Source organism: Gavia stellata, chromosome 29, assembly GCF_030936135.1.
Source record: "Gavia stellata isolate bGavSte3 chromosome 29, bGavSte3.hap2, whole genome shotgun sequence".
Taxonomy (NCBI): Eukaryota; Metazoa; Chordata; class Aves; order Gaviiformes; family Gaviidae; genus Gavia; species Gavia stellata.
In genome coordinates this window covers 5,335,397-5,464,908 of record NC_082622.1, presented here as the reverse complement: position 1 = coordinate 5,464,908, position 129,512 = coordinate 5,335,397, and the positions used below count along the sequence as shown (strand labels likewise).

Here is a 129,512-nt window from a genome sequence, read left to right as displayed (position 1 = left end):
TGCAATAGCAAGAAGAAAGCTATGAGCAAAATGCCTACTGTGTCCAATGATAGTGCCTGAAAGAGAGACTGAGTTATCACCAGCATGTTTAATATATTCTGTATGTATAAAAATTGAGAAAAGAGAGTAGGAAAATAGGGAAAAGATGCACTTCAGAGCAACTCACCTGTATCCTTCAATGCTGTGACTCAAGAGCTGACCTTTTCAGGACTGATTTTTAAATTCCAATTTCTCCTACTGATCCTAGTTGTTCTAATACCCTCGGCTATTGGGGTGCTTACACCACAGCAGAAGGGTACCGTGGGCAAAGGGTTTAGTGATGACTTGCATCATTTCTGGTAACAAGCAGAATGTTCTCATTCATGCCGCCAGACAGCGGGAAGCAAGCCCTGTGTAGATAGGCTTTGGGTAGGCAAAGATCTCTCTTAAAGATGTCTCCCACAGGAGACAAAGATAAATATTCTAGCTGTAGTTCTCCCGTCTGTGCTTTTGTGCAACTGCTGTCTGGACCAGGAACATCTTACGGCAAAATAGCACAATCAGGAGCACTTGATGGGCTCATTCTTGTCCTCTCCACTGTCAGCCAAATGCTAGGAATAAGAGTTGGAAACCCAGCAGTGGCCAGCATATGCGGACAGATGCAAGCAGATTTCCTAGAAACAATTTGCTTTTATTTTTGAACAATCGAAAGTCATGAACACTTAGTGCTTTAACCTTTCAGCCTCCAGGTGGACTTTGGCCTGTTCCACCAAAGAGTTGGTGTGCTGTAGCAGCAGGGCACCAGCTCCTCTGCCTCTCTAGTGGCAAGGCAGGCAGAGCCCACAGGGAAGTTTGACTGGAGGGGAATCAGGGTTTGAACAGACAGCAAAATGAGGTAAGAGTTACTTCTCAAAAGAGAGAGCTAATCTGTGTCAGGGAGGAAGAAAAGCTTGTGGCAGCGTTCCGGTGCACGCAGTCCGTGCTTTCCTGGCGGTAGGGGAGTACGAGTATTTGCCGCTCTGCTCAAAGTCAGAGCATAGTTTTATGAACATGCACCTAGAACTGCAATGTCCTGGATGGGGGATTTCCACACTGTTATTTCCAGAGCTGTCCTCTTACGATAGAAACCCTGGGGGAAGCAGTGAGCCTTGCTGGGCCTCTGCTCAGTGTTTCTGTTCGTGCCTGGCAGCATGCTAGCTCCTGACTTTTGCTCTGGCCACTCTCCCTGGTAGGTATTTGGTTGTTCTGGAGTTTAGCTAGAACTATGTTAGCTAGGGAAGCCTTTTCACCCCTTCATTCAGAGCTACCATGCTGAATCCTGTGTGCGTGAACCCTTCCGAGCGCTGTAAGTGTGTGTACGTGGTTTGCCAAAGGCAGGCGTGCCATCAGCCTCAGCCCAGGGTTGCATGAATTTCTGAGGGCATTGCATGATGAGATGTCATCCCTCTGTAGGCACCTCAAACTCTCTCCTGTACTTGGCATCTTTGTCACCAGTGGTGTTGCCTTAGTTCCAGCTCTGCAGCTTCTCCAAGAGCCATCAGGAACTGAGAATGAACACGCTGTACGGGACCATGTGGTGACACAAGGAGCACACTTGGCCTTCCTTCCCTAATCACTCCATGTCCTTGTCCAACCTTCCAGCTGCTGAGAAGATCCTTGTGACTTGCCTAAAGTAGTAAGGTCCTTAAAATTGTAAATAGAGCAGAATCCATATCGTTGAAGCCATTCAGTCCTGGATTAATATACAGAGCAATTTGTCTCCATACTTTCTATTTTTGTACAAGATGTTAGGGAGTTTAAGCCTTCCACAGAGAAGACATAGGGGTGGTGGGATATTTAATAGCTGAAACATTAAATATCAGCCAGGTAACTGAAGGAGAGTAATTTAATGCAGTGTTAAGGACTAGACAAGATATGAATTTAATGTATTAAAATACATTTTTGGTATGGTAACCAGGGTATTCACCAAAGAGTCACATTCCTTTATCCCGCCCTGCGCATCCCATGTCTGTGTAAAGACTTGAATTGTAAGTGGCATGTCCTGGACTCCGACACAACTCGCCTTCTAGGCAAAGCAAAATTGTTTCCTGACAACTGGAGCAGAGGATCCATAGCTGGACTGTTTTGTTCCTGGCTCTCCACCGACTTGCTAAATAACCCTGAGCTCTTCTTTGCTCCAGTTTCCCCCTCTGTGACACCCGGCCAGGTGGGGTGAGTGCAATTTCGCCTTTCTCTTGTTTCCAGCAATCAGGTCCTGCCAGATTTTCTGTTTTACCTCCTTCCTTTGGGAAAACTGAGTTGGGGGACAGCAGATTGCCTCCAGCAATGAAATAAAATGTAATATTATTTCATCTCTTTTACTATATATAGATAGAGGATGAAGAGAATCAGGGAAAAAAGCAATGAGATTCTAGTCACTGAAATTATTCAAACAGAAGAGAAATCTTTAATCCTCGGGGCTTCCAAGCCAGCTGGATCAAAGACGAAAATGTGTACTTGGAGTTTGTTCAGTGACAGTAAGAGTAGTGCTTTCAGCAAGGAGGAAGGAGGAACCCTTTTAGGGATAGAAGAAGGAGGAATGTGCTTCTTGTGCCTTTTTTTGTAATCCGATAATTGTCTTCGCAGAGCAAAGAAGTATGTGTACACGTCTATTACTGACTCCTTTTCCAAATATAGCTATATTCTAATAAAATCAAGCAACATTACAGTAACGCAAGGGCAAAAAGATTTCCAGTGTCTTCACTGGACACGTTTAAAATTCCCTAATATTTACATGACTGAAAAAAACCTAAACCAGCTCATCTTTTAGCCCCATAACTTAGGAATTCATTGGTTGCGGCTGCCGTTTCGCTTGCGTCAGGGAGCCCTGCTTTCACGTGCGGCTCAGTGACTTGTTGCTGCTGCCAGACTCTGCCTGTCCAAACTCAGCTCTGCCTTTGCCCCGTCCTGATCGAGGCCTGTGTCAAGGCGAGGGGTCTGCAGATGCCTTTGATTGTCGAATGCCTTGTTGTCTAATTTGAAACATGCACTTTGAAGCAGAAAGCCAAAAGTTGTAGGTCTGTGGTGAACAAAGCTGAAACTGGTTAATGCCGCCTGGTTTTAGGAGGCTGTTGTCTGCTGAGTGTCAGCAGAAACGAGCTGTTGGCCCAACTGAACCCAGAAGTCACTTAGAAATATATTACTTAGAAGCAACCGGAGCTGTGACAACGTCCCGTCGGCTGGCAGTGCAACTGGGAAGTTTCAGTTCTCAATTAAAATGGATCTTATTCCTGGATATGTTTTTGTTCCTGTATCCCTGGTTTTTGAAATCCAAAAGAATCAAATTTTTCTCCTTTTCTCTTTTTCTCCTCAATAGAGGGTCCTGTTAAAATTTTTCTGTGCCATCACCAATGATCGTCCTTGTAATCCAGTAGCAGCAAATTTCTGCTCTGGGTAATGAATCGCATTAAAGTTGGACAGAAGCGTTTGGCAACACTGATAGCAAAACTCTACAACCAAAGGAAAAAAAAAAAAAACCAACATTCAGCCCAGGGGATAAGCTAGTTCAGCTGCAGAAGATTTCCTGCCTGCTACTTTCATGCCCTGCTTAGGGATTTATACCACAGAAAGCTTTAAAGTTTTTGACATCCTCTCCATCATGTGATGAGCTAGCTTATTTTTGAAATTCCGATTACTTGAACTGGAAACACGTGCAGGGGAAGGGAGCGTGCGCCCGTTCTCTCGGTTCAGCCTCTGAAATGTTTGCCTCTTTTAAACCAAACAAATACTTGAGCTTTTTGACACTAGCCATGGCGTTGCGCTCCACTGATGCTTTCTTCTGGAAATGTGAATAAAATTAATATAAGTTCACACCTGACTCGTTCTTTCCGTGTTTGGGTCCGACCCCGGCACGTGCTCGCAGGGAAGCTGGGCCGGCTCGCTGCCCTGAAGGGCCATCACCGGGGTGCGTTGGTCATGGCAGAGGTTTGTCCCCTTCTTTTCCTGCCCTTAACCGTGGCAATCAAAATGCAGACACCATTTTCATCTTTCATCTCTTTCGTCAGGCGGAGCAAAGTATTTGAGCTCTCCTTGATTTGTACACAGGACAGCATCAGCCTTGGCCGGCATCGTCCGCTGAGGCTGTGCCTGATCCCCCCCAGTGCCTTGCTGTCTTCTGCTGCCGGCAGAATATTTTAATCCCTCATGGTTTCCTCGTGCAGACCATCCCAGGACTCTGCCATCTTCCTAAAGCAGCTTCCAAATTTGAGTGTTTAACTAAAACTAGCGAGAAATTGTTGCCAGTATGAATCAATGTTAAAACTCTGTGGTTTGGGGTCTTTGTGTCTGTTTTATCTTCCTTAATGCCCTATTGGGCTTCTTCACCGTATCCCCTGTAACAATTTTAATTAACTCACCTGGGCATTTGTTTCTGCTCCAGTTGTAATTAGCTGATAAATTGCAAAGCACTGTGCACTATGCTGTCAGTTGCTTTTCCCCAAAAATCAGGTGGCGGAAGCTTTCCTCCTGATTTTCACGGAGGTGTTCCTGGTGGAGCTGAGAGGCTGAAGCCGCACCTGCGACGCGGTGCCGAGCCAAGGGCAAGAGGGGACCAGGGCACAGATTCACTTCGGCGGCTGAGATTAGCAGACCTTGCGAAACTAAAAATATTGGAGAGATGGCGCCCAGCCATAATTTCTAAACTATCCCATCATCAGGGTAAACATTTGCTCTCATTGGTTTTTCCCTTCCAAGGTTTTTTTGCTTCTATTTAAACCCCGGCTTGTTTGCTTTTGTTACCGTGATCGGATTCCCAGTCTGGTTAGCTTGGATGCTTGTTGCACGCTCGGTAACATCAAATTTTGCTTTTACTTGCTCTGTTAGTTCCCTCAGGGTTCTGCTGGGATGTGTGCTTGTCTGTGTCGTTGCACTTGTGGTAGCTGAATTTCTGTGCAGAAGGGATTTTTTTTTAACCAAGATTTTGACGGAGAAGTCTTAACAGAGCAGCGTGCATTAATCACCCAAATGGCTGATTATATTTGCAGATTATTCTGCTCAGGCAGACACGGAATTTTTTGTCCCGAGTCATATTTCTCCTTGGACAGGAAAAACCTGTAGTTTATTTTTTGCCTGCTTGAATGCTCAAGTTGTTCCCTGGTCAGCCCTGACCACGCTCCTTGGGACTGATTTTTGCCGAGGCGCTCGCACGATTCCCTGCCGGGGTTTGCACACCCGCTCGAGGGGCTGGAGGGGTCTCTGATTTAAGGTGAAGACGAAGTATGGTGGAAAGGATGTGCCACCCGCATCAATTCTTTGCACCTCTCCCCTCGCGAGCCTGGTCGCAGCCCTTCAGACCGGCTCAAGCCACCGGAGCAAAACTCCTCCAGCTCTGCCTGTCCCAAACGCTCGTCAAACCCCTGTAATTACCCTGAGCATTGGCAGCTGTGACACAAGAGTTGCATTTGCACACACTCCATGGGAGCAGGTGAGCGACCCCCTTAGCCTGCACCTCCAGGAAAGGCCTCCTCAACCTCCTCTTCCTCCTCCTCCTCCTCCTCCTCTCCAGCAGCTCTGCCCCGTGGAGGACGGCGATACCCGGCTCTGCAGTGAGGTACGTGCATGACCCTTCACTTGTTGCCTTTCTTTGCTGGAAGCATGATGCTTTCCCGTAGGGGACGGTGTGACCTGCAGCGCTCACGGGGAAGTGTGTGATTTTACCACTTGCACAGAGCTTTGAGCAGCTCCTTCGTTCTTGTTAACGCTGGTGTGAAAATTTGCCGGAGGGGCAAATGTGGCTCATGGGGGTAGAGCCAGCAACTGGGAAAAGGAGGATCCTACCCACCTCCACCCCATGCAGCACATCTCCTGCACGATAAAACAAGTGACCCGCCGTCCTCTCCTCCTTTGCCTCCTCCCTGGGAGGATTTGGCAGTGCTGCATCTCTGCCCCCATGCCGGCATCCTCTGCCTTTACAGCCGGGGATGCTGCAGCCTTCCGGAGAGCTGGGGGTGACGGGAGGCTGTTGGTCTTGGCTACATCGTCCTGGAGTTTAAGAACTTGTACTTGCCGGGCTGAGCTCTGCTCCAGTCATCGTCAAGTGAGATGGTGCGGCACAGAGGGGCTGTGTTCGGAGCGACGGTGGCAGCGGATTGGGGTTTTATGGTTGGGGCGGTGTGAGCTGGTTGTTTCCAAAGCTGAGTAACATTAATTTTGAGAGAAAAGCTTGTGCTGGAGTTGGGGTGTTCCTTTGAGCGGTTGACTGTAGCCTCTATTCCCTGCATGTCTAACATACCCAGGGAGAGTTCGGGGGCTGTGGTGGGGTTGCTCTGGTGAAGGAGGCATCCACGTCCCCCCGCAAGGTTCACCCATGGGAGGGAGCAGCCCGGGGGCTGCCGCAAAGGTCGCTCTGCTGAGCATCTCGTTAAATGAAAAGGTAGCAAAGCCCATTCACCTTTTAAGTGCTTTTAAACACTGATTTTCATTGTGCTTTTGCAGCAGGGTTAAGGTGTTAATCAGCATTTTATCAGGGCTCAGTTAACCTGCTATTACTAGTGGGCGTAAAAAGAGCTGTGTACCGGGCACCCACGCCAGCTCTTACCTCCTCACGCATGCCCACGGGGCTGGCCGGATCCTGCACATCCAGGGACCCCCGGCAGGGTCTCTGCCTTGGTTTCCTACACACGCGTCTCATCTGGCCACTTAAAACTCTCAAGCCCGGCAGCTTTCCCAGCAGCAGGAATTGTAAAGACAAACACCGCTGCGGTACCGTGAGCCCAGCCCCAGCGGGGAGGAAGGATGCAGGGATGGAGGGGGAACCTGCCCTCTCCTTCCTGCGCGTCTGAAGCCGCCGGGCAAATTCCAGCTTCAGGGAGCTGGAATGGTGGCGCAAAAGAAAAACGTGGTGGTTGGAGGGGTTCAAGGATGAGGCTGTGCTCTGCCCGGGGAGCACTGTAACTGTGTTTGCTGTGCCCCAGCCATCAGCAGAACTGCTGGTCCTTTCCCCAAATAATGCGCTTGCTCCGCTATTTATTGACTTTGCATGTCGCTTCCCCTAATATTTTCTTACATCCTTGCCACCAAGTACAGCCTCAGCTTATTAATTGCCCCATGACGCTTTCTCCTCCCTACATTTTTCACCATCCAGACACCATTAATGTAAGCAAGATAATTTTTTTTTTTCCCTTTTGGAGACGGATACATTTGCTGCTGGAATGTTTCCAGCCATTTCTCCGAGAAACGCGCTGAAGACTTGTGCAAGCAGGGTATCTGTGCCACGGCCCCGAGAGGTGCCGGCACGGGGGGTCTGGCATCCCCCCAGCAAACCCCTTCCCCGCCAGGCTGACCAGCTCCCATCTCGGAGCACGGCACCGGTGCCTTCGATCACGTGGGTGTTGCGTTTGCAGTACGGTTTGTCCTCAAAAACAGGGTTATGGTTTCACCAGGGTCAACCTCATGTCCCCACGTGTCAGCGGTGGTGGGTCCTTTTGGGCCAGCAAGTGGCTTTTTGCAGCAATGCTGATATAAGAAGCTTTTCCACCTGCAGAGCGTTGTCCGGGCTCCCTTTCAGCTCTGTGCTTGAGTTGACTCAAATTACCCAAGTGTTAAAAAAAAAAACAAAAAAAGGTTGTTTCAAACTCAGATGCTTTCCAGAGTCAGGGTCGTGGCTGTGCTGGGAGCCGGCAGCTCTGTGGGTCGGGGTTGCCAGAACTCCTCCACTTCATGCATCGTCCTAAAACCTAAAACGAATGAAGCTTTTCGGTCCTGGGCTCGGGTGCCCGGGGCACGCGGCTCTGGGTTTTGTTATCCCTGGCAGAAATGAAGTGCAGGAAAGCTGTGGTATGTCTCTGCATTACAAAGTGGGACCACACAACTATTCAATGAGTCTCTCTAGATGGTTTTCGCACCGTCTTGAACTTGTCTCTCTTATGGATGGAATTGAAAAAGGCCAGAGAAGAGGCTCGAATATAAATTGCCCTTTTCCCAAGCACATCTCTGCTGCTGGTCAATGGCTGGAGAAGGTCTTGCTCTTTGGTTTCAGTGAAAAACTTTTCAAGCATCTTCATTTCAGAAGAAACACAACAGTTGAAATGTTGATTTTATTTTTTTTTTCCCCCCATGAAACAGATTTTTTTCCTCCTTCTGTGCTGTGCCAGAGCCCCATGCGCTGAAAGAATTAACCTAATTAGTCTTCAGAGCTCAGTGGCACCTTCTCTGTTTTTCTCCCCGGGTTGTTTTTCCTCTCTCTGGTCTCCCTCCCCTGCCTGTGGCATTTCCCTGCCTGCTCAGTTCCGCTGCCCTGTGAAGCTCCTTCCCTATCAATCAATTCTTCATGCTATCGGTTAATTCTGCCACCCTCCCACAATCAGTTCTCTTCCCATCCATGAACGCCGCACACGAACCCACAGGTGCGTGAACCCACAGGCTTCCCCTTCTCTTTAACCCCATCCCTCCCTTCCCCACCTTCCCAGCGCCATCCATCTGCTTTCCCAAAGGTCCACCCTGACCCTGCGTCCCTCCCGGAGGGGGTGGGTTGGGCAGCAAAGGAGAGGGGTCCCCAGGGCATCGCAGGGTGAAGGCAGACCCATGACATTCCCACCGGCTCCTCCAAATCCCATAACAAAACAGCACGAAGATGCTCTCAGGCAGCAGCAATGCAGCCTCCCTGCTCCCACCAAGACGGGCTACAGACCCTTCCCGCGGCCAGAAAGTCCGGAATAAATAGGAGCAAGCAGCAGCGAGTTCATCCAGCCTGAGCGAGACCAGGCTCCAGGCAGGAGCACCGTCTCTCTACCCACCGCCGCAGCAGGAGCCAGGACGGGGTGACCCGAAACGAGTGGAAATCCCGTGGCACTCAAAGGAGAAAGCCTCCTCTGTCAGCGCAGGATGCTGTCGGGATCTCGGTGCTCCCGTGGTGCTCGCCAGTTAGAGATCGCAGGCTGGGCTGGAAGGATAAAGGAGCGTCGGAGATGTAGTTGGTGCGAGTGGGAGAGCGATGCCGGGCGGTTGCAGCACGGGCTGCGTTGCTCATCTTGTTGCAGCATCCTCGCAGCAGGTCGCCAGCGAAGGCGGCTCTGGGAATGCTTTCCCAAGGAACAGGGAGGCCCCTTTCCCACCCTCCTCTCCATAAATCAGCCAAGAGGGTTTCCGTGTCTTCCCTGCCGCTCTCTCTGTTCCCCAGCATTTTGCAAAACTCTGTGCTGAGCGACTCATTTGGAAGGAAACTGCCCTAAACTCCTTGTGAACCGGGCAGGAGATGAAGAAATCATTTACGTTTCAAATAAATAAAGCATTTTTGGCTTCCGATCAAAACATAGTTGTGTTCAATGTTATCAGTTTCAGTGAGTCATTTTTTTTTTTTATACCCAGGCAGTTTCTCTTATGAAATGTGCATGAAGACTTGATGTAAGCAGGCCAGGAAGCAGACTCTTTTTTTTCTTTTTTTAACATTGCACAGAGTTATCCCCACAACAGCCGCCAAAGCTTTTCTCTTGCCCTAAAGCCAGTGGTTGTTTACGTCTATCTACAATCAAATTGCATTAAACACCCGGAGTGATGCAGCGGATAGCGCTATTGCATGTTGCCACCATATTTCCAGCTGGATGCTGGAAATAACTCTACACTTACTACAAGTAGAAAACCTTTATAAACTTGGATCTGGAGCTTCTGATCACGGAGCTAAGGAGTCTTCTTCCAGGTGGGATAAAAATACAGGATTTTGTCCTTATAACTGCAAGGAAAAGGGCTGAACGTGAGCACAGAAGGTAACAAAATTAACCCTGTCCACTTGTAGCCAGGAAGAGCTTGTGGTGGTAACCAGGAGGAGCATAACATGCTAATACCTCCAAAAAACCAATATCCACCCCAGCTGGAGGCTCTCGGCGTGGCAGAACACGTCAACTGTGAGCTTTGGCTCTCACCAGCACTGTAAAGATGTTGTGCTTAACTAACACCCAAACCGTCGGGGTATCGCAGCCTTTATGGTGCGGTGATTGAGCTTCTGGTAGGTGCTACTGCCCACCTCCTCCTTAGGAGCTTTCCATCACCCAGGCGAGGTGGATGTGATGTTTCTGCATGAGCTTCATCAATGGGAAGAGCTGGGAATATGTGTTTAAGTCCTGGACAGTGGAAATCGGGTAACGACGTCTTTGCAGAGGAATACAATGTAGTAAAGTGAATTCTCAAGGCACCGTTTGATCTTCCAAGGTCTTCAGCCAGAGCAGTAGCAACTGCATCCCTTTAAGAAGACACGTCTGGTTAAGATCATCTACTGCTTCCTCTGAAACAAGATTTAAAATAGAAGACCTCCCCTTCAAAGAGGCGGCTTTGTTTAGCAGTAAAATTGATTAATTACTGGAAGAGATAAAGCAAACAAAGTCTTCTGTTGATCCCGCGGGGTAAGGCCTGCTATGGCAGAGATACTCTGCAAGTAACGGACGGTTTTACCTTCCGTTTCCCTCTTCACACTCTTCTGCTCTCGGGCAGAAGCCAAAACAGCTTTGGACCACAAGGGACCATCGTGTGTTGCTCTCACGTGGTTTTAAGGGAGAGCATCATCCAGATGGGTGTAGACCCGTCTGCCGGTAGCTACAACACGGAGCATCAACTGCTCGGCTCGAGGGCAAGTGAGGACAAGAGTTGCAGCCTGAGCCCTTCTCTACCGCACGCGAGTGCTGTCTGCTTTCATCCCTTCCCCCTGGGCACGCGAAGGAGAGAGGGAAATAAGGCAGGACAGGATTTATGTGATCTGGTGTGGTCCAGAGATATGCAGGGCAGTGTCAGAAGTATGATTCGTTTCAACTGGCATCAGCTGAACGTCTCGTCTGAGGCATCTCGGCTCCTGCGCTGGTCAAGGGAGAAGAAAACAGCATCTATGGGAATTAATTAATCCCCCTTCCCTTACACAGCTGTTTTGGGATCAGACATGTGGAAATGCTGACTTTCCCCCTTAACTCCTGGGAGAGCCCAGAGGACAGCTGATTTTCAGATGACTGAGGTCAGATGTGGTGAATCCCTGCAGGCGAGATGTACGGGATGCTTTCAGTAGTATTTATTGCATGTGTTATTGTAATAACACGGCAGGATTTTTCTCCTCTTTCCTTATGCCTGCCTGCGCAGGCTCTGAGTGTGATTAACCTAGAAAAGCTCCTTGCAATGTTCAGCAAGTGCTGGTTAACTTTTGGAAGCCATCGGCCAGGAAATATCAGCAGCTGAAGGGGTCGGTAATGCAGGTGCCTGGCTCGGGTGGTCCCGAAGGCGAGGTGCGTTGGAGCTCTTTCCTTGCAGGGCAGGAGGGTCAACTAATTCGCTGCTGCTCAAGCAGCTCAGCGTAAATTCATAGATGGAAAAATTCAATAGTTGCATGTGAGATCATGAAATACCCCCAAAAGAATGAAAAAACCCCTGCCCTGATACCACTATGGGAGCTTGGCTTCAGCAGGACTCATAAAATCACCACGTGAGCCCTTGGCAGAGCGTTAATTATTTTCCTGCCTATTAGAGCCACGTGTGTAATTGCTCCAGCGCCCGTTAGCAGGGTTAGTGAATTACTCTCCCAAATGGCTCCTTTTTTTCCCTGGCTTTCATCTAGACCCAGTCGCTTGGAGACTGGATCCAAGTCTTCTACTTAACGTGGTGTCAAAAATCACAGAATCACAGAATCATTAAGGTTGGAAAAGACCTGTGAGATCATCAAATCCAACCATCACCCCAACCCCACCATGCCCACTAAACCATGTCCCGCAGTGCCACATCCACACGTTCCTTGAACACCTCCAGTGATGGTGACTCCACCACCTCCCTGGGCAGCTTATTCCAGTGCTTCACCACTCTCTCAGGAAAGACATTTTTCCTAATATCCAGCCTGAACCTCCCCTGGCGCAACTTGAGGCCATTTCCTCTTGTTCAAATCTTTGCTCATCAGATGATCCCTTTCCCCTGGATCACTGAGAGAGAACCCATTTTGTAGCATTGAGATGCCAAAGGAGCTTGCGCTGTTGCCTCGGGAGAACTCCAGGGTTTGTGAGCCAGTTTGTTTACTACTTCTCCAGAAAACCATCCCAAATTTCCTATCATTTCTAGGAAAATTAAGCAGGCAAGAGCCAAGGCCAGGCTGTTCTTCGGTTGCTGTTTAATTGGTTCCTAAATTCTTCTGGTGCAAGTGTAGATCTACATAAATTAACAATAAAAATCTCTATAAGCACCTTCGTAAGGAACGGAGCTTTGTAAGGTCCCTGCCTCACGGCACAGATTCCCCACCTTCCCTCTGGACCTGCACATCTCCTCCCTTCCCTGTTTCTTGCCTTTTTTTACCCTGTCTTTAGCTCCTGGTTCTTGCTTCTTCCTATCCATGTCTGGGGTGGGATCTCCAGCCAAATACCCCATGGCAAGGGGGAGGGGAATAAATGGCTCGTTGGGTGGCTCGGACCTCTTGTTGGGTGGCTCAGACCTCTCGTTGGGTGGCTTGGACCTCTCGTTGGGTGGCTTGGACCTCTCGTTGGGTGGCTCGGACCTCTCGTTGGGTGGCTCTGCCACCACCCAGCTCCGCTGAGCCTCCAGCACGTGCCCCCATGAAAAGGAAAATGCTGCTTTTGTTTTTCAACTGCAGCCCCCAGAGATGCTCCAACAGCTGAGCTTGACTCCTTGTCAGGTTTCAGCTAATAATCACACCCAAATGTGCCTGCAAATATAATCAGTGGTAAATGCCCCGATACAGTCATGCCGGGGAAGAGAAGAGGTGCCATTTAGCAGCTCTAGAAAAGCCTGCAAAGAATCAGCTTTCTTCAGACTATCGGTCCTTGGGGAACGATAGCACATGCAATATTCAGTGGGACATGGAAAGCAACACGGAAAGAGCCATAAATATCTCCAGGAAAAATATCACTGATGGAGATTATGAAGCTGAAGAGGATCAGAGGTCTGGAGAGCCTCCTCCGCGAGCCACCACGCCTTGAGACCTTCATTGACTCCCCTCCACCCCATGCTCGCAGTGGGAGAAACCCCCGGTGTTTACCCACAACATGATGGTGTTTTGGGCACCAGAAGGTTTCTGAGCCCCAAAATCTTTGCAGGGAGCAGGAGAGGCCGGAGGGGAGCGGGCGCGTGGGGCAACCCGAGCGCATTGCCACGCTGCTCGCTGGCGCAGCCCTAATCTCATTATGGTATTTTCCATAACATTACAACACTGACATAATTATTACAGGATTTTCCGTTAGCCAGGCCGTAATTGAAAACTTGCTGGGGGAAACAGTGTCAGGTTGCTTAAATGGAAGTTGTCCCTTTTGCTCCCAAAAAAATCCCCAGTTTCTGGTTGTTCCCTCTGATTCCATCCTGTCTCCCTTTGCTGCTGTCTCCTCCCTTGCTCAGTCCTTAGGTGGCCATAAAACATCTTCATTTCTGAAATCAGCACGGCTTAATCCTCTCCAGAGGGATTACAGCCAGCATTTTTCACGGTTGTCGTTGCCTTTGCGCTGATGGCCGTTGGCTGTGACCGTCTTGGGACTCGCGCCGGGGTGCCAGGCTGCAACGACCCGATGGGGTTATGGAGATATAGATATATAGATATATAGATATATATAGGCACATATGGACTGGGATGGATTGTATGAAGCTTGGTGTTTTCTAGGTAAAGCTTCTCAGCAAAGCACGGTAACTGGTGTTATTTCACCTCCTGAATTTCTGTCCATGCATCCAGCCTCCTCACCTCCGCTCCGTGCCGTCGGCCCAAGCAGCCGAGTCCTTTCCAGCAAGGCTCTTGGAGAGGAGGGGGAAAACTTGCCCAGTGCCAAGAAACTCCAGCCGAGGGCTTTGAAGCTTGCTGAGGTCCAGCGGCAAGAAGCAAGGCCTTGCAATGGAAAGGGCTTGGCTGTTTTAATTGCAAACAGCGTTGCTGGCTTTGCTTGTAAAACAACTGCACGCGCTGCCTGGCTGCACCGCCGCCGCCTCCAAGCCTGTCCCAAGCAAGCAGGAGCTCCCAGCGGCTGCTCCCCGGGTCTGGAGAAGCGGCTTTTGGATGTTTCTCCCCAAGAACCAAAGCACACGACGGAGCAGGGAAAGGCTGAGCCGTCCTTTCACCGGGAGCGCTCATGTCGGGCTCCTTTCGGCAAGGCGGGTTGTGCGGTAAACCCTGCCCCGGCAAACGCGCTCTGCGGGGGGAGGCAGGTTGGCTTTACAGTCCTGCTCGTTAGCATGTGGGCTTGATTATGCACAAGGACGGGCAGGAGGCTGGCAGGGGAGAGAGCGTCTGCGTGTGTGTGTGTGTGTCTGCGTGTGCATGGTGCAAACTATTCCGGTTGCCGCAAGCGGTAATGGTTGCCATATGGAGCAACGCGCTGAGGATGCTTGGCTGGCTGGGAGCGGGCAGAGCCTATTTCTCACGACCAGTTTAAGCTGCAAAATGTTATTTGTGGGCACCTTTTCCCTGGCGCACGCCAGCCAGGGACGCCGGCAGCGCAGCCGTTTCGGGGACGTTCATGTGTTGCGTGTGTAGCCGATGTTGTGACATGAAACCCTCCTGACACCTCTTGTTCTCGCCCCATCCCCCAGTGCGCAGCGTGGGGCAGGGGACAGCGGGACGTCTTCTTGCGCTGTGTTTAGGTTGCACGTCTGCACCCAACCCTTGGGCTTGCAGGAGGGTGGGGGTCCTGCCCAATTCCGGATTTCCACTGTTTCTCCAGATACGAGAGTGTGAGATAAATGGACGTCTGCTGGCACATCTTGGCTGCCAGGAGCTTGGAGCCTCTTCTAGCTTCTCCTTGCAACCCTCTCCTGCGCCGCAGCAGGGAATGCGCTCAGTCCTAACCTTGTATCCCCGTGGGATTGAAGCCGTATCCCCGTGGGATTGAAGCCCTCTCCCCGCTGGGGACCAGGGGAGCCCAGAGAAGGGGACGGGAGTTTTGTCCAGCTGAGGATGGCAATCACGCCCGAGAAGGTCGCACGTCTCGGCTGTTATCCGGGGCAGGGGGGTGCCCTGCACCCCACAGCCAAACTGCAGAGCTGGGGGTTCGGCTGAGGCTGGAAAGGACGATGCTACGGCCCCCACGAGATGTGGGGTTTTATTTAACCCCCAGCCAGATGCTGTTGTTCCGTTCGTTTCTGAGTGATCTGTGTCAGGGCTGAGCCTTCGGGTGGAAGTTTATAAGCTGCCCTGCAAGAGGTGTCTAGAGAGGCACCAGCTCCTGATGCTCAGGGACATCGAGGGGGCTGAGGTTGGCACCGGAGGAGAGGTAGAGTGGAGGGAGCTCGCTATAAAGAAGATGAAAGAGAGCAGGGTTCATCCGCCACACTCTTTTTTTCTTTCTTTCTTTCTTATTTTTAAGGTGAAAATGGCATTTGCTGCAAAAATTCTGACTTTAATCTTAATCGCAGTCTTTAGCAGGGAAATAGTCTGGGGTAGCGGGCTCACTGCTGGAGGGTGATTTGCCACTTCGGTGGCCTAAAACTGCCTAATTTTGGATCTTTTATCACCCATGTATCACCAGCAGCGCTCTCCTGAACAGAGAGGGCTCAAGCAGCGAGGACACGGTGGTACAGCCTGCTCCCGCAAGTGCAGTCGGCTCCGGGATGCTGCAGAGCATCAGTGCAATGAGAGAGGTCCCACCTCCCCATCTTCCCCGTTTCCAAAGCCGTAATAACCTCTGCACACCCTCACAGGGAAAGACCTCGCAGTATCGGCTCCGAAAGTGTCCTGCTTTATCCCCAAGCTCGTCGTCTGTCCCCGGAGCCCTCTGGCTCTGGCAGTTTTACCTGGGTAAGCTCCAGCTGTCGGTTCCATTTATCTGAGCCGCGTTAAGTGGCTGGCAGGTTGCATTATTCTTTAAGTGCACGTAATTCTTCCAAAATTCATCTTCTTCCTAGTGACGTGCCGCGGTGAAATTTTACAGCGTCGCAGGCAGTGGTTCCCAGTGACCTTCCCCAGCAGCCGGTGGTCAGTGCTGCAGGATGCTGAAACTCCCACGCTGTGCTTTTTCCTGGTAAATAGGGAAAAGCGGGATTGCAGCTTCACCATTTGGGCTTTTTCTTGTATCCCATCAGCTGTGGATCTGCTTATTTTCATCTGGGAAACAGCATATTGAAGGTTTATACCTGTTGCTAATAGATATTTCAGCTGAGGTCAAAGTTACATCTGGGGGGTGGGGGGACACAATTAAAAGCTCTCTATTCTGCTAATAATAATTAAACAAGTGCATTTATTAGCCAGGATAGCTCTATTTCTGATTAGCATCAGTAGGATCCGGGGGTGAATAGGGAGATGGCGTTAGCGGTGAAGTATCCTGCACTGGGACTTCTGATCCGGAGTAAAAAGGGGGATGTCCGGAGGATGTGTAGCAGGCTGGGGGGAGGGAATGGAAACCGGGATTTTTATATCCCAGGACCCGCAGGGCATCAGCAAAGCGGAGCTGGGACCTGCGCTGGGTACCGCCCGCGACCCGCAGCTAAAACGGCACCGCTGCCAGCTTCCAGCGCTGGGAAAGGGGGATCCCCGGCCCCCAGCTCATTGCTCCGCATCCCCTCTGGCTCTGTCCCCAGTTCACCCCACTGCCGCTTCCAGTGCTCAGCATCCGTCCCCGCTCGCAGCCCGACCAGGACCCTCCCCAGCACCAGCCCGGGGCGGGGGGAGATGCCTCCAGCTTTCCTGCAAGGCAGAAGACATCAAAGGCACCAAACCCCTGACTCGGCCGGGTCCCGCCTCGGCCCCTCTCTCCCCCGCAGATTGCATCATGGAAAATAATGTCCGCGGGCCTCCGGCCCAGGCCGCTGGCTCGGCTCCACGGAGCCGCTCGGCTCCCTCGCGCCCGGGGCCGGCTGAGACACGAACACAAGGCTCTCCTCTGTCCGGGGCATTTTTCCCCCTCCCTCCCCTGATGCTGCATCTCTTCCCCTCTCCCGGCATAATTATAGCTGCTCGGGAAACACCAGGGAAAGCCAGCAAGAAAAACCGCTGCCTTTTCCTCCTTCCTTCCTTCTTATCCACCAGCCAGAACCAATTACACTCGAAGAAGCTCAGCTCTTCCCTGCTTCCCTTTTAATTTCAGACCCCCTGGTAAGAGGAGACATGATAAAATGTAAGATTAAATGCCTAATACGTAGGATTTGGGATTACCGAGGCCAGGCTGGATGGTCGGAGGTAGAAGGATGCGTCTGGTTAAAGGGAGGTTTGAACTGGTGGTGCCTCCCCGCGTCTTTTCTCCCGCCCGCGGCATCGGAAGGGCAGGGCGAGCGTGAAACCCCTGCACAGATCCAGCCCGGAGGCGTTCGGAAATGAAAGGCTTCGCTCGGAGTGGCCTTGGGAGGGGGTTTCTGTGCGGGATGAGGTCCAAAATCCCACCCCACGGCAGCGGGGTGGGGGCCCACGGGGCCAAGGCTCCTGCGTTTGTAGGTAACGGCACCAAATAGCCCCTATCATAAACCAAACATACGTCAGCTTGACATCCCCTCCGCTTCTCGCTCCATACTGGAGGGTTTCAGGCTTTGATGGCTGGAAAGATGCTGCTGATTTATTCATGGCCACTTCCCACCCATTAGCATTAATAGCTCTCCTTGCTCTCCACCGTCTACGTTGCCCACTCCTGTCCCGGCATGGCCTTTGCTGGGAAGGTCAAGCACAGCGGGATGCTGGAGCCCAAATAATTTCCTGGAAATAGCCATGGTGGCAGGTTTCCACCCTCAGCATCCGACCTTTCCAACAGGGAAGAAGAAGGATGCCATAAATGTTCCTTCTCTGCTTCTTCTTCCTCTTGATCTTCTCACCCAGGAGAAGACGGCAAAGATGAAATTGTGAAGAGCCGGTCTGCCTTCCTCCCAGTGGCTCACCGGCAGTGCCAGATGGCAAACAAGCTCTGCTCCGGCTTGTTTTGGGTGGAAACGTGCCCTTTTTGGGTGAATCCCAGCCCCATGCAGACCCCATGGCTGTTGATCTTAATACAGGCACCACGTCTTGTCTTGCTGAGCAGCCAGGGGAGCCCAGGGCTTTCCCAGGTGAGGGAAAATCGGGTGTCGGAGATAAACCTCCATGTCTGAGCTGGTCAGAGCTCACCAAAAGATGCTGTTAAATGCCTGGGTGCTCCTGCCCTTCGGCTCCCTCTTAGCTTCAAACTCATCACCCTGCTCTGGCCCCCCGCCTCCCCCCTACGTCTATTTAATTTTACCACCATCACCTTTAAACGTGACCAGGGTGCAGCTCCAGCCCCGCTGCCGGACTGGTGTCCCTGGGGACTGGGATAGGAAGGATTCGGGGGGCCATGCTGGGGTTCTGGTGCTATAGGGCCGAAATCCCCTGCTGAGACCCTCGGGGGGGCTGCCCTGCCGGGAGCATCGCAGCGAGATGCGTGGGAGCCTTTCGCATCCTCCCAAGCCCTCAAAAGTGAGAGATGCTCTTTGTGCGCGGCGGCTCTGTGCCTGCGATGTGGGTGGGGGGGATCCGAATCTGTCGAGGAAAGGAACTGCGGGGGATGAGCATTAATCCAGGGATGAAGCTGGATATCCCAAACCAAGAAAGCTTTGGGTCTGAGCTTCAGGTTGGGCTTGTCTCCTTTTCCAAGGGATCTTGCCTGAGTCTTCCCCCCTCCCGAGGCCTCCGCTCCCTGCCTGCGCCCTGGGATGTTATTTGAAGCAGGGACGTGGATAAACGCAGGAACGTTTGAGAGATGCTGAGACGCAGCTGATGGGTCGAGGAGCAGATAAACATGTTAGTGCTGAGACACTGCTGAGGCTCCTCCTGCTCCTACCTGCCGGTGGTAACTCACTTTAATGTACAAGGAAAGGCTGTGGCCATGGTACTGGGTGATTTTTTTTAATTCTTTGTTTTAAATTACTAATCCTTTAGAGGCTTGGCAGCAGAACCGGCGCCTTCTCCAGGGCTGCCTGGGGAGCTGGTGCTCAGACACAGCAAGAGACACCATTTAAGCGAGCAAATATCGGTGAGGGCACATCTCTGCTTTGGGCATATTCGCTGTATTTGGGAAACGCAGGGCTCAGTTATCTTAATTCCCAATAAATCCTATTTAATGTGCTGGCCTAGGGTGGGTCCTCAGCTTGTGGACCGAGGGGACGGTTTCCTCTCGCGGCTGCCCGAACGCCTGAGCCCTGCGGTTTTCCCCGTGTGACGGAGTGGAGATGCTCGGCTTCTGCGTCAGCAAAACAAATATCGAAGTGTTTTGGGAAGGGGGGATTTGGCACAGGACGGCTCCGTGTCCCGCCGGGGGGAGCAAGGAGCGGGGGACATTGCCAGACCCCGTTGGTGTCACCTCCGCCGAGAGGATCCCTCCGTTGGGCTGCGAGCGGGGAGCAGCCCTCTCCCCCTGCCACGCCGGCACAGCAAGCTGCTAATGACGGCCTGGTACTAATGAGGGTGTGATTTAATAAGGGAGGGGACAGACGAGGGATGGGAGGCGCGGAGGGGCCGGGGACACAGCCCGGGTCAGCCCCGCGGAGGGGCAGGTCTCCCATCAGGGACCGGGGTGAGAGCCGGGCGTGCGGAGGATGGTGCTTTCCCGGCGTGCTCCATCCCTTCGGAGTGCCGATGCCTTAAGGCCTTCTGTGGCCGCAGATGTCATCCCATCGGTCACATTCGTTAGCTGCCGACCGAGCACTTCGTCAATTTGAGTTCTCCCCTTTTGAGCTCGTTCGCGAGCTCCTACAGCGATGAGTTCGGCAATTCAATTAAACAGGGTCTGAAAACGCATTTCCCTCTGGGTGCGTTAAAATTTGGCCCTGACGGTTTCATTGGATTCCCCCGGGATTTCTCCTGTAGGATGAGACATCACGAAGGTCCCTCGCCTCTCCCCCGAACCGCCGGGGTTTTACCGAGCTGCCGTACCTGCCCGCCGTCAGCGAGAGCCCACCCTGCCCCTGCCCGCTCCGGCGAAGCAAGAGAGGGTTGAAAATACAAATTACTTTCCCCCAAGAGCCACGTGGAGCTGGAAATGTTATGGCTTATTTTGAAATGAAAAGGCAATCTCAGAATATTGCATTTTTGTGAAATATCCCATCCCAGCTTCACTTCACTCCAGCTTTTATTTTTGTTACTTCAACATTAGCAAGCACTAACGCTTAGTAATTTAGAATATAACCGAAATGACAAACCAAAACATTTTGATGCGGGAACCTCTCCGAAATCTGGAAAAGAGCTAGAAGGACAAGCCTTTTGGTGCGTTTTGGGATAATCCTTCCTAGACGGTCCCCTCCTCCCATCAGGGGTTGGATCTCGATCCCTCGCGTGACCAAGCAAACGCAGCGATGGCCGGGTGCAGCTACTCCAGAGCAAAAAACCCGCTCCTGAACACTCCTGGCTGCTTAAAATTAGGGCACTGACCCCCAGCCCGAGCCATCCACCGAGCTGGTGGGTACGTACGCGATGGGAGCGACCACCTTCGCTCTCACTTTCAATTCAGTTCCTGATGTGCAGTATGGACGTTCTGACGTATGGACGTATGCAGTAATTGCTTTAGAGACACTGGGTGAAATTAAAACCGGCTTCAATGCAGATTTCCTCCCCCAGCTTGTGCTAACGCTGCGTCGTCGGAGCTGGAAATGCAGTGGCCAAGTGGCTTTTGGCTATGCTGGTCCTGGGTCTGCAGCATCTCGCTCCTCCTCCTCCTCCTCCTCCTCCTCCTCCTCCTCCTCCTCCCCCCGAACAGCTGCTGGAGCATCAGGAATGTAAATGCAGCAGGCAATGTTATCTTCCCGAATATTTTCTGTCGAGCACGGATATGTTTCTGTGGACTTTCAGTTGCATAAAACTTCACAGAGCTGCGTTCTGGCCTGAAGTCATCAGCTTGATGTTCCCTTCAACTGGAAAACGTTTCTTTTTGGTTATTTGTACGGAAGAAATAATTCTTTACGCGGAGCTCTGCGACCCGTGAGCCTGGTCAGGCGAGGAGGAATTGCTTTACATGGCAGTGGAGGAGAGATCCCATAAATCAGATCCCACCTTGTCTCCTGTACAAGTACTACTGGGTAGAGAATAAAACACAGCGTCACACGGTACAGTATGATATGTGCAATACAGGAAGAGTTTGCAAAACAGGATTATAAATCGCTGGAAAGAGAAGAGGAATTTAACTTAAAGCTTTGGAAATATATTCCAACTCACTCATTTTGTAAATTTGGTTAACTTGTATTAATCTGTGAAAATATGCAGGTTTTCTTCTACGTGGAGACGGATGACATTTCCAGAACTCAAAGCTTTAGGCTTTTCCAAGTTCTTATTGAAAAGCCAGAGATAATTACTTTTCCAGGGACATAAAGATAATGACTCCACATTTAGAGAACATGATTAATAACAAGACTGTTTTTATTTACAGTCACTTCACTTACCGCTGAAAGGGGGCCACCGCCGAAGCAGCCTATGGAGCTTTCTATCCCACAGCGCTGGGAATCTGGCGCTGGGGTTATTTCCAGGCGTGATACCAAAAAAATCTCTCTGAAAGGGACTTGGGGCAGATGCTGGCTTATCCCCCTGCTCCTAACGCCTTGCCCAGACCTCCTTCCCCGCCTGCTCTGGCTTTGGTGGCTGGGGGAATGGTTTTTTTCCCCCCTTCTCTCTGCAGCAACCTTGTGAATAGTGGGGAAGCTGCTACAGCATCTCCCACTGGATGGAAGTTGGATGGAAGCCGGATGAAAGCCCTCGTGCCCTACAAGCGCCGGCTGCCAGCGGCCCGGGAGGGGATGGTGGTCTGACTCCTCAGCCAGAGATTGCTTCCAGCCGCAAACCGTTCTGCCCCTTCCTATCGTGGGGAGTGCGTGACCACGGGCCAAGGATGCAGCGGTGAGAAACAGCCGTCCCGAGGCTTGTCTTCAACCTCCGCAGCCGACTCGGTGGTGGGAATACATCTCATCCCCGCTCTGTGCCTCAGTTTCCCCGTTACTAGGGAAGGGAGAGGGGTGTCTGCTTCGTACCTTGTCCTTCTTCACAGCTGCAGCCCCGGGGCTGAGCAGAGCTGACCCGTCCAGCCCCATCCCAGCCCCACTGCTCCGACTCCCCCCTTCCCCAGGGCAGCATCACCAGCCAAAAGCCGACAAGCCCCTGCGCTGAGGGTACGCACCCCTCAGCCAGAAGGGACCCTGCTAGCAAGAAACCTCACTGCTACGCCCTGCCTGCTGCCCAAAATACCTCTCCGGGTGGTGACCCCGCTTTGGCAGGCAGCGGTCCCCTCCCCATCACCTCCAGCACAGGTTGGCAGCTGCCTCTGCCGGATCGGAGACATGGCGGAGGCTCCGCTCGCCCCTCTCTGCTAACGGGGAAGGCTCCGCAGCCTCGGGGAGCCGGTGCCAAATCCCGCTCCAACAGCTGTATGTTCTCCAGCATGAGTCATCCCCACCCCGAGCTTTCAGCCTCTCCATAACAACATTCCTTCGCTCTGATCTCAGATCCTGGCTGTGATCACTCGCTGTCTAGTTCTCCTTCCTCCATCCACACAGTTCCTCCTGCCCGGGCTCAGTCCTGAGCCGAGGCAGCGGAGAGCAGAGGAGGCTTTGCCAGGATGGCCAGAGCTTGAAATGGGGTGGATTCACATCCCTTCCCTCTCCCAAAATCAAGAGGAGGTGCCCAATTACCATGAGATTCATTTTTTTCTCTCTCTGGAGAGAGACGGTGATGTTGATTCTCTTTCGTATTCTTTTTTGTTGTTCCTCCCCATCCAAGACGGGTCTGTACGAGCGACCGCTGCCCGCCCTCTCCCAGAGCATCGGGGAAAGTGCGCTGAGCCTTTGGTCCTGCACATCTCCCGGCGTGCCACCAGCTCGGCTCCAGAGCCTCCTCCCTGAGCCCCTTCCTCTCTCCCTGCTGTCACTTCTGTCCCCAGTGGGTTCTTTTCTCCTCTTCACCTCTCCGCTCCCTTGGAGCAGATCCCGCTGCCTGCAAGGACACGGGCAACAGCAGCATCCACCGCCCGCTCCACGGGTACCGCAGGAGGGGTGGAAGAGCCAGGCTGAGCTCTTCCCCCTCTGCAGGACCGTGTCCCCTGCACGTCCAGCTCTAACCCCTGCAGAACTGCAGGCAGCTGCCCTCTCCCCGGCGCTGCCTCCAACATCTTTTATCACATTAATGGTGGACCCACGGGGAGACGAACCCACTCGGGGCATCACTGGGCGACCTGCAATTGGAAACCTGCTGTTGAGCAGGCTCCTGCGTAGGGATGGGCCATGCCGATGCGCCACGGTCCTCTGCCAGCTCCGTGCTGCCGGGTCCCCTCCCTGCCCGCGCCGCCGAAAGCGCTGACCCTCGCTCCTAAAGCTGCCGGCGCTGAGCTCTCGCCGCTTCCCCCTGCGGCTCTTTGGCCGGCTCCGCCTGGCACAGGTACAGCGTCTGAATAGAAATCAAATTTTGCTCAAAAGCATTAATTTCTTCTGGATCGTGGAGCGCCCAGCTGGTCTCCAGTGGTAGCGAAGGGAGACGTGGTGCTCGAACAGCGTGAAAAGCCAAAGTCAAATATCGTTCCTCCCTGGGCGGTTGTGTTTGTTAGATTGCCTGGATGGCCAGGATGAGCGAGGCATCGCTCCGGTCCAGCGGTCCAGCTGGCACCTTGAACCCGCAGCTATAATTCCTCGCCCTTCCCCAGCACTCACGGCTCAAGAAGCTCCAAAGTTTCCCAAACGCTGCTTTAACTGGGCCTGGAGGGGGGCGGTGGAAGATGACCCCATGCAGCAGCTCCGCAGCGTAACCCAGAAGTGGGGATTCTCCTTCATCATCGACTCACTGGGTGATGCTGCCCTGCCAGAGATGGGTGAGGAACCCGGCACCCTGCGCCCCGTTTCTGAGCGTTACCCCTAAAAACCTCTCCTGGGCAATGCTCCCTGCCATAGAGCCGGCCGACTGGATTCTGCGTTTGCTTACGGACCGTGGGGTGCCAGGGGCAAAGTCGCACGGGGAATCGCAGGGTTGTGTTCTGTGGCTCCCTGGGGAGAGCGGGGGTCTGGTTTGATGCTCTTAGATTTACCACAACTACGGGGAAGAGGGGGAATGCAAGCTCGGAACATTTTTAATTAAAGGCTGATAAACAGCCTCTCTGCCTGCAAAACATCAGTGGCTCAGGGGTGTAATTAGACCAAATCTCCTCAGCAGTTACCGGTACGTTGTGTTGTGGTGTTGGCACGTGGATATGTCGGTGAAAGCTGGGATCGGTTGTTCCAGTGCATCACGATGGATGGGCCACCGGCATTTACAGCCGTGGGACGCTGCTCGCTGCCCCACGGGGATGGAGATGCGGGAATGGGGATGAGGGGACGGGGATAAGAGGACAGGGATGAGAGGACGGGGACGAGGGGATGGGGATGAGGAGATGGGGATGAGGGGATGGGAATGTGAAGACAGGGATGCAGGGATGGGGATGCGGGGATGGGGATGTGGGGATGGGGATGCAGGGATGGGGATGAGGGGACGGGGATGAGGGGATGGGGATGAGGGGATGGGGATGAGGGGACGGGGATGCGAAGACAGGGATGCAGGGATGGGGATGTGGGGACGGGGATGCGAAGACAGGGATGCAGGGATGGGGATGAGGGGACGGGGATGAGGGGATGGGGATGAGGGGATGGGGATGAGGGGACGGGGATGCGAAGACAGGGATGCAGGGATGGGGATGTGGGGACGGGGATGCGAAGACAGGGATGCAGGGATGGGGATGCAGGGATGGGGATACAGGGACGGGGATGCAGGGATGGGGATGTGGGGTTGCAGTGTCAACGATCCTTGGGGCTGATGGAGGGAGCTGTGTGTGTCTTGTTGGCCAGTTCCGAGGAAGCAAAGCAAAGTGCCGTGCTCAAAGCCGGCTTCTCGCAGAAGCTCTCCTCTTTTTGCCTGCCCGGAGGAGAAGGTGCCTCTGGAACCTGCTTTAAACACCGTCTGCGGGGGGGCTGCACCGAACGCCTCGGCTGCCCAGGTTGACTCAGGGCAATGCTTTATCCCAACTGCTCCGCTCTCCCGGGTGTGCACAGCTACGAGACCAGTCCCAGGGCAGGCTGGCCTGGCTGGGAGAAACGGGGTCTGCTGGCGCATGGCAGGCCATGGGGAGGAGAGGCCAAGAGGAGAGCTTCTGCGAGAAGCCGGCTTTGAGCGCAGTGCTTTGCTTTGCTTCCTCTGAACTGGCCAACGAGTCACACACAGCCCCCTCCGTCAGCCCCAAGGATTGTGACACTGCACCCCCGCATCCCCGTCCCTGCATCCCCATTCCCGCATCCCCATCCCTGCATCCCTGTCCCTGTATCCCTGTCCCTGCATCCCCGTCCCCACATCCCCGTCCCCGCATCCCTGTCCCCTCATCCCCATTGCCTCATCCCCATCCCCCCTTCCCCATCCCCACGTCCCCGTCCCCTCATCCCCATCCCTGCATCCCCGTCCCCACATCCCTATATCCCCATCCCCCCATCCCCTTATCCCCACATCCCCATCCTGTCATCCCTATCCCCCCGTCCCAGTCCCCACGTCCCCGTCCCCTCATTCCTATCCTCGCATCCCCGTCCCTGCATCCCCGTATCCCCATCCTGTCATCCCCATCCACACATCCCCATCCCTGCATCCCCGTATCCCCATCTCTTCATCCCCATCCCCCTGTCCCGGTCCCCATGTCCCCATCCCCACATCCCCATCCCCACATCCCCATCCCCTCATCCCCATCTCTTCATCCCCATCCCCCCGTCCCGGTCCCCATGTCCCCATCCCCTCATCCCCATCCCCTTCCCCTTATCCCCGTCCCCGCATCCCCCGTCCTGTGTGGGAGAAGGGTCCGTGGACCCTCAGCATCCCCCCAGGCAGCGGCGGGTCCCATCCTGCGCCGGGGGATGCCGGGGCCGGGGTCGCGGCCGGGGGGGGGGGGGAGGGCCCCCGGGGGAGCGGCGGGGGAAGGCAGCGGGGCCCGGCGGCTGCCCCCCCCCCCCCCTCCCGCCGCCCCCCCGGGCTCGGGCCCCGCTCGGAGGCAGGAAAACCCCCTCCAGCCCCGCAAAGCCATCGCCACTTTCCCACGGCCGGGAAGCGGCGGCCGGCCCCGCCGGAGCCCGCACCCCCGGGGGGGGGGACCGGGCCGGGGCCGGGGGGGGTTGGGGGTCCCGTCCCGCCCCGCCATCCCCGCGCTCCGCCCCCCCGCGGGGCCGCGGCCGGGGCCGGGCGGGGCGGGGACCCGGGGCCGGGCGGAACCCGCCGTCCCCGTTCCCCAGACGGTCCCGGCGGCGGCGGCGAGGGCGAGCTGGGAGCCGGCAGCCGGGAGCCGGCCGCCCCGCTGCCTCCCGCCGCTCCATGGCCCCGGCCGCGGCGGCGGAACCCAGCGCCCGCCGCCCCCGGGGGACCGGCCCCGGCCCCGGCCCCGGCGGGAGGCGCACGGCTCAGCGGCCGCCGGTGAGTGCGGGGCGGGCGGGGGGGGGGGGGGCACCGTCGGGTGGGTACCCACGCGTGATCCCCGGGCACGGCACCGTGCGCACTCCCGTTAAGCCCCGGCACAGCGCCCCCGCCGCGGGATGCGCAGCGGACGGCCACGGGGGCACCCGCGGGCACGGGGGTACCCACGGACACAACCCGCGCAGGGCAGTGGGCACACGCAGGGACACGCACGGGGGACGCGGCCACTCAGCCGCGGGGACACGCGTGCAGTCCGTACAGCCGCCTGCGGGCGCTGCCCACGGACACTCGTGGCCGAGCCCACGCGTGGGCACACGCACCCTTCCACCGCCAGAAAGGGGGGACCTGGGAAGGAGCCGCCTCCGCTCCCCGAACCCCAACACTTCGTGGGGTGCCCCGAGGCCCCTCGCAGGGCGGCGAGGCGAGGAGCGGTCACGCAGCCGAACCCCACGCGGGGTTTGATGTAGACACTCGAGAGAGGAGAAGTGGGTGGAAATTATCCCGGTCGCTCCCAGACTTTGGGATCGGGAGGGCCTTTCGGCACACGGGGCTCAGCTTTGTGGCTTGGAAGGGGGGGAACGACCGCAGTCAGACCCACGGCTCCCACCGCGCTTCCAGGTGGGTTTTGGCTCCTGGTCACGAAATTGGGGAGATGGGGCTTTTGCAGGGTGAAGAGTAGGGGAGACGGGCGGTTTAAGATGCTGGAGGCAGGAGTAATCCCGCTGGGAATACAGCTGGGAACTTCACTGCTTGCAGGCAGAGTGGGGTGGGGGTCCCTGGGGTGGGAGGCGGTGGGTTACGTGGGGCTGTACCCACCGGGGAACTTGGGCCGTGCCTGGGAGCCGGGAGAGCTCGGCAGCCCCCCGGAGCCCCCTCCCTCCCTCCGCGCTGGCAGGGATTTTTCAGAGGAGCAGCGGGGAAGGTGCCAAATTCAGAAAGAGTTTGGTCCTAATTCCCTGGAAATCCCAGCCTACGGATTTTAATTTTTTTCCCCTCCTTCCTTTTCTCTTGGTTGTAAGGATTTGCAAGGTGCTGGGCTACAGCCCACATCCCTGGGTGCCCTGCCACCCTGCACCGCTGCCCGGAGGCAGGAATTCTCCCAGGAAATCCCCCTGAGCACTCCTCCTCCAAGCAAGCAAAAAGCTGCCATTAGAAATCCACTCTCTGTTTAAATTTAGACGCCTGCATTATCTTGAATTTGGATTTATTAATTATTTGCATCTGGTTCATATCAAAAAAGTTGAGCAATGCAGATGTCCTGATTTCGGCATCAGCTTGGAGGAGAAACACAAAATTCGCCGGCGTTTCTATTGTCTCGTTAAACAATGGCCCGTCAGAAGCGGCCGGGAATGACGATCCCCTTCGCAGGGGTCTGACATGAGTTAAGCGTCCGTCCAGCTTGCGTGATCTCTTCGCTGTGGGTGACTGTGGCTCATTTCCCAGCCGTAGAGCTTAGTCTAATTAGCGGAGCAAATCTGGGTAAGGCAAGCTCTTGTAATTAGTAATCAGTTGGATGTTTCCACGCACTTTCTTTGCCTGAGGGGTAGAGAGGAGTTGTGCGGATGGCCCCGTTTTGGGAGCAGGGAGGACTTCGGAGAAGTGAAGGTGAACGGGGCTGGTGGCACTGGTGGCTCTGCTCACTCCCGCCCGTTGCTGCATCCCATTTGCCCATCGGGACCTTCTCGCCTGGGGGACCCCATCAAGGACAGGGTGGAAAGCAAAGGGACAGACCCCTCTGCGTCCCCAAACCACCCCGGCACCGTCTTTCCCCGTAGCCTGCCGTCCTGGATCGTGTTCCAAGTGACAGTGGTGGCCCCGGTGGCTCCTGGCTGCTGTCTGGGCGGTGTGACCTGAAGATGGGAAGCCGGCAAGATGCTTCTCCACAGCTCGGCCGGGCGTGGAGGTGGTGTCTCCATCAGCGAGTGCTTAGTGGAGGTGGTTGCGTGTTAACGTCTCGTCCATCCCATCCTTCGCCTGGGGAAACTGAGGTCTCCGCTGCTGCGGAGGGAGAAACGAGGGGTGTTTCAGACTGATGAGCCATCACCTTTGTGTGATGGGCAGAGGGTAAATAGTCACAGCCGGGGTCTCCTGTGCTGCAGCAAAGGTGAAAATATATCACGAGTCCCGTTAAAATCAGGCGTGAGACCCCCAGCCCCGGACCAGACGGTGGTTCCCGCTGGGAAGGGGGATAATCCTTCCCGCACCGTGATAATTAGCGTTACTGGGTTTATGTGAAAGCTTCTATGAGGGAACTTAATTAATTGTGATTGATTAACGGGTGTCCCCAGCCAAAGCTGAAGCTGGAGAGACGGATTTTGTCACCGCGTTGGGAACAGGCGTGTGCTGGGGTCACGGCAGGGAGCTTTACCCCTCGGGACCGAGCCCGGAGGAGGCTTTGCAGCTTTGGGCTGGGAGCTGCCGGTGGGTGCTGGGATGGTGACAGGGTTTTCTCCTTCTGGAGAGATCCAGAAAGATGCCCGGCAGCTTTTTATCTTGTTTCTTCTCTCTGGACACCTTTAATGTGTAGCCAAGAGGGGAAATTTGAAGTGGACTGAGAAAAATAGGAAAGGAGGAGGACCATACGGCTGAGGACGTGGGGCCTCAAAGCACCCCGAGCATCCAAGATGATGGAGGCACCACGCACCGGGACGGATGCCTGCTCCCCCGCCGGCTTCGTCTCTCCTCCAGCCGGGATGGGAGGTGAGATGGGGAGAGGGGAGCCGGCGCCTGGGTGCTGCTCCGTGCGATCCCCTCCCTGCCCCGTGCCGGGGGCGGCGTTGGAGGTTAGGCTGAAAGGGAGTTATTTTTAAGCGTCTCATCTCGGCACAGACTGTCATTACCATTCTCCGTACCTTCCCCGGTGGGTGGGGAAGCCGGGGAGGGCTCTCGCAGCTCCGCGCGTCCTCACACCCATGAGGTCTCGGCTGCCTGGGTCCCCCTTCCCTGCGGAGGGGGGGTTTGGGGGAGCTCAGCCACCGCGGGCTTTGGCATCACGGGCTCCCTCGGGGGCTTGGACGAGGCGGAGGGGGCTGCGCTGTGCCTCGGCGCTTTGCCGGTCTCGCCCATCACCGCGGCCTTTGAAGACGCTGCGGGCTTCGCTGGCTGATTTGGCAATGAATTTCAAGATCGGTTTATTCCCAAAATCAGGAGAGCAGCTTTAAAGTCGCAATATTTTAGGAGAAGAAAAGGAAAAAGGAGGTGTTTTCTGTTTATCAGGCATTTCTTGAGTGCTCGTTACGGCCTGGGCTGCTCCTGGTGCCACCTCCCCAGGGTGACACTCTGCAGGTGTGACCTGCAGAAGACCCACAGGATGGGATCCGGGGTGCAGGATGGGATCCGGGGTGCAGAATGGGATCCTGGGCGCAGGATGGGACCGTGCCCCGGGGATGGACAACACAGCCTGAAGCAGGGCAGGACAGCAGCAATGGAAACGCTCTCCCTGGGGAGATGCTGGGTTTTAAATCCCTGCTCCGTGGTGGAGGTGTCCCGTACCAAAGCCTTTTCCAGGTGTGAGCCAAGCGCACTCCTGGAAAGCTGTTTTATCTCTGGCAAGGGGGATAAACCCGTGAGGATTGCCCCTTTTTCCCTAAGCTGTTTTTGCAGCTCTCCAGCACGTCTCCGAGCTGGCTGGCCGCTGGCTGGCATCTCCGGCGACATGGCACCGGAGTGGCACTGCCAGGCACTGGCACAGCCCCTCATCCCTCAGCCGGAGGGAGGTTTTGTGGCCAAATCTGCTTTTTGATAGCCTGTGGCATGCTGCAAACTCAAGCTGACAGCACAGTCACGGCAGGGACAGAGCATCCCCAGGGCACCCAAGGGATGTGGGAACCCGCCTGCGAGAGGGACCCGTCCCAAATTCTGCTTTGCCCCTAGGCCAGCTCCGCTGGTGTGGGATGTGTTGGGATTTAGTGTCAAATTTTAGGAGCGTCTGTCTGCAAAGGCGGTGGGAGAGGATTGGGGTGGGAGGGTGGGGCCAGCAATATGCCTTCGTGATGGGGGGGATTAGAGAAATATTTGCGTTTATTTTAATGCCAGGCTTATTGCGGGGATTGGAAGCTTAGCTCCGAACCTGGCAGCAGAGCAGCCCTCATCTCGCTCCATAACGCGAACGGCATTTCCATTTCTATACTGTCATTCCTCCCCACTGGGAATCGAAACCTCAAAACTGGAGGCGTCGGGTCCCGGTGAACCGCGGTTCCCTCCAGGCTGGAGGGAGCGAGGGGCAGCCCCGGGCCACCGCCAAGGGACCGGGCTGTCCCCCTGCCCCGGCAGCACCCCCGGGACCCCCGGCCCTGCCCTCCAGCTGAGCTGTGTCTAGCGCCGCTGCTCCAACATTGAATTAATTCGCGTGAGTGTCGGCGTCTGCGAGTTGCAGAATTGGATGGCAACGCTGGGTTTTATATTTTTTTTTTTATTTTTTTTTTAAATTTTTTTTAAAGAGCTTATATAACCTTGGGGATTCTATTAATAAAAATAATGGTTTTGAACTCTGGGAACAACCAGCCCCGGCGATGAGCAATTAAATGCTCCAACTTCAGAAAGCAGGCAGCTATGGGCTGGTGGGGAGAGAAGGGGAGAGGCGCTCGGGGCAGGAATGGTGGCAGGGGGCTGGTGAGGGGGCGAAGGGGGGTCCCTGCCTGGAGGCGATTGCCGGCATCTGCCTGTCCCTCCCGCCCTGTCTCTCCATCCCTGTTCCCGGGGAAAGGGAGGGCAGCGGGGAATGGGGGTCTGGGTCCGGACCCCGTGGATGCGGGGTGGATGGGCACCCTCTGGTCCTCCTGCACCCGTTTTTAAGCATCCCAGCTCCCACGCTTCAACCCGGGGCTGGATCCAGTACAAAATCATGGGAAGAGCAGCCCGGCACACCCCAGGTGAACGTCACCTGGACCCAACGCAAGGCCCTGGGTGGGACCGCGGGGGGATGCTCGTGGTCCCCGCGGGCGCTGGTTTGGGCTCCGCGGGGGCTCGGGGGGGTTAGAGGAGATAACGGCGGAATTGGGTTGAAAGAGGCTCGGCCGAGGCTTGGGGCCAAAAATAGGAGGTGGCTGTGGGTGTGGGTGTGCGCAGGTTCAGGGTGATTTCGGGGGCCGTGAGCCGTGGGGGGGTTCACATTCCCCGCCCCGGGCCGGTATCAAAGAGCCTTTGCTCTGCTCTTGCGGTTTAGGGGGGTTTACTTTTTTTAATCGCTAAGTAGCCAGGAAGGCATTTAAAGGGTTTAATATAAATTTAAGAGAGGTTGAGTCTAAGGTGGTAATTAGAGAAAGCTGGGACATAACCTAAATCAGGGCAATTGGAGGCAAAAAACCCGCAGTCTTTGGGACGCGTTCAAGTGCCCGGTTGTTTCCCTTTAATACCAAAAGATTTTAAAACTCATTTTTCCATTCAGGATGACCATGGCATCGGGTTTACTCCGTTTCCCCCTTTGCATTGCAGGATTATCGGCTTGTTTCACAGAAAGCTTTAACACCCCACTCCACAGCGGGCTGTGGGTTTGGGTTTTGTTTGGGACTTTATGGTTGGTTTGTTTTTTTTTTCCTTTAAATCTCCTTTATTCAAATTGTCACAGCTTGACAGCCTTGTGCCAGGAACACGCTGTCATCCTGAAACTCATATCTTTAATTCCTTCCCTCTGATGCTAATAACACCTTAAGATGATTAAGACTGGGGGAAAAAAACTTAGTGTCTTATTTTTCTGCCGTCGGTGATGCTGGTTGCTGGCTCTCGGCGCTTCATTCATCTCGGGGAGTAAAATTAGAGCGGTCACCCTCCTCCTACCGGGGTGTTTCTCCTTGGGTTTAGTTTCTGGCTTTTAATTGCTGAGTATCGACGCCGCCGTGCTATCCGAACGCTTTTCTTTTCCAATTGAAGACGCAGCGGCGTGGAGAGCCCCCTCCCGCAGCATCCCTTGGCTGGGGGCCACCCCGCAGCGCTCCCCGCTCACGCCGGCGGCACGTCCCCGGCCCCCGTTTGGGAACAGCCCGGGCAGCGTTCCCACGCCGGCCCCGGCAGCGCCAGGAGACGCAGGCGAGGGCACAGACACGCCGTCCTGCACAGCCCCAGCCCACATCGCCAACCGATGCTGGGCACACAGCGGCCGGGCTGCAAGGACATGGATTCCTGTCAACATGAGGTTATTTATTTTTTTTAAAGATGTTTTTGGTCTGGGACGTGTTCAGAGCGTGTTTTAGCTTCCCCATATCGCAGGGCACCACTTACCCCGTGCACGACGGTGCCAGCCCAGCTGATGCGTCCCTGCCGGGCCGGTCACCAGCTGGTTTTGGCAGCAACTTTGACACCTTCTTGCTCATCTAGGAAACAAGGTACTGGATAAAATGAAATACGGAGCACTCCAGAACACCCCATAAATCCCTGGATGTGGAGATTTATCTCGGTGTGTGCGTAGGCAGGATCCTGTGGATGTACTGAGCGGGTCGGCTTTCCCCTGAAGCAGAGGACAGCCGCAGATTGGGAAAAAAGCCTCTTTCAGCTAAAATCCGGCGCGGGTGCTATGTTGGTGGGTCCTGCGGTCTGACGAGCGGCTCCAGGCCGACGGGATGTTGGTTTAGGTTTTTAGGTCATGTTTGGATAGGGAGCAGAGCGAACTGGGGAGCTGCATCGCTTGCAGGGCCCCGTACGGTGCAGCTTTGTCAGACCTTTGGTTTGGATTTTCACATGCAGCCGTGCCTCAGTTTCCCCAGCGGGCAAATAAACGACCCCTTCCCTCGCTGCTCTTGAGCAGAGTGGCTGGTGCCGCCCTTTTGCAGGTGTCGTAGGACTCGGTGACCCAGGACAGGTCATTTGGGACCCCGATGCCAGCGATGCCTCTGTGCCGGTGCAGCGGGGTCCCGGCCATCCCGGCACAACCCAGGGGGTTTAGGGATATGAGCGTTGAGGCTTTGGCAGCGTGGTCGGAGGGAGCCCCTTCCACTGCTCTTGGGCGGGGGGAGAGACGGAACTCAAGGAAGGTAGGCAGGCGAAGGAGGAGAGCAAAGCTGCTGGTCCCTGATGTGGTGCAGCCTGAGGGCTCGGTGTCCCCCGTGCTCCCGGCATCCCCACGCTCCTGGTTTCCTCGTGCCCCCCATGTTTCTGGCATCCCCGTGATCCCGGTGTTCCCATGCCCCCTATGCTCCCAGCATCCCCATGTTCCCGGCATCCCGGGCACGCAGACCCCCAGACCCATCAAGTGATGCCTCTTCTCCCCTTTTTTCTCCTCCCCACCCCGCAGGAAGAGCGGCCAAGCCGGAGACGATGACTGCCGAGAGTGCCAAAACCAACGGACCCATGCGGGAGCCGGAGGCAGGGGGGACCAAGCCGCCAGTGTCCCCCGCCCCACCGCGGCGCCGGGGACGCAGGCTGCGGCGCAAGTCACCACCGGAGATCCCGGTGAAAGGGCAGCTCCGCATGCGCTCGCCGTCAGGAGCCTTCGTCATGGTGGGCATCTCGGTGGTCCTGGTGGGCATGACCATCGCTGTGGTGGGCTACTGGCCCCACCGGGGACCCGGGGGCACCGGGGCTGGCACGGGGAACACCAGCACCACGGGGGACGTGAGGAGGGAGGTGGCCACCGGGCGCCACGGGCCCCACAGTGAGAAGCTCAAGCTGATCGGCCCCGTCATCATGGGCATCGGGCTCTTCATCTTCATCTGCGCCAACACCATGCTGTACGAGAACAGGGACATGGAGACCCGCAGGCTGATGCAGAAGGGTCTCTACTCCATGGTGGCAGGTCTCCCCGAGGGGACCGGCCCCGAGGACGAGCGCTGCCAGCACGGGGACCGCCAGCCCGTCCCCAAGGCCAACGCCGAGTGCGTGGAGGGCTGCTACCAGGTGGATCTCTCCTGCCAGCCCTGCCCCGGCCCCGGCAGCAAGTGGTCCAACTGCTACGGCCCCAACAGGCTCCAGACCACAGCCGAGCTCCTCCAGCACCCAGCAGCATCCCCCGCCGCCTCCCTCCTCAGCCTCCGCTCCGGCGCCTCCGCCGAGGCCAACCTCAGCCTCTCCTGCCGCGCCGGAGCCGAGTCCCTCCTCTCCTCGGCCGTTGGCGCCTTGGCGTTGCCCGTCATCAAGCTCAACAACCGCTTGCTGGACGCGGCGGCACGGGGGGCTGGCGAGGGGTTGGAGGGGGGCCCCGCCAAGCCTCCTCCCGAAGCACCGCGGCTCTCCCGGGCTCCGCTCTCCGGTGGCGGCAACATTGTGCCCCATGGCCAGGACCGTGGTGGTGGTGGTGGTCACGTCGTCATCAACATGGATGGTGGCTGCCCTGGCGCGGAGCTGGCAGTGGCGGAGCTCAGCCCGGACGCGCAGCTCCACACCCCGGGACACTCCAAGTCCCTGGACCTCGGCCGGCCGGGGGTGCTGCTGGTGGCCCCCATCAAGGACCGTAAGAACCGGAGCTGGCCCCGGCTGGACCACGTCAGCGTGGTGGGTTACGCCAAACTGGAAAGCACTGGCGAGTCCTCGGACCGGCTGCTGGAGCCCAGCGAGCCCCCGAGCCGGGGCGAGCCCCGACCCAGCTCCTGGGCGGTGGGGATGGAGCAGGGCACGCGGGTCTGACGTCTCCACAGCCCTTGGGGGGACCGTGACGTTGCAGTCCCTCATCCTGGCCCCCAGCACCCACCAGCGACCCCAAAACCCCACGCACAGGAGGGGTTTGGGGACGGCGTTTTTAAGCGGATGCCAAGAGGGAGGTCCCGACCCGCTGCTCCTGGGGGAGGACTCGCCTGGGGTGGGATGTCCTCTCCTGGCTGCCTCTTGACAGCTTCCCGGTGGACGCCCTTGGCCTTACAAGCTCTTCTCCTGGTGGCTTTTCCAGAGGAGCCCTCGCTTTGGGACCCAAACTGCGGGATGGGGACGCAGGGCGGGCGAAGCCCCACTGGCCCCCGCAGCACTTTATTTCAGCGGGGTTGGGGTGGGGGCATATTTTGGGGGTGGTGTCCCCTTGCCCAGCCTCAACCCACCGGAAAATTTGCTTGACCAGAGCACGTAAGCCTGACGGGGCTATTAAATATTATCTCGATGCCACGCGGTCCCACCTCGCCTCATCGTCTCGCCTCATCCCCTCGCCTGCGGGATGCTTGGGGTGGGCAGCGTGCCTGCGGCAGCCGGTCCCGGAGGGTCTCCGAGGCCGTGCTGCCCCTACCCACCTCAGCTGGAGAGAGTAAGGATGCTCTATAACCAGCTGCTGAATATTTGCAGGATAAGGTGATAAGCTCAAGGTTTGGGGTTGTTTTTTGCAGAATAGGGGTGTAAAGGTGCCTGGGGAGCTGCAGGCACAAGCGAGGTGCTGCTGCCCACCCACCGACTGTGAAATTAAAACAGTCGCTGGGGTGCGGCGGTTCCCAAAGCCCAAAGTCTGCGGGTCGGGGTTTATTTGTGCTGTTTTCTGGTGGGGTGAAGGATGTGGGTAGCGGGAGGATGCAGACAGTGGGAGGGATGCGATGGAGCAGAGAGGTAGGGGTGAGTGTTGGTGCTGGTTTTGCCAGGCGCCGTTGGGTGCCGTCGCGTTATTTGGTGCCCTTTGGATGCAGAACAGGAGCTGCACGGGATGAGGCGGTGCGATCCCCGGAGAGAAGGTAGCACAGAAACAGAACCCTCCAAAAACCCATCACAACAGGAAAATGCAGTAGGAAAATGTGGATAAAATGAAAAATGAAGTAGAGAAACAGGATTTGCTGTGTTGGGTGAGGTTGCACTGCGGGATGCAGCTCGCATCCCCTCTCAGGAGGCAGCTCCGGGCTCAGCAGCCTGGAGAAGGGAAGCGTCAGCTCCCCGTTTTCTTGCAAATGAGCAATTTTTGCTCCAGCATTTCTTTCCCGATCCTTTCCCAAGGCCTTTGCCGTGTTTGCCCCTGGGGAAGGGGTGGGCTGGTTGCTGCTTTGGTGCTCAGCCCCGATTCCCATTGATTCCCCCGGCACGTGGTTGCGGTGTCCCTCCGATGTCCCCGTGGGTGAAGCCCACCCAGGAGGGCTCACGGGGACGGGGGTGAGGAGCTGTCAGGTCCCACCGGCCGTGGCACGGCCACGAGGCAGCGATGGTGGGGCCTGGTTAAAATAAATAGGAACGGGAGGAATATCCTTCACCTTTGTATTTTTGAGGCAAGGGCTGGAGGGTCCCAGCTGTGCCACTGGCTCGTGCGAACACCGGGACAAACCTCCGCCAGGGTGTCCTCCCTTGACCCTGGGAGGCATGACGCTGGGGTTTGAGCAGGTCCTTCTCCCCCCAAAAAATCCCTTTTTTTTAACACCGAGCCCATCTCTGGCTCTGACAGAGACCCGGCAGCCGGGGGGTGGTTGGGCACCCATCGCCGGCGGGTGCTGAGGGCACCGAGGTGGGAGCATCCCCACTGCCCCTCCGTGGCAGGGTACCACTTGGGCAGGCGGCTGCATCTTTCCAAAGCATCTTTTTGCTCTTTGCCTGTTTCTTTTCCCCCATCTCCGGGGAGGTTGCACCTACCAAAAAGCAGAGAAGGATTGGTTTTTTTGCAGCAGCAGCTTTTCCTTGTTGAAGCATCCAGCACCGGCACCTTGCCAGGCACTTGGGGACCACCCCTGACCCTGTCCTCCCCATCGATCCAGAAGTAAATGGTGCCCCTCGCACTCTGATTGCTGCCCTGAGCCTGTTCTCCGGCCAGAAACGCCCCGTCAATCCACAGCAGCCGTGTCTGCCGGTGCTGGGGGCTCATCCCAGCCCGTCCCGCTCCCCGCAGCTCTCGGGCAGGAGGAGCCCCGGGATGCCGGCGGGTGTTGAAGGATGGATGAGAGTGCAGGGGCAAGGACGGCTCTGCTCTCCGGCGACTCGAGAGGCTTCAAAATGTGGCGTTGCTGCTTAGATGGGATCTCTGCCTTTTGCCTTCCCAAGACCAGAGCCTGCCGTGGTGCACCTAAGTGGCTGAAATACGTTTTCTCTGCATGAAATGGGGTTTTTGGTTTTGATTCCTTTCTCCGCTTCTCCCCCTCTCCGGTCTGAAGCGATCACAGAGCTCGGACCTTGCAAACCTCGGGGACAATATCCTTCTCCGGACCGAAACATCCCTGCAGAATTGCTTGGAAACTGCCTTTTCTGGCAAAACTATATTCCCAGCACAAGCATTCCCAGCAGCTTAGAGACCAGCGTCCCTGTGGCCTGGGGCTGGGGCTGAGCAGAGGGGAACTGTCCCCGGCCGGAGGCTTTTGTCACCCCTTTTTGTCACCCCGAGGGGTTGGGGATGGGGGACAGGGCTGCGGGAGCCGGGGAGGGTTGTGCTGGTGATGCTGTTGTCTCTCGCCCGGCTTTCGTCGACTTCCACATCGCCCCACATTACCAACGGCGCTTGGCACCGGAGCTGGGAAACGGCGGATTAAAGCCTGCAAGAAACCAAACCGCTCTGCGCTCGGTGTAGAAAAGTCAGGGTTTTCCACAACTGGTTTTTTTTTTTCCTCCCTTTGAAAACGCGGCATGTTCCGTTTCAATTTTTATTATTATTTTTTCATTTTAATGTCTATTTTGCCTTTCAAACAGGAGCGATATCTGCTTCACACCCTATTGCCCAGAGCAGATCCAGCCCCATCTCCACCTTCCCCCGTGCCCCTCCGCCCGCTCCCAGCCTACCCCATGCGAACCCCCCCCCCGGCTGCGGGGCTGCTGAACCCCAAAAAACAACCCCTAAGCTTCCCCCCCCCAACCCCTGCAGTGGGTTTTTTTCCTGCTTGACAAGAAAAGGCTGTCGCTCTCTCTGTCTCCCTTACAAACTCCCCCAAAAAGGTGGGGTACCAGCGTCCCCCCTTGCAGGGAAGCAGAGACGGAGCTGACGGCTGCCGTTCGGGAGTCAATGACATCCCTGAGGTTTCGCTGGGAGCGATACCAGCCCCACGGCTCAGCTATTTATTTGGCTGCTTAATCTCAAAATTATTTAGGCACTGGTTCAATGTAATAAACAGCAACAACAGAAAGTCACCGGCGGGGTCTGCCCCGGAGCAGCATCCCAGGGGATGTGCCAGGAGGTTGGTTTTATCTGAAAATAACTTTTCATTTGGGTTTAAGCAGCTGCAGCCAGAGCTAACGCCAGGCCCTGGGCCACGCTTTGGAAACCAGCAGCAAGAAATTGGGAGCCCGAAACGCCGCGAGGAGCCACGCCAGGAGCTGGTTCAGGGCTGGGGGCTTTTGTTTTAATTTTTCCCCTTCATTTTCCGGCTGGGGCTCAGCCCAACCTCGGGAAGCGGCTCCAACCCAACGTGGCAAATGATGGGGGACGAGAGGGGAACCCAGCTGTAATGTGTCCTGCCTGGACCATGCACCCGCTCCGGCATCCTCCTCCCGCCCAACTCAGCAGCATCCTCCGGGGAGGCATTTCTGAGCCACATAAGGATCGTTTCAAAATGCAAAGCTGCTTTATTAATTAATCCGGTGAGGTGAGAAGATCTGTGCTGTCTCTGGGGAGAGCATCGTCCCTCACCTGCAGCTCTGCCTGCGGACACGGTTTCAAGAGTGTTTGCGGGATTTTAACAACGCTGCTTTCAGCGGGTGGATGCTCTCACCCCCACGCTGTCCCCGCAGCGTGCCGGGAATAACGCTAGGTAGGGCTGGATCTGGGTTAAAAACAAAAATAAAAAACCTAAAGCAGAAAAATCCCCCCTGAATCTCTCCGTTGACCCCGCTCAGCTGCAGAGCTGTGAAGTTAAACCGTCCCGAAAGCACTGGAGAGCTCAGGCTTGTGCAGGGCGATGCTGGCCGGCGTCTTCTCATCCTGCCCAGGAACCGGCTCGGTAAACTATAGATTAAATATCCAGACGTTATCAGCCACCGGCACGTCCCCACCCCCGGAGGTGCCTGCTGCAGGAGGAGATTCCTGCCAAGAAAAGGGAGATTTCACCAAAAACACCAGCACCAGAAAATAGTGGGGTTGTCCCCAACGCTGACCATGGGGTGCCCCTTAGGCCACCACGGCAGAGGCTGGAGGCAGGGGAGGCGAGGGACCCCCCTAACCGCAATGACCCCCCCGACACACACCAGGGGACCTCTGCGCTGGCACACGGCTGTGGGACAGCCGTAGCTTGGGCCAAAAATGGCCAAAATGTGGAAAACGGGTTGGGGGTAACCACTGCCATAGGCTGAGTGTGGGAGAGATGCCCTGGGGAGGGTGCAGACCCCACCAACGGCTGCAAGAGGGTCTCCCACGCCCAGGGCCACCCCAGCCAGCGCTGGTGGGGTGCCAGGCTGGGACACCTCCGTCCCCAGGGGCGGTGGTGGAGGGGGAGTTAGTGACAGCCCCTCCACCACCTCTTTAACCAGGCTTCTGCACGGAGCTGGGGCCAAGGACTGCGCAGCTGGAATGGGGCAGGGTCGGAGCTGGGTCTCGCAGGGACCCCGCCGTGAAACGTCCCCCAAAGGGGCAAAAAAAAAAACCAGAGGGGGGGAAGGAGGGAGAAGGGATGGAGCAGCCACGCCAAAAAAGCAGCAAATCCCAATTGCAAAGGATCCGGAACCAAACCCCGAGCAGGGCTACAGCAACGCTCAGCCAGATCGGCCGCAGCTGGGGGACGATCGCTCCCACCCCACACCTGATGCTGCTCAGCCCACCGGGTCCCACCAAGCTGCGGCTGATTTGCAGCCCTTCTTCCTCCTCCTCCTTCCTCCTCCTCTCCCCACAGCGAGGGAGGACACAGCCACGAGCCTGCCTGGCCGGTAAGTCCATTCTTAAGATTTAAAGTCTGTGCGAAGGAAAGTGCTCTGCTCACGGCCGTGCACTTGTAGTACAGCCAGGGAATGCAAATGTTGGTGCATTATTTAGGGCGAGTGCTCTCTGCTATAAATCTCCTTCCTGAGGTGCTGGCAAGATGAAGAGTCGGGGCCTTCTGTGCCGGGGCTGAGCCTGGGACCGCTGTGACGTGTACCGAGCGATAGTGCGGTGCTTTGCACCTTATGGTTAAAGATGAGGACCCCCTGAGCGGGGGCATGGGGTGTGGATGTGTTCCCTGGTGCTATAAAGCCTCGTGACCTGTTGGTGAGGTATATAGGGTGCTGCTTTTGCATGCTTTATTTAAAAAAAAAAAAAAAAAAGGAAATAAGTGTGATGCAAAGTGCCTCTCTGTATTAATGAGCCAGCACTGAGCCAAGGGCACCCATCTCGGTGCTTCCCGGCAGCCAGGGGAGCAGGGATGGGGCTGGAGCTGGGGTGGGTTTGGGGCTAGTTGCTTGATTATTATTATTTTAAATTTTTTTGTGCTTTATTTCTTTTGGCTCTTGTGGGTTTGGGGGCGTCCTGCACAGACTTGCTGGCACCCCAGGCTCTGCACACTTCTCCTTCTGCAGAAAGGGGCTGTGCAACATGGGGCTGATCCCCTCGGGGCTGCTTCTGCATGGGATGGGGAGAGCTGAGCTCCAAAGCCGGAGTCCCTATCAGCGTCCCTGTGATGTGTACTGCCGGAGCTGGAGCCCAAATCTCTGGGGCTTTGGCTTGGAGCCCATCGGGGAGCACTGGCCGTGCTGGGGGCAAATGGGGGGAAGGAAAGGATGCGTGGCTAGCAGGGTATGTCTGGCATGCAAGGGGTTAACTGGGGCATTTAAAGGTGGGAATTTGGGCTTTGGGAATCCATTCCTAGCCCAGGAAAACTGTCTCATATGGAGAAGCTTGGTAGGACGTGTGGGGGGGCAGCGGGGGAAGGCTTGTGTCTGACCACCTTGGAGCTTTACTGCGGAGGCAGAGCAGCGCGTGGTTTGGGAAGGGCCAAAAGCCGCCGTGTGCGGCTCCCCGGGGACTTGGCATCATGGCTACGCCGGAACGTGGACCAAAGCGTGGCCGGCTCCGGAGCCTGGACCAGCCTCGGTGTCCCGCAGTGGGCAGGATGGGCTGCTGCTTTCGGGAGATGAGATGTACCCACATCGGGGTGCCAGAGCTGGGGCCAATGGAGCCGTCCCCACCGTGGCACTAAATGCCGCGGCCACCCGAGGTGTACCCTGGGTGCTGGAGCTGCACCCACCCACCGCTTTATCCTGGGCGAGTGTCTGGGCGCGGGTTTGCACCGGCACAACTGGCCCACGCCGTCGGCAGCTCTGCAAGTTTCCCTGGAGCTCGCCGAGAGCAGTGGGACGCGTCCAGCCGGCGTGTCCTGCTCCGTGGGTGACGGAGGGGCCGGACACTGGCCAGGGAGCTGCCGCTTCCCCGCTCTGGGGGTTTGAAGGGACGGCGGGGCGATGGAGCAGGCTGGAGCGATGCCGCTTCAGGTCTGCGGTGTTTGGGAAGCCCAGTGCGGAGCAACTGGTCTGTACTGGTGTGCACTGGGGTGTAATCCCACCCGTTGATTCAGTTTTTTCAGCCTTCCAGGGGCTGGTGTGGCCCTGGGGTGTTCTGCAGAGCGATGGGGATGCTCTGCTCCCCCAAACTGACTTGGGGGGGCTGCTCCTGGGGCACCATCGAGCCCTTAGAGCTGGGCTGGGAGCGAAGAGCTGCAGGGGCTGATGCCTGCAGACCTGCAGGTGTCCTGCAGCGGTGCCCATCCCAGAGGGACGGGGATGAAGCGGGGATGAACCCGGCTGCTGCAGGACAGGAGGTCACTCTCTGCTTCCAGCTTTGACTTTTCCCCCGTGCCTCAGTTTCCCCAGTTACGGAGCTCGGGGCTGAGCCCGGTGTGTCCTACCTGGCCCGTTGCAAACACAATTCCTCCCTTTCACCCCTCTTTATCCCTAAACCACACTGGGCTCTCCCGTCTAGAAGTGATGGATTCAACCCCGCTGCTTGTCTTGCTCCGGCAGCAATTCCCCTCGGGGCCCTGAGAGCGGCCCTGACCCCGGGGCACCACGCTGACCCGCTGGGAACACAACTGGCTGTCCGAGCCCCCGAAATGAGAGGAACAACCTAAAAATAGCCTGGGCTGGAATGAGCTGGTGTTTGAATGGGAACTTTCTCCTCCCAGTGTCATGGCTGCTCTGCTGGGTCCCGGGTTGGGATCCAGGATGGAGACCCGAGGAAGGACCAGGAATGGGGATGGGTGATGAAGGGAAAAGGCTTTTGTGGCTCCTTCCCAAAGGATGGGGCTTCTGAGACGGAGCTGTTGCCTTTGGTGTGGGATCCGGGGGCTGGAGCTGGCGCGGGGCCACCCGGGAGCCTGTGGGCTGCTGCTGCCGTCTGCTGGTGTTGGGACAAGAGGTTTGGGGTTTTTTTATTTATTTGCATCTCTCTAGATTGCCATGGTGTTTGTTTACCTAATATTTTCCCTTGCTTGTAGCCAGGCAAAATGCCCCAGGGCTCTGGGCTTGGCAGACTTTGCAGTTGTGGTGGGGGAAACTGAGGCACGGGGCTAAAGGGAAGCAATAGGGCTCAGAACCCGCTCTGGCTGTGAGGGGGTACAGGCACCCCGTGCTTGGGACACCGGACCCAGGGGGGCTTTAAGGTGGGGGAGCTTTAAGGAAAAGCCTTTCCAGTCGTGGAAAGGATCATGGAAAGGATTTGCAGAGGGATCTGGACAGGCTGGATGGATGGGCTGAGGCCAACCGGATGAGGTTCAAGAAGGCCAAGTGCCGAGTCCTGCACTTGGGTCACAACAACCCCATGTAACGCTACAGGCTTGGGGACGAGTGGCTGGAAAGCTGCCCGGCGGAAAAGGACCTGGGGGTGCTGATTGACAGCCGGCTGAATATGAGCCAGCAGTGTGCCCAGGTGGCCAAGAAGGCCAATGTCATCCTGGCCTGTATCAGAAATGGTGTGGCAGCAGGAGTAGGGAGGGGATCGTGCCCCTGTACTCGGTGCTGGTGAGGCCGCACCTCGAATACTGTGTTCAGTTTTGGGCCCCTCACTCCAAGAAGGACATGGAGGTGCTGGAGCGTGTCCAGAGAAGGGCGACGGAGCTGGTGAGGGGTCTGGAGCACAAGTCTGATGAGGAGCGGCTGAGGGAGCTGGGGTTGTTCAGTCTGGAGAAGAGGAGGCTGAGGGGAGACCTCATCGCTCTCTACAACTGCCTGAAAGGGGTTTGTGGTGAGGTGGGTGTTGGTCTCTTCTCCCAAGTGACAAGTGATAGGACAAGAGGAAATGGCCTCAACTTGTGCCAGGGGAGGTTCAGGCTGGATATTAGGAAAAATGTCTTTACTGAGAGAGTGGTGGAGCACTGGAATAAACTGCCCAGGGAGGTGGTGGAGTCACCATCACTGGAGGTGTTCAAGGAAGGTGTGGACGTGGCACTGCGGGACATGGTTTAGTGGGCATGGTGGGGTTGGGGTGATGGTTGGACTTGATGAACTTACAGGTCTTTTCCAACCGTAGTGATTCTGTGGTGGTCTCCCGGTTGACGGCCCCAGGGCTCGGTGGCGGAGGGAAGGGTGGTGGCTGAGCCTCAGTGGTTGGTGTTTGCTGTCCCTGCGCTTGTTCCCTGGGGAAATGAGCTGGGGACAAATGTCCCCTGGGCACTTCAGGTGGGGCTCAAATGTCCCCTGTGCTGTGGGTCTCCTTGCTTGTGGGTCCTACCCGGCAAAGCATCGTGGCTCAGGCGGGTGGGACATGTGGGACTGGGTCCCAGGTGCCACCGATGTCCCTGCCATGCGTCTGGGCCAGGGACAGGCTGGGAGCGCCTTGGGGAGGGCAGGGGCAGTGGGGACAGTCAGCTCAGTGTCCCCTCGCCGTGGGGCTGCTCTGATGCAGGACTCCCAAGGCTGATGGTTTTTCTGCTGGGACATGCTGCTGGGGACCGGCACACCCCAGTCGGTGATGGTCCCCCCGTATCGCCTGATGCTGAGCTGGGCACTGCGGGGACGGGCTGGGACCCACCTCCGCTGTGGGGCAGCTCACTGGAGGCAGCCGGAGCTTAACGCTGCTCCCTGGGTGACATGAAATAATTCAGAGAAGGGGCAGGTGATGCCTTGGTGGGGCACTGACACCTCAAAGTGCAGCTGGGCAGAGTCATTAAGCTATTTCTTGGCTGTTTGACCCCCAACATGACGTCTTTGGGGCAGCGGTTCGTGCTGGGCTGTGGCTGATCATGCCAGCGTGCTATCTGAAGGAGCTGGGACCTCCGCAAGCCCCAGCTCCCCGGGACAGGGTTATTTAAAGCGCGTTTTGGTGTGACCCTAATCGGGTTGGACAAGGCGAGGAGCCTGGGGCTGCCCCGGCCGTGTGTGACAGCCCGCGCTGGCTTGGGGAAATAATGAGATGTTCAACTCTGCCTCCTCGTTGTAAGTAAATCAAGTTGCTGTGACATGGTACGGAAAAGCAGCTCCAGCGGTGGCCATTTCCCAACTATCCGGGGCCGATGTCTGTGGTGCCTTTGCAATTTTTGCTTTACGGTATGTTGAGATTTAATACTTGGAGCAGCTTGAAAGCAAACTGGCCAAAGGCAGGGTGTCGGTAAGATGCCTTGACTTGTCTCCGGAGTAATTTGAATTAATGTTGGCTTTGGTATGCAAATATAGACACGTGCGTGAACAGCAACGGCGTTGTGCAACCCTTCCCTGTCTGTTGGGGAAACTGAGGCACGGGTGGGTGGCACTGCCGGCAGCCCCGGGGCTGCCCCTGACCACAGGGATGCTCTTCCCATCCCACCCCCGGTCTCTGGGTGCCCTAACTGGGCCAACTGGCTTTTGTTCTCTGTCAGGCTGGCGGCCAAGATGCCCCGTCAGCTTTCTGCTCGGTATTTCTGTCCCTTCTAAAGATGCTGTGGCCAGAAAAAATGAGATGGGACCAAAAAAAAAAAAAAAAAAAGACAAAAAGCTGGGTTAGAGCATCTCCCCTGCTCCAGTTCAGTCACATTCGCTTGGGGTTAGGAGGTAGCTGCTGAGCAAAAACCCTCACCCAGCTCACCTCGAATTCAGTAGCTCAAAGGGAGGTTTTGCATCAAGCGATGATGCTTTAGGGAAAACTTGGACTCTGGGGCTCCCTTTTTGCCATTTCTGGGGGCTTTGGTCCTGCACGGGGCCCCGCTGGGAGCTGTTTGGAGCATCTGAAGCTGCCGAGAGCGCAGGAAAATGCAGCTGGCAGAGCTCTAGCGCTCGCGGCACACAGCAGCACCGGCTCTGCCGGGGACACGCTTGGGAGGCAACGGGTCTGGCTTAGGTCAGAAAAAGCAAATTGCCACGAAGCCAGGCTGGGGGGAGAGACCTGGAGGAGGGCGAGGAGAAGAAAAAAAAAGGCTTCAGGGCCAGGGAGACAGTTTTGTTTGAAAATTTATTGAAAAATGCAATACAAGAAGCAATACTGAACACTTACGTCTGTCTATATGCTACGGCAACTTTCCCTTTGATTTACTATGAAAGTTCAAAATAACAGCTCCCATCACTAGCTGATCTATAAAGATTTGCCAATTTTAAAAGTTCCTATTTTTATAAAGAAGAGTGTAAACAGCTAGCCTAGACAATTCACAATTGCCTTAAAAAATTTTACAAAGCTCCTTCATATTCTCAACTAAATTATTTTACTTTTTTTTATTTTACAAGTTTTATCTCTAAGGCTGGGACACTACCACCTCTTAAGGTAATTGTACAATTAGGAAAATCAGCAAACCACAGTTTATTAAAACCAGAAATCAGTCAGTCCTTCGCTAACACATCTGTGTTGGTCAGAGATTGCTATCTGGCAACCGGAGCTGCCGTTCCAGCTTAATGGAGGAGAACATGAGCTCCTTGCCTTCCTTTCTATAAAAACATTCATTCATATATAAATAGCTTCCATATAATGTATATTATACAATCAAGACAGTCTCTGGGTGAATTTGTGGAGTGGGAAGAGCTGGGAACATTCATATAAATAGACCTTACTTAGCTGGTTTGTCCCTAGAAATAACACAGCATGCTGAGCGCCGGGGATTTTAAAAACCTGTTGGAGGTGGAAGGGGTGCGGGCAGCCCCGGCTGAGGATGGAAGAAGCTTCTTCTGCTCTTAACTTTTATCTTCTTCCCAGGCTGCCGCTGCTCCTGGCCAGCTCCTGGGCTCGGGCGCTGCACGTAGGCGGCCGTGTCGGCTGGAGAGGGTCAGCAGGGCTGGAAATCCCCCGTGGGGTCAGACCAGGCGATAACTTGTTTAAAATACTCGAGGAGAAGCAAGAACTTAGAAAGGGGAAGTGTGAGAAGAACAACCTGGAAACAGCCACCCAAAATCCGGGGAAAAAAATAAATAGGGTTATTCTCAGCTATGGGCCCTTAAAAACTGATGTATGCAGGCACAGTGAGCACATCCTTTTGGAAAGGAACCACCTCCCGTGCCGGCAGGTTTCTCACCCTAGAAATCTCCTCCTCAGGGTGTGTTGTCCCTGTTCATTGTGCTCAGGGCACAGGAGACCCCAACTAAACACCCAGGGCCAAGCTTCAGCCTCGCACCATGTTCCCCTAAGTTCTCGTGATGGCCAAGTGCCTTTAAGTGCTATGGACAAACTTAATTTATCACGCTGGCTTTGTCTGGTAAAACTCAGAAATCCTCTTAATGACTACTCAGCGTGCCTGTTTACTCCTCAGGTAGCTGCTCCAAGGTGAGAAGGAAGGACCGAGTGGCAAAAAGCTAAATTCCTAGAAAAGGGACATGGCCAGAGGGATGCTCAGCATGACGGGCGTTTAAGGCAAGCGTTACCCAACTAAGTTGAGAAGAGCAGGGACGCAGACCTGTTAAAGGACCTGCGTGGCAGAGTAAGGAAGGAAAGGGCTGTTTAGACATAAATCAGAAGACTTGATCGCTACACTACAGCTGAGGACTCCTGAAATCCCCAGAGCAGGATACCCGGTACCCAGTGGAAGGTAGAGCATCACCGGAGGGGACCACGCACCCAGAGCAGCCCGACAAGCAGCTACCGGCACGGGAAGGCTGGAGGCTGAGAAGGACCCATGGCCAGCAAGGCTGAAAGCAAGCAAAAATCCAGCAGCTCCAGCATTTTCAGCACAGTCTCCAATCAATACTGACAGCTTAATTAAAATTGCACCTGAATGTGAGGAGCTACACTAAGCCCCAGTGTAGTTCGAAGGCTGTTTGCAGCTAAACAGCAAGTTGTGGCGGCCTGAGCTAAATCCAGTGACTTCTGCAACACATTATTCAAATTTAAAATAGCAGAGAGCTTTTTTTTATTGCCATTTTCTTCCCATCCTCGACTGAGGAGCAGCAACAGAGCACTCCATGCCCTCAGCTACCAATGTGCCACACTATATATATATATATTGTTAAAAAAAAAAAATAATCACAACCTCAAAGTGTACTGAAGTGTTCACAAGTGTCTGGGCAGACTCTTCACAAAGCTTGGAGGTTTTTTTTTCTTTTTAAATTTAAATGCTGGAAGGAGAAACCAGGGCCTGATTAGAACATTTCCACGAAGGTCAGAAAGCAGCAGCGGGAGCTCAGCCCCCCCCGGTGCCGTGGAGAGAAGTGCATCCAGCCCCAGAAAAGATGTTTTCTGGTCATCCCCACCATGCTGGAGATGGCCCCAGTGGTCTGTAAGCTCAGCCTAAAGATGCAGTCACTAACACTGGTATTTCATTCCAGCAAGGTGGTCACGAAGCCAAACGAAGTAGAAAGCCTTAAGCCAGCGTGGAAGAGGGGGTGGCAGCACTTTCCACGCGGTTTGGCTCTATCACAACCAGCAACACCCGACACCTCCTAAGATTTCTTGTTCAGCCTCTTCAAATACAGCTTACAGGCCTAGGAAGGATTGTCAAAAGGGTTTTAAATTAAATGATAGTAGGCTATATGTCCTGGTATATGGGTAATGTGTTTAGCTTTAAACAGCACTGTGAGTGGAGGAAAAAAACCAACCCATGACTGACTTACTTACAAAATAAACCCCTAATTTAAAAATCAGGAACACAAACAAGTGAAAAACTATGACACTGAAAAAAAAAATCAGTTACTGTGAATGCTGCATAAGCCTACCTTAATAGCATTCAGAGTCCAAACACCTTAAACGCACACTTCTAAGGGCTTTTTAATTTAATGGCATCTAGAAAACACAAACAGGTCGGTAGCACTCGGCAGAGACACACAGGAGGAAGGCGAGGTGCTATCACAGTCCTCTTAAAGCTCTAAAATTCACAGTATAAGATACTTGAAGCAACTTCCAGTATTCCTTAAACCTAGTCAACTATTAAGATGTGTGCATAGGCTACACCACAAAACCCTACTGTGTTCACACAGCGGGGGCCTGAAACCCAACGGGGAGGAAACTTGGAGCGAAGGCAGCAGCTCTGCCCTGCACGCCCAGGTATCGCGGCTGGAGTCTCAAGCTCCCTAGAGCTAAAAAAAAAATAAAATCAAGAGGCAATCGGAAATGCTGCACAAAACTGAAGTCTGACTTTTTTCAACTGACTCTCCTGGCAGAAGGACCCACGGCTTTTTGAAGGCGTGTACGGATCCCGCGCTCGGAATATGCACGGATGTGGCTTGTCTCCGTTATCCCTGACGAGGCGGAGGGAATACGACTTAAAAAAGCGAGCCTTTGAGCCCTGCGAGGTGTGTCGGGGTCTGTATCTGAAGAGGCTATGCGTGAGAGGGAATGCAAAATTGAAAACCTGTAAAAAATATTCAGTACAGTTAGAAATATGGCATACTTTTGTCACAATATATATTAAAAAAAAAAATCTATATCCAATAGGATCCAGTGGAGTCTGGAAAATCCCAAGTAAAATGTCAAAGCGCAACTCCTAATAAATGATATGAAAGTCTCTGAGTGTCAAGTCTTGTAAATCCGAGGTCTTTGTGCTCCAGGTAGATTCGTGGTAGTTTTGCTGGGTTTCTTTTTCCTGGTGTTGTGTCTGGCAGGAACGCTTCCTAGAAAGAGAGAAACATGGGAAGTTATAGCTACGGACAGCTGGCTTTCCGGGCAGGAGAGGAACCTGCTTGCTTCCCTAAAGCCGCTGGAGAACTGACATCAGAAGGTGAGTTACCATCAATGGCTCAGAGCCACCTCCAGGCCTGGCACAAACAACATCCTGCTCCCATCCCTGAAGGACCTTATTTTCAACTCCAGGAACCCTTAGGAGACCTCTGCCATTTTTATGTAGGTTTGGACAGTTAAAAAGCTGAACCGCAATGTCTGTTAAACCATGCTGTCTCTCCTCTCGCCTAACTTCTTGTTCCACCTCCCAAATCTCTGCCAAGTACCAGCTCTGTTGGGATGAGGCAGGACACGCACAGGGCAGCGCGTAGCACCGACTTGGGCAACACCAACGTCACCGGCGCGGGGCAGGACGGGCTTTGCAGCATTGATGCACAGGCAGAGCTCCTGGATTCCTTGAGCAGCTCTTTCCCCAAACCACCAAGACTGCAGAAAAGGGATCTTTCCAGGCAAGTCAGTAGCTTGGGGTCCAGCTCAGGGGTTACCTGGCACTGATACAGGCAGGGGTCTACATGAAACCTGTAGCTCAGAGTGCCGCTGGTGCATCGAAGGTGTTTGGTAAGGCAGAACAGCCTCATCACAGGAGCCACGTAGCTTCTTTTAGGCTTTTTTGGCTCATTTCCACTGCAGGATTAGTCTGTATTTGTGACTGTTCATCAGCCTTCAGTGATTTAATAGGAATAGCCTGAGTGGAAGTCATCAGCTAACAATAATTTTACTTAAACTTTGACCATATTTAGCCAAACCTTGCTTGCACGGAGGTCAAGCCCCCTGCCCTGGGCAGGGAAAGCAGCACCCCCCCCATCACCCACTTGTACGTGGTCTCCCTACTTACACAGCCTGGCTACTCCTCTGCGATCTCGGTCTCCTGGTGCACAACCACTTTGGTCACCGACATGTCCGGGTGCTGTTCCTTTGCTGCCTTTATCGCCTGCGCTAGAACCTGAAAGAGACCACGTTTCAGAGCACGCCACCGAGGGTCCTCAGGGGGACAAGAGACTATTTCTAACTCCGGGGAGAGAAAAAGAAAAGCGATTCCACTTCAGCTGCACAGTTTGGTGACTTTTGGTGGTATTTATTAGATTATTTCCAAAAGGAAAAGCTGTTTTCTAAGAATACACTACATCTCTCCACTGCCCCATGGTAGAAGATGGAAGAGAGCAATTAAGCAAACCCTGTTTATTCTTCCAGCAAGTGTGATGAGCAAATTTCAAACATTTTCTTTTGGCATTAATAAACTAGTTCTTGTCATATGAATATTCTCCAGCCCCATGATACTTGCAACTAAAATTAAATTCACAGTATAATCCTCTAATGACAAAATCATCACCTCCAACACACGCTAGAGGCCAATGAGGCTGACTCATCAGAAAGGTTTCATATAAAGCCGATGAGATTTAACGCAGGTGCTGAGTGCTATGAAATGACTTCTGGCACTATGCAGCAGCAGTAACGCTTCAAAGTTATACTAGAAAATTAATGCAGATCATCCAGATGTCAAGGAAAACTTTTATTTCACATTTCTGTGGGCTTTTTTTAAAAACTGCATTTGTCCAAAACAATTCCGGAATCCAAACTTTGCTGCCAACACCAGTTTCAGAGCAGAATTGAGCTTTGCTGGCCCAGCTATACCGCTGTGTACTGTCAAAGAGGAATTTATTATTGAAATCAGTTTTGAAGTTTTACCTCTACCCCAGTAAAATTTCCCTAGGTTGTTTTCTGGTTAAATTGTCCTCAGAAAGGCAGCCTGTCTAGTTCGTGCCAGCTCCGAGAAGCTCTTTTGGACCGCATCCAAGCTCCTACCTGGTCGTGGTCTACATCTGCGTCTCCTGTGATGACAATCCTCTTTTCAATCCGTGTCTCCGAAATGCCACCTTTTACAGTCTAGTACAAAAGGAAAAAACGACCGTTAGTCTAGAAGCAAAAAGGAATTTGAGTGGACTGGGGCTGCCTGTCTAAAGACAGTATCCAAAAATAGCATTACCAAATACTGCTGCCATACCACGGTATCAGAATCAGGGGGGAAAACTACCACAGCTCAAAGAAAAAAATGTCAAATAATCATTTTCTTATAACTGAGTCAGGGAAAGAGCTTTGACTCACAGTACAGTTCTTTCCCGTTGTCCCACAGGACAGTCAGAGCCCGTGCCCACAGACTGCACTGCAAATAGTGCGTAATCTACAGTCTTAATTCAACGCAGGCAAACCTGGGAACCTCATGCTTTGTTTCAGGTATTAATCACTTTTTAAAAGAACTGGGGTTTAAACTTTTTTTCCTATTATTCAACTCTGCCCATCTCTCTATCGTGTTGTCGTTTTAGTTGTTGTTGTTGTTTTAGTGTGTTCCCATGCTGTTACCTTTGTGATCTGTGTGGTGGTGGTGCTGCTGGTGGTTTCCGAAGTGATGGTCTGAGCAGTCAGCAGGATGCCAGGGTCTAAATCTCCATTGCCACCATCTGTCTGTGGGACAGAAGAACAGGTCATCAGTCTCTGCGGGCAGTGGGGACAGAAGCAGGGTCTCCACATCAACAGAGCAGGACGCAATCCGAGGCCAGAAATTCCTCTCCATCGTGGCCCAGGGGACAGAGTGAGCTGATCTGCAGCCTGCTGAGCTGCGCCCAGCTGCACAAGGACTTTGCAGGTCTCTGAAGGCTCAGCACAAAGCCCATGGACTTTAAGGCTGGAAATGCAGGGATCCACAAAATCACCCAGGCAGGACCTATGACACCCCTCGGACCAGGTGGGCTGGGATATACCTAAATCTGGGTACGCTGCAATGCCTGTCATGCTCTTCCATGCCAAGCTGCATGCTTTGGACCACGAAGGGAGACCAAAGCAGACACCTACCCTGAATTTCACCTGCCTGGATCCACGGAGGTTCACAAAGCCAGAAAGCACAATCTGTTTCAGAAGGTTCTTGTTACCCTTCCTCCCTCCTGACACCACCTCGCACATCACTCGCTTTAAACTCTGCAGAAGCAAAGCCCAGATACTTGCTGAACTAGGAACAACTTCTTTTATAGCTGGGTACTTGGTTCCCAACCTGCGTGACTCAACCTTCCAAGGTCCAACGAAAAACCTAAACTAAGTCATCCTGCCAACTCATCCTGGCCGTGCTGTCCGTGTCTCCCTTACGGTGCACCGCTAACGAACGCTGGGCAGCATCCCCAGCACGGCGGTGGGACGATATCTGGAGTTACCACAAGGTGGGACCATTTTCCACAGGCTGGAAAAAATCTCACGGCACATCACAAGCCGGTGCACGCACGGCTGACTTCTCCCAGACCTGGAGACGCACTTTTCCTTTTCGCTTCCCAGTTAGAAACGGTAACAGCAGGAACCGGAGCAAAACTATTCATCTAGTCACTCGCTGAGAAACAGGGCGATGCTCACCACCGCCCAGCGCAGGCATGTCTGAATGCCCCCTCTACTCCTGCAATCAGGGAGGATGCTGAGCAGCCACGGGATTCCTTGGGAATCCCGTTATACAAGCACGGTCCATGGGATACCCACACCAGAACCTACAGCCCACGGTCACTACACTCCAACAGCAGAGCATGGGCTGCTTCTAACAACCAGAGTTACGACAAACCCAAGCTAACACAGGCTCCAAATTCTCAAAAACATAAATAAAACCTATTTTAGATTGAGGATTAATTTTAACCTCAGCAATGAAACCATACCTGCATGTGTCGGTATCGCTCCACTAACATTTCTTGTTTCCAATCACCAGATACCCACTCTGGTTGCATTTTATACAAAACTTTTGGGTTTCAACACCTGTTTCAAGGTTGGAACCTAACAGACAATCAAATTATTTATAAACCAAGTTCTGAAGAGGCATAAACAGCAAGGAGAGCTGGGGAAAACAAGACAAGGCATCTCTTGCAGAAAAAAGGCCAACTCAGGTTGACAATCTACATCCCAAAGCCACCAGTGGCTGAATATAAATTCTGTTTGCCTGCACATCTTGAAAAAATAATTACTCTTCAGGGAGACTAAAAACACTGCGCCTCTAAAAATACCAGATGCACCTGGAAATAGTGTCCACAGCATCGGATAACGTCTGTGCTGCGACTCAGATGCTTGGAGAAAGGCAGGTGCTGCTGTCTCATCCGGAGGATTCGGGAACAAAATGCTTACTTGAGTTTAATTAAGCCCCTGGAAAATTAATCACAACACACCTTACCTGTGCAGCTTCATAGGTGATGGTCTTCGTCTCCGTGTGGACAATGGGGACTTCTTTCGTGGGAATTTCGCTTTTGACAGCGCTGGACACATCGGAGATGGTGACCGTCTGTGTCTTCACTAGCGGTGGCTATGAGACAAGGTTAAAAACATCTCCGTAAAGACCCAGTTAGCATTTCCACATCGTGAGCGTGTTGCTGGCAAATGTTCTGACACTGATCTGATAAAAGCACTGTGGGAACCAAGGTCAGCCTGGAAATCTTTGTTTTTAAGCCTATGGTATGACACGCTGCTCAGAGGGCAGAGAGCACGCGTGAGGATTAAACAGCCAGAAAAATCCTCCAGACCTTCCCCAACACCGTTCTCTCAGGTCAGCCCAAGCGAGGCATTAAGGGTGTCACAATACCACAAAGAAACTGTCTCCACCGATTATTAACTTTCTAATTACTAGAAGCTCATTGCCAGCTGCCAGTAAAAGATGATACTCATCTACTGATGACAATGCCAAGATTAACACAAACCCTGGGCAAATAAAGACTTGATCACAGCCGAGAAGCTTCATCCTGACTGCAAGTGAAACACTATATTATTAAAAATCCTTATCAGATCCTAGGTCTTTAACTTTTATTAAATCAATGTCAGACAAAACAGAAACACGGGATCTCAAAAGAGAAATGGGGGGGGGAGAGAAATCAGTTGTTCCACCACCTGATAATTATCCAGAAGACGACAGAGTTAGTTCAGACCCACAGTGTTTTCCCAGAGGGCTCGATTTCTCCTCACCATCCCCAAACCTGGCAGGTGCCACCGTGATTGTTAGCAGGGGAGGTGGGCATCTATTTAACCGTATGCAATTAATATCAACACTGAAGCAGGCAAAAATATCTCCCACAGTGGGGAGCAGAAAGGGACGTTGAAGCCCACGTTCACGATGTAAAAGCACGTTTGACAGCGCTTCAAATTGCTCTGCCTTGCTAAGGCTCAGCCTCCGGTACAGCAGGAGATGGCAAAAACCTTAAGGAACTAAAATTACATGCCTTTAGAGCCTAAATATTTCCCTTTTGGGGGATGCAACAGGACGCTTTGACCAAAGAAAGGCAAAGGGCGTTCGTTGCACTGCGGCAACTGTATTTAATGCAAAGATAAATTGAGAGGGGCTCATATTTAATGCAAAGATAAATTGAGAGGGGCTTGTGTGCACTGACTGCGGGAGATTAACCAGCTAATTAGCTCCAAGCACGAATCCAAGCCAAGGAAACGCAACTCCTCTCTGGGTCCGTGGCATCTGCTTGCTGCAGTGTTTGGGTTCCCACTCCAAAGCCATCCGGGGGGGTTTGGGGGAGCAGGCGCTGGGGCTCACTACCTGGAAGCAGCGAATGACTGCCGGCAGCCCGGTATTAACATCTGAGTCGTGACACTCGCCATTTAGCTTTCTAAAGGCAAATCTGTCTTCGCCATCCTCTGCCACCTCCTCCTCTCCTCCCCAGGGCTGCCGGGGAGGTGCGGCAGGGCTGGCGGGGGGCTCCAGCTCAGAGAGCTCCGAGTCCTTCTCCGCATCCGCACAAAGGCCCTTTCCACATCTCAGGTCCTCCTCACTCGCGGGGAGGCTGGGAGCCGCTGCCTCCTCCTCCTCCTCGCTGCTTAGGGAGGAAGCAGCAAAGTCACGGCTGGGAGAAGGCTCTGAGGCGGGTGGCACTGGGGTCTCACTAAAAGCTACCGACTGCTCTGAGCCCCCCCACGCAAAGCCAGTGTTAACACTGCTCCTCTCTGGCACTGCAGCCACATCCTCTCTGGAGGGAAAGTCACTCATTTTCTAAAAAGAAATGAATACACAAAAAAGGCCAGAGAGAGAGAGAGAAAAAGAGAGCGTTAGGGAGAACACGAGGTCATGAAGCATAAAGGCAAAACATCGGTTTCTTATAATACGTCACATCCCCCGTAACACATGCAACAGCAGTGGGTTCGGACACTTGGAAGCTTGAAAACCTTTGTGCTATGCGATGTATCAGTGCGTTTACTGACACGGCCTTCCTGGTGCATTAATAATCCCCTCTCCTAAAGTTTAAGGAATTAATATTAAAACAACTCTCTGCACCTAAAGGAAGAGCCACCACTAAGCACTTTTTGCCCAGTTTGGAAACAGGAATAATTTCAGTGTAGCAAGCGGGGATTTGTGCACATCGAAAACTGGCACGTGCAACAAAACCCACCGACTACACCAAAACCACACCCCAATTCTGCTTTTAACTCCTTGAAATATTTTACGCTGTGTTTTAATTTGCCCGTGGACGTTAAAAGAATAAGCCCAGAATTAGCGTGTACAATCATCCGCAGAGCCTGTGCTTTGCTCCTTTCCTCACCCCTGGGAACGCTCACACCTCCGACCATCCTCGTTTGCTGTTGTAGTCTCCAGGACAACTAACACAGATTTGGCATTATGGCATTAGTAAAATTATTGTAAGAATATCTACAAGTTAGTATTGAAATCAACCGTTTCAATTACCAAGAGGCTCCAGAACTGGCGATGCAGTCTGGTCATCTGAAAGAATTTGTACTATTTCTTCGAGACAAACCAGTTCAATTAACTTAGCACAAAACTTTTCAGCTGAGGAATAAAGAAAGGCGGCTTTAAGCTGGCTGGAAAGCCAGATGTTCACGCTGATGTGCGCTGACCCCATCGCCACCGAGCATGCGGTTCAGTTTATTGCTCAACGAGCTGCGTTTGACCATTTATTCGGGACTACCGAAATATTTGTAACATACTTTATCCCAAAAGCAGTTGGCGCACGGAAACCTTTGTGGTAGCTAAACCTCCTGAAGGTACAACATAATTGGCATTTGTGATGGTGCATGGGAGGGAAGACACGTAATGAAGCGACTCAGCCCTCCGAGAAGCAAGCAAGCATGTCTAGAGCACCTGAGATATTTGGGAAGAGCGTGCCAAGCCAGAGGGTTAACTAAGGCTGGTGTTATTCTGCTCGTTCAGCTCGTTAGCAAGGTCTCAACTAGGTCTTCTCACATCTCTGGGAGCCCTCTAGCCAGGAGGGAAGCAACAGTGACAGAAGAGAAGAGAAGAGTTAAAACATGAACAAGACAGAAAGTTTTAGCAAAAATCAGCTGTTTGCCCAAAAGCCCGAGCGATGAATACTTCATATGCAGAGAGAAGCAGCATTTCAGTCACCAGCAGTGAATGATGGCTACAGTCCTGCCTGTGCTAGAAACTGAGTTTCTCATTATTGGCATGGAAAGTTGCCTTCAAGGAAGGGCAGAATAAGCAGTTACGGGCACCTACAATTTTACACACATCGAACTTATCACATCATACAACATCAGGGAACAAGGAGGGAAAAAACCCAGCGGGATGCTGCTTAATCAATACCACTACTATTTATTCTCAGTAACCTCACGGTTGATTTCTGCTAACTTTGTATAAAAACAGCCACGTATCTGTACGTCCAAAAAACAGCGAGTAAATTTTCATAAACATATGGCAAGCGCATTGCTGTCAACTGTTACTCTAATTTTGGTGGTGGTAGGAAGATGAACAGAAACTGTTGCAACACTTTCTATTAGGAAGATTCTCTGGGCAACCGAAAAACGGTAATTTGTGCTTGAAATGTGAGGTCTGAAGCCTGTGGGTTATCCGGTACAATGTGTTTTCTGTAGACCAGAGGCTTTCACCCTGATTGACCTCATCTAATGGCACAGTTCAGTAGTATGTTAAGAATAGGAGCTGCTTTATGTAGGAACAAATAGATGCTTATTTTAGTATCAATTCAAGAAGTGACTCTTCCATCATTCCTCCCGGGTATTTTTCAGTTCCCAGCTTCTTTATTTTGCAGATAGATTACCTGTACCATTTCTATCCATTAGGATTTCCAGCCTCCTGGGCTTCTCTTAAGTTCTTGGGATATCGCTTAGGAAAACACATTTAACAGGAGTAAAGGGACAGTGATCAGCACTGTGAGGATCAGGTCAGACTGCACACACAGGGAAGCGTTCTTTCCGATCGAAAACCACTTCCAAATGTGCTCGTCCAAAGGTATATCCAGCTCCCACCCTCATTTTGCCCTAAGGCAAGATATTATACTGCAATATTTCACCAAACAGAGTAGGAACGGAGGTTATCAGCTTTGAACGCCCATGTCTTAATCTTGCTTTAAAACCTGAATTTATATACTGCCAATATACTGTTCTTTCTTTAATTATAAATGCTAAATCTTGCAAATTAATCATGGGATCTTGAGAAGACGCAGTACATCTTCTGGGGTTTAATAGCAAATGCCTTAGGAGCAAGATTTCCTTCATAGCAGCTGGGGCACTACTTGACCAAGAGGAAGAATCACAGATAAAGCAGATTAAGCAGCTACACAAACGCAGATCTATTTAAGAGACAAACATTTGTATCCAGTCAAAACAACTTCCCAGCTCCCTTTCGTAGACAGAAAAAATAATTTGCATTTTGGAAGTATTTTGTATAGTAAAAGCATAAAGGAAGGGAAAAGCTTAAACGAAGCCTATGGTGTACATATACCGCTCGTCGGTAGAGCGAAGCGCGGCAACCAACATGCAAGCTCTAAAGACAGAATGAAATCCTGATAAGATCAACTGATCAGAAGCACTTTTTTTCTTGCCTTCCTATTCCACCCGTAAGAAGTTACACTAATTGAAAGGTAATTGTTTCGATATTAAATTATCTATTTACACTCACTTTTTTTTAAAAAAATACAACTATTTGTTCCTGTATTTGAAAATGCAGTTTGCATGTAGGCTGAAAAAGATTATCTTTTTATTAAAAAAAAAAACCCACCCTAGGAATTTGAACATCTGTTACAGATTCTGATCTTATCAAGATTTACTTTAATTTGCAAATGCAAAAGCATTCCTATTTTTAGGGCTCAGATTTGCAGAGTTCCAAGCTCTCCTTGACACCCATGAGACCTGGGAGTGCCTGGGTTGCAAACTACTCATTTCCAGAGACACAGAACCAAACCAGCGACGCCTAAATCGAGCACGAAGCAGACTATTCGCATAAGCCATACACAGCGTAAAGAAAATACAGGGCAGGATGCAGTGCCCCAGAAGAAACAAACTGAACCAGACATGAAGGCAACTAGAGCATTACCCTGCTGAATACAATTCTTTGTGCACCTGATGTTAACACATACTCAGGCTATAGCTTAAGCGTTACAGTGTAATAAGTGACACACAATAATTCAGACTGGGGATAAATTAATAACAGGCCTAACTGCATGGCTGATACCAGCGACCAAAAGGATTTATTTTTCTTTAAGAATGTTTTTGTATAAATTTGTTTGTCTGCATTTTTTTCAAGAAGCTACTATTTTGGATCAGGATATATTCGTGTGAACCAGCTGCCCTGCGCTGCCAGAGCGGACGCCTGTTTCTGCAGCCCGCACAGGCATGCTGCTGCCTCTCTCCCCAGAAATATTCAATTATCCTCATCCCGAACCAGGCTCCTATCCTGCAGGAAACCTAAGGAGCGCTAAAATGATGTCAACCTGCCAGTTACCAAAGACATTTGATAAAAATTGATAAAAACGTGAAATTACAGCGCACGCTAACTCCCTACAACCACCATATGAAATGCTAGAAATTCCAGCTAGTCAGTACTTCCCAGGCCCCTTCTTTTTCAGTATGGCATTGCAGTCATTAACGCTGGCGCATGTTATTAGGTTATCCCCGGACAAGTATCCACAGGAGCTAACAGGCTCGGTGTGACCGTCTACAGATGCACAAGCAGATGACGTTGGTTTTGCAGCGAACCACACTCACCAGTGAGAACTCCCAGATCAAATGATGCTCAATCTCACAGCTGTCAAAGCACTTGGGTAAACAGTATTATAAAGCAGAAAACAAGAGATCCTTATTTTACAATACCTGCCATGCCTTATAGAACTGCTTCGCCTTAAAGACAGAAGTTAAAAAGTTTAGAAGCTGTTCAACAAACCCTGGCATTTGAAAATGATGGCCGTTACCTATGGATTTACATTTTGGGATGGATTTTTTAATTGCCATTGATCTGATCACAACATCCTGACGAGCCTAGTCAGACGACAGAAGGATAAAAAAGAATTTGACCAAAGTTAAAAGTCAGGCTAGAAAATACACAGCATGCTACAAGCTTAAAAAGATTAAATTGCTGTTATGAACAAGAATCCCAGGATATTACATGATACACAGCAGCCTCTTCCAATCCACTGCATCAACTACTTGGCAATGTGAAACAACCTCAAGATCAATACTGAAGTTATTAAAATAAGGTTGCTGAGCAGTATGATTCCAGAAGCATTTCCTCTCCCCATCCGCCCTGATCCCATTCCCATCCCTCCTGTGGGGCAGGTACCCTTGGATGGGGGGTACAAAGCTGCGCACTTCTTGTTCCAAATTCCCTCTGCAGAGAAAAAGCTGCTAGTGGCATTGCAAACATTGCCTCCGATGTAGTGTAGCAGCAGCAGGTGAAAAGAGCGGGGATACCGTCAGGGTTTATAACTGACATCTCTTTTGTGCTGCTGCATTTCATTTGCTTCATTTCATAAACCAAGTGACAGCTCTGCTCTGGTGCCAGGCTCATCCAGGAGAGCAGCAGCACAAGCCTCGTGCTGCTCCATCGCAGCCAGGTTTGCCTTCCTGCCGTCGCTCATGACTGCACAGAATGCACCAAACAGTTTACCCAGAAGTAAATAATCTCACAGACGAAAAGTTGGGAGTTAAAATTAAGAACGGCTCTTGATACAGCCTCTAGACACAACCTCAGGCAGCTTCAACCAGCTAAAACCCAAGCAGGGGCTTGCATTGTATTACCAAGCAGGAAGGCGACGGTTAATTAGGAATGTGGTTTCTTCGCTTACAAAAACAGGAAGGAGCATTTTTGTCCTCAAATTAATACAACGTGCGGGGCAGAGGCTCTCGCAGTTGCATTGCGCAGGACTTGCGACGCTTCTGCTCTTGGGACAACTTTCTGCAAGCGATTTTTCCTACCATTCACTCTCAGAAGCGAAGAGGGAGAACGTGTTAGCGTTACATTAAGTACATGGTAGAGGGCTGAACCTTTTGACCCCTCTGCAAACAAAGCCTTTCTTAAACCAAGCCGGATTTAATCCTCAATCAAATTATTCCGGCCAGTTTGAGAGCGCGCATCGCTTACAGCCGCAGCCTTGCGTGTTGCCTCTCCCCAGGAGCACGAAACCCACACCAGGGAGGGTCCAACAGACCCAACACCCTGAATGCAACCGGTGATGACCTGGGGTCTGACGGCTCCTGGTTTGAGAAAGCAATACTGAGGGTTAGCCCAAGGAAGTCGTTAACACAGGTCATATATAGATTTTTGTTAATAAGCAGTGGAAAGAAGACTCTGATTTGCAATAACATTTATTAATGATAAATGTACATATTTACAAAGAAAAATCTGAGAAAAAATACAAAACCGAAAAAGTGTTCCAAAAGAGAGCATTTCAGGTAAAAAAGAAAGTGGTTTTAGTCCCCACAAACTGATCCAACACGACCGTGTACCACTGCTAGAAGATCCCAAAGTGGCACGAACCAAGGCTAGTCCTTCCCTCCAGCTTCACAAACCAAGACAGATGCAAACAGGGACACAAGAGAAACCACCACTGTCGGGTTCTCCCACGTCACCCACTAGTAAGTGCAGACTAAAGCGTTTCTAAATGAATCTGTAACCCTTCTTTTGGGCTAAATTTTTCTGGAAAGCATCCCACCTCAGTCTGTATATCAGAACAGGCGCCATCAACTCATGACCAAGAAAACAGAAAACCCAATAAACCGGTGGAAGAATTCTCAGAGTGAGAAATCGCTGAGCCTCAGGTGAAGTGAAAGACACTCTGCTCACAACCTTCCCGAGGAGCCCCGTGATACGGAGACAGCAAGGCCAGCCCGACCTCGTTCCTCAAACACGAACTACCCCTTTGGTGCCACGCTGAGGAAATCCACCTCTCCTCATGATTTCAGGATAGGAGGCAAATATTGCATACCTACTTTTTAGGGTCATCAGTAGTTACTGCACAAATCTGAAGGGAGGAGAGCTGGTCTTAGCTTAACTCCGTGCTCTAACCTGACCTGCCCATAGAGTTCATCTTCTGCTGACCTGCAGGGCAAAGCAGCACACGGCAGGAGTTGCAGGCAATACCCTCATTCATCTGTTCACTTTTAATAATGGAAAAGAAAAAAGGGATGTTGTTTTACAGTAATGCACACCTCGAACATCACCGATGAGCATCACATAGAGCCCGATACCTAACATAGACTCAGAGCTGAATCCGATTTTCAAGCAATCAGCTCTGGCATACTCGCTGCTTCAAAACACTAATGCCCGCCTGTTCTTAAAGCATGAAAGCACAACTATTCTGCATTTTATCTGGCGTTCAGGAGAGATGATATCAGGGTAAGAAGATTCAGCAAGTGAGTGCAGAGCCAACCACCAGCTTCGTGATGGAAGCACTGAGCCTCGACAGCCACTAACTGGATCCCACGTGTGAGCACCAAAGAGCCTCGCTGCAGCCGAGAGACCACACCACAAAACACTGAGAAAGTCTAATTAACATCAGAACTGCTGGCAGTCTTATCGTAGCTACGCCACCGGCACGCCAGAGTCACTGAAATGTCATTTTCTGCCCCAGGACAATTGAAAAACATCAGGATTTCTCACGCCAACCCAGATGAGGTTATGTGCTCCAGACATCTCCAGTTTCCCTTTGGAAAGGATAATTCAGTTCTCCATCACTCACAGACTGGCACTGCAAGTTTGTTCCTGAGGAAAAAAGGGAGCAAAGTACAGACGTTGGTTCCTTTACGAAAACCCTGAGACCTCTGCCCTTAAACGGAGCTAGAGCAAATCCGTACCGTGCCGTGCACGGGTACGACAGCAGGCATCCCGAAAGCTCTTCTTTCAGCGCCACGTCCTGCGCGGACATCAAGGGAAAAGGGTGAAACCAGGAATCAACCAGCACCACACCAACGTGTACGAGATACATGATGTGCAGGAATGGGATATGTAATGTGCAGGAACAAGACCTTACATGGATTGGCATGGGGCACGTCTGTAACTCCCTTTGGCTTACAAGCAAATGAGGAAAAAAACCCCAGAGGAGCGACCGGCAAAGGGGCTGGAGCACAGCGGGCACATCGCTGTAGCGTTGAGCGGATGAGGTTTCTGTTCCTGATAAGCTACAGGCTTTCTCTGTCAGAAGAGATCATATCCACCCAGATGAATATAGATAACTGGCTTCTTAAGTGCCATAGAAATACAAAGCATTTGTTCAGTTTCTTTATACTCTGCAGTGATAATTGTTATATAAATTCCAAAAATGTTCCTGAGCATTCTCAGAATATAAAGTTTCAAAGTTTTTTTGCTGATGATAACCAGCCTTATCTCAAGATTAAAAAAAGAAAAAGAGAGAGAGACCATTTTAATTAAGAAGTCAAAGAATTGAGTTTAAGTGCCAGAGTGCATCTCTCATCACTCTGAGATAAGATACCCTGAGCACTACGTTCAAACATTGCTCTGGGCAAAGATTTTGTTTAGACTTCAGGTCCTTTGGAAATGGTAGACAGAGCGACAGAAACCATGGCTTTGCAAAAGCCACTGGTATGGCTTCAAAGTACTTGTCATCAGTTCAGAAAGACAGCATGCAGTAACCTCAACAGTGCTCAAAGCAGCACCACGGCAGCTAACCCGAGCAATGGCTTTTGAAAGGAAGCAGGTGTGTGTTTAAACTGCTCTTCTCCAGGAAATGTGGATAGAATATGGGCAGAGAGAGATCCGAACACCTCCTGTCCCTTCCCTCTCCACGGCAGGTTGGGGAGAACGAACAGTCCCTCTTTTTTATGATGTCTGTTCCAATTTTGGGAAGGAGATTCAGACAGGGAATCGCAGCCAGAAGCATCCCCCTGGCTTCTTCCATCCTGCATCTTCTGCACAGCACGTCGCACCTCGGCATCCTTCCCCACCTCTACCATCTCTCCTCTCCAGGGCCCACCTTCTCAAGATAGTCTTCCTAAACTTCACGCCGAGCTCAGCAGAGTTCACGTGCTTCCAAAGGCGTGCTCCGAGGATGCAGGCACGCAGCCCTCCAAGCAGCACCGTCCCTCCGCTGCCTGCGCCGAGCTCTCCCTCGCACCACGGTACGCCCGTACAACAACCCAGTGACTTCTACACCTCCACCCGCTGAAAGAGGAAGACCGTGTATTAAAGGCAGTGTATTAAAAAGGGAAGAATACTTTCCAATGAAAAATCAGCATCCTCACAAAACAAAGTCCTAAAGGCACAAACCGGTGAACTAATCGGAGCAGGTTACAAGAGTAATCGGAAAGATTCCTGCGAGATTAAAACAAAGGGTTTCACTAGCAACCTAAGTTTCTGAGACAGCATTTAGAGAGCCTCAACCTGTACACTGAGAGCAAGAGAGAGGCGGCTCACGTGGTCCGTGATACCACGGCCCTTCAGATCAGACAGCACATGCCATATTTGCCTTATGTCTTTTTCCTGCAAGCTTATCTGCTAGCTTCCTAAATAACACTGTTCACACAGATACAGATCTATAAAGGGTTATAAATACATGTATTTATATATATTCACACATTTTAGTCCCTGTAATGAAGGTCTACTCCTTTCTCTTCTGTGCTGCTGGAGCAGCTGCCAACACTGATGGCACTGGTGGCTGTTCTCAGAAGTAATTGCGTCTACACCAATCCTCCAGAGAAAGCAACAGAAAGCACATTACTACCGAAAGGAGAAGCGGTTGGCTGAGCTCAGCCCCATAATTACTATATACAGAGAAGAAACCCCGCAGACACAAAGTCCCACCTTCCCTCCAGCTCGCAAACCAGTTCTGCTCAGCCCAGCCGGGCAACTCAACTTGGAGCCTACGCAGCTCAACCAGGGTAACTCGGATAAACGTGAGCATCGTCCAGACATTTACATTTGTAGGCAATAAACAACAAGCGGCATGCAAGGGTTTTGTTAGAGAAGTCAAAACAATCGATGGCTTTAACATTAGAAGTGTGTCCTGATGTGGTAAAGTCAACATGCTAACAGAGGAGACGTACCTAAGAGCAGGTTACTCCATTCCTGTGACCTAAGCAAACATGCGTCAGTTAGTTCAACACAAATTAAATAAAACACATCTGAAGTGCACCAAGACCACCAGATTCAGAAGAATGATTAATCTATGCTTACAATAAATATTTCCTTGCAATGGGTTTTCTCCTATAACATGATGTGTGTTCTTGGAAACGAGAATAGGGGTGTGAGAAGGAAGCTGCAATGCTTGGAAAAGGCTTCCCCCACCGGGAAAACGAAAAGTTGCCTGTCCCTGTCTCTAAGTTAACACTAACAGCAGCATTGATAATCAACACTTTTTATTTAAATGCCAATCTTCGTTTCCTAGAAAAGGAGTGGTTATGGATTAGATTCAGCAGATTGTGGCAAAGCCTCTTTTGGCTCAGTATCAAATGTTCTTCAGCTTGTGAACATCTTACATTTAAAACAAGCAGCTTAAAAGCAAGTCTTCGGCAATTCCTACGTGGCGTCTACAGAGGCTGAAGAAGCAAATGTCTCCTCCCACGTATTTACACTCCCTGTCTGCCCTCTTACAGCGATCGGGAACACGGTTCAAAGACTTTGCTTTTGCACAGTAGGAAACTTCAGAATGGACCTGGCAATCCATGACCACTCCTGCCAGGTCCCGGATCACAGCTACACAACGACATACAGCGGGATTAACACGACGGTCGCGGGGTGTCCCTCCCCGGGACAGCAAACTACGGAGATCAAAGACCAGGACAAGGAAGATGCAGCAGAGGCTACGGCCAAGAAATTCTGGAGCTTTGGTCTTGAGGTTTCAACATGACCCTGTTGCCACTCAGAGAAAGAGCAGCCACCAAACAGTTAGTGCTATGACCAGGAGAAAGGACATCATAAAGGGAATACGTGGAGAAGGAAAAATGCTAGAGTACAGCTGACACTTTTTGAGTGACTTCTGCTCTTCAGGAATTGGAATAGAAACCTTTGGAAGAGCTTCTTCACTTGCTTGCCGGGGAAAGGCTGTCTCAGTAGGTATCTCCTGCTTTTTTAGTTTGTCTTCATCCTGTACTAACAGAGGACGTTCCTGTGTCTGCTTTCGTGGTAGAAGATCAAGAAAGACAGAGAGAGATGAACAAAAATGACAGATGGAAAGTGCCCAAAATGATACTTGGAGGTGTGCAAAGCGTTAGGACAGCCTTCCTCTCAGTGCAAAACCAAACTGCCCTGGAGAGCAGAGCCGCTGGTGACCTGGGTCGCACCAGCCTTAGAGCTGCAAAATCTAGTCCTCTCTGCAGAGCTCGTGAACATCCGGATCAGGATCACGCGTGTTTTGTCACAAACCTCTGGGTCATGATCACACGTGTTTTGCGCCTGCCCTCCCAGAAAAGCGTATGCTCAAAACCTACCAAAGCGTTTTGGAATTGGAATGCTTGAGAAGAAAGTTGGAGGCATTAGAAATAGAAATGGCGTAGTACAAAATGTGGTCTCTGACAGCTTCCTATTCTACAGTGCCCTTAAAAAATAGCGTTTGTTAAATATCATTGAACATCCAACTGCAGTGCAGATACAAAATGCTTTTTCAAAGTTCTCACGACAGTATCAAAATTTCAGTTGTTTTGAAAATTCTACTGGAACAAGTGAAAAATTGTTACATCTTAGAAACGCCGAGAGTGGAAGAGGCAGGATGGCAGTAGGAGCACTGCAAACTCCTTAAATTTTGCTCTGCATTTTAGCGCTTTTGTTTCTGGACTCTAAAGAATGTAAAAAACCAGAATGAGTAAATCATCACGTAGGATCATGCAAGGGCTCTAGCGCTTTTGTTGAAGAAAGAAAAGATTGTGGAAAACGTTGCTGTTCAGTAACTCTCCATCCCTTTGGTTTGCCAGACCTGGTCAAACCCAAGTGCACCTAGGAGAGGAAAAACTTGGCTCTAAGCTCTCTCAGTTGAGCTAACCTCCTTTGATCAGTGCGGTATTTTGGGACTGGTTCTTTGCACACCCCTAAGTGATGAGTATTGGGGAGAAAGTAGCTGGGAGACTGGGCAGCAAAAGAAAATATAAAATGCAAGAGTAACGTGATCATTAAAACAAAAAACAGAAAGAAAGACAACATAAAAAGAACAGGGTACAGTTAAACTTTCATAATTGCTTTTCTCTCCGAATACACGGTTATATCTTTCATGCAGCTTTTTCGAACCAGCCATGCACCAAAATAAGCAAAATCGAAAGCTGCAAAAGCTGCAGCAGTGCAAAAGTCCTCTCGGTGTGAGTTATGAAACTACTTCATGTAGCCAACAGAAAAAATGTTATCCAGCAGCTGCTGTTGAGTTTTTGCTTGGTGCCATTGCAATAGCAAAAGTCTGGTTCAGAAGCACATTTCAGAACAGCAGCTTTACCTCAAGCCCACCAACCTGACTCTCAGAAGATAGGACAGTGACTTTCTTGACCTGGACACACAAAGCGTGTTAAGGTTCAGTTGTCTTGAAATAAAACATATAGGAACAGCAGAAAAGCAGCCCCTGGCAGAATACCCTTTGGCCACTACAGCAGGGTGAAGATACCACCCCGAACAGGAGAAAGAGGATTCCTTTGCATCGTGATTTACCATCCTTAAACACGTGCAGGTGAAGGAAAACACCCTCCCAGGTAGGTGCCTCTCAAAGATGCATTTCTGGAAGTTCACAGCACAACATGTCCACCTCCACCTCAGAGCAAGACCACTTTAGAGAGGGTCAGATTAAGAGGGAACTTCCAGAAATGCAAAGCCAGGGCTGACACCAACCCTCTGTCGCTGTGGACCACTGCAGCCTTAGATGGGGAAAGCCCACAGCATCCAGTTATCGTGAACAGCAGCCCCCCAAGACCTCACAATGCGGTCACCATGCAAGAAATTCTTCGTAATAACCAAGAATATCATTCTTGAACTGCAGTTGTGGAGCTTGAGAGCCCCTGCTCTATCCCACCCGCACATCCATAAACCAAGTGGCACCGTGGGCAGAGCTCTGCATCACTCTGCTGCCCAAATTCCTGCAGAATTTACACTGAGACTCGGCAAACAAAGAGGAAAGTCCATCCATGTGTTAAACAGGGTAATTCCAAGGATAACGATCAACCCCAGTTAGTTGATTTGGAGGGTTTTTTTTTTTTTCTAATGGGAAAAAAAGCCCTGTAATTGTCATGGCTTTTCTCTGTGCTTTGAGGACCCTGCAGTAAACCTGGCTGTACCTGTTCTGATAACCCTCCCTCCACTGCAAGATCATTTCTGTTTAAAAAGTATCTCCCTTGCAATGGTTTGAAGATGAAATGCAAGCTTATCTGCAGCGCTGTGGGCCGGAAGGGGAGAAGCTAGGCTTAAACCAGGAGAGACTCTACGACTGCCGCCACTGCAGCCAGGATGCAATTTTTCAGTTCTAATGAAAAATCACAATTATTTAAGAGACTTATTACCACGGGCTCTAACTAAAGTTTTACTCACAAGCTTCAAATCTGAGCTAGGTAACACCAGCATTAAACAGAGAAGCTGTCCGTTATCCAAGAAGAAACCAGTTGGCAGGCAGATCTCTGCTGTTCCAACTCAGTTTCTTTGAAAAATTACCTTTTTAAGGAAATTAGCAGGGAAACTGTGAATGTATGTGGCTACTAACATACAGGCACTGTTCCTGTAAGGAGAAAGATTTCCATCACGTATGAACAGCCCTGCCGTAGCCACCTGAGGAGTCGTCTTGAAGCCTCCACAGCAGATCAGCACCTGCAGATCCTAATGCAAGACTAAACCCAATGACACACTCGATTAACTGGAGAATAAAGTGACTTTTGAAAACTAATACCATCCTAGTGCTTCTCCACTGGGTTATCTGCAATATTATCTCTGAAGTAATAAATCCCTTTAATTTAGATGTTTGGGTTTTGGGGTTTTTTTCCCACATTTTGGGGACCAGGAATAAGCCACTCCCCAAAACAGCCATGTGAAATAAAGTCTAGGATCACGGATGACAGCAACGCTAGGAAAAGCAGCATCAAAACCAGGTGAAGAATTCCTACATTCTTTTCTACCAAAAAAAAAAAAAAAACCCCAAAAAACAAAAACCACATTTTTATGGTACTACAACTAAACCATCAATTCTCTCAGAGACCATTATACATGTTAAAAGTCAGTATTAACTATTAAAATTCAATATAACTAAAAACTAAGGGGAGCTGAGGCTGAATCCTAGGTTGCAAAGCTGTCCCTTGGAACAATGCAGTGCACTAACACCCACGTGCCGCCAAGGTACTCACTCCATCCGCTCCCGTGGGAATCTGCCCGTTGACGTTGAGGGTTCGGAAAGGGGAGTGAGTGGACAAGCGTTTGTCCCATTCACTCGGCCGAGGCTCCGGGACGGACTCCATGAAATTCTTCTTCAACTCACTGATGTTGGCGTGATGCTTCTTTATTTCTTCTTGGGTCTTATCTAGATCCTATCAGCAAAAGGACAGGATAAATGAAGAGACACGGAGATGACACCTGCGATTGCCTACGCTGCTGCATAGCAAAGCTGCGCTCAGCAGAGTTGTTGCCGACTTCCATCAATTGTGCTCACACTGCAAACACACAAAGGGAACGTCCTCTCTCCTCTTTCCTCTTGTATTAATTGGGATAAACTGCAATTGGCACGGAGCGGGGTCTCCTCCAGGAGCGGGACGTGCCATCGGTTCATCTCAAGCTACACCAAAAGAGATGACAGCCGAGGTGTAATCTCACGGGTTTTCCCCATATGGGATATTTTTAAGTTGCAAAACTAAGTTTGTTTGGGTTATTTAATTTAATGCCTTTAAATTGGGTGGATTTGCTTTCTTTTCACTCTGCTAGCATGAATATTCACGGTTATAAATGCAATTAACGTTTAAGAAAATGTTTTCCCAATTTTATTTATTCTCTTCATACTTATTCTCTTTCATCCTACCAGGAATTATCTTTGGTCCCAGAATACCCCCATTATTTTTTTCCCCGTCTCATCTCATCCCTCCAGGAGCTACCACAGGAGGTTTTAGATGTCTGAAATGAAGATGAGATGACAGCCCTTTAAAAATCAAACTGAGAATTCACTTTATGCCGGATCAATCAAGAAACTCCTGCTAAAACGCTTCACCTGGAAAAGGCTAGATTTCTAGTCTGTGATGCCAGTTTACAGCATAAATGCACAGACTTCAAGGCAAGTCAGCTCTCTTCAACTTGTTTAAAAATAGCTTTTTCCTTGCAAGCAAACCAGAGTTTGTTGAAAACAAAGCTTTTGCATAAAATAGGCATAAGCCAAACACCAACTTCTCTGGACAGTGCCAAAAAGCAGCAAGCCTCACCCGTTAGAAAGGGGGAAATTAAGGTCAGTAAAAGCATCACTGGGAAATTTCACTGGTTTTGTGCTTTTAGTTGGTATTCAGCCCATCGATTTTAGAAGACGGGAGAGCAAATGCATCCCAAAAGGAGGGTCCCCCCCCAATATCTGCATCCCTGCAGCTTACCCAGGACACACCACCCTCCCTCCGCAGGGCTATAGCCCCAAATCCCTCATTAACAGCATTTGCTCTTTTTGGCACGGTTCTGGGAGAAAAGAGTTTTGGCATCTGTCCTGGATGAAAGCACAAGGCAAGTGCCTGCTAGTTAGAAAAAAAAAAAAGGCACAAATAAGTCTGCTGAGGACTCCAGGGTAAAGCCCTGCCCGGGTCCAGGAGCCCTACAGCTGCCCCTGGTTTAGAGAAGAGAGAAGGACCACCTTGGCTATCCACCACTGCGCAAGAGCTGGTCCCGGGAGGGCTCGCAGGAAGCTAAAGCCACGAGGAGCTACGTGGAGCCACAACGGGTCTTGAAAGCATCTGGAGGAACAAGCTCGCTAAGCGTTAACACTTTTCCTCCTGTTTTGCCCTTTTGGTAAGAACACGGAGCGCAGGTTATCGAGCACGGAGTGATAAAAGGCGTTCAATAAAATCAAGCGGCAGCTTCGGGTGTATGAGGTCTGCTGGAAAAACATCTGATCCGCCAAATGCATGGATTAAAAAAAAAAAGGAATAAATAAAGGGGGTGAGTTGCTGGGGTCAGCCCTTTTCTAGGGGAGGGCTGGATCACCTGCAACAGAACTGGTGGGGAGGGCAGCGGAGAGGGAACGGGCTGCAGAAGGGGCTGGGTGCCAGAGCCAAGTATTGCACTAACAGGGAAAAGGGGTTTAGGAGCAATGAAAACGCTCTGTTTGGGGTTGGGGAGATGGAGATGCTCGAGTTGGGTGAACGAAAGCAACAGACACAGTCTTCGCAGTGCTCCGGCAGCAGCCGAACCCTGCCCATTGTGCCGCAGACCCTTTGCTCGTGGCTGAAAGCTTAAGTTGTAGCAGTCGAAAAAAATTAAAAAAAACAAAAAACACCCACCCAAAAGCTGCAAAACGTTTAAAATTGAGATTAGGAGAAGGCAGTTAGTAGACTTCACTTGCAAGAGATACCAACAGGGAAACCCTACCAGCTGCTGGTGCTGCAATTTTCCGTAGAAACACATAACACAGAGTATCAGAAGCCACAAAACGTCTTCCGTAACACAGTGTATTAAAAAAAAAATAAATAAAAATATATGATTGGCATGGTCTGTTCTGAGACCGTGCTTGGGCGAAACCAAGCGTAAAGGGCTCCCAAAGCCAAAGGGAATAGCTGTACGCAGAGGGACGAAACGGCTTCTCACCCGTTCGCAAGCCACCCGTGGCCATCGAGCCCCCGCATCAGCTCCGAGGGGACCCGGCGCCGATGCAGGATGGGGCCCAGGGGAGCGCTGAAGATGCTGCAAGGCAAGCGAGCGGTGGGAGAAGGATTGCAATGTCGCAAGCTGCAATGCCGGCAGCAACGTCTGAAAGGAGGACTTGCTCCTGCATGAAGCAATCTGGTTACCGCGGTGGCCTGAACACCACGGAGGTGACAATTTCAACTGCAGCTTATCCTGAAATTTTGCATTTTTATAGACTGTCTCTTCCCCCAGGAAAATAACTAATTTCAAGCAAGAAGAAACTTGTAAATGAGCCCCCTCCTGCCACGATTCATGCCACTGTGAGCACCCAGAGGGTCCAAGAGCAGACGTGAGCACGCAGCTCTGCCAATCATATATTTTGGGTAAGTATGAGGGAATGAAAGTCAGAAGAGGTAGAAGGAAGAATGCTTGCACATCATCATGTTTACTGTCATGCAAAAGCGTATTTAAAAAAAAAAAAAGGTCTTTCATGCAACAGCATGCAAAAACAAAGGCAGCGGCAGAAGAGGAAGAAAAAAGTTCAGCGCAGATGCAGAAGGTCTAGGCAAACGCAACTGAAAAAAGCTTCAAGTTCATACAAACCTCCAACATTAAATTGCTATGCCTGATATAAATGTTTTCACCATCTAGCCTCTTTGATCTTTTCTGTGAAAATGAAAGAAAAGGGGGAAACAAAAAAAAAAAAAAAAAAAGAAAAGAAAAGCACAAAAAATTAAAATGTTGTTCTTGCGGGATTGACAAATTGGCAAATTAAAAAAGTTAACTCAACGTTGGGAGCGCAGCGCTGTGCCAGTGTGGGGTGGGGACCCAGCCGCAGGGACGCCGGCCCGGGCGCCACCAGGAAATGGGGGTTCTTGCTCATGGAGAATGGGGAAATGCAATGAGTCCTTTAAAGAGACAGCTCCCAGGTTCATCGGCTTTTGCCTTGATTCGTATCACTGGCCACAAGGAGAGAGTTTACCAGTTTTCTGCGGAAGCCTTGCGCGAAGTCACAACTTCATATTCCTGGTAGGGATGCGTGCCCACCGCAGTGTACAGGGCTGTACTGCCTGGTGTAACTCTTACAAGGTCTCAACGTGCACCGTAACTATGTCTTAACCACCCTTCCCATCTTGGATATGTCCCCTATTACTTAATCAATACAAAAAAAGCCTTTTTTTTTTTTTTTTTTGCATTTCCTGGAATGCACACTATACAGTTTGCTTTGGTTTCTAACGAAATTTGTTACAGAGAAGATAATTTTTGTAAATGAAACCAAGTGCGTTTCTCTCGAACATTCAACATGCGTAATTTTAGCAATCAGACTGTCTATGGGATAAAAAGCTATTAATTTTAAAATAAAATATTTGATAGTTGCGGTTAAAAAAAAAAAAGAAAGAAAAAACCACCACAAAAACCCAACCCAAAGCACATGAAGAAATTGGAGCACTGTCTTTTTAAACAGGTTACAGATGCATGAATGATATGGCAAATTTGTTTGGTGAAAGTGTAAAATGGCTAACCTTCCTCATTCTTATCAGTTCTTCCTCTTTTTCTGCAGGCTGCTGCTGTTGGACAGTGATAAAAAAAAAAAAAGTTGTTGGTTCATTTAACTGTGTTGAACCTCACTGTTTAACCTTAAAAAAAAAAATGTGAGCAACCTAACTGAATTATTAGCACAAACCTGGGGCTGGTCACCATTCGTGGTGGGTACTGTGACCTCAGTGTGCGTTTTCCTCACCTACATTTAAGAAATAAATTGGTAAAAACATTTCTTGTTAGTAGACTTGTTTCAAGAGACCATTTAGTTTCAAAACACAGCTGCATAAAGTTGGTTTTGAAATGCTGGGTGAACATGCAAAAACCAACATGCAGTCCTCCGGAAAGAGTTAATGACACCGCAGCTCTCCGACAGTCTGTTAGTTAACAGCACATGTACAATAATTCCTTCAGCGTCAGAATTATTTGCATTTGAAACCAGTGCTCTCTAGTGCTTCTGAAGACGGGCTTCCCACTTGCATTAGCTTTGCCAGGCTAATGTTTTCATTTTTCATGTTTTCAAATTTCATTTGCAGCTGGACCTCCCAGTGAAATCCTTACCAAAAGCAACATGCTCAAATTAACACAGACCACCTCAAAACCAGAAAATTATTTGTTATGCACAGGTATTACGTTCACAGAGCCAGTGAGAAGAGACCTATCACGAAAAATCAAACCTAACATCGCAAATTAAGTTCCTTACTGTCCATAGGCAAAGCACCAAGATTGTCTTAGCACTTTAAGGAAAGTATTTTAGGGAAACTGGCTTGCCAAATACTCTAAAGGCAAAAGCATCGGTGGGTGTTAAAAGAAGCGATGCAGCTACGTTTGAGAAAAACAGGGTAAATTTGGCACGTTCAAATCCACAATTTCCTCCCACATCTACATTTAAAGAAAAAATAAAAATCCCGTGTTTAAGCATTTAGGAAAAAACCCTGCAATAAGTGAGATGGGATGAATAGAATTTACTTATTGTCAGTTTAACGCTAGGGAGGGTGAGCAGCTGTACAGGAACAGCATTACAGGAACTATGTGCCACGATGCACACTCCGAAGTGCCATCCTGAAGATCCCTGCAGCATTTTCATTTAAAAATTACTGGTCACACAGGCCACGAAATTTTTTAAAGCAACTGTTCTTTCTTCACCTCCATCTCCCAACCTTAATTAATAGTGATCTCCCCTGGAATATGTCATACAAAACCCACTGCATGGTATGTTATAGCAAAAATGTGGCTCCAGTATGTCGAGAACAGCTAAATATTCAGAGTAATGTGAAAACTGTATCTTGAGGCATAGCCCTCTGCTGCAACACTGGGAGGTTTCAGTCAATAGGATTTGTAGAATATTAAGGACACTGTAATATGAACAATGATTTTTCACATTATTTTCACTTACAAGAACAATACACACAGATCAACATCAGCAGAGGTCTCAGACATTTGTAAAAAGCTCAAATAATGTTTTAAAAAAATTCATTTAAACAATAAACCCCCCAAGGTCTCAACAGTGCCATTCACAACTGAAGTTTTAGTCCAGTTTGCAGAAACATATCAAGAGCTCTCCCAGAGAAAGCCTATCAATGTAAAAAACATTTGCATTCAGATGCTGGGCTGCAGACCAGATCCGTATCACTGATTTCTCTGGAACTGCTCCTGCTGTCGTACCAGGAATCAGCAGAGACAGCTCAGCGATGGGTGAGCTCTAAACTCAGTTACCATGAACTTCTGTGCAGTTCTTGCCAGCTTTTTTAACCATGTATCTGTAAGCTGCATTTAGTTTGACTGCAACCACCAAAACCCAGCCGCTCTGGACCTCCTCCTTCCTTGCACCCGGAGGGTCAGGGCTGGGACTTCCCTGGGACCCAGACCCCCGTACCTCACTCCCACCCGATCCCTGGGCGAGGAATAAACCCCTCGCTGCCCAGGAGGGGAAGATGTACAGAGCTTCTGCTCCGGGGCAGCTTCTAGAGCTGACGCTCCAGCCCGGCACAAGCGCAGCTTCTTCCAAAGAGACTCTGGTCTGACATACCTTTGATGCATCAGCTGGCTCCGGCTTGGCTTTCTCCGATGGGATTTCTTCACGTCTCACATCAGGTTTTGCTGCTTCCTTTTCTACCTTAGAGGCAGCGACGACGTCTTTCGTGTCGGGCTTAGCTGGGACTGGTTCTGCAGCGTGGGTCTGAGCGATGGCCGGGGCAGAGGTGGGACGGGGACTCCTCTCGGGGGTTATCACGGCCACTGCTGAGGTTGGGGGAGAGACAGACAAGGGACAAGGTTCAAAGCGGGCAACGTTTCCAAAGCGCCGGGCAAAGTCCTTCCAAACTACAGTGCTGTCATTTAAAAAGAAAGGCAGGAGGGAAGGGAAAAAAAGAAATAAAGATGTTGAGCAAAGCAGCTTGAGCATTTAGTATGGGAAAGTTGAGATTATTTTCCTTATGGATTAAATAAAATAAAACCCCACAACAGATGGTTTACAAAAAGCAAGCCTGCACTCTGCAGAGAAGCCACACCAGAAAGGCGAATCTACTTTTGACACTGTGCCATCGATTTCTGGGTCCTTCACACACAACAGACACAGAAGTCCATCCCAACGCAGCCGTTAAAACAGAAACACTTATAGCTGAGGTGAGCTCTTGACCCACTGGCATCTCCTCAACCAGAAACGGATGGTTTGTGGAAGGGCAACACAGGCTTTCCCCCATCTCCCCAGTCTTTTCAGCAATTCAGACAAAAAAATAATCAACAAGTATTGCTCTATAAAACTTTACAGCAACTTCCAGGTGGGTTTCAAAGCAGGCTGGGGCTGCGTGTCCGAGGTGGGCATCTCCTGCTGCAGCGCAAGGCACGGCTGCGAGAAGATACCCAGCATCTCCAGATCAGTGACAGTGCAGAAATGAATAGCATGCTGCCAAAACATCATCTTTTCCAAGGATGACAGTCTTAAATACAAGCACTAGGTACACACAAAAATCAACTGCCTACTCCTTTGCTTTGATTCCTTATTTCCCAGACAGTTCCCGATCCCTGAAAAGCCTGACAGCTCCGAAATATTCAAGCTGATACTGTGCGACAAAGCAAGCCCCAATTAATCCACTGTGCGTATCTATAGACGCAATAAGCTATTTAGTTCTCCTGGTGTTGGTTTTTATGGCCATTTGACTAAAAATATACCTAGTCACCTGAAATAATTCCTTTGATGTGGTCTCATATTCCTAAAGTCATAGTTTATACAGCAAGGGTCACACTGTGTAACCTACCCCAGCCAACAGTAGGTCACTAGTGTCCATCCAGCTAGTCAAAGACACTAGAAAATTTGGCATTAAAAAATAAATAGTAATTTTAAGTAACTCCTTAGTAAGAATTCCTGTTTCACTAATGTAACTGCACCTCATCTGTGTGTATGAAACGTGTACAGAATACAGTATCCATGTGGCCAAAACCATACACGATGGAGAGGCAAAAAAGAACCTGATTTTTCAGAGACTGAAATTATACTTTTTAAGACAAACTCCAAGACACCACATCTTGCTGAAAATCCACCCTAAAACTCCAAACCACCATCGCCGGCTCCATCATCTCCCTCACTCTTCAGCACAGCAGTTCATTTCTGTGAGCCAGACATCGTGTCCCGGTGTTATTTATGCCACAGAAGCGGTGACAGCTGCCGGGGAGGTTGTAGAGAGGGACGGTGAGACGGCAGGGACAGTTGGGATTGGGAGGATGCCGGGTGTGCAAAGCTGCTGCGGTGGTACCTGGCTCCTGCGGGACCGGCTCTAGTTCTCTCATCACCATTTTTTCTTCCTCCTCCTCTTCAATTGGGCTAATCTCAACACTGCCAAGAGCACGTTTAGCTAAAAAAGTTATGCAGGTGTTAAAATGCCACCTCGAAGATCAAGTCGCAAAAGAAATACTGCCATCAGTAAATCTGTAGGGCCACCTCTCTTTAAGGACTCCTGATTCTCTCACAGAGCTTCAGAGCATCAAGACATGTGGGAAAAATAATAAAAGATCCTAGGCTTTTCCTTTGATATTCAGCGACGAGTTCTGTGCAGTCCAGAACTGCATTATTTCAGTTATATTTCCTTGATTTACTACCTTCAGCTATTTTGACACATGATGATTTAAACACAGTAAAAAGCGCTGCTCCAAAATATGAGATTTAAAATACCAATCATCGTCACCCCAGCCGAGAAAACAGTCCCTACTGGGAACAAAATCATCAAGAGGAGGAAAAAGTGCAGGAGGTGAATGAGAAGAAGGGGCAGCTGCAGCAGGACACCCCTGGATGTGCTCGGCTCTGACAGTGGCTGCTGTCTGATGTGCTGCAGCCCATCCCATGAAATATCCTCGAGTCCAAGCGCACGGGCTGGTTTAGTGTTTTTCATGATATTCAAGAAAACGGGTGAAGTTCCTAATTACCCCCCTCCACAGCTTCAATCTCCTCTTCCTGCAATGACTAACCAACTCTGCTTTTAATTATGATTAGGGTGGATCTGTCTGCAGCAGTGATGTTGCTCTGAAAAAAAAACCCCAACTAGGGAAGAAGCAGGCTCCCTAGAGAAGAGAAAAAGTAGTGGAGGTGACCTCCAGCAGTCCCGGAGCACACAACCTGATTTTCAGGCACAGCACGTTCCTACAGCTCAGAGGAACAAACCTTACAAAAGAGACAGCAACAGAGGAGCATTAAAAGGCCATTGCACACTCATTTCAACACACAGGCACACAGCCAAGCCATGGCACGGCAACTCCTCGTCCCAACCAGAGGCACACCCCGATAAAGCAGCACTCGCGTATTACAGCACACTTGCAAAGCCGGGTGTGATTTTAATGGCAATGAACACCACTGCAAACGATGCAACCTCTGTCCTACAGCACTGCATCACTTCAACCCAGCAGGTCACAGCACGGGCGGCCGCGGAGCCACACCGATGGCAAACACCGCTGCGGCTGTACCTGACCGTGTCTGCAACAGCTCCGGTAACTTTGGCTTGGCACCAGGAAACTTAACCACCTCTACCTTCTCCTCCTCCTCTTCCTCCTCTGCAATGGGTTTCATTTCAAAAGTTTCAAGAGTGTGTTTGGCTAGAAAGAGGTTTGCATGCATTAATGGAGCAGTTGGAGAACCGCACCGACACACGACGGTCACCACAGCAGAGGAAAGAGCGAGAGGAGATCCCTCTCCAAGGCAGCAGCTGAGAACAGCAAGGAGGTTTTTAAACAGGCAGCTTAATAGTAATTTTTCACTACACAATTGCATATCAGTCTTTGTAGTGCTGACAGGCCCAACAGTGTATCAGATGAGAGGGGGAAAAACACAAATAAGCTTTGCAGGCTTCTTGCCCAGGCAGGGATACGTGGGGACACGCGAACGGCTCTCCAGTGCAGTACTAGGACAGGCTCTGCCTGCAAAGTCTGGGGAGATGCAGGTGCTGGCTGGTAAAATCCAGGAAAAACACATCCAGGCTCCTCTAGATAAAAACCTATATAAAAACTAGCAGCTTTAATTAAATGTACTTGAGTGATCAACTTCAAATCTAAAAATGAAGAACATACAGCCATCCATCCTGGTGTCTTAAATCTCCACCTTCTGTTTTCACAGCGTCAGGCTTTCCCTGCCAGGCAATGCTGACTAGCGAGAATTCAAGACAAGACAGTGGAGGGGAGACAGTCTGCCACACTACTTTATAAAAGCTTGGTCTAGATTTCATACTAGATAAAGAGTGATGTCAAAAGCACGCTGTAAAAAATTCAGGTTGGAAGAAGGGAAGTGGAGCAGTACACAATGCATTTGCATACAGATTATCTCCAGCCCTAATGCACCACAGGCACTCGCTATTTAAGTGATGAAGACTGCAAATATTTGACAACACTGCTGCTGTGATATGCTTATTAGTATTCAAATATGCTGTTGTACCTACACACCTCTTAAGGGCATTAATATTTATTAATAGTACCTATCTTAAGAGAAATATAAGCTCCATGTAGCAGAATGGGTGGCATTTCTCAAACCCTGAAAAAAACCCACAGGAGGCTTAAAAAATGGCAAGCAGGTCCCGGGATGAAGAATTTCAGCAGCTTTACAAGAAGTTTCAAGATCAAACTTTAAAGTTTTCTAATCCACATTTACAAAAACACCCAAGTTTAATAAGGAAACAGTTCTCAAGTGCCACCACATCCTGAACTTTTCTCCACCTCCCCACAAGAATTACAGGCTAACGAGGTGCAAGGCGGAAATTTAACGAGTCTCCCAGAGCTGGGGCTCTGCCGGGCTGTCTGTCCTCTTGACTGCAAAACTGTTCTTGCAAAGAAATGAAAAAAGAAAGCTGCCAGATTTGGTGAAACTGAGTTGTCAGGAACAAGCATGTAAAGGATAGGAAAGGCGCTGCAGAGAGTTGTAGCCACCACCACAGCTATACCTGGCTTCTCTCGGATCTGATCCGCGGGTTTTGGTTCGGGAACCTCAACCACCACCACCTCCTCCTGCTTCTCTTCCTCTGTGGCTCTGAACTCAACTTTTTGAGTCGCACGTTTAGCTGAAGAAACGGGGCACATGTTAACGACTGCCCACACAGCAGATGGAAAAAGGCTGCAGACTTCAACGGGGACAGAAGTGTTACATTCACAGGCTGCTCTTTTCCAAGCCCTGACACTTGGGTGCGGGACTGCAGCGGGGATTCCTCTACTCATCTGGGGTCGTAATGGTCTACAGGGCACGGCCGAGGGGCAACCAACAGTGCCGGTCCCCTCGCCTCCGTGCATCGTGCCTGGGTAACCTCGCACGCCCGGACTACAGGCAAGCAGGCATTTTGCTTTGCTGTGGTACGGAGCTCAAACCAAGCAGCCCTTTCCCTCCCGGCTCTCAGGCATGAAGCCCAGGCTCGGGGTGTCGCTGAGCCCTGTAAACCCACGCCAGGAGCAGGGGCAGCCTAGCTGCTGCTGGCCACGGGTTACTGGGGCAGCCCTGCTCCCTCCCGAGTTGCAGCACGACCTTGGGGCTCAAAGCAACGCTGTTCTTGCTCCATCAGGTGCCCTTGGTGCAAAGGGATGCTCCCCTCGGCCCTGGATCCTCTTGGTGCAAAGGGATGCTCCCCTTCGCCCTGGATCCTAATTTTACAAGCACCCCACGATCCAGATCAAGGGGAGCAAACTTAGGCACTCCCCCTTCTATGCCTCACCTCCTCTAGCCTACTGCTATCTGGCTCTTTTAAAAAGGTGAGGGACGAGCCCACCTGATCGATAATGCCATGAACTTCAACGTTAGCATCGCTTTAACAGGTGCTGAAAAGGTTTCAGACAGTTGTGGCAAAAAATCTCCCCCTCAAGGAAAACTATGTAATTTAAGAAGCTACATTAAACAAAACAAATCCTAGAATAGCTTAATTCCTGACTTGCTAAAAGGAAAATGCGTTGAGATTGAATGAGGAAATATCTTTACAACCAGAACTTTGCCATAAGCCTTCAGCACCCACCTCCTTTTTGTCAGTCAGTTCTTGCTGGTACTATCAGTTTGCATTTTATATCCAGGTCTTGTATTAAAGTGAGAAGTTATGCTTTTTTTTTTTTTTTTTAATTTAGGTAGTATTTAAGGAGTATTTCAGCATCCTGCGGAATCCAGCCATGGAGAAGGAAGAGGCACCTGACACTCACCTCCGTCGAGGCTCCTGGAGGCTCGCTTACTTGCCGTCCGCTCAAACTGTGGAGCGGGTCGATCGATCAAGGCACTCGCTTGCCTCGTCTGCGCCTGCGTCCGGCCGCTGTAGCGGAACTTTGAGCCCAGCGCCAGGAACCTGCTCTTCGGGATGGCCTCGGTGGAAGTCAGCCTGAAAACCACACGCACTATTTAAAAATCATACCTCCACATCTAGGAAGCAGCAGGTAAAGAGAAATTAAAATACAAATTAAAGAAGTCTCCGCATACGCTTGATTAAGAAAACAACACACGCTAACAATAAACCCCACATCTACATAAGCTAGAAGACCTCTGACATACGTATCTTACGGAGCGGAAGCTACCTAGAAATTTATTGCAATATAAATACTTAATGTCTCTGCAACCATGTCACTCCCATTTTTGTGAAACCCTGAGGAACACCGAAGGAGTGTTCATTTACAGCAACTAATCTAAAGCACTAGTTGTTCAAGGTGATCCTACCGTTTAGAAAACCCACCTGAAAAACGTGTGATGTTCAACACATACTTTCCACAGCTTCTTCGCTGCCCGGTAACTTGGTAGCTTGAACCCAATTGTACTTTCATACTGTTCTTGCTGCGGAAAATATAAGTTATTTAGTTATAGCAAGAAACAAATGTAGCAGGAGTCCAGTTGCCAGCCCGTCGACCCGTTCTGCTGCGGCACAAACTGCTGGTCTAGCCCAAAAGCAGCTGAATTCACTCCACAACGTGCAGGAGGAGCTCGGGTCAGAGAAAAGACAAGGCTTGTCCACAAGCCCAGGCATCTCTCAGGATGCACCGGGATTTGCAGAGGAGTGTGCCGTGGGTTTTGCAGCCATTCAGACTCATTTATTCCCCTGTCACACTGCCCAGCTGCAGGACAGGGTCAAAAATTGACTTCCCTGCAAGGCTGGGTGATGGCAGTCGAAGCAGGAGGAAGAAGGAGAGGAGGAAAGAGGCAGAATCCCATTGTAGCCTTTCTCCCCACCGTGTTTCCAGCAGCGAGGCTGCTCCGGGGATCTCCCCGTTCACAAGAGGCAGGGTCAGGGCAGCCACCCCCTGCCTGCTGCCATCTAAGTGAAAAGGGATGTGTCTGTAGGTTTTTTTTTTTTAGTTTTTTTTTTAAGTGAGACAAAGAGCCTTTGTCTCACCCAGTTTCCAAAAAAGGAGTTAGTCCTCTCCCGATCTCAACTGCGAGCTTCCCACCGCTTTCCTCTGGATGCTGGGAATACCACACAGTGCCAGGAGGTGGTGCTGGCTGACACGTTGTTTAAATTGTCACCCGCTGTTTTACAGCTTCAGCAAGGTCAGTGGGCTCTACCTGAACTTACACCAAGCCAAGATCAGAAACCCAATAGAGTGTAAAATGCCCATTCAGAGAAAAGCTTGTTCCCTCCCCCACTTGGTTTTATTGAAGTATACACGTTGGTGATAATCAGAAGGCAATTAAAGAAGACACGAGCACAAAGAAGTCAGAATGTACCTCCCCTGGCCGAATCTTAATAAAGAAGCTGCTGCGTTTGTAGGAAATCTTCAGGACTTTGGGCCAAGGGAAGCGGTTGATTCTCAGTTTATCTTTGTAAACAAGAAGGCCACTGGAACAGACTCCCAGAGTGATATCCACTCCTTCCAAGTCCTGGGAAAGCAGACGAGGATTTAAGCAGTGTCAGGATTACAAGTTTCAGGTCAATGTCTGTCCTCCAAATTACCCCTTTGGTCTTCCCCAGAGGCTCTCCTGAATTCATCTCCCCGCCACCCAGAGCTCAGCTTCCAGCTCCCTACGCAGCCAGGGCCAGGCTCGCTTTTCCTTCACGTTTCTCCTTACAACCTCCTCCCTTCTGCTGATCTCTCCTGCGATGCTGTTTGCTCACAGGGCTGGTCTAGAGTCTATCCTGGGTTTCCCTGAGCAGAGTGGCTCATCTTGCAGGGTCAGAGCCTTATATTCAAAGTTCCTCAGAGTAAGGACCTGTCTACATCAGTAGCTTTGTAAAGCTGTCGGTAATATATAAATAATAAGCAATCGGGAAGAATCACTTCTCTTGCAAGAACGCTTGAGCCATTTCTGTTGTGTGTCTGTGTTTCTGTACCAGTAACCAGCTGATGCCCTAGATCTTTCAAAAGGAGCCTCCTGAAATAGGTAAGCTTGCTCATACAAGGGAAGGATAATCAAGTTACAAAATCCACAGGCAGGTGCACACACGCTGATTCTCACCTTGGCTTGGTGAAGGTCTACTCCATACATAGACAGCTTTTTTGCATTCTCAAGAAATTCCAGGTCTGCTTGGGCTGGAGTCATGGATCTGGGGAAAGAGAGAAAGGGCTTGGTATTCCCGTAACTGTTGCTTTTAGGAGGGGAGAGATCAGACTTCACAAAACCACTTACTCATTACATTTTCTTTTGCTTTCAACATAAATTTGTGCCCAGATCAAGAATTATTAAATTGCTCTGAATACACAAATTTGCGCTTTGAGACATCCTCATAAAACAGATGCACCTTACTTCTGCGAAGCTGTACAGACACCAGAGAAGAAAGCGAGGAAGTGCGGTACGGGGTCCAAAACTTGATTCAGAGGAAGAAACACCAATTCAGCTGCGGGCAGAGGGTGACAGGTACTGCCCTCCCAGACCTCCTGCCTCCAGACCCCCCCAAACCCAACTATTGTTCTCCAAACCAAACGCAAGGACAGCTGAGACCGCTCGGCAGCGATTCCTTCTGGGGCAGACCAGATGAATGAGACTTTTTCTGGGAACAGATGGTACCCTGTCTGCAGGAGGGGCAACACAACACAACTTTGCTTAACAGAAACATCCTGATAATGGAGGCTATTATCAACGTTATTGAAGTGCCCTTGTTAATAAGTTTCTGGTGTACGAGGTACATCTAACAGCTCTGTTGGGAGAGGATTCGGCTGTATACATCTCATTTTGTTCCCTGCTTTGATGTCTTCCTTACTGAGCACTCGCCTGCATCTTGTGTGCGATGTAAATAGAGGTTTTAGTGGTGGGAGACAGGGCAGACAAAGACGACTGTAAGGACAATCCTCTAGGAAAGACCCAGGAGCAGTCGCCACCTCCGATACATGCCTTGTGCTTTGCAAATAAAGTAGCCAGAGACGGAACATGGTTTAACAGATTCTTCCCACTGAAAACCCTCTGACAGTTTAATCTTCATAGAATATGGACCAGAAATTAAACGGGTGCATATTGCTTCCTCTCTCCTGCACTCACAAGCAGATTAAATATAACTATGTCCTATACCTTGAAGTATCTTTCTAATGAAGCCATGAATAATTCAGACGTGATCTGCCACTTCTAGCACAGCTAACAGCCTTTGACTTCAAGTCATGAAGCTTGTCAGCAGCCCCATCCTTATTTTCCCTCATTTCCTCTCCTCTCAGTGCAAATGGAGGGGAATCAATTTAAAGTATTGATTTGCGGGGTTGAGCAAAGTGTTAATTGTAGCTTTGGTCACAGCCGGGGGCACACGTCCACCCTTCCTTACTGCACTCAGGTTATTAGTTCCTGTCTGCCTGCGAGAAGGTCTCATCTTTGCTCTGTTCTCGTTATTAGCGCATCAGCCAGCAGCTTCTCACAGGTCCAGGGGCTGCTGGCTGAAGGCCTCGGTAACACGGAGTGCGTTTACGGGCTTTTTTTTCTCTTAAAACCCAAATGTAGCTCTGGGAGGGTGAAGAAGCTGCTGGCTGGCTGCTCTCTATGCCAGTCCTCTGCGCTGGCAAGCACACAGCTCCGCGCAGCTCCTGCAATCCAAGCGCTCGAGAGCATCTATGAAAATAAGCTCAAAATAAGATGAGGAAGAGGTTTGGTCACTGTCACCCTTTAATCTGGTACCAGGGGGACTCCCAGGAGTCCTTCAACCCTACCTGAACAAGACACATCTGCCCAGGTCACTCCTGGGAAACACGAGGAGGACAGCCTAACTGGAGGTTTGCACCTCCTGCATTATGCGGAATACTTCCACATTATAAAGTGTTACTCATTAAACGTGGCACCAGAAAAGCCCAAACAGGCTGTAGGCTACAGAACATACACAGAGATGGAATCTGCTCCGACCAAATTGCAATCCCAAAACTATATAAATCCCAAAGCAACTATAAAAAAAAAAGACAAAGGGCAAGGTTAAAACAAGCGAACTTTGTACTGCATTTTCACATGAAATAAAACCCACTTCCATGGCTATACTGTTGAAAAAGAGCACTTGTTAAAAAACAATTGCAGACTTTGCATCTGCTTTCTAAAAACATAGCTGCTTCTTCATGCAGGAAAAAAGAATTCCAGCTTGTAGACAGATTTTGTTATAACTTTAAAATATCAGATCTTTTTTATATAGTTGATTCTCTAGTAGCTGAAGATTCACACTTTAATGTTAAAGCTTCTGTTGCCAACGTAACAATCGGTGCAGCAAGAAACCAAAAGCATAAAACAGGTGGGGAAAATACCAGAAAGCCTCACTATTTCCATTATTTCAGGCTGTTCCAGCCACTGCACCTTACCTGTATGTTTTATGAAGCTCCACAACCTTCTCTTCCAGCTCTTTTGTCTGGTTCGGGGCCAATTTAAATTCACTGATATAATCCGGGCTGTGTAGATCAGGATCATAGTCTCCCAACTCGGACTGGACTGTGTACGAACCCAGCAGAGCCAAAGTCGCAAAGGAACAGGGCAGTCGCCCCGTAATGATGTCTTGCCGAAGCTGAAGACACAAGTAATACCTGGGGGGGGGAGAAGGCAAAATACTATTTAGAGAGCACAGAGAAACTTGAGGATCAAACAGAATCTCTTCTTTTATGCCACTGATGAATGCAGAATGATGCTTGTTTCTAATTTCTACCTGTGTTTTTACTTATGGGGTAATATTCCCACGGTAAACAGTGTGGAGGACAGGAGGACTTAAGGTCACCTCCACTCTGCAAAGGAAGTAGAGGACACCTATGATCAGAAAATCTTGTTTTTACAGAAAAACATACTTTTCTATACAAACACACACATGCCAGGATTATAAATGACACTGCTTTACACATGTGGACAACAATGAAGAGCAAAAGCATCCCACACATCAGTAAAAACAACAAAAAAAAAACCCTCCAAACCATTAAGACATCTGAAATCCTTGTTCAAGGATGAAATAGAACCCGAATATTAAAAATTTCTGGTCAATCTTCCAGTTCTTGTTTCCTGAAAGAGCTCACGGCTTGGCTGAGCGAGCTCCCTGGGTGCCCAGCTAACTCACCTGGTTATGTCCTCCGTCAGCTGCGCGGGATCCGGTGGATAAAACTTGACATTGAAGGTAAAATCCCAGGGGCCTCCTGCAATTACAAAGAGGTTGAGAAAAATAAACATGCCAGAACAGCTTTGTGATTGTCAGTTGTTACAAAAAGCTGGGAATATCCAATCTGATCTTCAAAATACAGCCAGTGGGTCATAATACTGATTTTGATACTGTTCGCTCGCACAGGTAGCTGCTGCTTAAGCAGATGGTATAAGATACGATTTCATTTACAGGAGCTAAGATACAAGCAGGAGAAAACAAAGCAGGACAGGTGACTGAATACACGTGAATAAACCACAACTTGCGGAAAAAAATTAAATTCATTGCTAAGAGGCTAAATTACTCACATATATTTTCACTGATGGAAAAAAAAAAAAGATTCACGAAGAGAGGTCAGGCGTGTGCTATAGGTTAATGAATTAGTATTGTTTTATCACTCGCCCCAATTTTCAAATTTCTCGTAAGGAGCAGATGTGCTAATTCACTCAGCAGCCTAATGCACTGTGGTCGGGTGGTCAGACCACAGCTTAAAGGCAGCACAATATGAGCATCAATCTCTGGAAGACACAGCAAGCACCAAGACAGAAAGAGCTTTACAAGTCCAGACCTAAATGCTTTAATACAGCTTGTTGCAAACCTTGTACAGCACCATTACAGGCATTAACTGGAGTGAGAATCCACATAATCACACCTAGAACTGGCATTATTTGTGGTATGGACAGTCTAGGTGACACAGCTGAAGGGGTTACTCCCTCTTTTCCTTGAAAATACCACGTTTACCCACAGAAAACAGTCCTGGCTGACCCATTAAGCACTCAAAGTAATTTTCATAGTTACAACTCCCCCCTGCTGTGCCCCCTTTAACACTAGTCCGAAATAATATTTACTTCAGAAAAAGAAGATATCCCTGCGCTTAACTTGCTCAGAGATTTATCGCAGGAAGGAGGGGGGAGGTAGCGTTCATGGATTTACTTCTTACGCAACGCCATAACTGGGATTAAACGCATGGCATGTTGTTTTCATTATATACAGTTCAAAACAAGTTATTCCAAGAAGACATTTTAGGTAGCAAAGGTTTCCTACGTATTGCAAGGAGGATGCAGAGACTGACTCCCTATATATATATATACAACAACATATATTGTGTACACATATTCATATGTACATTCAACATATATTCAAGTAAACTCAAATAATTTGCCATTTAACCCATGTCAGGGGACTAGATTCCATAGGAGGTTGCTCATTACACTTAGGAGCTGAATTTTACCTGCACGGCAGGAGCAGCTCATGCCCTTCACACACATCCTGCTATCGATTCAAAGAGGAGTTGATAAGAGCAGAAGCTGTTCTTACTCCATTTCCCCCTCAATCTGTACTTAATGGCACACTTTGTGCTGCGCCCCCCACCAAAAGCGAATGTAAAAGAGTATTTTACTTTCGTAAAACAGTATTTTACTTTCAAAGCAGTCAGACTTGCTCCTCAGAGAAAACAAAAGCCTCTAAAATTTATTTGACGCTGTCCTCATCTTGAACTAATTCAGTGCTAGCAGACCTCAAAATACAATTTTGGAGGGCATCTGATATTTGCCCTGATACTACTCGAGCCATTTATCATTCCAGTACCCCTATGTGGACCCCGAAACAGCCTCAAGAGTCCATAAAACCTTCCTACAGCATGCAATTTTGCTCGGGCTCTCCCCATCTCCTTTGAGATTTAAATGGTTCCCATTGACACCTCTTTTCCCATCCTCCAACAGGGAGCAGATCTCCCATTTCAGCGTCGCATGGTAGCAAGGACAACACGGGTTTGCATAGGGCGAACACACCCCAAGCTATGTTTTCCCAAGGAAATTACATTTTTTTTCCTAAATCTAGAGCATCTCTAAGTACTTAAGACGACAAAGGATGCACAGACTGTTTGAACTTGTGCTGATCCCCGCCAGACACCCTCACTTGAACTCTCACCCATCCTTCGGCCCCCCAGATCACCCGCCAAAGCCACGCTTATTTAGGAAAAGAGGGAGAAACCACACACACCCACGTGATAAACTCAATCTACTTACCGTGAACCTGTTTTTTTATTTCTTTGGCAGGATCCAGCCACGTCTGTAAGAGGATAAAAACATTCACAGTTTAACAGACGTTCCAGAAACACCACAGAAAACTGCAATTTGCTAAAAATATGGCAAAAAGACAACATTTGACACGAATGCAGCCATGGAAACTGGAGAGACGGTGCATTTTTTACAACTTTTACTCGAGTCTGTGGTCTCGGTGGGTGCACCCTTCACCTACCAGGTACTCGTAGGAGAGGCACGAGGAACAGGAGGGGAAAAAAAAGAAGCAGCATATTAGGGCTGCAAGTACATAGCAGCAGGTACGGTCGCAGCCACATCCAGCTATGAGGGGCAATTGTGCAACACGTTTTTTTTCTCCAGCACCTTCAAAAAGAGGCAAATAGGATGTTTGCATTCATTTTAGGCACCCTGTCTCCATACTTACCCTATTCAGAACAAAGATTACCAAGACTTTCTATTATTAGCTATGGTTTTTAATGACCTAATCACTGAAATACGAGTGAAAACATCCAATTGCTGGGGAAGGCTGGAATATTTTACAGGAGCGTGACATAAACGTCATCTCTTTTAAGTGTGACTCAAGTTTCTAGTAATTATCTCAGCTACAAATTTAGAAATATATTCTTTTTTTTCCCCCCACTGTCATTTGGGGTTTTGCGGGATGGTGGTGCAACATAAGCCTCAAAAACAACTCGCTGTTTTTGCCAGCACAGTCTGAGCAACTCCTGGCACGTCAAGACTGAGCCTTTCCCTCTGCAGAGGTCAGGGTTTGCCCCACTGAAGGCAACGGCGTGGTGCTAACAGCCCTCCTGGAGAGGCTACAATAAACCACCTTCTTCATTTTCACGAGCCCTGAGCGGGGTTTGCACTTCCAGGTCTCCCGAGGTGAAGGAATTAACTCATTGAATCCCCCAGGCTAATCTGTCTTGGCCAGAAGGACACGTAACTCCATGGCAGGGAGACAGCGATACTTACATTTAATCTTATCTTTTTACACGTTTGCCCCTCTAACCTATAAAACTGGGGATACAAAATCCATTTGAAAGGTAGACATGCCACTTGCTGTCTTTTTAGGGCCACTGTTTTAAGCAGAGCATCTCTACAGCCACGCTGGTGCCACGACTGCTTGTTACCGCAGGGATTACGGATGGGTTTCGGGCAGCCGAGCCCAGAGTGCAGTCATGCATCCTCTGCACTCACCCTGCCTGATCCAGCAGACAACGATGGGTACAGCAATTAACGGCACTTTTATCCACACTGTGTCATCAATCAGTGGGAAACAATCCTCCCTTTCAGAGCAGCATGAGCATCAAGCTCCTTCGGTGCTGATCAGCTGCTCTATCCACTGTCACCATCTCCTATTCCCATGTGGGAAAATGTCCGGCCCCAGGAAGGTTTATTCCCTAAATATCAAGGTGGAAAAGCCCGCATACAACTATCCCCTGTCCAGGAATACACACGTGCATCTCTGCCTGCTCCTCACAGCTGTGGATGAGGTGCAGAAGCTCATCCGTTGGTTTCCTATTAAGATCATTTCTACCTGTGAATCAGTGTCAGGTCTTGTTTGAAGTTACAGCAAGAGAGAGATGGAGCTTCAGATTTCAAAGGTCAATGAAACATAACCAGAAAGATTCCAAAAAAACCCCAAAAATGGATTTTTCCCTCATCAGAGCAAAACAGACTTCCACCGAGCAGCTTACTCTGCACTGGAGCTAAACCCATGCACTGGAGCTTTACCTTCCTTACCTCCCAGCTCTGGGACACAAATCTGACAAAACTATCTGTTTTCAGTCCCTACGGTTAAAAAGCTGCACAGTCCCGTAGCCCTCGCCGGCTGGGGGGGAAGGAGGTGCACGCTTCTGCTTTCGGAAGAATTGACACCAGCACGCCTGGACATGAGAAGAGCAAGTCCCGGGGGTCCAGGAGATGCAGCGGTGAGCTACCCACAGCACAACTGTGAGCAGATGAGCTGCTCCAGCTGAACTCTTTTTGCACTTAACTGGATCTAAAAGTACACCTATCCCTCCCTCTGAAAGCACAACAAACTCCTAGAGTAAAAAATCCAGGCTATATACATGGAAGCAAATTTCACACACAAGAAAAGACAAGACACCAGAGACAGTAAAACAAACCCAAGACAGAGCTCTGCCTGCCTCAAATAGCGACAGGGTGTTACTTTGCCTGTCTATTAAAAATTCACACTTGCAATTATTGAGTATTTAATGACAAATACGTCTGTCAGCCCGTAAGCAGTTGCTATAGGTGAAGCATGGGAATAGTCAGAACGTGGACCAACGTAACTGGTCTAAAGGACATAAAAGTGGGCCCTTGATTTCAATTTAGCAGTTTTGGCTAGTTTAATTAAACAGAGCTTGAGAAATTGCTTGAGTTAAAGCGTAACCAAGGGTTTAAAAGATAAGACACGGCTTGAGTCTAACCAAACAAAGACCTTAAACTGAAACCATCTGAGTAAGAGTTTTGGTATGAAGAGTCACGCGGGTTTTTTCACAGGGCAAAGCCTCGACTCAAAACTGCTCTGGATGGCTCCGACCAAACCTTACAAAAAATGACACCAGTGCCAGGGCAGCCAGCTTTTACTCCTCCTGACTGCTCAACCTTATGCCTTTGGTGAACACAGGTTCCAGGACTGTGAAGTTCCCCTGCAGTGTGTTGACATTCAGGCTCATCTTCTATAGCCTAAAAGTAGTTAACCTATTCTTAAAAATCACAATAAAAAAATCCTGCTGCTTTTCTAGAGTGAGAAAAGCCTTATCTTCCCCTAACTTCTTGAGCTATAGCTTTACAAATTAATGGCATCATTTTGCAGTAAACTAATACAATTAATTTTCTCCAGGTGAAGATGCAAGTTCACATAGCTTTTTTACTAAAATCCACACTCCTGTAGTCGTTTATTCACAATTTCTGCCTCTGTGATGACCCTCTTAGTCCTTTTTTGGGGAGGACACCAAAAAGAGTTTTAAGAAGAGCTTCTGTACCACCTCCTCCCCAGGGGAGATGATCCTTCAGAAGAGCTGAACCCACCAGGTAAAGAACACCATGCCACAGTAGCTGCTTACCCTGGAGCTCGGCGTGTCCCATATGGCCAAACCAAAGTAGTCTTCTTCCAGGAGATTGAGGTGGTCACAAACTTTTTTAAGTAGATCCTGCCCCTTGGCATGTTTCTGCAAATAGACAAAAGAAATTCTGTAGGACAGGCTGGTTTTTGCCTGCCCTTGTTCACGGGAGAGGCGAGAAAGGGAATGTAATCAAACCACGCTGTACACTATCAAGATGGGAAAAAAGTCCAGAGCAGCTCAAAATCGGATCTCCTGGCTGTTTCTGAGCAAGCACCCCTTACAGGAAAGAGCATCAGGCATAAAATTCAAACCAGAGAAGCAATGGGAACTGCAGTGGGTCTCTGCTACTACGAGCTCTGTGTCTGAAGCCCCCCCAAGCTGAGCTTCTCAACACAACTCGACAAACACCGAGGATTTGTATGGTTTTCCCTCCCAAAGTACATCTACTGCACTGGTATATCCCAGCTCCAGGGTGTCAGACAATCAGGCACTGATCAAAAGATGATCAACGTGGGGTATAAAACTGCTGCTACAACCCACTGCTATAGTCCCCAATTTTGGGAGCCACCTGACTTATTGGTGCACAAAAGAAAGAGCAGCTTAGAACAAAAGACCATCATTTCTGTGGCCTTTTCATCAACCCGATCTGATGATGAAACCCAGCTTCTCCAGTTTTGCCTTATGCACCCAAAGCTGCTTAACACACAACTTCTTGCCTCCAGAAATACACTTTAAGCATTCCCATCTCCTCTTTTTTTTTTTTTTTCTCCAAATCCTGCAGAAGTGAACTGGCCCTAGGAACAGATACCCTTTTAGTCCAAAAGCATGAAGAAAACATCCCTGAGGCACAAAACTATGGTAACCAGAAGCAGCTAATTCTATTGGAGGCTTTGCTAAAAAGAAAGTGCCATTCCAGTGATGCAAAATAAGCTTTACTAATGCATCGCTTGTGCCCGCATCTCTCCTTTTAGTCATATTTGCACGGCAACTGATCCAAGACCAGAGCCTTGTTTTATTCCAGTCCGTCAGCTGTAAGGTCCTTACTGCATATGTTGGTTTTTTTGTAATGGTTGGACTTGATGATCTTACAGGTCTTTTCCAACCTTAGTGATTCTGTGATTCTGTTGTGCATGTGTTAGCCTGGATATTCCTCAAAGAATTGGCACTTAAAGACATGTAAGAATTAAAAACCTTCCATGGCCCTCAACTGGAAAGGATGCCTGAAAGCACTTACTCTTCTTGGATAAAGGCATTTGGGCTGGTCTTTGCCTAGACCTTTGCAATTCCTTCCCAATTAAGTCTTAATAAAGTCTCAAAAGGCTAAAGCAGGATGATATTGGCATTACAGCCAAGGGTACTTGTCAAGAGGGTCCCACCGACACAGTAGCCCCTCCTAATCCTCTCCGCAGTGCCCATCACTGCTCTCTGGACCTACAGAAAGAGACTTCTAACATCCTGCTCAAGTCAGGACCAACCGCACCACCACCAGCTCTCCCACCAACGGTGTCCGTGCAGCCTGCCGGCATTTGAAGGCATTGCTGCAGCAAACTCACACACAAAGCCACAGCAAGCCGACGCTGGCGGAGATGCTGCCACCAACACTTGGGGGAATAGTTTCTTTTCAGTGGCTGCACACAAAATCCCTGGCAAAGGCTGGCTGGAGGTGGGGAAGGCGAACGGGGCGGTGATGCTCCGAGCTGATCCCAGGCAGCAACAGCAGTGACGCTGTTACACAAACGGCTGGCGCTGACCTACTTGCCCAGGATCACCCAAGGTAACTGGTATCACAAGGAGCCCTGGGCCCAGATAGCCTCTCCTGGCCCATTTAGCCAGCGGGACTGGGGAAAAACAAGCTGATGGAAGTATGCTCGAATGGTAAGTACCAGATTATTAATATTCTGGACAAGTGCTTCAATACTGAAATGGGGATTTCTGCGAGCTTTTTATTGCCCTGACAGCAAGACGGCCCTGTGAAAGAATGCACAAAATAAAGCAGAAGAAAAGCTCTCAGATGAAGGGGTTTGCAGTGCTGTAAGTAAACAATAATTTTAAATTGTTTACTGCAAATATATTCAACTGCAGGCTAAACACAGCATGTTTTTCTTTACATCCAAGCTCCAGGAGTTATGTTAGCCAGCAACCTGGTAGGCAAATGCACCTTGGGTGAACAGAAAAGCACAAATCAACTTGACAACCCATTTTATTCAAAGGAAAGGGGCAGAAGATATTTAGGCAATCCCAACCTAACACAAAAACCTAAACTCTAATCTGAGATACAAATGAGAGAGAAGATCAACAGCAAGTAAGATGACTTTTTTTTTAAAACTTCCCCCCACCTTTACAAAGCAAGGCACTCTGGAAATTGCAGAACAATTTAAAAAAAAAAAAAAAAAGATTCCTAGGCACCCAAAGATTTTTACAACACACTAAATAAGTTGTTATAGCTTACAGCAAGATTATTCTGCAGTAAAGCCTGTCATGTAATTCACTGACAGCAACTTAGGTCTCTATTAAACAGCGTTTGTGCTGATTTTTCAAGGGGAGGAGAAGGGAGAGGGAGAAGAGGAGAAGCACAAACAAACCCCAAAAGTACTTACATCCATGGCACACTCAAAAATGGTGTCATCCAGCAAGACAACTTTGCAGTACATGTTTCTGTGTCTTTTTACTGCTTTCTGGGCAGCTTTCAAATCCTTGTCTGCTTTGGTCTCTGGAGTCTCTTGTTTCAGCTCTGCCTTGGCGCACTCTTCCTTCGCTTCCCCTCCTTCCTTGCCCCCGAGGTCTCTGCTGTCCAGCTCCTGGTCGTCCCTCCTCTCCTCCTGCGCAGGCTGAAACCCCCACATCACCCAAGTTGCAATTTAGACGTGTCAGGCAAAAAAAAAACCACCACGTGAAACAAGCATTGCATAGGTGAGCTACAGGGTTGGGATCTCACCCCACAATTAGGTGTGTATCTCAGGACCTGGAGCAGCAGCTTGCGTGAGCAAGGTAATGATGCTGATTTTTAAAGCCCTTCAAGTCATTGTCAAGTCTTCATTTAATAAAGGATATAATAAAAAAGGAAAACGGGTTGATTAGAGAAATCAGGGCAGATTACATCATGCAAATCTTCATGGTCTTAATGACAGCACCTTTTGGACTAGTAAGTTTTTCCCTTCCTAGGCCAGACCCCCAGAGCACCCACTGCACGGGCCCCCGCGCTCCCACTGCCGCCCTGGGCGATGGGCTTTGCTCCAGTGCACCGGCCCTCAGTATGGCAGCAGTGGTATTAAAAGGGGGGGTCCGTGCTGAGAATTCATGGCTGTCTGAGCTGACCGAGCAGCTCTCTGCCACCAAAATGGGAAGGCAGCCTTCATACCACTCTCCCTTTGCCTACTGAAGCACTTTGCAAGCCAGTTCAATTCACTAAAATAGCGGAAAGAGATGCCTTTTGGGGACAGGCAGAGGAAGGAAGCTGGGGTTTTTTTCTACTGCCATTTCAGCAGGTTAAATGAGTTCACAGCAGGCTCTGACAAGTGCTGGAAGTGGCTCAATGCAGCAGGAGCACGCAGTCGCGGCAGAGGAAGAGCAAAACCCTGTCTTTTCAGTCCATCACATCTCATGAAATCACACCCAGGCACAACCGCACGGAGGTATTTAAAAACTAAATAATGTCCACAAGCTGCTGACTTCTGTTCCAGCAAGGCCGAGACAATCGGGAGCAGAGAATCAGTCAAAGCTCGTAATGCCCGTCGGTCAGCATTTATCAAACAGGCAGCACCTCGCAAATGCTTTCACAGCAGAAATATCTGCCGAGTGTCACAGTTCAAAAAGCCATTGACGTTGATCTAAAATAAGAACTAAAAACCCCACAAATGCTTCGTCTGAAATGAACAGCCCATGGTGAAGGAAGGCTGTGGGTGCATGCTCACACGTGCTCAGAAGCAGCAAATCAAAGCTAAATAGAGAAAGAAATAATGCATTTCCTCTTGAAGGCACAATTTCTGGGCTGAAATTGCACAAAAATTTCCAGCTCCTCCCCATTCTGCTAATCCCAACCCTCAGAGGTACAAAACACGAGCAGAGATCATCCCATGGTTTTCACAGGCTCAGAATTTTGGAGAAAGAAAGAAAAAGGTGTTACCTACTACCTTCTCTACAACTTTGTAATTTTAAGGTGGTGGATTTACAAGTAATGCCTACAGCTGGCAATGCTCTAACTTGTAAAGTATTGCTCCGAAAGTCGGTTGCAACCTAGAGTTTGCAGACATGTAACACCTCTCTGGAGCCCAAACGTTAAGGTAGCAGGGTAGGTAACCCAGATTTTATCACTAAGGCACTACGACTCCAGCAATACATGCAGGTTTGTTGGGTTTTAAGAAAACTGCATTTCAGGAGAAGGGGCACCCGCCTTTCTCTAACTCTGGGTAACCGCACTAGCCATGGCAGAGCTGCAATTACCCAAGACACCCACCAAGGAGTAAGAGGGGGTACCCAATACCCCCAAATCAATGACCAGCTGCAGCTCTGTGAATGTCTCCCTGTGGGTGTGTCTGCCTCAGTTTCTACCATGCTTTAAAAACTTTAAATTTTGCATGAAGAATGACCCTGGCTGTAAAGAGTAGAAATCAGACGGCTACCAAGAGCTGCGCTCAGCCCATGTGCTGTGCTGGAAACACTGTCTACATGACACATAAGCAGAAAATATTTGTATTTGGCAGGCTCAGCGCCAGCCTGGACTGAACAGATGACCAAGTCCTGAAATGCCACGCTTGCGCTCCTTGAAGTTGAAGAAACCCCTTCCCAAATCCACGTCCTCTTGCAAACCCTACCTCACGCCACTGACCTGCCTTTATTCTGCACACCCAAGGACATCCCGACAAGCAACCGCTCTGTCGTGAATTATGAGTTTGAACCCCAGTTCTGATGTGACTTCCCACGCCTCAGCAGAGTAAACAGTCAGCACAGGGCGTTTTAATTTATGCTGTGAAGCGTGAGCACAATTTCAGGAGCAGGTACTTTGCAGGACAGTCTGATACAGGAATACAAGAGTGGGAAGTACGCGATGCAACACAGGGAGCTGACAAGAGCCTTTTTAGCATCTCGTGAGTTTTTCTGATCAAGCTAACCATCCTAGGATATGAAGTGTTTATAGTTCTGGCTAAAAAGACACATTTTCAAGAACAGAAGGGAGCACGCCACATGGAGCAGGGTGTTTTACCTGTGTTTCTGCACTGCTTAAGGAATGGAGATCTAGTGATGGATCGGTTTTGAGCTCAGGCTCAGGAGCGGCAATTGGGGCTTTCACCAGGATGTCATCATCAGGGCTGGCTCCTAATCCTGGGTCTTTCTGGTCACCTCCCGCCTCTTTAGGAGCATCAGTGTCTTTGTCCTCTTCGGACACCTGAGACTTGGGCCTCCTGAGAAAGGATGAGAAGAGGCGGGAGAGACCCCGGCCCTCAGAGGTGCGGCGCTCCTTCTTGCTCTGCTCCTCGTGCGTGGGTGTATCGCCGTTGGAGGCCTTCTGCTTCTGCCCCGCTGCAGGCTGTCCCTCCGACGTCTGCTGAGCCCCTTCTTCTAGGGAAGCCTCTTGCTTTTGTGTTTCAGAAGCTCCTTCCTCCTCCTTGGCTTGCTGCTGCTCCGAATTGTCGGCGTCCGCTGCTAGACTCTTCTCTGTTGTCATGATGATGCTGTAACAGAGGTGGGAAAGGTCTCAGTCAAGAGCTTTCCAACATTTAAGTCTGCATTAAGCTATTCAAACCAAGCCACCAGCACAGACACACCACGTTGCCCGGTCATACCACCCTGTCCTGCCAACTCCCGCCTACAAAGTCATTAAGAGCAAACAAATCATTCATTTTGCTAAGGTTTGCTTTGATAGAAACATCTCTATCGACGTTTTCCCATGCATCTTCCACCATTTAGACGATGCTGACTCCAAACCGCTAAATGCCCTGGCCCCAGGTCTGCAGCCTGGTAAGAGCAAATGATTAAAAAAATGGAAACAAGATTAGGGAAAAGGGGAGGAAGATGGCAGAGGGTCTTGCTCCACAGGGCTGTCTTGAGGGTCCTCTCTTCCTCCAAGTCCCTGTTCTCCTCTGGCAGCACTGGCTGTGGGAGCAGAGCAGATGAGAATCACAGAAGCATTTAAGTTGGTAAAGACCTTTAAGATCATCGAGTCCAACCATATGAGGACATGCACATGACCAGGCAACCTTCCTCCTACCATGCCATGCCAAAACCCCAGACGGCCTGCGATGGCTTGCAGCGTTACAGCATCCTTCTCCACCACTGCAAATGGAAGGAGAAATCTGCTACTTGAGAGTCAAAAATTGCATGTCCACAACAAATTTTAACAGCTTCTCGCTTCTAAATCTCTCTGAAAGAGGCCACAGAGCCTCACCATGAACTAAAAAGGGGGTATCTAAACATGATGAACCACACCGCTGCTCTGCTCGGGGCGGGACTCATCAATGTTGATCAACTAGGTAGATCTGCACAAGACAGGTCCAGTGGAACCGAGTAGGCTTCAGGATTCATGAGATCTTTGCACTGCACATTGGAAAAACGTAAAATGAAAAGGCTTCCAAACAATGCCCATAATGGAGAGCAGATTTCTTCAGAGCCTGTGCTATTAAGCTGATGCAATGTTTATTTCAACTTTAGCCTGGGCTGTTGACACAAAAAGATGGAAATCACATGAGAAGAGTATCTATTTAAGGTATAAAGAGGACCCAAAATAATCATGCTTTAGAGAGGATAGAACTAATCTTTGCACGTTGCATCACATGTATCTGCAGCAATAAATTGCCACTGCTTAGACAGAGCAAATAGCATATAATCCAATATGCCTTTCAATCTCGCCAGCCCAAGCCTCAGCATACAAACATTTGCTCAAAATGCACACTTAAAATTAAGAAACATTTCAAGATGTCACCATCCGACATATTATTGCATTCAACAGTTTTAATTTAACTCATCCTGATTGCCAAAATAACCAGAGTGCTTGAAAGAGAAAAGCCCTCCTAGCTTTCCAAAGTACCCTTCCCCTGCATTTAATGCAAAAGCTCAATATTACTCCTAATGCTGTGGTTAAAACAAAGCAGAATTAGAGACCTTCACTGCATTTGTTTCTCCAGCAACACCAGTTTCCTGAGTTTACGAGGTTTGGTTTGGGTTGGGTTTTGTTTTTTGCATTTTTTTCTTGCAAGGAGGGCTTTTGGAAAAGCAGGGACGGTAACCCACAGGGTCTGTGCTCCCATCGGAGTGATTTGGAGCTGCGCGAGATTTCGGACAGGCTCTCTGAACTCTCTGAAACCTCTTCACTTGGACTTAGCCCCACCAGCCAGCTTTGGGGATGAGCTGCAGGGCCCATTTTAGTCTGGTCTCCTGCAGAAGCCAGGCTTACAGCATCATACCCTACTCATGATCTTCCCCTGGGTGAGCCTCTCTGGCTTTCTCCAAACCCAACAGAGAGGTGGAGGCCACTGAAACAGCAGCTTTCTACCTGCACTGAGAAAACGGGCATCCGAGGAGACAGCCTGCACGGGCATCCGCAGGCACCTGATGCACCAGGGACGCTGCAAGGCAAAGATGCTGCCGAAACCCAGGTGTGTCAAAGCTCCGAGCTAGACAGAGACGCAGACGTGCACAAAACCACACTGCATCGGCTCTCCTCCTCCGGTGCTTTGTGCAGGAGAAGACAGGACAGCTTGGCATAGCCCAACCAAGGCAGTGAGAGCACGTGAAGGTAATTCTCTGAAACGCTGCTGAGTCAGACATTATGTCACCTCGCTTCCCCAGAAGTCTTGCAGGAGTTTGTTTTTCCAAGATTATCACAGAACAGGCTCTGCGAGAAAGCTGTAAAATCCAAGTTACGTGAAAGGCTATGGTGGATTCACACAGCACCCAGCTGGCTCCCACCACCACCCTCGAGGAGGAGACAGCTTCGTGCCTGCTGCTCGCTTTGCGGGGAAAGCAAGAAAAAATCTGTAACTCTGAATCTCCTTCTCCCCTAAACCAGAAACATCTGCAGTTCGGTTCAGGAGAGGTTTTGAAAGGGCTGCGCGCTCACCGGGGGAGCACAGGGCTGCGATCGGTTTGCAGATGCAGCACCCAGTGACTTACTCCTGCAGCTCTTACTGCTGTTTCTGTTCCTCCCGTGATCCCTTGCTAGTGTGCGTGGATGCTGCTGGCCCCATTAGCAACACACAGCTCCATCTGCAGAGTCACCCCAGCCACCACGCAGCCAATTCACACTGTCAACAGCTCTCCAGAAACTCCTAAAGATGCAACAAGGCGGTGCAGGGGGCAACAAGCTCCGTTCAGCCAAATGTGCATCACCCCGAGCCCATGATGCAGGACAGACTCACCATGGCCAACTCCCAGCGCAAAGCTCCTGATGCCCCGGCACGCACAGAGAGGGATGGACGCGTTGCAAGACTGTCCCACCACGAAGGCACAAAAATAGCAAGCTCCCTTTTGCACCAGCTGCCAAAGCAGTCTGCTTTGTAGTTGCTTCCTACTGTGTTTGTTTTGAATAAATACATTTGTAAGAATCGTTATCTAAACACACACTGGAAGCGCGTTGCTCTTAAAAATAAAAAGAATTGAGGCTCTTGAAATGACGACTGCAGGGAGGACACAGCTGAAGAGCAGCTCTTATCTCCCACAAGAGGGACAGTCCACAAACAAACATTTCCTCTGGAAGTGGTTTCTCTCTTTAAATACCAACAATTCTGGAACAAGAAATGTTTACTTGTTTGGATTTCAAAGCCACAGTCATGGACCTTTCCCATCATGGGAAGGTGGGTCTTGCTGGAGATGAGCAAATGTCTCCGTGTCTTTCCTCCATCCCCGGGAACCACCTCGCAGCTCGACCAGATCCCCTCGGCAGGGCTGGGGATGCTGCGATGGGCACGTACAAGCCCTTCCCTTTCCGGCCCTTCCCAGTAAACATTTCATAGCGGCAGCCAGCACCAGTAACTCACTGGGTGCAGGCAAACATCTTGCTGCAAGACCCATGCGTGCCGGGCTGCTGCGTGGGCTCACGGCTGGTTCCCTCCCTTTGAAGTTTTATGTTCAGAAACAGTTTCCCCTAAGCTCTCAACCGAAAGCAAAGAGATTTGTAAGCAAGCAATGTAACTGAGAGGCCATATTATTTAAAAACAAAACGCACCTTTGCTGCACGGAGATGTTTGCTGCTAAGTAGTGTTTTGTTTCCAACCCGGCCCACAGCACAGCCTACACAAAGAGCAAGGTGCCCGTTCTGCTGCTCTCCAACTTGTTATTTGGAGAAAGCACTGCCCACAGCCAAACCACAAGCAGGTTTTTATTTAAATTAAATTTTCTTCCGTCGCTATTCCACAAGGCAATTCTGCTGAACCTGCAGGTGCCTTGGGAGCTCCCTGGACGCTGGAGGAGGGATGCTCTGCTCTTGCAGGAGCACCCAAGCAGGGCTGCTCACCTCCTGCTCTGAGCTGCCATGCTTGTAAATGCCAGATTCAGCGGGGTTTTTTTGGTAGAGGATGAGGGTTTGATGCCAGACAGCCTGTAAAAGGAAGGCTCTTCACAAGTCTAGTGTAGAGAGGGTGTTTAACGCTACAGAAATAAGCAAATCACAGCAAAACTTAGATATGATCCCACGGAGAGATTTCAGAGTAAAAATCTCATCAGAAGAGAGTTCACATATGTATTTATATTTAAGCATTTTCAAGTTTAAGAACATCCTACTCCGGACAAGAAGACTTTAGCAACAGGAAGCAATCTGAAAAAAAGGTAATTAAACATACCCAGAGCAGCCTGTGGGGAGAAGACAAATAGGCTTCTCCCTGCTGAGGACACCCACACCACAGGTCGACCTCCCCACTGACAGCATCCCCCTTCACCCGCACCAGATCAGCCCCCAGAAGAGGACCTGGACCTCCCGGGGTCCCACGGCAGCACCGGGAACGTCAGTGCGTCGGTGATAAAGAGGGAGCCCCGCACGTCTCTTCTTAAAAGGTATCAGCAACTCTGAACACCAAACGTCAAAGCAAACCGCTACACAGGCACCTTACGAACCTGCTGTCCCCTGCACAGCAGACCCTCCAGCCACCCCAAAATCCTCAACCTCAGGGCTCCCCACCCTGCTTCTGTCCAAGGACATGGCTGCAGAGAGCACACAACATCTCTGCAGACTCACTGTCGCCTATACGCTCACTCTGCTTTTCTGCATCAAAATCCTTTAAAGAAAACAGACTTGAGGCTTAAAAGGAGTGCAAGGGCTCATTGCTCATCCTGTTCCTAACATCCACAGTTCGATCCAGCACTAATTAATATCTGGCAAGCAGAGGACAGCAAAACTCAGTTTCAACCCCACACCATTCCACAGGCTCTGCTCTTGCAGACATTGAAAGACAACCATCCTCCAAGTCAAACCATTCCCCTTTTCCAGCCTGCACACGTGCACAACGATTTGTCTAAAATACAGATTTTAGAGTAGCTCAACAGATCCCACCAGCTCCCTGTTGAGAAAGCCTTCGAGCCTGGAGGATGCCAAATTACTCACTCACTGCGCCTGTGCTCCTGGAAGGTTGTCCTTAAGTGATGGTGCGTTAGTTCTCTGAAAATAACAATGCTGCTCATTTGGGTTGTTTCATGACAAGTTACAGAGGCTCAAAGAAACACTAGTATTTGGATACACATCTACCACTGTCTCCTACCTGTCAGTGTGCTCCAGACTTTTTTATTTAGGCACACAAATAAGCGTAATAATAGCAAAATCTAACTTATCCCTGCTTCCAAGGCTGGAAAAACGATTTATGGCTCATGCCATAATTTAATTCCCAGTGTTTTAGTCTTTCAGAGAGAGAAGAAAAAGGACTGTCCACTGGGAAGGTTCATTTCTCAGAAGCACAAACGGTTTCGCAGCAATGCCCAGTGCCAGATAATGGTAATCACACTGCTGGAACAAACTGTCTTGACCTTCCTCCCCAAAAATGCGTGGCTCTGCCGAACGCTACTGCTCCAGTGAGAGCTGGAGACAATGATAAGAGAGAAATTTCAGCTAAAAATAGGCAAAAATCAAACAGTTTCAGCAACAGCGTGCTTTTTTTAAAAAATGCGTTCCTTTCCATTTCATAATGTGTGTGAAAAGCACACAATTCACCAGGGAAGCTATGCAGAACACTGCTCTGAAACAGAGAGCGCAGGCCAAAAATTCAGTTTTGTCAAGACCTGGTGCATGTGCAACAAACCCGCGTCTGCGGGTGGGAGGGGAGGAAACTGCAACCGCCACAAACAGAACTCGCCCCACGCGTGTGTTTGAGTTACGTATCCTACACGTGACTGTTACTACACTTAGAAAAACATAGCAGAGAACTGGGTTTGTGGAGGTTTTTTTAAACAAAATAAGAAATTCAAAAGGAATAAAATAAGCCCCTCAAGAAGAAATTCAAACAACTTTAAAGTACTGTAAAGGACCAGAACCTTTCAAAATTTATTTAGTATATTATATTAGAGGAATAATTAGCGCTGGCACTTTATAACCACTATTAGAATTAACGTGCATCATCTTTTTGTGCCGATACTTTGGGTCCGGAACAAAAGGGATGCTGTCGCTCAGCCGGCAACGCTGCCTTTCCCAGAGGGTAACAGGAGACTGCAGGAGCCTCATCGAATGGGGGAAAAATAAACCACCCAACACAACACAGATGGCACATTACAACCGCCTGGATTTAATTCTCACTAGACCAGCCCTCGTAATCTACTGTATGTCGGCAGCACCATGCTCCTCTTTCATCTTCTGCTATCGTACAGCTTTCCTATTTAAATGAGGGCAAAAAATAGTAGCTCACCATCTGCTGAAAGCAAATCATTTATGTCAAATTGAAGACTGGGCTTATAAAATGACCTCACTAAATGGAGCAGTAAGTGCATTACAACCGAAGGGAGCCGAGAGCTCCTCCCATGTATCCTCAGAAATCCTCCTGGATGCTACAGAATTCCTTACATAGGAATTCATGGGCTTTGCTCATCGATAAAGCACTGAAATTTAAATGAAAGCACATACTTGTCAGTGGAGCCTTGTCTACAGCAATGGGTTTGGAAAGACTGCCCATGTGGGACCTGTTAAGAAAACTCACTTGGACTTGGAGCAGTTGGACCCAAGAATAGAGCCATGGAGAAGGCGCACACACCAGGCTGCCAGCAAAATAAAGCTGCTCACAGACCACCCCTTCTCCCGCCGCAACGCAGAAGCAGATCAGAAGCTTGCTAAAGACTAAGAAAACCATCAGTTTAATACAAGTGTTGCTTCCCATGCCATAGCAAGCAGCAGAAGCAACTTCAGGGCTCCCTTCCCCTGCTTCAACAGACGTCAGAGCAGAAACAACAACGTTTTGCCCCAAATGCACAGTGCCTGCCGAAGCTTCCCCTCCTCAGAAACAAGTCTCCAAACCACCCAACTGCAACAAACCCCTGCGGAGGAAACGGCGAGCTCAGCCTCGCAGGCGGCAGTCGCACCGAAACCCTCCTTTGCAGAAGGAGCCGGTATCTGCCCGACCTCGCGGAGGAAGGGAGGGACCCCCGGCACCCGTCCCCACCCCACAGGCAGCTCCGGCACCTGCGCTTTGCAGATAGCATCCCCGTGGGCTGCCCCGTCCACCAGCCTCCCACGGAGGCAGGGAGCACGGGCAGCACAGCACACACGAAACAAGGCAGACGCCAAAAATCTGTGCAAATAAAAGCAGTGGGAACGGTGCAACCCGCACGCTCACAAGAGCACCGCGAGCAAGCGGGACTTCGTCACGAGCGAGCGAAGCCAAAGCCGTGCAGGCTTCATCCCAGTGGGTCACTCCATCACAACTGCTCCTGACTTCGCACTGAAGGAATACCTAGGGTGGCGATGACAGCAAAACAGAGATGATAGCGCCGGCGCCGCATGTGACAACAGCCTTCTTTCTCCAGCAGCACAGTGCTTTCTAAAGCAACAGTTAAACAGAAATAAGCAATAGATCTCAATCAACTGAATAGGAGGATTTTTTCCATGCATTATTCATATGGGTGGGATTTTTTCCCCTGCCTGAACACAGATGTGTTTACTCACACTGTGCCTCATTTACACTCAAGGTTTAACATAACAGGGCTCATTTTCCTTCCTTACAGTTTTTCAAGCACAGGGGTAAAGTGCTTTTTGCTTTTGTCGTTTTCCCTTTGGTTGTTTCCAAACCAAAGCTATAATTAGAACCCAAGAGGGACCTGCATGCTCCTTGGATAAAGAGCTGCCTGCTAGATAAATACCACCCGTGCACACACATGCAGGCACCTGCCAAGTACGTACCGCTACAGCACCAAGAGCCAGAAGAATCTTTGATGCTAAAAGCTCTTAACAGGCTTCATCGCCTGCTGCTGCTCTGCAGCGGGTGCCGACGGCTCCGGCTCACAGGCGCAGGCTGTTCCTCTGCTGCGTGCTGGGGACATCGCACTTAACCGCTTGATTGGTAGTTATAGGGCTGCAATACAATTTGCATTCATCCGAGCATCTTAAATACATCTACCACACCCTGGTACAACACCCAAAATTCATTAAAAATAACCTATCGCGCCAGTTATTTTTGCGGTATTAGTTGCACAACAAATGCACAAAATTTAAACTATCTAAGGGAACCACTTACAAGAAGGGCTGGCGTGGCCGGAGTCACGCTAAGTTCCCCCTCCGCCAAGCCCAGGTATAAGCTAGCTGAAAGCATCTTCAACACGGGCTTTAACCTGGGCTTACTGCTTCAAGATTGCCACTGAATATGAAGAATATTTAAACAAGTTAGCACCTATGCTGATTTCCAGACCTTTTCTCTTGTAAATCAGCCATTGCTTCTCCTCCTCCTGACACCAACACTCCAAAAATACTCAGTGCAAAGGAGACTCATTCTCCCGGGCAGGAATCTGCAGTCAGGATACCCCCAGGACACACCGTCTAGACCAGTCCTACAAGGCTCTGCCCAGAGGCAGCAGCAATGTAGTTTTGTTGCTGTTTTAACGAGTTGGTATCAGCCACAAAGCTGAATTTACTTATACAGTTTGCTGTAGCGTGCTCACTGCAACCATCCAGCAATAAGCAGTGAAAAAGCAAGCTGCAAGGGGACAACTACCTTTACTGTGTTTATCAAGCCCTGAATATTGCATTTTTAAAGTTTAATGACCCCACCTAGGAGTGCTGGAAGGCGCTGGCCAGCTGCAGATTATCCTACTAGATTCCTGAATTCTTGGTTTTCTCAAGGGGATGGTCATCCCCAGTCGCTTACGCCTGCAAAGCAACACAGGGGGGAGAAGCTGGAAACCTCCTCAGCATCCACCAGCCTGGAACAACCCAGCCCCACCACGGCCGCTGGCTCTGGAGACACGGCTGGGACGGCTGCAAAAGCTTCGACAAGCCCAGGATGAATGAGTCAGCTTGCAGGGAGGTGTGTAAAGCTGAGTTTCGCTGGGTGGGTACATACCGCTGCAGGTATCGTACTCGGCAGCCTGCACTTGCTCCAGAGCAAGGGGAGGGTTTCAGGAAGCTGCCACCCTTCGGCGTTTTCCCTTTTCTGAAGCCTCCTCTCCTCCTCAGCTTCACATGTAGCAACACCAGGACAGGGAAGGAGGAGAAATCTCTTCCCACCACAAACCTCGAGCTGTATACTCCCAGTATCACAGAAAGAACCCAACCTTTAACCATTTGAAAACTCAATGACCATGCAGCTTAGCTTCAGAAACCACTAAGAGCTAATTAAAGTCCCCTAACAAAACCAGAAGAGCCTGCAGAAGCACAAGCTCCACGAGCCCTCTCCAAGCTGGCTGCAGCACCCAAAGCATGTAGCAACGGGGAACACAAACTGGGATGCAGAGCCCCAGCCAGCTGCTGACCTTGCCTCAAGACTAGGAACTGCAAAGCATCTTCTGTTGGCACCGTGCACAGAAGGGAAGAGGGGGGACACTTGCTCCAGAAAGCTCCCCTCTATTTTTTTTTTCTTTTTCTTTTTTTTAAATAATGCAGGTGATGATTTAATTCAAACTCTACACCATTCCCAGAAAAGCATCCCATGGGTACGATCCCACTGAGCATCTCCAGGCTCCCGCCTGGGCCCAAGGATAGCAGACAAACACCCAGTGCTATTTAAAACCTGGGTGTAACCATGTTCTCAACCAGACCTGGTCCACAGGTAATCAACAGGCAGGCCTGCAAACCAGTCATTCAGATGTTGTTTTCTCAAATACTCGTACCCAAGAGTCAGATGTCGTTTGTGAAGCCTCAAGGTATTGACTCAGTTTCATTGGGACAAACTCAAGTGCCACCAGGGCCCCAGAAGGACACCGCCCCAACGAATGTAGCATCATGTATGAAGCGTCATATATGAATGCAGCATCACGCAGAAGAGCATTGCACGTCCCTGGCACTCGGACACTTAACACCACCTCCACAAAGATGGTTTTCTTCCCATCTTTCCTGCTCGTGATGCTCAGTGACCCCAAGTCCTCCCTCCCTTCCCCCTGGGGGGGCTTCACAAGCTGGAAAGCAAAGGAAAAGATGGTTCCTGGAAATCACAGCTGGCATTGCAACACCTCCTGCGCGGAGGGTGTTCGCCCAGTAGCCCTTCAGGGATCCTGCACCCGCACGGCATGTAACACCCGCCTGGAGTCAGATAAGCAACGGGAGATCACAGTGTCAACATCTTTGTTGGCAGTCCCCATCCCATGAGAAACTAGTTCTCCTTTTAACAAGGCTAGGGAGAAGCCCACAGAGAGCACAGCTTTCTAATATTTCCATTACACAACGTTCACTGTCCCAGATTTGGCACACTGCTGCCCGTTTCACGCATGCAAAAGCACCTCACAGATGCCTGAAGATCCTGCCCTGCGTCCAGGACCTCATACACACATCTCGCTTCTGCTTCTATGCAACAAGATTCCACACCACCATCCCGAACAGCCGAGAGCTGGTGACAGGTACCGAGATGGTGGAGAGACACCGGGACACAACCCACCATGGGGTGACGTGACCATGACCTCCCCAAGACTGCATCCCAACACTGCTGGCAGGGGCCGAAATCCTCCCATCCCCACCGGGACCAGAAACCAAACGGGAGGGAGTGTGACGCAGTGATTAAATACCTTCTTCTGCGCTCAGCAGCCAATTACGTATGAATTGCAGAGCGGCTCAGTCCTGTCGCCCTCCCCAGAGCTGCTCCTTTTGGTACCCGATGTGGCTGCAGCAGAACCACCCTACCCAAGACTTGGCCTCCCGGCCGTTTCCACCAGTCTGTCTGTTTGTTTTTTCCACCCAGCAGTGAAATCAGGCAGCTTTAGTTTTTAATCCCCTTAATTAGGGCTGTGCAGCAGTCTTCATTCCTTAATTACATCTATTGACACATCTGATGCAACACATTTGCAAACAACCATTTTTTGCTGGAGATGGCTTTGAATCAAAATTGCTGTCTTCTTTCCCACATTCGCTGCGCTGTGTCACCAACGGGGAGGAGACACAACCCGACTTTCTGGATGTTTTAACAAGACACACTCGCGCACAGCTCAGAAACGCAAATTTTCATTAAATAATCACCTGTTTCTTTGGCAGGATTTAGACACAAGGTGACCACAGAGCTGAGAAACCACTGGCAGTCTGCTTGAAGCAGCAGACTGGGAGCACAGCTGTTAAAAGTTTGCAGAGAAAAAGTTACCATTTCAGGCAATATTCTCAATATTGACCCACGGGATAGAGGGACGGTATTTCAATGCCTAACCTGGTTCTTTTGGTACATTGCCTTTTGGTAGCTCGGTTAAAAGCAGACAACAGCGCAGTTGCTCAGCCGTCAGGAATTCCTTTGATCCTCTGGGAGAGCAAATACCCAGCCAGCACTTTATTACTACCACTTCTGCTGCCGAACCAAAATAATTACGCTGACACCTTCTGCCTGCCCACAGAGCCATTATAGCGGGGCCATTATTCCACGGGGTGCCTGTGTCCACTCCTGCTTTGAATTACTACACCGGACTCCCATCCTAATGCACTAATAGCTCACCAGGACGTGGCAGCTGAGCTCCAGCGTGCAGCCTGTCCTATCAACGATAGGAAATAGTAAGCAGGATATTAAATAGCCTCTCGGGGGGAAGGGAGAGCATTGATTTAAAAAATGGGAAGGAAGATAACATGGCACTGCAAGTTTTTTTTCCACTGCTGGAGACCCAAGTAAGCATCCTCACTGGTCCCTGCAGCACCCTCTGCTCAGCTCCTGCATCAACTCTCCAGCTCACCATCGTTGCAATCATTTGCATGGAGGAAATGTGCACTAATGTTGCTTTCTTCAAACTACAGAAAGGAAAAGGAAGCTGCGTTCACCCTCGGTACCTGCAGGGAGGGGGTCAGAAACACGCTTTGCACCCACATTACAGGGGCTGTTTGCTTACATTTTCAGTTGCTGCCTTCCTTTCTGCACTCGATGGTTTTGTATGGGAAGGGCCAAGTCTAACGTAGGTTTTGATTTCACTGAACAAACACTAGCACTGCCACGTTTCAGCAGTTCTCGAGAGGTATTTTTTACTTCTTCAACTCCCGCCTTTGCCATCCAGCACCCTGGGAGGACAGTTAGTGCTGAGTCTCATACTGGTGCTCCTGGATGGCCCTTGTATTTCTGAATAACACACCACAGCACCTTCCTCTCCAGCCACGCTTAATTCTGCTGATCCAAACACCGCTCCACCCGGAAGCCCGTACACTGCTCAATGGACAAGATACACTAAAAGGATCTCTCCCACTCTCCTGCCGGGCTGCACTAGACCTGCTCTCCTCCCCACCACCCCACTGCTCCCCTCCTACCCTCTCCCTGCTCCCGAGGGCTGTCTGGGTCCCCCCTTCCCCAGCCCACTCACACCTTCCCCCCAACAGCCCTTTCAACCTTCCCCCTTTCATTCGGCATTAAACCCCGCACCAGGAGAAGCTTAACGTCCCTGAAGACGTTAAAGAGAGCCTGGGCGTAAAGACAGGCAGGCAGACCGCAGGCGTGCTCGCTGGGGAAACCGGGGCATCGCTTTGAAGTTGTCAACCAGCTTTCTCCGCTCCCACCGGTGCCGACACACCGCGGCACAGCCAGCACGCTGCTGGCCACCATCCAGCTGAGAAGACAACAGCAAACAGCTCACAACTTTTTATACATTGCAATATTTTAAAATAAATGAAGAGCCACGCAAGACAAAATATTTCCTTTAGCAGGGATAAAGCATATGCAGAAAACAGAAAGCAGCTGGTTTAAATATCTCCCTGTTAAAATAAATCGCAGCTGAGGCTAGCGCTGCTTTCTGGATAAGCTACTGGTCTTGTGTACACAATTTAGCATCCCATTGATTCTTATTTTGCAAGTTAGGTCTCAGAATAATCCTTACGCTATTCAAAGTGTGCACATGTGTGTGCATGCACATACATCCAACAATACAAAGGCAGTATGAATAACCCCATGTTTTTTTGGAGAAGCTTTGCTTATTTTTCCCTTTTTTATATTTAAATCCCAGTTGTGCAATTGCCTCATGCACAGCTGAAGCCTCATTGAGCCCAACACTGCTTCATCCAGCTGAAAGCTCGGCAGACTCATGGGGACTCAGCAGGGCTCGGGTATTTATTAAGTACCAAAACCACCAGAAAATTAAGAATAAACCTTATTATCCTTGGTATTTTGGACTCGAAACCTACTGGTCTTGTCCGGCACCCAGTACTGAAGACTGAATGGAGAGCCCCAGCTAAAATTGTGCTGCAAAAGGGCTGCGAGTGCCCCAGTCGCAATACCAGACAAGTGAGCTACTCTTTTCACTGCGCTGCTGACAGCAGGAGCCACACAACAATATTGCTGAAACCCACATTCATGCAGCACAAGGGAATAAAATGCCACACAAATCCTCTTTTCTGCAAGCTCTGTTGATATCATTGTTTGGGCTAAAACTGCCATGAGAAGACCCTTCAAATGACGCCAGGGTGAAAGAGTGGAGAGAGCAAAAAGCATCGGTGAGCTCACCCAGGCTCCCCGGCCAGGCGGCTCATGCCAAACCGGCTCTTCACTCCTCCAATAAATACATTCTGAAACCACCTCCTCTGCACTCCCTCCAGGTTCTCTTTACATGTACACAAACTGAAGGTAAAGGGTAACCTGTTCCTCCGTAAGACGAAAATAATGAACATGCAAACGAGGTCTGACCGGGGTTCAGTTCACTCCAAGACACCTCCTCGCCAGTGTAAGCTGTTAGCAGAGCAGTTCGGAAAATGAAAATAGAGAAAAGCCACACCAGCTCCAAAAGCAGGTTGGTTTTTACAGCCCTCACAGAGGCAAGAAGTGTGGTTTAAGAGTAAAAAGGAAAGAAAAGACAGAAACAAACGTAATGAGCTGGTCTCCCATTCAGGACGTTGATGCACGCACACACAGCAGCCTGAGCTCGTTTAAGCTCCCCAAACTAAACAAGTCGCAAAAAAATGTTTAGAAGTGAGTTACAACTCCACATCAAGAACACTTCATTATCTTATTCCTAAGCGAGGGAGATGCTTAAAAAAATATCTACCTTACCGGGCAGCGTCCCCTTTTCGGCACCCGGCGAAGGAGGAGAGGAGCCTGCCCCTGCTCTGCATCTGCGCTTTTCGGTTTCACTGGGTTTGCTTTGAAGCACGCCTGCGTTCAGCATGGACCTTGCTCACGGATGCTCTCGCAGCGCACGTCATTGCCATGTGGATTTGCCATTTCCCAGGCATTTTACCTGCTGACATTACAACTGCAAGCCTGTTTATTTAACCATGCTCCTACTCTTAAGCTACCATCCAATTACTGCTCCCAATTACTCAGCGCTCAAGAACCGATGTTAATTACAGAGTTCCCTGCACACAAGGCTGCTGCCGGCTGCGCCGCACGGAGTTGGAGGCACTGCTTCAAACCCGCTGGCATCCAGGACCAGCCTCTCCTCTAGGAAAAGAAACGGAGATTCCCGGTCTCGGTGGCGGACTAAGAGCCCTGAGCAAGACGAGCAGGTTTGGTAAAACAGCGGATGAGCAGAAGGTCACCGCAGCCTCAATGCCCAGATCTCAGCAGCCTCTGCCAGCCCCTCGGATCCCCTGGGCATCTACAGGACTAAATATCTGTTTTCTTCTTTGGGATTCAACAAAACACAGCACCAGTTCAGGACTGGGGACATTAACCTGGAAATCTCCGTGATGTGGGGCATACACCACCATCAGCAGCCAGCGCCTTAAAAATTCATGCGAGTTACAAGTGCCTTTGGCAAACCATTCAAAGAAAGGAGGATGGAGACCCCAAACTCCCCAGACTACATGGAAAACACCCCAAAACCATCTCCCTCCAAGCACAGCTCACTTTAAACCATGAACTGAGCCTATTCAGGCATTAACACCGGACCTGGGAGGTAAGACCCGAAATAAGCCCCTGTTGCAGAGCTCAGGGACAAGGGAGCACAGCGCGAGCCTTGGGAAACAGCACAGAACAACCTTTTGCCTTCACGAAGGCACTGGCGTCTGCAGACAGCGACGCAAGAAGTTATTTTGCAATTCACATTGCTCAGATTTAATAACCACCCCGACACAAGACACCCTTCTGTCGGATTTTGAGAAAAGATCCCATAAACTTTGGTCCCTCTGTTTTTGCCTTTCTACAAATAGACATCTATTGCACAAAGGACCGATGCAGTGCCACTTGTGTGAAACAGCTGCACGCCAGAAGGAAATACCACTTTACCACAATTATCTACTCATTTTTTAATTGAATATTAGAATTTTTTTTCAAAAAACTCTAATATTCTCTGTGTGGTGCAGTGCACTTTCAACTTGTTTCACAAACAGCACTGCGAAACACATTCTCGACAACAGCAGGGAAGGTCGGTGCTAGACTTGTTCTATATAAAAGAGGAAAAACAAAAAGGTAAATAGCTCTTCTTTATGTTTTATCTCTTCTCCCAGCCCTCGCCTACCTTCCCAAACACAAGGTTTTTGAGAAAAACCCATCTCGTTGCAGGTTTGCTCAGCAGCAGGACTTGGAGACCCCGCTGGACCATGAGCAAGGAACACGGTGGTGGCACGAACTGCTCGCATCAGGGACGGGTCTCCATGGGGACACGGGGAACGTGGACGACTCATGCACATCTGGGACCGCTTCGGTCAAGTACTTTGGGGCAACAGAATGTGCCTTTCTGATCCACAATATATTTAATACCAAGAGCGGCAATTAAATCAATTAGTGGTCACCCAGGGAGCTGCTAGTTTACAAAAGGAGTTCATTTTAAGCAGCAAAATCAACTTCCACCATGGTTTAAAATAGGAGGGTGCTGAACAAACATAAACATGCTCGTGCCATCAGGAATTAGGCAATGGCTGCGCAGGTGGTATATGCCAAACGCTCTGGTTTAATGAGAGAGAGATGGGTGGATCTCGGATTTCGAATGAAACACACACATCCTCATTCACAGCGATTCAACCAAAAAAGACAGTCCGCCTACTAAAACGCAAGTGCCACATCCATTTTTCCTCGCGGTAAATGCAGATCACATATAGGATCACTGCAATCCTACAAAGCCGTAAGGGGCCGTAGCCGGTACCACGCTGGCTCATTACTTGCATGACAAACTACCAACTTAAAAATCAAATATCTGCACTGCTCCAAGCTGATTTTTTTTTTCAATTTGCATTTTTTAAAAAATTATAATTCACTGCTTGGAGCAGCAAAGACAGATTTTTCTTTAAAAGAGAGCACCAAATTTCAATCATTATTTCCCAAAGCGCCATTACAAGAGCTCATAGCTGCCAACGCCAAGAGGTCTGGATCTTTTTGTGTCTTGGAGTCAACCTTTAATTTTAAGCTTGTGCAAAGCCTGGGGATCTCCCAGGTTGTTTTCAAGAAACTTGCCCCATCCTGAGCTCTAGTGACTCACTCCCAAACATCTCCGTGACTTGCAGCATCCGAACTGGCTGCACCTATGAAACACCTTGTGACTAGGCAAAAACACAGTAAATGGGTGGGAAAGCAGCACAAGGAGATTAACCCAGAAAAGCAGACAAAAGCCGCATGTTCTCCAGTTGCTGTTTCCTCCGGAGAGGATGAACCGAGCGACTGCTGGGCTTGGCTTACGTAGGGATGTTGACACGATGCTTGACTTCGCGGGGTGCAGTTGGCTGCATTTCTGCACTGGTTTCATAAATTGCTCCATTAGAGAAGCCCTGATGATGTTTTCCAGCTGAAGGAATACAGAGAGGCTTGTGCTTTTCTCCATTTGTTTTTTGTTTTAAAGAAATCTCTCAAAATATTTTCTCAGGGAGTGTTTCTGCTGAAGTGGATCAGGGTATTCAACACAGAGGCAAAAATAAGCAGACCCTTGAAGTACACAGGAACAACTCACCCACAAGCCTCATAGTTCAGAGATGCACGGCTGCAACTTCAGTCTACATCCTCTCCACCCCCAGCTACGTTATGAGAAAGTTTAATAGAACAGGTGGTTTTAGTTTTTAACAATACAAATGTTCTTCACCTATCCCAAGATGTTTTTCTAGTGGTAAAGCTGAAGCATGACAATGTTCCAATGTTTCACTATAACTAAACACTACTTGGTTTTTTGCCAGAGTCAGAAGTTTCAGAAGGTTAAACTCTTTCCAAAACGAGCACAAGCTACCGACAGTTTTTCAGTTGATTTTATAGCTAATGCATCAAAAGGGCACAGATCTTTGTTTCCTTATAATTCTGTTTTCAATGTAAAAGACCCAGGCAGGAGGTGGTATGCTGCACAGCAAAACCAGGGCTGAGGGCTTTTTGCATCCGTTCCTACTACATGAGCGATTTACAACTGTTTGCGATGAGAAATCATGAGAAATAGTTAATGTGCAACCACCTCCACCAGCAGCATTCGCCCAGCAAACAAAGCTAACCCCGTAATCAGGCCTGCACCTCGCCAAGCCAGCGATTAGCTCTGTGCAAACCTTACGACCTACTGAACTTGCGCGTGATTGATCTCCGGGCACGGGATGCTGGCAGGTCTCCCTACACCGGCTCTGCCACGCGCTTCACCTGTGTTTGCAACGGATGTGGCAGAGATGCAGCTGTGCACCTACCTCAAAAAAAGGAGAAAAACCTTTAAGCCTGCTGTATTTGCATTACTAGATCGCCTGTCTTTTCTGCGATTAGCACTGCGTGGATCAAACGCAGCCCGAACAACCCCGCCAGTGTAATAATCGGGCAATACTGATGCTGGAGAGTCCAGTACAATTATAGAAAGAAATAAAGCTGCAAGAAAAGCGTCACAGTGAAACACCAAATTTCACTATAATTGCAAGCCTCCTTGCTTTGCCGAAGTCATCTCTCACGTTCGTTACGCAGTCCCATTCCTGCCTCTGGAGGCACGCAGGCACATAATACTAATAGATTCAGTTTCCCCGAGCTCTCCCTCTCTATTCATCATGCGGTGGGAACCCTTTTTTTAATAAACTACATCTTTACAAAAGGAATATCGCCATTTGTCATCATCAGGTCAGATGAAGAGAGTCAATCATCATTTTTAAATAAGCCAAGAGCAGCAGCTGCAGAATATGAAGCCACTAACACTGCCCATGGCACTGGTGGTTTCCCCACCAGCAGCCAAGATGCCGTTCAGCTGTGTGTTTGCAGGTGGGAATCGAGCGTACCTGAACGCAACGGAGGAGAGAAGTATTTTCTGCATCACTGCCCCAAAACTGAGAGGATGGGAGACACCAGCTACTCAAAGCATCTCGCTTCAGAAACAAAATAAAATAGAAATACACTTGCTCCAGCATGCAAGCAGGAGGAAAAAGGTCATTCTTTGAGACAAACACGCTCGGACACTGCTAGTCCCCTGGGTTCTCGTTACCGTTTCTAATGAGGGGGTGAAGCATCCCAAACCATGCTGCAGAGACAGGCAGGGACGCGATCCCTGCGCCGGGATGGGCACAACACTGCTCTGACCTCATCGGCCAATTCCAGCTTTTTTCCACCATTTCCCAGGGGAGGGAAGGGAAGCGCAGAGACAGGCGGGAGCAAACAAACCAGATATTGCCGCCCATAAACAAAGGAAGTGTTTTTTTGAAGACAGCGTCTAGGTAGACAGGAGGGAAATAACAGAAGCAGCAGTTACAACAACAACAACAAGAAAAAAAAACTCAACGAGAAGTCTAAAGAAACTATTTCCTCTAACGAGACATGCTGGAAACTGTATCGGACACTGCTGAAGTCAGAGGAATTCAGCACGTGGCCATTTCCCCCTGCTATCGGCAGCACACCCTTCCCATGTTGATGCAATCGCCACCGTTGCTCCTCCTGGCTTCACCGCAGATAAACCCCCTCCTCTCCGGGGTCCATCCTGTGCCCATCCTCTACAATCCTAAATTATTTTTCAGAAAGTCCTGAAGAATTAAGTCAGCCGATCTGTGTACTTCACTCAGCAAACCCATGCATCTCCAAGAACTCTTTTCCATCACGTTTAAACACCCCAGAGGCCTGGCCGCACGTGACAATCAATGGAAAACCAACATATATTTAACCTGCATTTCTCCCTCCCAAATCAGTTTCTCTTCCTAGCTGTTCCCCCTCTCCAAGAAAGCATGGGGGTCCTTAAACCCTTTTGACTAGAGCTGCATGCAACAAACAGCTGAAAACAGTCATTTTCTCTGCCGCTGGACTCCTCCCCAAGCCCCAAACATTTCCGACTTGTACCCAGACGAAAGTTATTCCAGCAGCTGTACCAGGCAGCCCACACTTCCATTTTATAGTATTGCTATTTGATGTGCTTATTCACTGAGAGTTTCACTAGCTTCTCACTACACATACTCGCTTTCAAGTTGGCAGTTAGAGATAAAAAAGCAGCAGTATCGGCAGTGGCCGCCAGCGCCAACCCCGGGAGGGATGGAGGGACAGAGGGGCAGTGCCGGTCCTCCCTGGGAAGCATGGATGGAGTGTACATCCCCAGGAGGGACAGAGGGACATCCCCGGGAGGGACGGAGGTACACGGGGGCAGTGCCTGCTACTCACCCCACCTGCTTTCTCACTGCTCCAATTTTAATACTTGCTACTGAGGATCCTAAAAACAGTTTTCTTGCGTGGGATGTGACCCCTTCCTCCTACAAGAAGCCTGGGAACACATCCTCTGCCTGTGTCAGGGCACGTTTACATTGCAGATGGCCTTTTCACTGCCTCTATACGCTTACACGCACTCACGCAGGAGAAACAGCGATGTCGGTTTGGCGGTATTTCTTTTGACTTCTCACCAACAACCCCCACACAATTTAAACACACAATTTCCATCTTGTGTGTCAATCACTGCCAAGCCAACAGTTGTAAAACAGGCACCTAAGACAGAAAACTTTGGCCTAATGCTGGATTTTAAGACTTTTCAGACAAAATGAACAGCTGTGTTTTCATTTATATGAAGAACAAGAGGGCTCCCTTGGCCAGGGAGGATTACAGCTCACCACCGCTCTTCTACCTCGTCCGCCGAAGGGGCTGCATCCCCGTAGGGTCCCGCTGGCTCATGTCTCTTAACGACGGATGTGCATGACAAGATGACACTGCAAGCAGGACTAGAAAACTATGTGCATGAAGAAGCCAGTATTTAAAAGACAGACTAACAGGTTTTGTTTGGGGATTCAAAGGGTGGTTTGGTTTTTTTTTGTCAGACTGCAAAATGCCACCCTGAGCTGCCTCTGCACCTCTTAAAATTTGCATCTTCCCGTAACGCCCCGGGGCATCCTGCTCTCCTCTGGCCCTCACCTTAAGAAGAGAACTCAGGGATATTTGGGTTTAGGTCCCTCTTATCATTTGTTTCACGAAGTGGAAGGCAGCAAGCAAGGCAGGGTTGGAGAAGGAGAAACATTTCCTGGCTACAGCAGCTGAAGCTGAACCTGAAAGATTGTTACCCTTCTATGAACCAGTCCTTGCCCAATGACAAACGACTCTTTAAACTCCCCAGGAATGGTCACCAGCTGCATGTTTCTCATTTTCTGAGTGCCTGGCTTGAGGCACTGCGGGTAGCTCACAGAGGCAGAAACCAGGGCTTGAATATAAAACGTTCCACCATGCTCCGCGTCTAAGGGATAAAACCAAACCGCCCTTCAAGGTTTATACCATTACCTGTCCCAAAGCACCCAGCCCCATTTCACAAGCAAATTGCAAAGACCAGCTCATGCTTGTGATGCATTTGCACACAGGCATCGCAGATGAACCCGGGCGGGAATTATTAATCCTGTCTTCAGAGCGGAGTTTGAATAGCCAGACATAAATACAGCCCGGGGCCCCGTACACAATGGGACAGGACTGTTCCCACTTAGCGGGCAGCTTTCTCTTATATTTAGTGATATGCAAGCCCTGTGGGGGAAAAGCCCGTATGCAGTCACGCACTGAGACCACGCTGGTCTGCACTCGCACAAAACGGTGGAGGAGATGCTGCGGGACCAGCAGCAGCACACGCCATCTTCTACCTCCAAGTGTTTGACTCTGCAATTCTACTATAAAGCCGCGTGAGCGGCTTAGTTATTTATTTAACTAAAAGCTTTTAATTATCTCTCTCACACACACGCATTACGTGGGGCGGGGAAGGGGGGGAAATAATCAGCCTACAACCAGTGACTCGCGGGTTCAAAGGAATTGTGTTTTTCATAGAAACAGCTAACTAGCCCAAATCTTCTCCTGCTGCTTCCACACCATGCCTCCATCCACAGGGCTCCATCCACCATGTATTCTCCTGCGGTTACAACTCAGGCTGACCTGATCCCTCTAAGGAGGACCTCAGTTCGAGCAGAGCAAAGGTTCCTCCCCAAGTCTGGGCTGCAGGTTTCCCTGGGTGGCCACGGAGGACGTCATTTCATAGCGTGAACCTGCCAGAAAGCCCGGCTGACATCCCATGGCGCTCACCCTCGCCAACAGATGGAAGGGACCGCTCTCCAAAAATACACGTGTGGGAGGGAAGCACACAACGTGATGGCCACGGCCACGGCACATGACTGACCAGCCACGGAGCTCTCTGCCCACCAGAAACACACTGCAAGCAGTAACACTCCCCGGAGCTGCTCTTCTTCCCACCTCTTCCAGGCTCTGCATCAAGATCAGGGAGATACAAAATACTCAGTCCCCTCCAAAAGCACCAGAGTTCAAGTGCTGTGTGACTTAATAAATTATAAATTATAAACCACTGCTCTAGATGTTTGCGCTGAGCACAGCAGCTAAAGCAAGTTGGCATGGGCATTTGTTTATGAAGCCCGTACCAGAATGGCAGTGGGGTCTGGAGTAGCGTGCCCTGGAAGAGTAGGTTGCTTGAAAGACACATCCCAAGCCCACGCAATTTTCCTCTCTGTGGAACTGCTTCATTAAAAAAAAAAAAAAGACATTTAGTCCATCTATGCAGACGAATTAAAAGTATTTGCTTTTAATACATAATGTCAGGGGCATTACACAAGCAAAAATTCACATAAACAGAAAACAAGCGTAAACAACCAACTGAACGTAAAGAAACCAGTAATATTAATCTGGATTAAATACAAGCCATGAACATTCCTACCTAATCCATCTGACGGACAAAGATAAATCCCCGCTATGCCACATCCTACAGTTCTTTGCAACTTAAGGAACCACAGTACTGATCAAAACAGCGTAGCAGATGAGAAGTATAAGGTGAAATCTTTACGTATAGCTGCCTGCTTAATGTACACAAGATTACAGCAAAAGCCAAGCACCAAGAAAGCAGAACAATTGTTGCAAAAGATCACCAAGCCCAGAGTGCAATTTCCACTTGAGATGCAAAGCTTCACATTGAGCTTCCCCAGAGAGACACGCGACAGCAACGAAACACAGCTCCCAGTCTGAACAATCTGAGTGTCTGCCATTTCTTAACGCTCCAGAAAAGTTGCATGGGGGTGAACTGCAGTTAGGAAGAAGTAGATCTGCAGCGGATTTTAAAAAAAAAACACAAAATAAGGTTTATAAGAGGAAATGATTTGCATCCATAGGGCTACTGCAGGCCCCTCAATGACTACCTTATTAAAGCAACACCTCTGATTCATCGCTGCTCATTACCATGAAGGTAAAAGCAGCTTCAGCAAGCAAAGGAAGTCCAGACAAACGCAGCGGAGTACACAAATACAGCCCAGCCTGAGCTCCCCGTCTGCAGAGCCGTGCACGCCTGCACCCGCAGCGGGGTGGGAAGCACCCGCTCTGCCTCCCACTCCAGCCGGGCTTCTCTACTCCAGGCAACCCCCTGGCCCGGACACCTGGAGAGAGCCCGGAGCTCTCCCCATCCGCAGCATCGCTGAGCTGCACCAACTTCTCAGGCGTCTTCCAAGAAACAGATGCAACGTGGCAGTAAGTGGCTGAATAAAAACCTGCTCCGCAGCAGAACAGGTACTGTCACGGTCCCCCCAAATGAAGAGGCTCTCAACAAACACCCCCTCATTAGACAACACATGGAGGAAAGGTGTTCGATGAGAAACTCCCGGCCAGGTGCTGTGGACACACAACCAACACCTCCACGAACTTCCCCGAGGATAAAGAGCCGGAGGTTTACTCTCTGACACCAAAAATCCAAGATTCCTTTGAGACGCTAAATAACTCCTGGTGAAAACCCAGTACAGAGCCGCTGCCTTCCATCGGCAGTGCTTCCGTACATACGATTTTATTCCAGCACGTTACATGTCACATTCCCAACATCATCATGCATCCATCAACATATCAAAGCACACGGAGCATCCCAACATCCCGTGGCTGGAAGCCTGCAAGCTATCCCGGCACAGCAACACTTTGATCGCTAATGAATGAATTTGTAAACGTGGTTGCTTACTAGAGAAGCCACGTACCTACCAGCCTACCTGCCATCAATTCAAATATTTGCTCAACAAGCAGTAAACGGGGCATCAAAATAGATATGTTTTACCGCTTTCTGAAAATCAAATGCTGTCAAGTGAAAATATCGTGTCCGGTCATGCAGAGCGTGCGGGCAGTTGGCAGCGCATTACCGGAGATGGAAGCTGTAGATTTGGAGTATCGTTGTCTAAAGCATTTTTAGGCTTTGGGAACATACTGTGTATTGAAACAGGCTGAGAAGAGTCCTTCCTCCCCTCGCCCAGGCCAGCAGTGCCCGAGAGAGACCGCTGCCTTCCCGTCAAATGCTTTGCTTCTGAAAGGATTTTGGTTTAAATTGCAGTTGTGAGATGTGATGAAAACACAGGTAATTCCTGTTCTTCTAATCTAAACTGATACAGGAAATAATGCATGCATTTATGTTAGGAAAAAAAAAATCATCATTCTCTCTGTTTCATAAGGCTCTAATTGAGTGTTAAAGGTAAGGAGCGCTATGTTTATCCTGATATTTACCTCCTGCAGCAGATTATGTTTGTCCATGGGAATCCTACAAAATCCTCGCCTTCTTTATTAAGGCCATCTCAGCAGAGATACGCAAAGGACCTTATTGTCTTTTAAATCACTCCCAATGCTCAAAATTGTGACGGAAACGTAACAGAAGATGCCAGAGGCTGGCACCATGATATACAAAAATCAACACCAAGCACACTAGCAGCATCGACACCCGACACGCACCGCAAGCAGGACGTCCCCACTAACAACCACCACAACATTGCAGGAAAACCTTCAACGAATCCAAAATATGGTTGTGCCAGCCATTACAAAAATAAAACCCTACTATTGTACCTCCACAGAACAACGCTTCCAGGGCTGGGGCACCGAAGGGAGCGGCTCCCGGGGCGGCGACACGCGAGTCAGCTCATTGTGAAAGGAGCTGCACTCCACAGCGATGAACGGCGACAGCAGCCAGGTCAGAGCCCCTCCGCGTCTCCCATCAACATACGGCCGCATTCTCCTCCCCCTGAGATCTTACAGGGATTATTTTTACATTCAGTAACTCAATTGTGAAATGAGAATCAACTGATTAGAAGGATCATCCCTCCAGATCTATGTAACTTATGCAAACAAAACCTAGCGCATTTGGAAAGCCTTAAAATCCTACAAATAATTAGCAAAGTAAGGCAAAAACTGGTTTTGTTCTGCTGTTCAGAACTAAGATTTTGCTTCTTTGTATTTTTACCAGTATCTTACTTGAATTATAACACAAGGAACTGAATTATAACTGAACTGTAATTTCCAGCACAACACCTGCCCCAGAATTTGGACGGTCTCTAAGAAATTTTCTCTTTGCAGCCGGACATGCAATTCTTAAGTAAACATTTACGCGCCCGCAGCTGGGAGGGCTGCCGGCCCTGCCCAAAACCAGCCGCCCCAAACCGCACACAGCCCCTCGGTGCACAAAGGGGAAGCAAGTTCCTCTTCACCAAGAAACGCTCAAGCAACGGCGCTCCAGAAGCTTGCAGACGCGGCACTCACAGATGTGGTCAAGGTGCGATTTTAACTCATCCCAGGCCCTTTGGGGTCATTTTCATTGCAAACGTTGCCTTGCCGGAGGTAAAAAATAAAAATACACCTTGGCGGAAAATCCTTTTAGCTGGAGAGCGTCGCTTCCCAGTGGGCTGAGGTGTTTTCTTGAGCTGAAATTCAGAGGGAAGCGGGATGCACGGCCAGGAAAGAGCCTTGGCCCGGCTGGTGCCGGACTACAGCACCCACATTCATCCCACGGGTGGGCAAGCGGGACCCCGCTGGTTTGCAGAGCTGGGAGCTCTTCCCCGCCATGTCTCATTCCTCCTCCCGCACAATGAACTCCCCGCAGAGCTGGGGACCCCGGCTCGGCCGCCGGCAGCCCTGGGCACCCACCGCCCCAGGAAAGGTGGCACGGGGGGGACACTGGGTGCCAGCTCCCCCGTGGTGTGTCCCCCCATCCTGCTATTCCCCCCATTTCTCACCTCCTGCGGAACCTTTCTCCAGCTAAGCCTCAGCCCTTCGGCTTGCGGTTCTCCATGACACACGCAACGGAGAGCTCGCCCACCGCGCCATGCACGCACGGCTACGCCGTGCACACATGGATACGCCGTGCGCACACACAGGCTGCACACGCACCGTGCGCACACACGCTGTGCATGCATGCAGAGACCACAGCGGACACACACCACGCACCCCAGATACACCACGCACACACGGTGCCTGTGCAGGGACCGTGCGCGTACAGACCGTGCGCGTACAGACCGTGTGTGTACAGACCGTGTGCGTACAGACCGTGCGTGTACAGACCGTGCGCGTACAGACCGTGCGTGTACAGACCGTGCACGCACCCCCTGCACACGTATCCCTTCCACGCAGAAACACGGCGCACCCAGACCACGCACGCACACGGTCACCGTGCAGACACGCATGGACCGCGCACACGGACCGCGCACGCATGAACACGCGCACCGCGTGCATGCACAGACACACCGCGCACACGGACCGCGCACGCATGAACACGCGCACCGCGTGCATGCACAGACACACCGCGCACACGGACCACGCACGCATGAACACGCGCACCGCGTGCATGCACAGACACACCGCGCACACGGACCACGCACGCATGAACACGCGCACCGCGTGCATGCACAGACACACCGCGCACACGGACCGCGCACGCACACAGGCACGCCGGGCAGAGACCCCGCACACGCGCGTACACACGGTGTACAAAAACACGCACGCATGTAGACACATACCATACGTGCCCAGGCAGCACAGAGACCGCGGGCACGCACCGCTACGCCGTTTGCACACATACCCCCCCCCCCCCCAGCATGCACCGACACGCCGTGCACAACCCCCAGGGAACGCCGTGCGCACAGACCGTGCTTGCACACACACGCACACGCCGTGCACACCCGCTCCCGCGCGCACTTACCCGCCCGCCGACAGCGCGCGCGCACGGCCGCCCCCGAGCGCGGCGCCCGCCGCCCTCACGCCGGGCCGCGCAGAGGTGTTGTGCCTGTCCTTCCCCCCCCCCCCGCCCCCCCCCCCGGTGCGGCACCCCGGGGTCGTGCCGCTCCGCGCCGAGCCCGGCCCGCTCCGCGCCGCGCCCGCCTGCCGCCGCCCGCCCCGCGGCTCTGCCCCCCGCGCCCGCCCCCCACAACACTGTAGTAAGTTCCCATTGGCCGAGAGCAGGGGGCGGGGCGCGAGCGCCGCACTGCTATTGGCGGGAGGGGGAAAACCGCGGCTGGCGGGGAGGGTGGGGGGAGCGGGAGCGCGCGCCCCCTCATCGCTTCCCCCCTCCCGCCGTTTCCCTCCCTCAGGGCCGCCCGCGGCCCGGCCCCGCCTCGGCCGCCTCCCTCAGCCCGGCGGAAAAACACCCCCGCGCCCCGGGAGCGGGAGGCTGAAGTGACAGGATTACCGGCGGCCCTCCCCGCCGGCCCGGCGCTAAGCCGATGGCGGGCGAGGGGGGGGGGGGTGCCGCCGTCCGTTTGGCGCCGCCCAGAACCGGTACGAAAGGGGCAGGAGGGGCCCTGTGTGCCGGTAACGGGGCTCTCCTCCCTCCGTGACCTAGATTTTAAATACAGTTCGCTGTCTCCCAGAGAAAGTTGTGGCCCAGCTCAGAAGGGAGGACCCGGGCTGGGGGTTTTCTTCATTTTTTTAAAGATAAGGCCGTTAGGAACCGAACAGGTACTGGCTCAGTCGATGGGGTGCCAAGGTGATAAAGCGGCAACTGAGATGGCGAGCGCTTGGTCAGCAAGAAAACCCCACAGCAGCGCTGGTGAACGGGCAAAAACGAGAGCACCAGCGCAACCCTGCAGAGGAGACAGACCTGCCCGCCGCTCTGAAACTGCACGTAACAGCACGGAGCGGCTTTTCCTCACCTACAGCCGAATTATAAGAAGTTATTTTAGTCAACCAGAGCTGTCCAGCTCTCCCCGCTACGTACACCAGAGCAAAACGCTCCCCAGCTTCTCGTCAGCGCGTCCACGGGGCTCCGGCAAGGTTGCTGCCGGCACGCCAGCCTGACCAGCTCGGGGGGGACCAAATCCCTCTCAAATATTTACACAGACCCAAAAGATGCGTGGCACCAAGGCCTCTCCATTTGCCTCCCAAAGAGAATTAAGCTATCAGGCACATTATTCTGCTTGCATTAAAGGCAACCATCCTACCTTTTCATCAGCGGATAATACCATGGGCTGACACACACCCTGGTTGGGACGGCTTCATCCTCGTGCTGAAGTCCTCACTAATATCGACCTAGCGAGGACCACTCACGCGCTAAGGACACTTGTGCTAAAGGTGAGCCCAAAAAACCCAATTTTCCAGAAAAATTAATGTGCTTCTCACACCTATTTACCCCTTCTCCTCTCTATGTCTATGACGCTCAGCCCTGCCAAAACATGCAGAACGGGGCAGCTCCCCCCCTTGCCTCGGTGTTGAGATCGCTTGCAAAAACCTCCTTAATGGGAGGGAAGAGAGGTATTTTCGCCTTAAATCTGGACTGTCTGGTGGTTTCCTTGGACTCAGATGAGCACGTTTGATTCGAAGACACAGGCTGGGAAAGGTCTGGCAGCTCTAAGTCGCTGCTCCTACACCAGGGACAGGCAGTTCCCCTGAAACATGCCCTGAAGCTCCAACTTTGCTCCCCATGGCATTAAATTAACACATTTTAATAGCCTGGGCTGTGAATGGAGGAGGCTCAGATGTTTGGTGCTGGCCCACCACAATAACTGCTGCCTTTGCTACTTGCTCACCCATGGATGGGCTGAAACCAGACTGTGTCAGAAGAGAAACGCAAATCCAAAGGGCTTTAAAGAGAAAACCACCGAGCAAAGCCACAATTTTTGGATGCGAGGAGTTGGCAACAGCTTCTTGCAATTAAGAAAAAGAAGCAAACAAAACCACACTACTTCATCGTAACATGCACACACGCTGACCGATGGCAGATTGCAGATTACATGGAGGAGAGACCAGGGCAACAAAAACTTCGCATCAAAACGGTGATTTAACACCACGCAGCACGTCATCCACCATGCTCAGATCACCAGATGATCCCCAATTCCATCTGCCAGCATCTGAGTGCAGAGAGCAGCAGCTCCCATCTTTTGAGCCATTATTTCCCAGGTGAAACATTTATCCGGAGGGAGAACCAGTGCAAGCTGCCATACACGCGGCGCATGAGGGCAAAGGATGCTGTTACCTCTTCAGACCCCAAACAAATGGCTGAGAGTTCGAATGGCAGAACCTTAAGAGCAGTAGAGTCACCAGACATGAAACGAGGCACATGGCCTGTGCCACGAGAGTGCCTTGAAAATGTTCTTCTGGGGCAGGGGGATTTGAACCTAGGCCAAAGCAATCTCTTCGCAGGGAGCAGAAAAAAGAAAAAAAAACCCAAACCAACACTCTCCTGCGTATAGAAATAACACCATCAACACCACACTTTTGCTGTAAATCACTGGCTTAGCTTCTAACCTTTTCCTTCCTACACAGCCCCAAACTGACCTCTGAAATCCCATAGGAAGTAATGGAAATTTCTTAAATTCTTTGCTATAAGAACAGTTTGCCCTGTGCCAAGCCCGCATTGCAAATATTTAAAGAACTCTCCCAGTTATAGCTGGTTTAAGTCGCTTTATAGGAGTCAATTAGAGACTCAGAATTATTTCAATAAGTCAGGATTTCTTGGTATTCGGCTGCTGGATATAGGAATAAGGAGAGGAATTATATTCATTTTAGGCATGCGTTTGTGGTCTGTAAGGCAGAAGCTGTTCCTTGCAAGCTGAAAGGCCACTTGGTGAGCGCTGAGATCCCAATGGACTCAGCAGTGCAAGTCAGCTGGGTCACAACAGAGAACGATGCCAAACCCTACCCTCTGCCTGTTAAATGTGCATGCAGCTAGCAAGCGGCTCAGAAGCACGCGCTCTAGCATCTTAAGAGCATCTAGACAGTAGATTAAAGCCAGCTCAAGTAAGTTCTTCATTAAAAAAATCCTTTGTAAGGTTATCCAGTGCTCTGCAGGGCCCCGCAGGATGCCCTACTAGTAGGATTTGTTGTAAAACAGGGCTCCCAATTTACACCAGCGCCTGTGAACACCGTGCCTAGAGCATTACTGGCACAAATGATAAACTGCACAGAGCTCTCCCTCACCCCGACGAGCTTCTCAACGTGAGGAATTCCCAATCTAAACAAAGGAATCGTGCATCACACTGGTATCGATGATCCCTCCCCCAAAGCAAGCAGGATCTAACATGAAGAGAAATACTCAGGATTACGCCAAGTTCTAGGAAAACAAAGAAATTAAGCGGGTCAGCTGAATCATTTATCCACTACTGCTCCAAACAAGCTGGTTGTGTCTGTATTATGCATACACATGTGTACACACAATAGGCATATTCAGTTTACGTGCCACATCGACACACTTTGCTAGCAAGTGACAGTCTCCACAGCGGCAGCAGCCATTTCGCAAGAGCAAACAAGGTGGGAGGAGAGCAGGTGGCTTAGTTTTGCCAGCTACTGGCCCCCTGCCCTTGGCTCCTCTTCCGAGATTTACTGTCACCATCAGCAGTGCTGCTTTGGCTAAGAGCAGAAGGCCAGGATGAGGTGTAAAGGAAATCTCCCTTCGGCTTCGCAAGCTTCGTTTTACTGTAAAACGTTGATCTAGAACAAAGATATTTCAGGTAAATGATTTACCCAGAAGGAAGGGGTGCTTCAGCTAATGCTGCGTTTCTCCCGTGCTCACCCCTCAATTTAGCACGCAAAGTGGCAGGCACAGCAGAATTCACTGCCAGAAAAAGCCTGTGATGGGCTGAATTGCAAACTCAAGAAATTTTCATGAAGAACTAGAACGCACTGCACTGCTTTGCTACAACATGTGCGTGTGCAGCAAAGGCAACCTGGAATATCTACACTCACCTGGCTCTGTATCAAATATTTAACCAAAGATAAAATCTAGTCCAGCCCATTGCAGCACTCTCCAAAACCAACAATCGATCCATTGTCAAGCCAGTTATTAAAGGGCCAAGCAGCACCCTCCATAGTTAAAGAGACTGAGTGATTTTGCTATTGTAATCCCACTTGGCATCATGGCAGTTAGCCTCAACTTTTGCTAAATCCAAGCTGCTTCTCCCATCCTTTTCTGTGTGGTTTCCTACTGGATAGTCTCCCTTTGTTGGTTAACAGCAGGAGTTGTGCCCTTTAAGGGCCATTGTTGCCAAACTAAAACCACATGTTCTTTCCTGTGGGCAGAAGAATCCAGTTTTCGAGCCACGACATCTTTTTGGTACTGGGCTGGCTTATGCAGATGCCTTTTGGGGAGATGGGGAAGGCAGAGGGAATGGCTGGGCAACTAGCCTGCACACCTAGGAATTTCCATCCCAGCCAGAATCTGGTTAATTTATGCAAAAAGCTCTCACCATGGGTTTCATCATTTTCTGTGAAGTCGATGTTCACTTGAGTCAGTGTCTTGCAGCACAGCAGACTAGCTTCAGGAAGAGGAATAAAACAGATGAAGAGGAGCATCAGCTCTCTCCAGGCTGTGTGCCAGTGCAGGGAAGAACAGCTCCCTGGAAAGTCAGCTTTGTTCCAGGGCTTAGAGACAGTGCGTAAAGCACGTTTCTGCCAAGATGCACCATTTAAAGATTAGAGGAGGTCAGCTTCAGATTGCAGGATCGAGTTTTCATATGGTGAATGTTTCTACATAGAGAGAGAAATACTTTTCCCCTTAAGTATGGGTAGGAAGTATTAAACATACAAGTGGCTGCTCTTAAAGGATCTAGAAAGTGCTTAAAAAAGCCTGGAGAGTAGATTACAGGCGATGCTGTCAATACAAGTAGTGCAGGCTCAGGAAAAGGCAGAATCAGCGTGGCATGAGCCTGAGCTCCAGAAACAGCCTGAGACATGGACTGAACCATGGGAAGAGCTGTCACAAGAGAGACAGCTGGCCCAGCGGCACGCTGACCGCCATCAGGTCACGAGCTCTCCCTCATTTCAAGCATTTACCCATTTTTCATTCCCTAGCAGTCTTAGTGAAGACACAACTAAAAATAGAGGAGCGTGCTCACAGAGAGTGCTCGACTCCCTGCCCCTTGTTAATAAATTCCAGGAGATGCTGCCCAAAACCTCTATGTTTGGGCTGCAGGAGGAAGTTCAAGCCCTTGCGCCAACCTCCTAAACCAAACACGAACAGCCAGCTTGGCCAGAGACACAGCTGTCACTTCAGCGGGGGACAAGCTCAGCTATGCAGCCTTTGTTGAAATAAACCCAAAAATATCAGTTAGTGCCACCTAGGGACCAGTGCTAAGGCAGGGAGGCAGAAGAGCCATACCACAAACAAAGGATGTCAGTGGCTGATTTACTCCCTGCATGGATGAGAAGTCAAACTGCAGCGAGGAGAGGCTCTGGTCTATTTAAATAACACCAGGTAGGTGGGTTTTGAGCTGCAGCTTCTCCCCAGAAAGGCATGGGTTAGGTGAAGCTTTCACAAGGGGCTGCTCAAGCGCAGATTTGACTCCACACTGTAACGCTCCCAATCTGGCCAAAGATCACGCTCCTTGGCCTCAAAATACTCAGAACTCTTTGGTTCAGGGAAGGAAAGACTCAAGATCAGGGTTTATTTAAGACCGACGTGTACCTAGCAAGAGCTAGGTACCCGACGGAGAGCCCTCCAGCCTGTACTAACACATCACTTGTAATCCAAAGGCTGAGCAGCAAATTCACCCACGCCGTGAACCCAGCACTAGACAACTAACAGCAGTTCGTTATTGCAGACTAGACCCGCACATCAGCGAGGGACACCTGGCAAGACCTAACATTTATTTAATCAAGACTTTAGCTACAGAGAGCAAATACAACTTCTAAACAGAGCACGGGCTACCTTATTTCTTCCGCAAATAAGAGCTGAAGCTCTGCACCACCTTGTTCAGTGCTGTTTCCCCTGACTACTATCTCCTTGGACCTTGCAGGGTTTGTCTTAAGCTACTAACTGGATCAGACTCGTCACCCTGAGTCCTTTCTACAGATGATCCCACAACCTAATACAGCACAGCCAAAGTCTGCTGAGAGAGGCATTTCTGCAGGTGCGCAATGATTAATTGGTGCACATTTCCATATCACAAATAAAAAAAAAAAAAGGACTTCTCAGCTTGGTTGAAATGCAGGATATTAACCTTTGAAACTGGCAGTCATGGATACCAGCTTCAAAAAGATTAATATCAATAGGACAAAATCCCAGAGGAAAGCATCACGTTGCCGCCAGTTTTTCTGGAGCTTTACAAAATAAGGCATTTTGAGGCTTTATTTAAGGTTGTATCTTTCCATGCCCGTTTTATAAAGAAAACCCAAAGCGGTTCAGACTTATAGACAGAATTGAAGTACTGGAGGAGAGGAGGGGGGGGGGAAATCAGAAGTTGTAAAGGCTTTCCTCTACAACTGTGGGTATGGATGGAGAGACGGGGAGAAGAGGGCAAGGAAGCATGTTTCATCTGAACTGCTGCCATTGTCACAGTTAACTGCTAAGAGCCATCCCCTCTGAAAAAGGTTTGTTACTGAAATAAATAATAAAACTCTGTTAGTTCAGTACGTTCTGCAGGTCCACAGAGGCTGCAAGTTAACATGGTGTACACGGTAAATCCTTTGAGCAAGAGACGCAGCAACAGCTTTGAGATGCACACTAGCTGGATCTCACCCCTGCATTCAGCTTTCACCACAAACTGCATCAGAAAGAAGCTAATAATGATTAAGCTGCCATCTTTTATTTCTAATTATTTGTCTCCACAGCAGGGTTCCTCCAACCATCAAGCAAAAGTGAAGCAAGTCTCAAAGGAGTAACTGTTTTGAAGAGGGCTCGCAGCTGCCACCGCATGAATGGCTCTCCAAGAACAGTAGCAACTGCTACAAACTGCCCACAGAGCTAGGAGGAAAGCATCTCTCTTTAGCCTGTTTTTCAATGTTGTTTTTTAGGTCAACTAA

The 129,512-nt window shown here is 50.3% G+C and overlaps 2 protein-coding genes across 12 annotated transcripts; one reads left to right on the top strand and one right to left on the bottom strand.

The window, feature by feature from the left end:
- Positions 1-33,526: 33,526 nt before the first annotated feature.
- TMEM200B (transmembrane protein 200B) lies at positions 33,527-34,915 on the top strand. Its single transcript, XM_059830936.1, has one exon. The coding sequence runs from the start codon at positions 33,527-33,529 to the stop codon at positions 34,829-34,831; it is 1,305 nt and encodes a 434-aa protein (XP_059686919.1). The 3' UTR covers positions 34,832-34,915.
- Positions 34,916-47,555: 12,640 nt separating this feature from the next.
- On the bottom strand, positions 47,556-96,349 carry EPB41 (erythrocyte membrane protein band 4.1). Of its 11 annotated transcripts, none has more exons than XM_059830819.1 (21): positions 95,888-96,320; positions 93,285-93,515; positions 90,688-90,792; positions 87,596-87,638; positions 85,491-85,566; positions 84,754-84,972; positions 82,454-82,541; positions 81,725-81,877; positions 80,739-80,836; positions 80,218-80,390; positions 78,987-79,103; positions 77,524-77,652; positions 74,600-74,811; positions 72,716-72,772; positions 71,635-71,697; positions 68,571-68,750; positions 53,233-53,361; positions 51,402-51,503; positions 50,847-50,927; positions 49,879-49,986; positions 47,556-48,976 (listed from the first exon to the last, which is right to left on the bottom strand). In XM_059830819.1, exons 2-20 carry the CDS (start codon positions 93,336-93,338, stop codon positions 49,888-49,890), a joined length of 2,178 nt encoding a protein of 725 aa, XP_059686802.1. In that variant the 5' UTR covers positions 93,339-93,515; positions 95,888-96,320; the 3' UTR covers positions 47,556-48,976; positions 49,879-49,887. The 11 variants fall into 11 exon arrangements, with proteins under 11 accessions (XP_059686802.1, XP_059686803.1, XP_059686796.1 ...); XM_059830820.1 differs by having other exon boundaries at positions 74,600-74,808; XM_059830813.1 differs by lacking the exons at positions 72,716-72,772; positions 77,524-77,652 and having other exon boundaries at positions 95,888-96,349.
- Positions 96,350-129,512: the final 33,163 nt, after the last annotated feature.

Coding starts and splice junctions, on each gene's coding strand:
- TMEM200B (XM_059830936.1), top strand. CDS start 33,527: ATGACTGCCGAGAGTGCCAAAACCAACGGACCCATGCGGGAGCCGGAG.
- EPB41 (XM_059830813.1), bottom strand. CDS start 96,349: ATGACAACAGAGAAGAGTCTAGCAGCGGACGCCGACAATTCGGAGCAG. Junction 90,793..93,284: donor TTTTTGAGTGTGCCATGGAT/GTAAGTACTTTT, acceptor GTCTATTTGCAG/AAACATGCCAAGGGGCAGGA. Junction 80,837..81,724: donor TTAAGATTCGGCCAGGGGAG/GTACATTCTGAC, acceptor TATTTTCCGCAG/CAAGAACAGTATGAAAGTAC.